The 121,564-nt window shown below is 40.1% G+C and overlaps 3 protein-coding genes and 3 pseudogenes across 12 annotated transcripts; 3 read left to right on the forward strand and 3 right to left on the reverse strand.

Moving 5' to 3' along the window:
* Nucleotides 1–11,197: 11,197 nt before the first annotated feature.
* Nucleotides 11,198–12,145, reverse strand: Or14p1 (olfactory receptor family 14 subfamily P member 1). Its single transcript, NM_001000104.1, has one exon. It carries the CDS (start codon nt 12,143–12,145, stop codon nt 11,198–11,200), a length of 948 nt encoding a protein of 315 aa, NP_001000104.1.
* Nucleotides 12,146–21,694: 9,549 nt separating this feature from the next.
* On the forward strand, nt 21,695–23,072 carry Eef1a1-ps6 (eukaryotic translation elongation factor 1 alpha 1, pseudogene 6; annotated as a pseudogene).
* On the reverse strand, nt 22,173–41,312 carry LOC134482651 (corepressor interacting with RBPJ 1-like; annotated as a pseudogene).
* A 42-nt stretch (nt 41,313–41,354) lies between these two features.
* Mfsd14b (major facilitator superfamily domain containing 14B) lies at nt 41,355–94,292 on the forward strand. The gene is made up of 12 exons (NM_001107334.2): nt 41,355–41,773; nt 53,348–53,443; nt 68,981–69,043; nt 73,294–73,421; nt 77,100–77,214; nt 80,058–80,276; nt 81,571–81,684; nt 83,145–83,216; nt 84,769–84,881; nt 89,616–89,713; nt 91,322–91,464; nt 92,474–94,292. The coding sequence occupies exons 1-12, from the start codon at nt 41,660–41,662 to the stop codon at nt 92,720–92,722; spliced, it is 1,524 nt and encodes a 507-aa protein (NP_001100804.1). The 5' UTR covers nt 41,355–41,659; the 3' UTR covers nt 92,723–94,292.
* Tuba4a-ps1 (tubulin, alpha 4A, pseudogene 1) lies at nt 61,205–62,510 on the reverse strand (annotated as a pseudogene).
* An 8,982-nt stretch (nt 94,293–103,274) lies between the features above and the next one.
* On the forward strand, nt 103,275–117,715 carry Prss47 (serine protease 47). Of its 10 annotated transcripts, none has more exons than XM_039096357.2 (5): nt 103,275–104,253; nt 105,006–105,168; nt 107,288–107,622; nt 115,966–116,129; nt 117,344–117,496. In XM_039096357.2, exons 1-5 carry the CDS (start codon nt 104,037–104,039, stop codon nt 117,359–117,361), a joined length of 897 nt encoding a protein of 298 aa, XP_038952285.1. In that variant the 5' UTR covers nt 103,275–104,036; the 3' UTR covers nt 117,362–117,496. The 10 variants fall into 10 exon arrangements, 9 of the variants coding, with proteins under 9 accessions (XP_038952285.1, XP_038952286.1, XP_038952282.1 ...); XR_005495637.2 differs by lacking the exon at nt 117,344–117,496 and adding an exon at nt 115,363–115,503 and having other exon boundaries at nt 103,288–104,253; nt 107,288–107,456; nt 115,966–116,102; XM_039096354.2 differs by having other exon boundaries at nt 103,296–104,253; nt 117,231–117,715.
* Nucleotides 117,716–121,564: the final 3,849 nt, after the last annotated feature.

Below are 121,564 nucleotides of genomic sequence, written 5' to 3' on the forward strand. Positions count from 1 at the left end.
AGGACTAGGCCCAGGTTAGCAGACCGAGGCAATAACCCTCCTAGACAATTACATCTGGAGAATACAAGTTATATTTACAACATCCCTTATGAAATATGAGGATTAAAACATTTTCTCAGGCTGTAGTTTGTCATTTCATTATTTTAAATGTTGGGATCCAAGAGTCACCCTACAAACCACATAAACACCAGTCTCAGTCAGGTAGGGATGGTTATGGAATGAACGCTCTAACACTGATCGATCAGGACCGTGTGCTCAGATACGGGGCTGGAACTACAACCCCAAACATTCCTCAGGGCCAACTCATAGACGAGAAAAGCAAAGAAGCTCATGTGCAGGTTCAGGAAGTGATGCCTGGTGGTCAGCTCAGACTCAAGCCATTTGGCCAGTTAGACAGAACAGTTCTAACTGACCTTTAATCTGATTGGTCCTAAGTGGGGCTTATGGTTGTCAAATTTCTACACAAACCTCAGAACATACAGAAAATAACAGGGGATGTAGTCAGCTTGACCCTGCTCTGAGTTGAGTTATTTTTCTGTGTCAATGACTGGCAGGCATTTTGTAGCAACATTAAGTAGCTGGCAGGCATGGAACAAAATAGCTATAGCTATTCTGGGGATGGAGGGCAGACCTCAGAATTACACCTGTATAAGAATAGAGCTCTAATTAAATGCAGTGCATTAGTTTTTCATGTATTGATTGCTGTTCCATTGTCTTATATAAAAGACTTTTGATGCTGACATGGTGGTGGTACATTCTTTTAATCTGAGCACACAGAAAGCTGAGGTAAGAGGGCTGTGAATCTGAGGAGAGGCCGGTTAACCTAAAGTCAGACACTTTCTCAAAAATGATATAACTTTTAAAAGACCTTTGCTCAATTCAAAATCGCAAAAACTTTCTGCTAATTCTTTTTACAGATTTATAGTTTCATGTTGATAACTGGTTCCAAGACTTTGTTTTAATTTTAAATTAAAATTTAATTTTATGAACCTAGCTCAAAATTTCATTTTTTGCATGACTTTAAATGTTTATGAATTATTTATGGATGTGAATTTTTTTCTACTGAAATATTTTTGGACTTTTTTATTGGATATTTTTTAATTTACATTTCAAATGTTATCCCCTTTCCCAGTTTCACCTCCATAAGCCCCCTCCCTCCCCCTTCTTCTATGAGTGCGTTACCCCACCCATCAACCCACCCCTTCCCGACTCCCCACCCTGACTTTCCCCTACACTGGGAGGTTGAGCCTTGGCAGGACGAAGGGCTTCTCCTCCATTAGTGTCCAACAAGGCCATCCTCTGCTACATATGCAGCTGGAGCCATGGGTCTGTCCATGTGTAGTCTTTGGATGGAGGTTTAGTCCCTGGGAGCTCTGGTTGGTTGGTATTGTTGTTCTTATGGGGTTGCAAATCCCTTCAGCTCCTTCAATCCTTTCTCTAACTCCTCCAATGGGGACCCCATTCTCAGTTCAATGGTTTGCTGCTAGCATCCACCTCTGTATTTGTCATGCTCTGGCAGAGTCTCTTAGGAGACAGCTTTAGCATCAGCAGTGTTGTCTGGGTCTGGTGGCTCTGTGTATATGGGCTGGATCCCCAGGTGGGGCAGTCTCTAGATGGCCATTCCTTCAGTCTCTGCTCCACACGTTGCCTCTGTTTTGCCTCCTATGAATATTTTTTTAGGTTTCTCAGAAAATTGGACATAGTACTATCTGAGGACCAAGCAATACTACTCCTGGGCATATACACAAAAGATGCCCCAACATATAACAAAGACAGGTGCTCCACTATGTTCATAGCAGCCTTATTTATAATAGCCAGAAGCTGGAAAGAACCCAGATGCCCTTCAACAGAGGAATGGATACAGAAAATGTGGTGCATCTTCACAATGGAGTACTACTCAGATATCAAAAACAATGACTTCATGAAATTCATAGGCAAATGGAATGAACTAGAAAATATCAACTGAGTGAGGTAACCCAATCACAAACAAACACACATGGTATGCACTCATTGATAAGCAGATATTAGCCCAAAAGCTAGGAATACCCAAGTGTGAGGAGCTGTCCGAGGAGCTGTCCTCACAGAGATGTGAGGAGCTGTCCGAGGAGCTGTCCTCACATATGTGAGGAGCTGTCCTCACAAACTCCATTACAAGATGGCACCGGCATCCGGCAGAACGCACCTAGTAAAAAGGGCAATACGCAGGCGCCTGGTAACATCCCTACTCAAAGGGACACGTACATTTTGGTACGTCATCTGGCATAATTGGCAGCGACCAGTCAGAGAGTGACACGTCCTAGGCGAGGATAGTTTCCTATATAAGGGACGGTTATTCCTCACTCTCCGTCTCCGCATTGTAAGCTTATGCTCTCCCTCTCAAGACGCATTAAAGCTTTTCTGTAGTAGGATCCTGTGTGTGCCGCGTCGTTCCTGCTGGCGAGACGAAGCGCGGGACATCTGGTGCCGAAAACCCGGGAAAGACCTCACCATCGTCAGCACCTTCGGAGATCCCTTGGCGACAAGGAGGATTCAGAACTGCAGGTAGATACGTTCGGAGAGGCAGCCCTCTCTTGGACTTTGGTTTGGGGTTGTCACCGCCTTGGGAAGGATTTGTTGAGGCTATAGTATTTGTCCTGGGAGCCACCCTACTCTTTATGTTCTGTTTTCACCGTTTTTGCTGTTAAAAGGACGATCACAGCAGCTGAAGGCGCGTCTCAGTCTCTCGTATATAAGTGAGCTTCGCGCAGCTCCCTTTTACCTTCGATTTTGACTGTTGAGGAACAAGGACGCGATAAGGCCGACGTAGATAAGCGGCACCGTCCGGGGAGGCGCGTGTAAGACTCCCGTACATAAGAGAGCAGCGTGTCCGTCTCTACCCTTTCACCTCACGCCTTGTCAGACGGACGTAGATAAGCCGCCGGCGTTCCTGGCCCATCATGGGATCCTCACAGTCTGTGGTCACGGCCTTGGAAACAGTGTTAAAGCAGAGGAACATCAAAATTGGAGGAGGAACACTTAAAAACTTTGTGAAGGAGGTGGAGAGGGTGGCGCCTTGGTTTGCCTGTTCAGGCTCGTTTACGATTGCCTCATGGAACAAACTTGGAAAAGACCTTGACAGAAAATTGGCGGAAGAGGATCTGCGCCTAGGGACCAAAGCTATATGGAAGCTGGTTAAGAATTGTTTAAAGGATGAAACGTGTAAGGCAGCAGTAGTAGAAGGACAGGCCATTCTCGAGGTAGTCCGGGAAAGTCTGTCAGAAACCGAACGTAGTGAGAGGTTGGGCGCGCACAAGAAAAAAGACGTCCTAAGAAAGAAAAAGTGCCCTCCCGGTAAGTCCACAGACAAGGGAGCGTTGAAATTTTCAGATTCCAGCACTTCCTCCTCGACACATAAACCAGGAGGGGGAGCCAGCCTATACCCTGTGAAAGAGCTAGAAGCGCTGAACCTCGACAGTTCTGAAAGCTCTGAAAATAAAACCTTAGACTCAGAGGAGGAGGCTGAGCTAGATGAGGAAGCAGCTAAATATGAGGAGGAAAGATATTACCCCGATGAATGTAGGGGAAGTAATAGAAGCCTTCTAGCGCGGCCGCCACCAACGGCGCCTCCTCCATATGAGACACGCTCACGCGCCTTCTCACTAGTCCCCGAGAGGGTGAGAAGAAAGCTGAGTATGACATTTCCTATCTTTGAGACTCCGGAGGGAGGACGGGTCCATGCCCCTGTTGAATATAATCAGATTAAGGAATTAGCGGAATCAGTTAGAAAGTATGGAGTCACGGCCAACTTTACTCTAACACAACTCGACAGGTTGGCCATGACAGCATTGACACCAGCTGATTGGCAGATGATTGCTAAGGCAGCCCTTGCCAGCATGGGCCAATACATGGAATGGAAAGCGCTCTGGTATGAGGCAGCCCAAACACAGGCCAGAGCAAATGCTACGGCCTTAATACCTGAGCAACAAGAATGGACTTTCGAACTCTTAACAGGACAGGGCCGCTTTGCAGCTGATCAGTCTGCTTACCACTGGGGCGCCTATGCTCAGGTCTCCAGCACAGCTATTAGAGCCTGGAAGGCACTGTCCAGGAGAGGAGGGATTGATAATCAACTTACAAAAATCGTTCAGGGACCCCAGGAAAATTTCTCAGATTTTGTAGCTAGAATGACAGAGGCTGCAGGACGAATCTTTGGCGATCCTGAACAAGCAGCACCACTAATAGAACAGCTCGTTTTCGAGCAAGCCACCCAGAAGTGCCGAACAGCCATAGCCCCCCGAAGAAATAAAGGGCTACAGGATTGGCTTAGAGTTTGCAGGGAACTTGGAGGGCCCCTTACTAACTCAGGCCTGGCGGCTGCCATTCTCCAGTTCCAGCGACGCCCCGTTAAAGGGACGGATAAAAGATCATGCTTTCAATGTGGGAAAACAGGCCATCTGAAAAGAGACTGCAGGATGACAAAAAGAGACAGGGGGTCTGCAACCCTCTGTGTCCGATGTGGCAAAGGCTACCATAGGGCTGACCAGTGCCGATCAGTGAGAGACATTAAAGGCAAACTATTCCCTCCTTTGGAGACTCGACCTAATGAGATGTCAAAAAACGGGCTGGTGGGCCCCCGGTCCCAGGGCCCTCAAAGATATGGGAACCGCTTTCACAGGGCCACGACCCCGGCAGAGGAGGTCCCCCAAGAGGCGACACAAAATTGGACCTGCGTGCCGCCTCAGACTTCTTTCTAATGCCCCAGATGGGCATTCAGCCAATTCCTGCTCAGACTGTGGGGCCTCTACCCCCGGGAACCATAGGCCTTGTCCTTGGGAGAGGATCTCTTGCCCTACAAGGACTGATAGTCCATCCAGGCCTTGTTGAAGCTCAGCGCTCTCTTGATATTCAGATTCTTTGTTCAAGTCCCGATGGGGTTTTTTCTATAAGTAAAGGAGATAGAATAGCACAGTTATTACTCCTTCCGTGCTTCCAGGCCACGATACAGGATACCAAGGGACCCATGGGGTCCACTGGTCATGATTTGGCATATTTGGTGGTTCACCTTAACAACCGCCCAAAATTGAGCTTAGAAATTAATGGAAAGAAATTCGAAGGCATACTGGATACTGGGGCTGATAAAAGTATAATTTCCTCAAAATGGTGGCCTCAATCATGGCCTACCACAAAATCTTCTCACTCACTACAAGGATTAGGCTACCAGTCATGCCCTATGATCAGCTCTGCCACTCTAACTTGGACAACTGCCGATGGCCGACAGGGACAATTTATTCCTTATGTACTTCCCCTGCCTGTTAATCTTTGGGGGAGGGATGTTATGCAGACCATGGGACTGACCTTATCTAATGAATACCCCCCACAAGTGGCCCACATGATGTCAAGGATGGGCTATAAGGAAGGGAAAGGCCTAGGGCGATTAGAACAGGGTTGTCTCACGCCCATTGAACCAATCGCCAACCCCCATAAACAAGGCCTGGGTTTTTCCTAGGCGCCATTGGGGCAGCACGACCCATACCATGGAGGACGGAGGACACAGTGTGGGTTCCCCAATGGCCATTAACCTCTGAGAAATTACAGGCAGCTACAGGACTGGTGGATGAACAATTAAGATTGGGACATTTGGAGCCCTCTACCTCTCCTTGGAACACCCCAATTTTTGTAATAAGGAAAAAATCAGGAAAATGGCGACTACTCCATGACTTGAGGGCCATTAACGATCAGATGGAATCCCTTGGACCCATTCAGCGGGGCCTTCCTATACTCTCGGCCCTACAAAAAGATTGGAATTTGGTAATAATAGATATCAAGGATTGTTTTTTCTCTATTCCTCTTTACCCCCCAGATAGGCCCAGGTTTGCTTTTACTGTCCCATCAATTAATCATATTGAACCTGATAAAAGATACCAGTGGAAGGTCCTACCTCAGGGCATGGCCAACAGCCCTACGATGTGTCAGTTATATGTTCAGGAAGCCCTCAAACCAGTCAGGGAGACCTATCCAAATTTACTGTTAATCCATTACATGGATGATATATTGATGTGTCATAAAGACTTAGAATTACTCAAACAAGCCTATTCCTTATTACAAAAAACCCTTAAACAATGGGACTTACATATTGCTACAGAAAAGGTCCAAATTGCTGACACAGGTCATTTTCTAGGATCCATTATTTTCCCTGATAAGATTATACCCCAGAAACTGGAAATCCGTAGAGACCACCTCCATACTCTTAATGACTTTCAGAAGCTCTTGGGAGATATCAACTGGTTGAGACCATTTTTGAAAATCCCTTCCGCGGAATTAAAACCTTTGTTCAAAATATTGGAAGGGGACGGCCACATCACCTCCCCTCGTGTGCTAACTCCCGCTGCAACCAAGGCCTTACTAAAAGTAGAAGATGCCATAAAACAGGCCCAATTGCAACGCATTGATTGGTCTCTACCTTTTTCACTCTGTGTACTAGATACCAAGGATTTACCCACTGCCGTTTTATGGCAACAAGGTCCACTGTTATGGATCCATCCACATGCTTCCCCTGTGAAGATTATTGATTGGTATCCAGCCGCAGTAGCACATCTGGCTATTAAGGGCCTAAAAGCTGCCATCTGTCATTTTGGGACTCCACCCCAATCCTTGATTATCCCATATACACCCTACCAGGTCCAAACTCTAGCCGCTACCTCTGATGATTGGGCAGTGCTGCTCACATCCTTTACAGGGAAGATAGATAATCATTATCCTAAACACCCCCTATTGTGTTTTGCAAGATCACAACCTATTGTTTTCCCTCGCATCACATCCCACAGACCATTAAAGGAGGGGATAACGGTGTATACGGATGGGTCAAAAACAGGGGTGGGAGCATATGTGGTAAACTCCCAAGTATTCTCACGACAATATTTTGAAACCTCACCCCAAGTGGTAGAATGCCTAGTGGTCATGGAGGTCATTGAAAAATTCCAGGTTCCTCTAAATATTGTTTCAGATTCCTCCTATGTGGTTAATGCTGTTAGTATTCTTGAAACCGCTGGTATAATTAAAACCACTAGTAAGGTGGCAGATATTTTCCGAAAAATCCAAATTATTCTATTAAATAGAAGATTCCCTGTATACATTACTCATATACGGGCCCATTCTGGACTCCCTGGCCCAACGAGTTCAGAGAATGATTTGGCTGACAAAGCCACAAAAATGATAGCTGTGGCCCTGGCCTCTCCTTTAGAGGCCGCTAAAGCCTTTCATGGCAATTTCCATGTCACCTCAGAAACTTTACGCCGCCTCTTCTCTATAACTAGAAAAGAGGCACGTGATATAGTCACCCAATGCCAACAGTGCTGCCAGTTCCTCCCAGTTCCTCACATCGGGGTCAACCCGAGAGGAATACAGCCATTGCAAATCTGGCAAATGGATGTTACTCATAATTCTACTTTTGGAAAATTACAGTATGTGCATGTATCTATAGACACATGTTCTGGCATTCTACATGCCACCCCACTTACAGGAGAAAAAACAACACATGTCATTCAGCACTGCCTTGAAGCATGGAGTGCTTGGGGAAAGCCAAAATGTGTAAAAACTGACAATGGCCCTGCCTACACATCTCAAAAATTCCGTCAGTTTTGTGCTCAGATGCAGGTTACCCACCTGACGGGCCTGCCCTACAACCCTCAAGGACAGGGAATCATAGAGCGTGCTCATCGGACGCTCAAATCATATTTAATAAAACAAAGAAGGGGAATTATGATAGAACTCCCCCCAACACCCCGAGTGGCCACTGCTTTGGCCCTTTTTACCTTAAATTTTTTAAATCTTGATGAAACTGGACAAACAGCGGCTGAGCGACATTGCTCAGAGCCCAAGAGGACAAAAGAATTAGTCAAATGGAAGGATGTATTAACAAATGAATGAAAAGGCCCGGATCCTGTTTTAATAAGATCCAGGGGAGCTGTCTGTGTTTTTCCACAGGACAATGAAAATCCCATATGGATCCCAGGACGACTTACTTGATCAAGAAGGGACTGGGACTCTTGGACCTCCTCACTCTTCTTCCATGGATGCCAGCAACGGTGCAGGGCGAGCTACGATGGGGAATAATGTCAACCTTTCCACTCCCGATGCCGGTGATGTACCACTAACAGGGATTTAGGGTTGGCCTATTTACCTAAGGATCCACAGGTTGAATGACTAAAAGAAAATAGGACTATTCCCCTTAAGGGCAGCCTTTGTTTTGGCATATTCAACAAAACATCTTTTGATCTCCCTTGCATTATGTTATATAATCAATCTTCTGCTTGGTTAAGGGAGGCCACATGGGGAACTGGTGAGGAGGACATTGTGGCTAACGCCACAGTTCTCTATGGTGGTGGCCTTACATTGGGTTAATGGTAGCTGCACTGATCTTACGCCCATGGCGATGCTACTTGGAGGAAAGGGCGAAAAGGGACGGTTGTCATTTTCCTGGACGGGGAACATCAAACCTGCTGCCTCTGTCTGGACAGCTACTCATATAAAATATCGCAGTAGTTACCCGCATGCCTCGCTTTATCCCGATCCCTGTTGATGCCCCGGGGACCATGACCTTATTTAGAGGAAAAAGAGATTTTGGTACTTCTGCAATTATTGCTGGCATTATTGCTACGACAGCAGTCGCTGCCTCGGTTACTGCCTCGGCATTGGCCTTGTTAAATTCAGTACAGAGAACCCAAACTATCAATGATTTATCGGCCACCATCTCTGTGGCTCGGGACAGACAGGCCTCGGCCAATACTCAGATATAGGGAGGCCTTATGCTTGTCAACCAACGTATAGATCTGGTCCGAGAGCAATTAGACATTCTATGGCAACTGGCCCAGCTTGGCTGTGAGCAAAAACACCCAGGCCTTTGTGTCACCTCCATATAATATGACAAATTTACCCGAGCTGCTAATCTGTCTAAGAGTCTTTCACAGCATCTGTTACAGAATTGGACCTCGGAGTTTGAACAGACACTTCAGGAGCTGAGAGCGACCATCATTCAAGTAAATTCTACCCGACTGGACCTGTCTTTGACGGAGGGATTGTCGTCCTGGATCACCTCAGCAGTCTCTTATTTCAAGGAATGGGTGGGAGTGGGACTTTTTGGAGTGATCCTCTGCTGTGGATTAGTGTTACTCCTCTGGTTGCTTTGCAAATTGAGATCTCAAACAAGAAATGACAAAGTAGTGATCGCCCAGGCGCTTGTAGCCCTTGAACAAGGAGCGTCAGCCGATATCTGGTTGACCATGCTCAAGCAACAGGTCGCCGGCTGGACAGCTCTTGCACTCCTAGAACCTCGGTTCATTGCACAGGATTAGAGTGTCCGGCTTGAGCAGCCCATGAGGGGTGACGAGCTTAGCATCGCACAGGGAAGTTCTACCAAATATGCTCCCTGGAAGGCATGTCATATTACATGAGGGTTTCTGCCTCAGTTTTCCCTCCCTCGAAAAATGGCAGTGCGACGGGTCTGGAGTGCCCTGGGTCCCAACAACAGCCTAAGGGTATCTCTCTTGTACAGGTTCGCCAACTTTGTACGAGGATATGACCTCTGTCTTCACCCTCCTATATCTGGGTGTCCTGTTTGCTTAAAAAAACAGAAAAGGGGGAGATGTGAGGAGCTGTCCGAGGAGCTGTCCTCACAGAGATGTGAGGAGCTGTCCGAGGAGCTGTCCTCACATATGTGAGGAGCTGTCCTCACAAACTCCATTACAAGATGGCACCGGCATCCGGCAGAACGCACCTAGTAAAAAGGGCAATACGCAGGCGCCTGGTAACGTCCCTACTCAAAGGAACACGTACGTTTTGGTACGTCATCTGGCATAATTGGCAGCGACCAGTCAGAGAGTGACACGTCCTAGGCGAGGATAGTTTCCTATATAAGGGACGGTTATTCCTCACTCTCCGTCTCCGCATTGTAAGCTTATGCTCTCCCTCTCAAGACGCATTAAAGCTTTTCTGTAGTAGGATCCTGTGTGTGCCGCGTCGTTCCTGCTGGCGAGACGAAGCGCGGGACACCCAAGATACAATTCACAAACCACATGAAGCTCAAGAAGAAGGAAGACCAAAGTATGGATGCTTCAGATCTTCTTAGAAGGGGGAAGAAAAATACTCACAGGAGGAAATATGGAGACAAAGTGTGGAGCAGAGACTAAAAGGCCATCCAGAGACTGCCCCACATGGGGATGCATCCCATATACAAACACCAAACCCAGACAATATTGTGGACATCAAGAAGTTCATGCTGACAGGAGCCTGATATCGCTGACTGCTGAGAGGCTCTGCCACAGCCTTACAATACAGAGGTGGATGCTTGCAGCCAACCACTGGACTGAGAACAGGATCCCCAATGGAGGAGTTAGGGAAAGGACTGAAGGAGCTGAAGGGGTTTGTAACCCCATAAGAAGAACACAGTATCAACCAACCAGACCCCCAGAGCTCCCAGTGACTAAACCACCATCCCAAGAGAACACAGGGATGGACCTATGGCTCCAGCCCCATATGTAGCAGAGGTTGGCCTTGTTGGGGATCAGTGGGAGGAGAGGCCCTTGTTTCTGTGAAGGTTTGATGCCCCAGTGTAGGGGAAAGTCAGGGTGGGGAGGTGGGAGGGAACGACTGGGAGGGTGAGGGAGCACCCTCATAGAAGCAGGGGGGAGGGTGGGATCACGGATTTCTGGAGGTGAAACCGGGAAATGGGATAACATTTGAAATGTAAATATAAAATGAAATTACAAAATAAAAAATTAAAAATTAAAAAAACAAATAAGAAAAATATTCTAGGACTTCTTCACTCTAGGAACTTTTAACTGTCACAATGATGAAATTAGGAAAATGGCTAAAGGAACCTATCATGAAATATTTATATTTGAGATACAGTGCCAAAAAAGAAATCCAAATGTAATGAGAGTAGTGTTGGTAAATATATGGCTATGAAATGAAAAATATTATTCTAATATTATTTTAATAATATTATGTCTAATATTGATATTAGACATAATATTTGGAAGATTTCCACTGAATTTATAATTTAAAATCCTCTAATATTCAGTCCCACATCACATTATAAAGTGAATCTGTTTTTTTTGTTAGAGCAAGATACTATAGCATATAGCAAATAATTTTATTAACAGGTTTGAATGAACAGATAGTTTTATATAGTTTGTTTAATAGTACATAATATTTTCAAGATTTAGAGGTATGTGATCATTTTTTCACCAAAAATGTTGTGTAGGGCTACTTTTACATCTGAATTTCTAAAGCTATAAATCACAGGATTCAGGCTGGGGGGTAACAGAGAGTAGAACACTGACATAAAGACGTTCAGTGATGATGGGGATTTTGCTGTTGAGCCTAAATATGCAACAAATCCAGAAGAGAGAAATAAGGTCACTACAGTAAGATGGGGTACACAGGTAGAGAAGGTTTTAAACCTTCCTTGTGTAGAAGGGATTCTTAGGATAATAGTGAAAATGTGAACATAGGAAATAACCATCAATATAAAACACACGAAGGCGAAACAACAGCTAGTAATAATAAACACATATTCTAGAATTTCGTCTCCAAAACAAGCAAGTCTAAGAAGTGATGGGATATCACAGAAGAATTGATACACTACATTTGGACCACAAAAACGGACAGAGAATGTTCCTGTGGCATGGACAGACCCATAGACACACCCGCTGAGCCATGCTGCTGCCACCATCTGAACACAGGCATCCTTACTCATTATGGCCTCATAGTGCAGAGGGAAGCAAATGGCAGCATAGCGGTCATAGGACATCACTAAGAGCAGGGCGAATTCACTGCCTGCCAAAAATATAACACAGAAAACTTGTAAAACACATCCCAGGAAGGTGATGGAATGGGTGTTAGTCGCAGAGTTCATGATGGATTTGGGAACAGTGACAGAAATATAACAGATGTCAATCAGGGACAAATTCTTCAGAAAGAAATACAGAGGGGACTGGAGATGCTTGTCTACAGTAGTAACAGTGATAATGAGGAGGTTCCCCACTAGTGCTGCCAGGTAGAGCAAGAAGAAAAGTGTGGCACACAATGTCTGCAGCACCTGTTCATCTGGGTATCCCATGAGCAAGAATTCCATGTATTCTGTTGTGTTGGCTACTGTGTCAGCCATTGTGGTTCTTGTCTGGGGAGATACAAGGGAAACTCTTACTGCTTCACTTACATACATCTCCCTCTTCTAATTTTGTGAGTTTCTCAAATTTTAAGTAATTATTGATTTGTTTTATTCAATTCACACTGATGTTTTTGCAATGTGATATCATAGGGTGAATGACATCTTGCAAACTGGAAAGTTATAATGTACAGTAAGTTTTATAAAAAGGTATTAAAAACAGTTACCAAATGTGTGATGATGTTATCAAATGATATCGTGAACTTTATATAGTAAATAGAAATAAATAACCCAATTAGGTTATAAAAAAGGAATTTATTGACTTTAATAAAATATTTAAAGTAATAGAATTTTTAGCAATAAAAAGTTTGATATCAATTATACTTACAAATCTGCTTTACTCCCCAGAAGAATGTTTTGTAAGATGAGAGGGCATGTGGAAAAATTCAGCTACTTCCTTCCTTATTTCTCTCTACTGTGTTATAGTACAGCTATGCAAGAAAACATACGTGAGCAGAGGAAAAGATAAATGTAAATGTGGGATAATAACAGGGAGAGGGTACCAGGGAAAACGTGACCAAACAAAAATGATACACATCTAGGGATGTATCATTAAGTCATTACTTTTCTAAAACAACAGAAGTGCATTTAATTGTTATCCCAGCATGTTAGGTATGCTAACACAGTTTTTCAACAAATAATGCTTATAAATTTTTAAATTTGGTAAAAGTAAAAAATTACATATCAAAAAATTAAAAAGATCCATAATTAAAAACAAGAAGGTAGATATACAAAGGCAATAATGACAAGATGGATTGTATAAATAAATAAATCAACCAGAAAAATTGAGTTCATTACTTGTAAGCACCCTGTTAATTATCATGGAAAATAATGACGAGAGTAGTGGGATAATGTATATATCATACATTATCCCAATAAATCAATAAAGAAAATTCCTCATCTAGAATCTATGTACATCAATTAGTTCCTTAAAGTTAAGGCTATCTTAACATTGCTTCAGATGAGTAAAAGTTGACGATATTTATGAGGAGCTATGATAGTCATTACTGATTGTCAGCAGGATCACCCATGCTCACTCAGTAGCATACCCGTGAGGCGTTTTCTACATTTGCTTAATTGAAATGTGAAGACCCACCCTAAGATGAGGAAAGGTTCCCGACTGTGTAAAAAGAAAGTTACCTGAATATCAACATTCATCACCTTATCCTTCCTGCCTGCAGATACAATGTAACTAATTCCTTCCTCAAGCTCCTGCTACCATCACTCCCTTGGGACAAAAACTTTGAATTAGGAATCAAAAATAAAGATTTTTTATCTTTTGCATTCCAAAAGATGAAAAATAAAAGTAAAGATTAATGATAAAAATATTTTTGGGAATTTAAAGATCAAGACAATTCTTTTCTAATTCTAGAGACATCACATTCTTCAAACATTGAAAGATTAAAAATGGAATATTAAAGGTTATACATAAAAATGAAGGCAACAGGCATGCTACATATTGGGGCAAATATAAAGACTCTTTGCTTTGCTATTTCATTTCCTTACAAACCTAATTTTGTTATAAAACTTATTGAAACTATTCTAGATTGATATATAAGAAAATCAAAATGTACAATTTAAAAAATATCAATGAATATTACTATAATGAAATATGTTTTTATATTATGTAAAATTACATGTCATTGAACATTGCCTGTGATATGTTAAAGTTATATTGCAAATCATGAAATCATCAGATCAAATTGAAGTTGGTAAGGAAAATGTGTGGATATAATGAAATATGAATACTTAAAAAAAAGAAAGATAGAATAGGGAATAGGGACTATTAAAGGACACGTTGTTCAAACAGAAAACAAATGAAGAATTTTAGATATGAGTTCAAACATGAATACTTACATCAAAATAAATGCACTGCATAACACTTATTGGTGCACAAACTGCATTTTAACATTTTAACCTTCTATTTATCCTTTGATGAACAATTGAGATATATATGCCTGTGTCATACTGATTTAAGATTTTATGGTGTTTGTGTAAAAATTCCATTACCATACACATGTATAAATTCATGCATCAAATTTAAAAATCTCTATACGTAAGGAAAAATACTGTATATCTTTAGAAATATGTAGACTGTAAGACAATTGGTAAAGTAGAGATAACAATACTCGAGATTCAAAGTTAGAAAGAATGGAAAGATTTGGTCTAAGTATACAAAGCTAGAGTTGAACAGGCAGAAGAAATATGTTCTGGCATTTCTGGATACGCTGATTAGCCTTATCCAATATTTCCATACTAAATACAAATATTACAAAAATACTATGTACTTTGATTACATATGACTATGGTAATATAAAACATTTAAATATAAAATGAATAAATAGACACAAATAATAATGTAATTATACACTTCAACAAAAAGATTAAAATCACTAAACTTTATAAAATACCTAATTAAGTGCTATCACAGATAGCACAAATGGATGTAAGCAGAAAACTGATATAACCATAATAATGTAACATAAATATCATAAAACATGGAAACAAAGAGAAAGAGAAAATAATTTATACCTAAATTCAAAAGCATCTGAAGTTTATAATAACGAATTCAATGTTGAAGCAAAATTTGAAACAAAACACCCAAACCTGGAGTCAGAAATATATCTACAAATACAATTAGAAAATGCATAGTTTTCTTTATCAGTGATTGATAGAAAAAATAAATAAATGTATTAGAAGGCTTAAAATATTATAAAACAAGTTTACAAGTTATGCATATAGACCAACACATTTATTTCTTTTGGTGTTTATATGGATCGCTAATGACTATGAATAAATTAACAAACCATAAAAAATTACTTTAAAAACCTCAAACCATACAATCAGATTTTAATTAAATTAAGAATCAGTATCACTACATGCAAATTCTGAGATAGTAAATTTAAGGATTTTTATCTAAGACAGTCATAGATAATTTGAACTAAATTATATGGAAATAAACAGAGGTGATTTTGTGTGATCTCTGTAAGCAAAACATTATTACATGTAGTTTTTTTCCATATTTTTATATTACATTAGTTTATATGTCAAAATTTAGTTACCTAGTCTTAATTCTAAATATGCATTAAAAAAGGCTACATTAACTCATAAAAGTCTATAAAAATTATAAAGAATTAATACTAGTTCTTAAAAATGAGAATAGCAACAGAAACGATGCATGTATACTACCTAGACTGTTGAACAAATTAGCAGTGAGAATGTTTTAAGTAGACTCATTTTTAAATAAATATTCACTCAAGTTAAAATAATGACAATAGTGCAAAATAATAATATAAGTGCAGTGAATTAGTTTCAATCAAACCACAATAATCAAAATAAAAAAGAAATAGGAATTATAACTGTTTATTAAATAGGAATTTTTAATGTTCATAAAAGAACAAGTAAATTCTACACTAGAAAATATTTATTTTTTTCTTTTATTGGATTTTTTTTATTTACATTTCAAATGTTATTCCCTTTCCTGGTTTCCTCTTCCTCCTCCCCCTCCCCTTCTTCTATAGGGTGTTCCCCTCCCCACCCACCCGCCCCTGAACATATTTATTTTTAACTCAGAAAATAAGTGATATCATCTCAAAAATTTATGATTATCAAATATTTGCATAAATGTTAGAACAAATAAAACCTACACATTAGTGAGAAGATTAGATAATCCTAGCAGTTTTCTAAACCACCTTGAGACTGATGTGCCATGAGAACATCTGGACTACGACGGTAGAGATTCAGAGAACGGGCAACGCCAGGGAATACCGGACTTTAGATTTGTAATAAACAAGACAGCTAACACGGAGCACTGTAGATGTGGCAGGGGACAAAGTTCCTCACAGTTGTGCTGTAAGGAAACAGAAACTCTGGGTTTCATTAGTGGGCAGGGACAGAAGGCCCCTCGGCAGTCAGCTGTCCTGAGGAGCTCTACTGCCTCAGGTCTTTGATGTTGGTGATCAGAAACCCCTGCATTTGAGATCTTCTGTTTCTCACGGTCCTTCCCTTACAACAGCTAAGAGTGCAGCCACCTTAGTACCCGAGACAGCCCTGAAAACAAACTGCAACTTGAATATATGCTTAAGATCACACGTCTGTCTGATTGAAAAAGTATTGCTGGGTGTCTGAGAGTTTAGTATATGAGGCAGATGTAGATGTAAGAAATATTTTATATACACAATGCGCGATCACTCTAATTAAAAACCATCATAATGACCATAGACTTCTTATTTAATAAAGAATATGATGTTGCTGACTATCTTGGATGAGCTTTGCCCCATTTCTCAAGCTTTCCCAGTTGCTTGGAAGAGATGAATTAACACCAGTTCCAGATGCTACAGCAGAACCTTCATGAATCCCAGATTTCAAGGATGGCACACGTGAAGGTTGGGAACTGGCTTTTGCAATTCGAAATGTAGTCCATCAAGGCAATTTTTATCTGATGTTTGTATCAAGTTGGCCTTTCTCAAAGATACTGCTTGAAGCAGAAAAAGTTAATGACATGGGAAGAAAACGTTTTGGCTCTTGGTGCTGAATGAGCAGCGTGATCAGAAGACGCAGGACTGTGAATGGACTTGGACGGAAAGGGGCATTAAACAAGAGTTATTAACAAACCTGTGCAGCCTGAAGAAGTTACAGTGCATCTTTATTGTCTTCTCATTTTTTTTTTGGAAAATATTGTTTGGGGAATTCAAAACTCGTGTTTGGTGTCTCAAATAATCCTCTTCTTAAAGGATCTGTTTTTCTACTGTTTCTTCCAGAGGCCTATATATATATTTTTTCAGAGCTGAGGACCGAACCCAGGCCTTGCGCTTGCTAGGCAAGCGCTCTACCACTGAGCTAAATCCTCAACCCCCAGAGGCCTATATTTTAAAGTTATTATACAGCATAAATACACATTAAAAACTCAAGGCATGAGATATAATTGTCTCTCATAGTAGAATACTTGATTAATAAGTTTATAAATCTGGGATCAATCCTCAGCACTGCCAAAACCAAATATTAATGAATGAATAAATAAATAACCAACATGGAGTAAAAATGTGTGAATGAAATGTTCTACTCCAGTTTTCTTTGTTAAGTGAAGAGTTTGGGCTTTATGGTTGCTAAGAAACTTGTTCTTTTAATAAAGACTTACTGTTCAATGATCATAATAATTGATCGGATTTCACGTTGATACAATAGACTGTACTGAGTGATTTAGATGATTTGCTCAGTCTTATTTAAACCCCAGATTACTTCAGATTAGTACCGCCATCACTGGCATAGCAGACTTTTAAGAATAGATTTAAAAACCTAAGATTATTCACCTTCACTCCACGAGCATTGGAAAAGATGCATCAGTTATCTGTATTGGTTCTCGGATATCTCTACTATTCTGTATGCAAGATAGGTAATGGTTTATCATTTTTAAAAAATTTTTGTAGGTAAGTGTATTTAATGACTCTTCATTTTAAATGTGATCAAACGTGGCTCTGTGATCATATTCAAGAGTGAAAATAACTGTGTTTTGAAACTTACCAACTGAACACTCATTCCTAGAGATAACTGGATTACACATCATGATGAGAAACAAAGGTTTTGAGCTCTGCCAATGTGGTTTCCACACATATCCTGGCAAAGTTTGGGAGGAAGGTAGGTGTCTTGAAGGATTCTAGCATAAGGAAATGATGTTTTTCCAGGTAAAATACTAATTACTCTTATTTGATCTAAGTTAATGCAAACACATCAAAGGAAACTTAGATTTTTGTGTAAATCTGCTCTCTGACAAATACGTGAAATCCCATAAATCAGACTCACCTGGTATAACTCAAAATGCAGGGTTTAATTTTTTTCCTTAGGCGCTCTTCTACCAGTCAATGTGTTGGGAAGGACTTAGGTGAATTTTGTCTTATCTAAAAGGCTTGCCTTTTTTAATGAGGTGGGAATGATATTCAACTGTTTATACTTCATCCCCTGGGGAAAATCATAGATTGAAGGAGAAACATAATTGTTGTAGGAGAGACACACTGTTGTGATTTTTGTGGAGCCTTATTCACCCAGGACATTATAATCTACTCATGCTCTGGCTTTTCCCATGGCGTGACACTGAAAGTTCTACTTGGCCTCCCAACACACCAGACAGTGCCCAGTACACCTGGCCTACTGTCCTACTGAAGGCAGACCCAACAGGATTATACTAGAATTCTCAACAGAGACTCTAAAAGCCACAAGATTCTGGACAGACGCCATTCAGACCCCCAAGAGAACACAAATGTCAGTCCAAGATACTATTCCCAGCAAAATTCTCAACCATCATAGACTGAGAAACCAAGATATTCCATGACAAAACCAAGTTTAAACAATTTCTTTCTACTAATACAGCCCTACAGAGGATCCCAGAAGGAAATCTCCAGAAAAAGGATGTTAACGGCACCCAAGAAAACACAATAAATTAAATATTTCACAACAAACCCAAAAGGAGAGAATCATACACACACAATACCACCTTCAGCAACAAAAATAACAGGAACTAACACTCATCTGTCTTTAATATCGCTTAGCATCAATGGACTTAATTCCCCAATTAAAAAACACAGACTGGATACTTAAACAGGACCCAGCATTTTGTTGTATACAGGAAACACACATCAGTGACAAAGACAGATACTATCTCAGACTAAAAGGCAGGAAAAAGTTTGCCATTCTATTATTCAATAAAATAGACATTCAACCAAAACTTATCAAACAAGATGAGGAAGGACATTTCATATTCATCAAAGGAAAAATCCACCAAGAAAAAGTCTCAGTTCTGAACATCTATGCCCTAAATACAAGGATACCTACATTCGTAAAAGAAACTTCACTAAAGCTTAGAACACACACTGAACCTCATACAATAATAGTGGGAGACTTCAACACCCCATTCTCACTAATGGACAGGTCATTGAAACAGAAACTAAACAGAGACAGTGAAACTAACAAACGTGGATTTAGCAGATAACTACAGAACGTTCCACCACAAAACAAGACAATATAACTTCTTTTCAGCATCTCTTGGTACTTTTTCCAAAATTGACCATATAATTGGACACAAAACAAGGCTCAGTACATACAAGAAGATAGAAGTAAATCCATGCATTCTGTCAAATCACCACAGACTAAGATTAGACTTCAATAACAACAAGAACAACAGAAAGCCCACACACTCATGGAACCTGAACAACTCCCTGCTCAATGACAACTTGATCAGGGAAGAAATAAAAAAGGAAATCAAAGACTTCATAGAGTTCAATGAAAATGAAGACACAGCATACCCAAATTTATAGGACACAATGAAAGTAATGTTAAGAGGAAAATTTATGAAGTGCCTTCATAAAGAGATTGGAGAGATACAATATCAATAACGTAACAGCACACCTGAAATCTCTAGAACCGAAAGAAGTGAATACACTCAAGAGGAGTAGATGACAGGAAACAGTAAAACTCGGGGCTGAAATCAAACAGTTAGAAACAAAGAAAACAATACAAAGAATCAACAAAACAACAAGATAGATAAACCCTTAGCCAAACTAACTGAAGAACACAGAAAATGTATCCTAATTTTTAAAATAAATGAGAAGTAAAAAGGAGACATAAAAACAGAGGCTGGGGAAATTTAAAAAAATCATCAGAACCTACTACAAAGCCTATACTCTACAAAACTGGAAGATCTGGGTGAAATCTAGACAGTTACCATGTACCAAAGTTAAATCAAGATCTGTTGAACTATTTAAAGAGTTCCTTAAACCATAAGAACATAGAAATAGTCATTGAAAACCTCCCAACAAATAAAAGCACAGGGCCAGGTGGTTTTAGTACACAGAAATCTATCAGATCTTCAAAGAAGACCTAATACCAATATTTCTCAATTTATTCCATAAAATAAAACAGGAGAAACACTACCTGATTCATTCTATGAAGCCAGTTATGCTGATACTTAAGCCACACAAAGACCCAACAAAGACAGAGAACTTCAGACCAATTTTGCTCATGAATATCAATGTAAAAATATACAATAAAATTCTTGCAAACCAAAATCAAGAACACAGCAAAGCTATCATTCACTACAATCGAGTAGGCTCATTCCAGAGATGCAGGGATGATACAATATATGAAAATCCAACAAGGTAATATCTTATAAAACCAAGCTCAAGGGAAAAAAACCACACGATCATCTCATTAGATGCTGAAAAAGCCACTGACAAAATACAACACCCCTTCATGTTAAAAATCTTAGAGAGATGAGGAATTTATGGGACAAAACTAAACACAAAGAAAACCAATATATAGCAAATGAACAGCCAACATCAAATTAAATGGAGACAAACTAGAGGCAATCCCACTAAAAGACACAAGGCTGCCCACTTTCTCCCTATTTAATCAACATAGTACTTGAATTTCTAGCTAGAGCAATTAGACAACAAAAGGATATCAAGGGGACACAAATTGGAAAGGAAAAAGTCAAACTATCACTATTTGCAGATGATATGATGATATACATAAGTGACCCCCGAAATTCCACCAGAGAACCCCAACAGCTGGTAGAGAACTTCAGCAATGTGGTGGGGTAAAAAATTAAGTCAAACAAGTAAGTAGTCATCCTTTATACAAATGATAAACAGGCTGAGAAAGAATTTAGGAAAAAACACCCTTCCCAATAGCCACAAATAGTATAAAATATCTTGGTGTAACTATTACCAAGTAAGTGAAAGATCTGTACAACAAAAACTTTAAATCACTGAAAAGAGAAATTGAAGAAGATATCAGAAGATGGAAAGCTCTCCCATGCCCAATGGATTGGTAGGATAAACATGGTGAAAATAGCCATCTTACCAAAAGCAATATACATATTCAATGTAATCCTCAAAATCCCAACACAACTCTTCACAGACAAGGAGAGAGAAAATTTCAACTTCAAATGGAAAAACAAAAAACCCAGGATAGGCAATACAATTGTCAACAATTAATAGATCTGGGGGAATTACAATCCCTGACCTTAAACTGTACTACAAAGCAATAGTGATAAAACAAAACAAAACAAAACAAAACAAAACAAAACACCCACATGGTATCAGTGCAGAGACGCACAGGTTGATGAATGGAATGGAGTCGAAGACCCAGAGGTAAACCCACACGCCTATGGACACTTGATCTTTGATAAAGAAACCAAAAACACATTGGAAAAAAGAAAGCATCTTTCATAAATGGTGCTGGTCTAACTTGTGGTCTGTATGTAGAAGAATGAAAAGGGGTCCGTATTTATCACCTTACACAAAGCTCAAGTCCAAGTGGATCAAGAACCTCAACATAAAATCAGATACACTGAATTTCACAAAAGTCAAAGTGGGAAAGAGCATCGAACTCATTGGCACAGGGGGAAATTTCCTGAACAGAACTCCAGTGGCTCAGGCTCTAAGATCAAGAATTGAGAAATGGGCCACCAGAACGCAGGTGTTGTGAAAGCCACCGCTAATTCAAAGCAAAATGGGAAAGGAAAAGACTCACATCAACATCGTTGTAATTGGACACATGGATTCCGGCAAGTCCACCACAACCGCCCACCTGATCTTCAAAAGTGGTGGAATCGACAAAAGAACCATGGAAAAGTTTGAAAAGGAGGCTGCCGCGATGGGAAAAGGTTCTTTCAAGTATGCCTGGATCTTGGACAAACTGCAAGCTGAGTGCGTGCGTGGTTCGCTATTGACATCTCCCTGTGGAAATTTGAGACCGGCAAATACTATGTGACTATCATTGATGCCCCAGGTCACAGAGACTTCAACAAAAACACGATTACAGGCACATCTCAGGCTGACTGTGCCGTCCTGATTGTTGCTGCTGGTGGTGGTGAATTTGAAGCTGGTATCTCGAAGAAGGGCAGACCCCTGGGCATGCTCTTCTAGCTTACACCCTGGGTCTGAAACAGCTAATTGTTGGTGTCAACAAAATGGATTCCACCGAGCCTCCGTACAGTCAGAAGAGATACGAGGAAATCGTTAAGGAAGTCAGCACCTACATTAAGAAAATTGGCTACAACCCTGACACAGTAGCATTTGTGCCAATTTCTGGTTGGAATGGTGACAACATGCTGGAGCCAAAGGCTAATGTGCCTTGGTTCAAGGAAGGGAAAGTCACCCGCGAAGATGGCAGTGCCAGTGGCACCACACTGCTGGAAGCTTTGGACTGCATCCTGCCACCAACTCATCCAACTGACAAGCCTCTGCGACTGCCCCTCCAGGATGTTTATAAAATTGGGGGCATTGGCACTGTCCCTGTGGGCGGAGTGGAAACTGGTGTCCTCAAACCTGGCATGGTGGTTACCTTTGCTCCAGTCAGTGTAACAACTGAAGTCAAGTCTGTGGAAATGCACCATGAAGCTCTGAGTGAAGCTCTGCCTGGGGACAATGTGGGCTTCAACGTAAAGAACGAGTCTGTCAAAGATGTTATACGTGGCAATGTTGCTGGTGACAGCAAAAATGACCCACCAATGGAAGCAGCTGGCTTCATGCTCAGGTGATTATCCTGAACCATCCAGGCCAAATTATGCTGGCTACGCTCCATGCTCCTGTTCTGGCTTGTCACACGGCCCACATAGCATGCAAGTTTGCCGAGCTTAAAGAAAAGGTCGATCGTCCTTCTGGTAAGAAGCTGGAGGATGGCCCCAAATTTTTGAAGTCTGGCGATGCTGTCATTGTTGATGTGGTCCCTGGCAAGCTTCTCTGACCATCCTCCACATGGTCATTCTGCTGTTTGTGACATGAGGCAGACAGTTGCTGTGGGTGTCATCAAAGCTGTGGACAAGAAGGCTGCAGAAGCTGGCAAAGTCACCAAGTCTGCCCAGAAAGCTTAGAAGGCTAAATGAATATTATCCCTAACACCTGCCATCCCAGTCTTACTCGGTGGTGGAAGAACGGTCTCAGAACTGTTTGTCTTGGTTGGCCATTTAAATTTAATATTAAGAGACTGGTTAATGACAACAATGCATCGTAAAACCTTCAGAAAGAAAGAATGTTTTGTGGACCTTTGTGTGTGTGTGTGTGTGTGTGTGTGTGTGTGTGTGTGTGTGTGTGTGTGTGTGTGTGAGTTTTAAGTTATTAGTTTTCAAAATCAGTACTTTTTAATGGAAACAACTTGACTAAAAATCTGCAACAGAATTTTGAGACCCATTAAAACAAGTTTAATGAGAAAAAATTGATAAATGGGACCTCATGAAACTGAAAAGCTGAAAGCAAAAGACACCATCAATGGGATAAATCAGCACCCTACAGGTTGGGAAAAATATTCAGTCACCCTACACCCAACAGAGGGCTAATATCCAAAAGATATAAAGAACTCAAGAAGTTAACCCCCCCCAAAACCAAATAACCCAATTTAAAATGGGGTACATAGCTAAAGAGAGAATTAACAACAGAAGACTCTTGAATGGCTGAGAAGCAATTAAAGAAATGTTACAAGTCCCTAGTCTTCAGAAATGCAAATCAAAACAACCCTGAGATTCTACTTCACACTATCAGAATGGCTAAGATCAAAAACTCAAGTGGCAGCACACTTCTCTATTGCTGGTGGGATTGTCAACTGGTACAAGCAATCTGGAAATCAATCTGGTGGTTCCTTAGAAAGCCGGAAATTGTTCTATCTGAAGACCCAGCTATACCACTCTTGGGCACACACCCAAAAGATGCCCCATGTACCACAAGGATACATGCTCCACCATGTTCATAGCAGCCTTATTTGTAATAGTCAGAAGCTGGAAAAAACCCAGATGTTCCTCAACTGAAGAATGGATAGAGAAAATGTGGTTCATTTAAACAATGGAGTACTATTCAGCTATTAAAAACAAGGACATCATGAAATTTGAAGGCAAATGGATGGAACTAGAAAACATTCTGAGTGAGGTAACCCAGACTCAAAAGGACATGCATGTTGTGAATGCACAGATAAGTGAATATTAGCCAAAAAGTACAGAATACCTAGGATACAACCCATAGACCGTAAGAAGTTTAACAAGAAGGAAGGCCCAAGTGAGGATGCTTAAGAGGGGAACAAAATAATCATAGGAGGCAGAGGGAGGGAAGGACCTGGGTGGAAGTGGGGAGAGGAGGGGAAAAGGGGAACAGGATCAGGTATGGGGGAGAATGAATGGAAATTGCATTCTCAGGTAATGGGAGGTGAGGGGACCCTCTATGTAGCAGGAATGGAGGGCTTCCCTCTGTGTCAATGCTGAGGGCTGTGCAGTTGCAAAAGCATCTCCTGCAGAAGGACCTAATTGAGATCTGCCTGAGAGACCAAGGATTGCTAGTGCAAACAATGCCAGCCAAGCAGGAACTGCTGCTTAGAAGAGATTCTTTCTTAGGACCCATGGGGGTGTGGGTGGAGGGTATTAAAGGAGCTTACAGCAGTGCTCAGATGAGCTTGCTGCAGCATTTCTCACCTGCTCCCAGAGTCTGTGTGGTTGATCCTGCACCAACTCCCCCTGACCCTGCAAGGGCAGGTAGGGTTGGGTGGAGAGCTGTTCAGAGCACAAGCAACGCCTCTAGAAAGTACCAAGGACCTGGGAGGTGAGAGACTGTCAGGACTCTATGGGGGTGACCTTAGCCAAAATGCCCAACACTGAGAGGAGGGAACTCAAGAGCCTACCTTCAGCAGATAGACAGGGCATCAAGTAGAGGGAATTGGTTACTAATCCACAGTCAAAATTTCTGACCCAGAATAGTTCCAGTCTACAACAACTACAGAGGCAAAAATGGAGAAGAGACTGAAAGAAAGGCAGTCCAATGACCTGCCTAACTTGGGATCCATCTCATGAGTGAGCGCTCCAAAGCCTGACACTATTACTGATGCTATGCTGTGCTTACAGACAGGAGCATGGCATGGCTGTCCTCTGAGAGGCCCTACCAGCAGCTGACTGAGACAAATGCAGATACTTACACTCAACCACTGGACTGATGTTGGACCCCAAATGGTTGAATTAGGGGAAGAATTGAAGAAGCTGAAGGGGAGAGTGACCCTATATGAAGCCCAGCAGTCTCAAGGAGCTTCCAGAGACTGAGCCACCAACCAGGAGTATAAACTAGCTGGTCTGAGGTCCCTGGCACATACAAGCAGGGGACTGCCTGATCTGGCCTCAGTGGAAGAAGATGTGCTTAATTCTAGAGAGACTTGAGGCCCGGGAGAAGGGGGAGGTCTGGTGGGGAGGGCACCCTTTCAGAGGAAATGGGGAGGAGAAATAGAATGAAGAATTGTGGAAAAAGAGATGGGGATGGGGGGGGAACAACTGGAATGTAAACAAATAAAATAATTATAATTAAAAAATTTCCACAACCATAAGCTCCATTAGAACCAATCAGAACAAAATATCAGCCAGAACTGTTCTGTCTAGGCAGCGAGGAGTTGGAGAACAGAAAGCTGGTGATAATGTAAGAGAACAAAGGGACCATGCTCTACCTCCAGCAAGCAGCAGAACTTGCAAGCTTTGGCCATGTGACTCTGGCTTTTTAAAGTCCAGAATAGAAGGGACTACTTGAAAAAATTGATTCTATTCAGATGGAGCTAAGAGATTAGCAGTAATTATTTGTAAATTCATTTGGAATAACAAAAAAAAAAACAACAACAACAAAAAACAAAAACCCCAGGATAGTGAAAACTATCCCCAACAATAAAAGAACTTCTGGGAGACCAAGAACTTCCGTTCTGACCTCAAGCAGTATTACAGAGCAATAGTGATAAAAACTGTATGGTATTGGTACAGAGACAGGCAGATAGATCAGCGGAATAGAACTGAAGACCCAGAAATGAACCCACACACCTATGGTCACTTGATCTTTGGCAAAGGAGCTAAAATCATCCAGTAGACAAAAGACAGCATCTTCAACAAATAGTGCTGATTCAACTGGAGGTCAACATGTAGAAGAATGCAGATCGATCCATTCTTATCACCTTGTACAAGGCTCAAGTCCAAGTGGATCATGGATCTCCACATAAAACCAGACACACTCAAACTAATAGAAGAAAAGTGGGGAAGAGTCTCGAACACATGGGCACTGGGGAAAATTTCCTGAACAAAACACCAATGGCTTATGCTCTAAGATCAAGAATCGACAAATGGGATCTCATAAAACTGCAAAGCTAGGGGTTGGGGATTTGGCTCAGTGGTAGAGCGCTTGCCTAGCAACCGCAAGGCCCTGGGTTTGGTCCCCAGCTCCGAAAAAAAGAAAAAAAAACTGCAAAGCTTCTGTAAGGCAAAGGACACTGTTGTTAGGACAAAACGACAACCAACAGATTGGGAAAAGATCTTTACCAATCTTACATCTGATAGAGGGTTAATATCCAAAATATATAAAGAACTCAAGAAGTTAGACACCAGACAGCCAAATAACCCTATTAAAAATGGGGTACAGGCCACAAACACCCACCATATCAAAAACTAATCCATATGAAATAAGCATGGGCATGGTTGATTGGATAACACAGGTCATATGGTAAGGTGGAAAGAGAAAAGAAGATAAGTCTTGTATGCTTCTGATCAAGGTAGCCTTGACTACTCAGTGGTAGTAGCAATAGAGCCTGCCCAGGCAAGGTAAGTGGTGAGAACCTACACATGATCTTTTCCTCTGACTTTCACATGTGTTTCCACACAAAAGTAAATATATACACATCACACACATGACACACACACACACACACACACACACACACACACACCACATACATTAATAAAGACAGATGTGCAAAATAGACACCTAACCCATGGGTATATAACAGCCACACTTGTATATGTGTATATATGTAGGCATGTGTGTACATATGTCTACTTGAATATTGTAAAATGTTTTTGAGTAATTTAGTAAATATGTAATTTATTTACATGTGTATATAGATGTCTGTCTGACACATAGTTAGATACACATAATAAATGCATAGGTTCTTTGTAAAAAAAATGGGGTACAGATTTAAACAAAGACAAACAAAACAAAGTGCAAGGGCTCCTGCTTAGGCTTCGCCTGCTGCTCTCAGCCCGGCTACGGCTTCGGATTCCCGCGTTTCTGTCAGACCCTTTGTCCTCTGGACTGTGCTGGTGGCTTCTGGACTTCCGGTCAGAACCAGAATGGACCCGTGTGCTATTCTCTCCAGAACGCTCTTGTTTTAGAAGCCTTGATTTTTCCTGGGCTTCTTCCCTGTCAGTATGGCTGCTAGAAAGTTCTTCATAAAGCACGTTCTTAGACTTGTACTCTTTACAGTCACCGGATTTATTTCCGGAACATTTGGTTTTCTTCCCTTTTCTTCCTCTTCTCTTTCTCTTTCTTTTCTTTGTTATCACTCTCACTGCTGCCATCTGTCTCCGAGGAGGAAGAAGAAGAGGGAGAGGAGGATTTTTTTTCCCGTTTTTTTTTTTTTTTTTTTGTATTTATTTTCGCTCTTCCGTAACTTCTTTTTCTTATCATTTTTCTTTTTCTTTTTTGTCTTTTCAAGTCTATCCAATTTCCCGAGAAGCTTCTGCTTTTGTTAGGTGGTGAGCGACTTTAAGAACTCAACCTCGGGGTCTTCTTCACCGTCCCTTGCGATGGATCATTTGCGTCAAGTTTCTCCCCAGTACATTTTGCTTCAGCGCAAACCCAGTTTCTCCGCTATTAGCTCCGAGGGGTGCATCGAGGGCCCTGAGCCATCAGCAGGAACTGAACTTGCATTGATCCCAGAAAGACCAAACAAGGGGCACTCTCGATCTGTATTCACATGGCCCCACCTGTGACATTTAATACACTTTACATTTCGAACCTGAATACCAAAGGGCCGATCTCTGATGTTCATGTCATCTTTGGCATATTTTTTCCCTCGGAGCACCTGCCATTCAAATTTGTATTCTGTCTCTCCTTCCGTTTCTTCTTCCTCTTTGTTTTCTTTTTTAACTCCTGGCGGGGCCTCATACATGAAATTCAGGCCGTTCTTTACACGCTCATCTCTCATAAGCAATCTGTTATCATACGACTCTTGTTCTTTAAGGTACTGTTGCTTTAATCCTTCTTGTATCTTTTTAACATATGATATTTTCTGTTCTGCCATCCATACCTTCTTGATGTTGGATTTCGACGCAGGATGAAAGTCCTTTTTACACATGAAATTGGTGAATGACTTCCCCATCTTGGAGTCGGAGCCAGAAAAGTCAACTTAATTGCTTCATTTATTTTGCACATTGTACATTGCATTTATTTCATACAACCCTGAAAACAACAGAGGCAGGTATGAACTTTATATACAAAAGATGTCCACATTTTTGAAACTTGTTTTCCTAGGATCTTGAGCCATGAATACTGGTTTCTCCCTCTAAGGCATATGTGATTTTTCACTTTATTGTCAGTTAATGCTTTCACTATTTTATATTTGGTTAGCTTTTTGTCTTGAAAATATTTTACAATTATTGAGTAAGTCAAATATCTGTGGTAAATCTGTGCTATGAGATAGTATATTGGTAAGGGCACAACAACCTGCTAAGTCCAGCTTCAGGGAATGACACACCCTATTCAGGCCTTTAAGAGCACCTGCACACACACATAGTATATACATCCACACTATATACATACATAATAAAAAGATAAAAGCAAATCTTTGAAAAACCCAAACTTTGTTTCTATAAATAACAGCTTCCTGTTTTTCCTCCTCTGCCATCTGGCCTCAGGTGTTCTGCCTTTCTAGGAGTTTCATATAGAAGAATTGTATAGCATTTGAGACTTTGAAACTGGTTTATTTTGTGTATTTTAGTACTTTGAAAGACTATCAAAGTTGAAGCAGGTGTCAGAATTTTCTTTGTAAAGCAACATAATAGTCTATAAAATGTACAAAATAAAATATGTATCATATTTTATCTATTTTTTCATTTGTAGACACTAGGTTTGCTCCCCTTTTGGCTACTGTGAATAGTCCCGCTATGAAGATAAGTTTACACACTTATCTTCTGTTGTCTGCCTTTGATTACTTTAGGTATATATCAGAAGTATAACTGGTAGGTCTCAGGATTATTCAATTTTCAGTTTTTAAAGGAATCTGAATTTTTAGTATTTACATAATTTCAAATTCCTGACCATAATGCAAAAATGATACTAGTTTTACCACATTGTTACCAAAATTATTTAAAATGTTCATAACAGTAATAGTTGATGGTAATTAATGATGACGGATGAGTTTGTTTTTCTAAGATATGATATCCTTTTATAGCCCAGGCTAACCTCACACTCGTGATCCTATTGTCTCTACTTCCTAGGTACCGAAATTATGGTTGTATATGTTAAGACCAACTGCCAATTGATAAAGGTATAAAAATAATTCACAGGAAAAGACACAATTTTGCCAAATATACTGTTGGAAGAATTAGAGATCCTACAGCAACATCAACAAATGAACGTCTATGTCTGGCCCTGTGGCTGCAGACTGGGCAGTCTGTCCTGATCCCTGGCTTTTGGAGCTGTCTTTGCTGTAGGGAAGGTATGCCTTGTCCCACCACCACAGTGGTTCCAGTTCACAGTTGTTTTGACGTCTAGGACTACAGATCTGCACCACAACATCCAGCCATCCAGATTTGATATTTTTTATGCCATGTATCACCTGCTGTATACATACTGGTCTACAAAATAAGTCCCAGGCCAACCAGAGATACATGGTGAGACTCTATCTCAAAAATCTTTTAATATTTCCACCCCATTTTTCAACTACTCAAAATTCATTTTAAGGGATGGCTCACTTTGTTAGGAAAGATGCTTCTACATCCATTTCAGGTCTTAGTGAAATGTTATATGAACAGCAATGTTCTTAGAAGCTGCTTAAAATCTCATTCATAAAACATTTTTATTCTTCAGAATTTACTGAAATTGGCAAGCAGCTTGAGAATGCCTTTTGTAATCTATACATGACTGCAAAAGTCAGAAATTGTGACCACAAGTGATTGCAGACTCAAAAAGCAAGCATTTCCTGTTCAGTTGGGAAATTCAGAAGGTGGGGCAGATGGCAACACCCTGGCCCCAGCTCTATTATGTTAGCTGGTATGTCAGATAATAAAGGCTGTTACACAGGACAGTTTGATCTGGGACAAATTGTATTTTGAATTTACTCTTTTCCAGTTGAGTGAACAGTAAACTACACAAGTCGGAAACACCTACCTAATATAGGCGAGTGGCTAAACTGCTTTCTTAGCTAGTCTCTTACAGTCAGAGAAGGCAATCAGGCTTTGGATGTTAAAAATAAAAAGCAAAACACAACACAACAAAAACCCACCTTTCTTTTATTCTTGGTTCCCTAAAACAGAACATTTCCTTGGTCTTTAGTCTTTTTAAAATTTTTTTTATTTATTACATTCCAAACGTTGCCCCTCTTCCTTGTCCCCCCTCCAAGGGTTCTTCACCCTGTCCTCCCTCCCCTTTGCATCTGACATGCTTATTTATTTTTGTAAGACATTTTAAAGACCTTTGGAAGATCACATGCTACAGGATATCATTATAAAGGAGATCCTGGGACAGCTGTCTGAAATATATAAAGAATTCTTACAATTCAGTGTTGAAAACAGACTACCCTAATAAAATATCTGCACTAATAGAGGCTGAAGGTTCTCATATCTGCTGCATTCAATCCATTTTGGTTTTTTTTTATTGCTTGTTGAGATTCTATTTTCATAATATTCTTTTTAAATCGTTTTTCTGTTTTATTAAGCATATATATATATACATTTATAAACTTGCATAAACATATTCTTTTGCTTTATAACAGGAAAAACAATGTCGGTATCATGTTTCATGGACTTTTTTATTGGAATTTTTAATTTATATTTCAAATGTTATTCCCTTTCCTGGTTTCCTGTCCTTAAGCCCCCTATCCCATCTCCTCCTTCTTCTATAAGAGTGTTTCCCTCCCCATCTACCCTCTTCCTGCCCCCCAACATTCCTTTGCACTGGGGGTCCAACCTTGGCAGGACCAAGGGCTTCTCCTTCCATTGGTGCCCTTACTAGGCCATTCATTGCTACCTATGCAGATGGAGCCCTGGGTCAGCCCATGTATAGTCTTTGGGTAGTGGTTTAGTCCCTGGAAGCTCTGGTTGGTTGGCATTGTTGTTATTATGGGGTCTCAAGCCCCTTCAGCTCTTTTGGTTCTTTCTCTGATTCCTCCAACGGGGGTCCCGTTCTCAGTTCAGTGGTTTAATGATGGCATTCGCCTATGTATTTGACATGCTCTAGTTGTGTCCCTCAGGAGACATCTATATCCAGTTCTTGTCAGCATGTACTTCTGAGCTTCATTAATCTTATCTAGTTTTGGTGGCTGTATATATATGGGGTACATGTGGGCCAGGCTCTGAATGGCTGTTCCTTCAGTCTCTGCTCCAAACTTTGTCTCCATATCCCCCCTACAGATATTTTTGTTCCCCATTTTAAGAAGGAGTGAAGCATCCGCACTTTGGTCATCCTTCTTGAGCTTCATGTGGTCTGTGGATTGTATCTTGGGTAATTTGAACTTTATGGTTAATATACATTTATCAGTGAGTGTATATCAAGTGTGTTTTTCTGTGATTGGGTTGTCTCACTTGGGATGATATTTTCCAGTAAATTCCATTTACCTATGAATTTAATGAAGTTATTTTTTTGATAGCTGAGTAGTACTCCATTGTGTAGATGTACCACATTTTCTGTATCCATTCCTCTGTCGAAGGGCATCTGGGTTCTTCCCAGCTTCTGGCTATTATAAAGAAGGCTGCTATGAACATAGTGGAGCATGTGTCTTTGTCATGCCTTGGAGCATCCTTTGGGTATATGCCCAAGAGAGGTATAGTTACGTCCTCAGGTAGTGCAATGTCCAGTTTCTGAGGAACCTCCAGAATGGCTTGTACCAGTTTGCAATCCCACCAACAATGGAAGACTATTCCTATTTCTCCACATCCTTGCCAGCATCTGTTGTTACCTGAACTTTTGATCTTAGTTATTCTGACTGGTATAAGGTGGAATCTCAGGGTTGTTTTGATTTGCATTTCCTTGATGACTAAGGATGTTGAACATTTCTTTAGGTGCTTCTCAGCCATTCGACATTCCTCAGCTGAGAATTCTTTGTTTAGCTCTGTACCCCATTTTTAATAGGGTTATTTGGCTCTCTGGAGTCTCTTTTTTTGAGTGTTACAAGTTACTGTAATATACCTTATAAATAAGACCTGTTTGTGAAAAAATGGAGTAACTATTATACAAGTTTCACATTCAAATATAGTCGACACAGTCAAGATATACATATTTATAAAACTATTTTAAAATACATTTTATGGGGCTGGAGATTTAGCTCAATGGTAGAGCGCTTACCTAGGAAGCGCAAGGCCCTGGGTTCGGTCCCCAGCTCCGAAAAAAAAGAACCAAAAAAAAATACATTTTATAACCTACAACAATATCACATTTTTGGTCAAATCTTGCCAAAAACTTGCTTTTTAAAATTTATTTCTTTTTATTCTTTAATTCTTTTTTTACAGTCCAGGCTTCATCTTCCTCCCGCTGTGTACCCTGACTGCTTTCCACCCATACCTCCTCTCCCCCCTCTGAGAGTCTTCAAGAAGATGTCTCCACCCCTCCTCTCCCCACCAGGCCTCTCCACTCCCTGGGGCCTCAAGTTTCTCAAGGGTTGAATGCATCTTCTCTCAATGAGGCCAGACCATACAGTCCTCTGCTGTATATTTGTCAAGGGCTTCATATTTGCTGGCCTATGCTGCCTGGTTGGTAGCTCAGAGTCTGAGAGCTCTTGGGGGTCCAGGACAGTTGAGACTGCTGGTCTTCCCATGGGGATGCCCTCCTCCTCAGCTTCTTTCAGCTTTCTCCCAATTTAACCACAGGAGTCCCTGGCTTCTATCCATTGGTTGGGTGCTAGTATCTGCATCTGACTCTTTCAACTGCTTGTTGGGCCCTCGGAGGGCAGCCATGCTAGGGTCCTGTCTGCAAGCACAGCATCAGTAACAGTGTCAGGCCTTGGGGCCTCCCCTTGAGATGAATCACTAGACCTCCTTTCTTTCATTCTGTCCCTGCAGTTCCTTCAGACAGGAACAATTCTGGGTCAGAGTTTTTGACTGTGGGATGGCAGCCCCATCCCTCCACTTGATGCCCTGTCTCTCCACTGGAGGTGGGCTCTACAAGTTCCCCCTCCCCACTGTAGAGCACTTCATCCTAGATTCCTCCCTTTCAGTCCTGAGAGTCTCTCACCTCCCAGATCTCTGGTTCATTCTAGAAGGTCTCCCCACCTCCTCATGATGTTCTCATTCTTAATAACTGAGTAGTATTCCATTGTGTAAATGGACTGCATTTGCTATATCCATTCTTCCATTGTTGGACATCTGGGTTGTTTCCTGCCTCTGGCCATCACAAATAAGGCCTCTATGAACACAGTGGAATGTGTGCCCCTGTGGCATGGTGCGGCATCTTTTGAGTATACGCCCAAGAGTGGTATTGCTGAGTCTTCAGGTAGATCTATTTCCAATTTTCTGAGGAATCACCAGACTGATTTCCAGAGTGGTTGTAGCAGTTTTCAATCCCACCAGCAATGGAGGACTGTTCCTCTTTCTCCACATCCTCGCCAACATGTACTGTCACCTGAGGTTTTGATCTTAGCCATTCTGATTGGTATGAGGTGGGATCTCAGTGTCATTTTAATTTGCATTTCCCTGATTTCTAAGGACTTTGAAAATTTCTGTAAGTGCTTCTCAGCCATTCGAGATTCCTCTGTTGTGAATTCTCTGTTTAGTTCTATACCCCATTTTTGATTGGCTTGTTTGTTCTTTTGGTGGTTAGCTTACAGGATTTAGGCTGACCTTGAAATCAGCAATCCTCCTGCCTCAGATTTGGGACTTGAATAGACATTTTTCCAGAAAAGATATACAAATAGGCAACAAATAAACCAAAAATGTGCTATAACATTAGGGTACTACAATTAAAAACCAAAACATTTGGAACCTTTAATGCCACATCCATATCACCTCTTCCTTGGCTCAGAGAAGATCAGAAGAATCTTCTGGAAAGAATACAGAAACCTGGCAATAGAAAGGGGCCCTGAAACACTGTCTTACGAATTTACAACAGCTGTGGTTGCCTACGTAGGAGCTAAACAAGGCCAAGCCTTTAGCCATTCAATCATAGATGGGCAGGAGTTTTGGGGGCTCAGGGAAGGCAATGATAATCAAAGGCTATGGAGAGTAAGTCATTGCCTTCACTGATAGAGCCACTGTTGAGTTACCCATGCTTCAGTGGATCCTTCGCACTCACGCCTACGTCATGCCCTGGTTAAACCCAGTAGATCACAAAACAAAACCAAAAAGACATGAAAGTGGAAGGAGAACTTGGTATGGAAAGGGATCAGGTGGTGGGGGAAGGTTAAGTAAACTTGGAGAGAATAAGTATGCCCAGAATGCATCTTATACACCTATGGAATTGTCATAGAATACTACTAATAAAACCCACAATGAGGTACCATTTAATGTCCACACAGATAATAGTTAAACTATAACTATAATTTTTGAAAATTAAAAACTTTTAAAATTGTCTTGTTTAACTTTTTGTTTTGTTTTGCCTGCACGTACATCTGTGTATCATTTGTATGCCAGGTGCCTGCAAATTTCCTGAAGTTTGAGTTACAGACCATTGTGAGCTGTAGTGTGGGTGCTGGGAATTGAACCTTGGTCCTCTTGAAGACCATCTAGTACTCTTAAGTGATGAGCCATCTCTCCAGACACTACACTACTTTTATAGCTTTATTTCTCTGACACTGAAGAGTGAATCCAGGTCCCTGTGAATCTGGGTAAGTCCTCTACACAGATATATATGTCCACCTGAAAATAATAGTGTTGTTTTGAATCTGAAGAGTGAACTCCCTCCTCCACACCGATGGCAAAATGTAAACTAGGACAGCTACAGGTGAAAAGTTTGGTGGCTCCTTAAAAAGTTAAGAAGTAAGTAGCCAATAATTCTACTCTGTAACCCAAACATTGAAAACTATATCCAAACAAAAACTTGCATATTAATTAATGTTCACATAAGCACTATACATAATAGGCAAAGTTAGAAATAAGCCCATTGAAAATGCATAATTAAAAGCAGCATATGCATTTAATTTGAATGGCTTTAAAAGAAGGACAAAGAATGAACCTTAATGACACACAAGCATAAATACCTAAAATAATCAAAATTGAAGAATCAGAAGAATGTCATTTTTTAAGGTCAGAGGGAATAGGAAGTAGAAAGTCAGTCTTTTGTAGACTCTGAGTTCAAGTGTAGAAGCTTAAGAATTTATGGAAATGGATGATAGTGATCAATGTACAGCAGTGCAGTATGAGCTTAGTAAGATGAAACTTTTCACTTGAAAACCATGATCCCTGTTACGACTATCTTACCACAAGTTGTGTGTGTATGTGTGGTGTGTGTGTGTGTGTGTGTGTGTGTGTGTGTGTGTGTGTGTGTCTGTGTCAGGGTCAGTTCCACACAGCGCAAATTGGTCTTTAACTCCTGATCCTCCTGTCTATACTTCCTAAATGTGATATATAAACAGATTTTTATCACCATATTCTGTAAATTTTCTTATTTTATATGTAATTAAAATAAATGTGGTATTCAGAGTTTCCAATGGCGATTTGACAAGGGTCAGTTTCATGTGAGATAAAAGGATGCTCTTGGGGCAATGCTTTCTCTTTGGTGGTGTTCTTCAGTGTTGTTCTTGCCTGGCACTTGAGATAGTGAGATCCAGTGTGTACTCGACGATTACAATAAGAAATGGTAGGAGGCATTGTGGAGAGGTCAGAAGAGTCACTGAAAGGTGGAGAAAAAGAACTTTTAGAACAAGGACACCTTTCAGGGGCCAGGTTGACTATAGGAAAGAGTTCATTCTAGGGCAGCATTCTTTGGGGGGCATATATTAGATATCCTTCATATCAGATATTTACATTACAAGTCATAACAGTAGTAAAATTACAGTTATGAAGTAGTAACAAAATAATTTTAAGGTTGGAGTCACTACAACATGAGAAACTGTATTAAAGGTTTGCAGCATTAGAAAGGTTGAGAACCTCTACTCTAGGACAAAGGCTTAGTAATTGACCATTTGCAAGCTATTTGGGGACATGTGAGCTCTGGGAAACTACATATCACCAGGAAAATATATACTCTAAATTGAACACCAAAGCTGTAGGTTTCTAAAGTTCACGGCGTGTGCCAGGACTGAGTGGGTTAAAAAGAAAGTACGGCTGGCTGTTGTGACACATATTTGTAAACCCAACACTTGGGAGGATGAAGCAATAGTGTTGTCGTGAGTTCCAGGTCAGTCTGTGTTACACTGTGAAGTCTATTTAAAGAGAGAGAGAGAGAGAGAGAGAGAGAGAGAGAGAGAGAGAGAGAGAGAAGACAGTGCTGAGATAAATTGTAAATTTAGATATAAAAGATAGATGTTGTTGTGATAGAATCGTGGCTCATGTCTGAACAGACCACACCAGGCCACATGGAAGATGATTATTGAAGATGATGGAGACAAGATGGGGGAAAGGAGAGAGAAGAGAGAAAAAAGAGAAAAGGGACGGAAAGGGTCTGCCTTTTATTTAAACTGTGATGTAACTGTTCCCAGGTGAAGGTGGGAGCTGAACCAAATGTATGCTGGTAATGTATGGTCATTGGCGTGGCAATGGATGCGCAGGTCCCTGTAGCCTGTTGGAGGCGAAAGCAGTTCCTGATAGCAGCAGATTTCAACCAGTGTCACAGCAGAAGATAATTTTCCAACGACTTATCTAAATACCTTTAGAAAGTTGCTATGACTATTTCTCTTTGGCATTATATTATTTATTAGTCCTGGGTATTTAACATTTATAAAAAGTTTGAAATTAGGCAAAACTGCTGAGTTTATTGTCTTTTCTGGGATAAAATTCTACAGTTTAACTACTGCATCTAATACAGCAGCCATTTCTTAGAATTCTTGGGCTGGAGGTGCTGCTAAATGATAGAGCACACACTTAAAATACAAGTACTTGTGTGTTCAACCCACAGCACCACAGATTAGATTCAATTCAGGTATGCAATATGCTATTCTATCTTGTTTGCACTAACTCTGAAATCTTAGATTTTCAAAATTTTCTCTTTAAGTTATTTTTATGAGTTCCTTTGTTTTTTTGTTTTGTTTATTTTTTGCTTTGTTGAGACTGGATCACACTATATAGCTCCGAGTGTCCTGGAACTCACTGTGTAGACCTGATGGGCTTTGAATTCACAGAGACCTGTCTGCCTCTTGAGTGCTAGGATTAAAGGCATGAGCAGACACCTGGCCTGGGCTCTTTTGTTAATGAGATAAATTTAGTGTAGGCACATGCTCACGCTTTTTGCATACATTTTTTTCTACCAAAACGCAATTCTGTAAATGTTAAAGAAAAGGCTTACACAAAGTGCCCAGAAAGTACAAACAAAGAGAAAGTGATACTAAGAGCCACCATGGCCACCATATGGTGAGAAGACACCTGAGCCAAGTGTTCATGTAACAGGAGCTGCTGCCATGCTGGAGAGGAAAGAGAAAAGCAAGATTTGAAGTGAAGAAGCATCGCAAGGCAAGGGAACAATGTGACATAGGCATAGATGGTTTCAAATGAGATTGCAACACAGGAAGAAGTCAGAGCCTAGGCTGCACAGCTCATAATAATGAACAGTCTAATCCTGTATGAAAGCACAGATGTGATATAATAAGATACCTTTTTTGTTTTAGGAAAACTTACTTTGTCTTCAGAATGGATGGTTATTTGAAAATAGATCGAAAAAATAAAGGTATTGTACAGGTAAGTAGTAAGAAGGCCATGGATTAAGGCAATGCTGTGGTGAAGAGCAGGCACAGAACAATTTGTAATAAATAGGGCGCAGCGGTTGCCTAGATGTAAGTAGGAGTGGGAAAAGAAGGGTAGGAGGTGAGTGAGATAGACGGAACATTTGATGAATGATCATGCGGGGGTGGTTGGGATAAGAAGGCACTGACCTACATTCATACTAATTTCTTCTTTGGGTGTAGAGATAGTATTGCTTAGATTGTAAATGAGGCAGGAACAGCAATTAACAGCTGCATATATTTTGTAGATGAGAAACTGGGATAATAGCAAGGTGTTCCTAACTTTTTGCACAGTTTACACATACTAGAGAATCAACACTTTGTCTACCTGGGCAACCTGAGTGTCTATCTTTCCTTTCTTTTTTTAAAGACAGGGTCTCACTATGTAGCCCTGGTGGTCTTAGAACTTTCTGAGTGGACCAGGATGGCCTTTACTTGCCTCTGCCTATAGAGTACTAGAAAGTAAAGCCATGTACCATCATACTCAACCTATCTTTTCTAATAAAATGCTATATTGCTCACTCTGGGAGTCTCCCCAAAGTTTTTATGCTGTAATTTTAAATGAGTATCTTTCTAAGGCTTAATACTTATCTTTCAAAAATAAGAAATGCAAGCATTACTTTCCATACCATGTTTTACACACTCTGTAAGATATTAATCCACGTTCTGTGAGTAAGAGTAGTGTATACAAGTAAATTTTGGATATATATATATGTATATATATAATTTTGAGACTCATATAAGACTGCGGAAATCTAATAAAAAGAAATAATTTTCATTTTGTGTTTTAACCCAAAGTTATTTTCCACCCGAAGACAGATGTTTCCTCTGTGTATCTTTTTACTAATATGAATTTAAGCCACGAGTCAATACAAACCACTCCTGGATCAAGCATAGCAATATTGGTTAGTGAGAATCATTATTTTTCTAAGTCTATAAGATGCCAAATTATGTGGAATACATGGTATCCACCTGAATTATAACATAATCAATCAATTCCCATGGTTTAAATGTCATACAATAAACAGTCTCTAAAAAAATTACTTCATAAAGGGCTAGCAAGATGGCTTAGAGAAAAGGGGAATTTATTCCAAGCCTGTATGCCTGAGTTCAATACTAGGCACTCATGTGGTGAAAGAACTTAAGAAACCCCTACAAATTCTTCACTTCACACATGTGCTGTGGCACTATGTGTACTCACATATACGTAAGACAACATACCCAACAATGAATGTAATTTAATCTATTATTATTTATTTATTATTCTTAAAAAAATAAGAAGAGGTGAGGCCTGGTAATGTAGACCTTTTTAATCACCCCATTCAGGAGGAAATGGTAGGTAGACTTCTGTGAATTCAAGGCCAGCCTGATCTACACAGGCATTTCCAGGATAGCTAGGGCTCCTTAGTAAACTCCATTTCCAAAAATAAACAAACAAAAACAAACAAATCTGTACAGACTGCTCAATGATTATGAGCCCACGCTGCTCTTGCATAAGTCTTGAGTTTAGTTCCCAAGATGGGAGTTTGGTTCTTAGCATCTATGCAGGGTGGATCACAACTTCCTGTAGCCCTACCTCCAGGGAATCTGCAGTTTTTTAATGGCATCCATGATCATCCATGTGATTCATAAAACACTCAGACTTATGTACATAAATACAAATTAAATAAAATGAACATAAATAAAATTAAAAATGGCTTAAAGGCGGTGTGCTTGATGAGTTTTATGCCCCAATTCTACACATCAAGGCACCAGACATGGTTATATATACTTGTATGTGTATGTATTTTCCATGCATGTGTGTTTATGTATGTATCATATATATGCTAAGCCCAGAGAGTGTGTCAGATCCCCAAAACTGGAGTTACAGTTGTGTGTTGTCACACTGGTGCTGAAGACAAAACTTCTGTCCTCTGCAAGAACAGCAAGTGCTTTTAGTTCTGAGTCATCCCTCCAGTGCTCAAGGTTACGTTTTAAATCATTGCATCTTTATTTGGGTTTTCACAAACTGAGAATTTAATCAAAGAATATCTGAAAGACCAGAGGTCCAGGTTGGCATTTTAACCAAACTGTATTAGATGTATTTGGGTAGGTATAGAGGGCAGACTCAGAATCAACAAAACATGGTTGGATCAGAAGGAAAACTTTGGCTCATTAAAAAGATATTGAAAAGCCATCCCATCTCAATTTGAGTCTATAGCCAAGTTAAATTTCTGTTTACTATAAAACTTGAGGTTTATATATTTCTCAATGCTGAGTTGCACCGTACCCCGCCCCCCCCCCCCGTTCTTGAGAATGTCCTATACCCATTGCTCCATGACCCACTTTATCCTTAACCACCTGCTCTCACTTCTGTAATGCAAAATCCCCCACCCTACGATTTTTGCCCTGTATAAAGGGCTAGAGAAGTTGGCTTTGGGCTGGTATTATGTACCCTATTTTAGGGGGAGACAGCTGCTGACTTGGCTCTGGTTTGTACACAGTAAATCTTGCTTTAATTTGGCCATAATTTGGTCTTTCTCCTCACGTCTGTCACAGTATAATTTATAAAAACGACAGAAATCTGTAAATGGGCTTGACTTAACATACCATCTCTAGTTATATTTAACAGTTGAGAACAATGTCCAGTGTGGTGGTTTAAACCTACACCCAGCACATGGAAAGACTGAGGCAGGATCATGTATTTAAGGCCAGTCTGGGTAATATAAGGAGAAGGGCTCCTGAGGACAATCTGCCTGAGATTGTAGAGGAGAAACTTCTAGGTTTGTAAGTGCACGCTTACCTCTGGGGACTGAGCATAGCCAGAGCCTAGCGAATACCAGGCACTATCATTGCTCTACCACTGAGCAGTATACTCTGTGGAATTTTCTGTTAACCAGTGCATGGTTGCAGGCTTCTGAAACCTTCTCTATTGTAGACCACTTCCCCATTGCAGGATTCCAGATCCCGGGGCTGTGTGTCAGTTTGTTCATTTATAACTATCATCATTAATCATAAACATGAGCTGGAAAGAGCTCAGTTCCTATAGTGCCTAAGGACTTAAGTCAGATCCCTAAAACCCACATAAAAAGGAAGGTGTGGTGACGTGCAGTTGGAATCCTATCCCGGGGCGGTAGGAGGAAACAAGAGGACTCACTGGCCAGTGTAGCCCAATCGGGAAAGCTTTGGGTCCTTCCGGTCTCGGTAAAAAGCCACAGGCCTGGAGTCACTCGAAGATGACGCATTTTTGCTGCGCCACGCAGACGGGGCGGAGCTTGCTGGAGCTACTTGAGACCGGTGGGCGTTCTCGGCGGGAGCTCCCTTTGCTTAGTTCTCTGGGCGGGACGCAGTCTCCCGACTGTTCCGGCGCCACCGGTAACTACTCACTGCCGGTGTCGGGGTCCTGCGTTCACGACAACCATCGTATAGTTGAGGGCCCTGTTCACTTCCTGCACGGATTCAGCCTCGGCGTCCTCTCGGCAGCCGGTGTCGCCACTGGCGCCGCCGCCGGAGCGGCGGGCCGCTGCGGACCGCGGAGCCCATGAAGGCTCGGGCCCCGCCGCCGCAATTGCGGCGTCGCCGGTGTCTTGGAGCGATCCGAATCTGCCCTGGCGGGACGGCATGAGCACGGACGGGGAGTCGCCGGAGGAGCCGGGGTGGAAGGCGGTGGCCTCACCCAAGGCGTCAGCCATGCCTGAGAAGCGCGGGAGCGCTCAGGCCGCGAGCAGCAGCTGGGTAAGTTTTGACTGGGTTCGGACAGGGACTCTGGAATTTGGCTTTTCTAGGAGAGCCAGGTTCATTGAGAAGCTAGCATTCCTAGCAACTCCTCCCTAGACAAACCTCTGGGAGCTTCTTATTGACTCAAAAGCCAACGGACACGGGCCGGTAAATATAATTTGGATAGCGCAAGAGTTCTCCATTCTGTGTCAATTGACAAAATCTTCTGGACACCGAGTTTGTCCAAAGCAATTTAGACAGTGGATTGGGGGGCAGTGGGCAAGGTGTCTTAAAACAATTGTTTTGCCTTGAATAGCCTACAGGGATGCTGGAGGTCAAAGTGGGAGACGCCTTTCTGATACTTCCTCCTCCTCTGGGTTTCCAGAAGAGACTGGTGTACTAAGAGGAAGCTGAAGATCTCTGTAACCGGAGGTGAAAGTTCAGCCTGATCTCCTCTAGTGACACATAAAGTTGAGATGACTTTGACAGCTAAGGAAAGCTTATTTTCCTTGACCTGGATTCACACTACAGGCCTTATCACTGCCACTTTTTCTTTTTCTTTTTTTAATGGTGGGAAACTAAGCACAGGGAATGTCATTTCTTTAGTCATAAGTATAAAAAGGATTTTTGGGGGAAGGATCTACTTAGGACCTAAAACTTAAGAAAGTTTTGCAGTGAGTTGAGTACAAACTCATAACTATGGGAAAGTTTGTCCAATGAGAACTAGGAATTTAAATAAAGATATGTGTAGTCAGGTGTTTTTCCAGTTTTTAAGCTTGCATATTTAATTTCTGTTAAAGAATACTAAGTGGTTACAAGTGCATATTTGACTGTGAATTCACCTTTGGAACAAATGAGAGGGTAGAGAATAAGTAGTAGTATGCAGAATGGAATCTTAAGTCAAAATTCAAACATGCAAAAATATTGAGGTAAAACAGAACCACATAGTATTTTAGGAAGCACTTACTAGCTACAAAATTGCTGCCACCCTTAAAAGTCTGCAAAGTACAGACCTTAAGGTTTTGTTCTGTCTGTATCCCTGTGGTTCATCTCCTTGGTGTTTTAGACCTAGACTAGAGCTAGCTTCTAGTCCTGATTCCACCAGAGTTTTCTCTCTGGAATTCCACTCGGTGTCTGATCTGAAAAAATGGTCTCATATTGAAGCATGGGGGATAATTTTTCTTTCCAAAGGTAAAAAGGTTTTTCTAATGTAGAAAGTGTACCTTGCGGTATAGGTTCTGTAAAACTGGTTTTTCTCATTAAATAGGTTGCACTTCTTCCTACTCTTTAAATGAAACTAAATCACCAGTTCTCCCTCTTGGCTTCCACTAGTGGATGGACAGTACTAATTAGTGAACAGGCCAGTAGCCTAAGGAGTGTCTTCCTTTATCTCTTCCCATCCTTACAACATTGCATCTGTGTGGACAGATTTTAGCTTCTTGTTCTCTCTTTTGTATCCCTAGGGTACAGGTCCTCAGCTTTTTTGCCCCTGTCTTCTTGAGATCCTGTTACCACCAGTCTGCCCCCCTCCACATTGTTGGTTAGTGAGAATGAACATGTTAATATTATTGGTAGTACCATTTCCCCAGACTTTCCCCCAGCTGACTCCCTTTGGCATACATAATAAGTAAACTGTCAAGACTTAACATCTTAGCATTGTAATTAGGTAACTATACTTGGAATTCCAGTTTCGATTTTTATTACTATGTTACTTTAGAGGAGTTATATAACTTCTCCAAATAGTAGTATGTACCTCATAAGTAGTGAGGGTTGCTGTAATCTGAACCTGCTAAATCCTAAATAAATATTTGGGGATATGCTTTGTGTTTTTTGCATGTTAAGATTATAGTATATTTGTATATATATGTTCATACACTTCTTCCTACCCTTTAAATGAAACTAAATCACCACTTCCCCTTCTTGGCTTCCACTAGTGGATGGACAGTACTAATTAGTGGACAAGCCAATAGCCTAAGGAGTGTGCAAGCCAATGTATGTATGTGGGTTCAGGAGCACATATGTTTTGAAACCTTATGTTTTTAAAACAAAAGCTCTCTCAACTTGGAGCTCACAGCTTTTCTAGGCTGGCTGGTTAGTGAGTCTCAAGGATCCTCCTATCTCTACTTTGTGGCCTCATCCCATCCCTTCCTCCTCTTCCTGGTACTCCGGTTACCAGCACATCCACCTTGCCCAGGTTTATATATATGTTAGATATGAACTCAGATCCTGTTACTTGTATGTCAGGTATTTACAGAATGATCTATTTCCTCAGCTCATGTATGAATTCTGAATGGTCATATTATACATGTGAACCTTTACTGTGATAAAAATATTCAGTTCTCTCCCGTTTTCTAATTTAGAAAGGAGCCAGACCCCAGTCTAGAAACAATGTGCTTAAAGCAGAAACTTTTGTGGGTGTATTTATTCAAAGAAACCCAGACTTGTTTATTCCCTTACTTTTCTTTGGATCCTGACGCTTATCTAATTTTGGGCAAAGGTAAATTTCTCACATTCTTTTCTCAACTTTAGGAATAGTTGGTACAGTAGTAAAATTTGATTGTGAGAATACTGTTTTTTTTTTTTTTCTTTTTTCCGTATAGTTAATGGGATGACTAGCATGTGCAGGCCTAATAGAGGGTGTTTATGGCATATGCCAATACTTCTAAATTATAAATTTTTTATTTCATAGTTTTTTCCAGAATTATTTTCAAATACTGTAACATCCATGGTTTGATTTTATTCTAATGAGTTATTTTCTTTTTTCTTTGTTCCTGGTAATACTTTTATACTTTTAGATTCTATTACTACTAGTCACTGCCTAGACACAGGACTCTTATTCAACCAACAATTTTTTTCTACCCCATTAGTAAAAAGATATATGAAGTTGAAAAACATTGTCAAAAAGATATCATCTGAAAAATAGAAGGGACCTAAGCCTTCAAGGAATCAGGCATTTCTTCCGTGAGATCCTTTGTCTATGAGAGGGGAGTCTGTCAATTAAGCTCACATTTTATTCTTTCTGTTCTTCCTTGCTATGAATTAATATACAATTTCAGGTGTTTTATCCAAACTTTTAATTATTGAATATATGCTGTTATATATATTTTTTATACCCAAGTAAAGTAAGTTGGTTTACAGTGATAATTTTTTGATTATTTTATTTTATACATAAGTGTTTTGCTTGCATATATGTATGTAGGCTTCATATGTGCTTGGTGTCTGCAGAGGTAGAGGAAAGCATTGGGTACCCCGGAACTAGAGGGATGAATGGTTGTGCACCATCATGTGGGTACTGGAACCAGATCAGGATCTTCTGAAAGAGTAGTAAGTGCTCTTAACAGCTTGAACCATCTCTCCAGTCCTGTTTTGTAGCCATTTATACCTGGGCGTCTGGTTAATGATTTATTGCAAAGAAAATAGACTGTTCAGTGTAATATTCCAAGGTTTGTTCATGGAATAGACTCCAAGAAGCCAATATTTGGATTTCAGTAAAGAGCACTGATGAAAAGATTCATAAATCAGTACTATTCTAGTGACATTTGATGTCTCTTGAGATGACTCAGTAGGAAAAAGTTCTTGTAGCCCTATCATGCAGACCTGAGTTCATGTTCTTAGCACTCAGGTAAAGAGTTTATCAGTCTCAGCTTTGAGAATTATAAAGTCTAAATATAAACCAACTCTGCATGATGGAGTATCAGATATTTAGACAATATTTAATTCTTTAAGTAAATATAAAGCATATTCATGTTTTAGTATTCTTTCATCTTTAATAGTGATATATGTCAAAGAATTATTTTGAAATAAATTTATTTACGACATATTGTCAATAATTGTTTGATTTTACACCTCCCTTTTGGTGGTACAATTGTTTAACAATTGATTGAGCCAAGAAATGTCTATACACCATCTCTGAATAACTTATAATACGCAATACAATATAAAGGCTATATAAATCATTGCTGTTACTTTATTACTTAGGGGATAATGATGAGAAAAATTTCTGAATTTCTAGTTATCTTTGAATATTTTCAATGTATGGTGAGTTGAGTCTGTTGAATGGATGTGGAAGTTACAAATTATGGAAGATTGGCTATATAATGTGATATTAGCTATAGGCAACTGGCTTACAACAGATTTATAGAACTTTATTTTCCATAGCTAACTTTTTATTTTACATTATAAAACTGGCAGTCAAATTAAATTTAGAGTTCTGAGGATAGTCTTTTCTTCTTTTTTCTTTTCATAAATAATTAATATGTCTTCCTTCAAGGGTCTGAAACATTATATCTGGTACAAGTAACACATTTGTACCCTCTCTACCCCCTTAAAAAGTAATAACCTTTTATCTTATAAAATGCATTTATTAAAGTGGCCATGCCATCTGTTCTTTAGTGCTGACCATCCTGTAAAGAAAGAAAGTGGGCTGAGACATGGAGGACAAATAGCTAGTGACTGCATGTTAGATCAAGATCAAGACAAGATGACAGCATCTCTAGTGACTTCCATGCTGGTAGGAATTGGTATTTACTGTGTACTTTGATCAGGGGATCACGTTTGGAACAACAGTCTTTTTCTGACAGACAGATCAGATTGAGAAAAGTCAATGCCCTAGTTCATCTGAACTTTTCAGGTTATGTAGACTAAATGATTTATTAAAATTTTGTATATATTAAATAATGCTGGAAATTAATATGGCAGCAATTATTTCTTAATCAGTATTTTCCCAAATCACTTCACAGAGACCTTTTAATATTTCAAAGTCTTGGGCCTTAGCTAGGCAGATTCTCAGCCAGCTCATCTAAGTTAACCTGACCACCTGGCCCGCCAGCCTCATGGCTTGTTGTCCCTTCCAGCCTGGTGAAAGGCTTTCCTTCTCTTCTCAGAGCTCCTTTCTCCCTCCTAGAAAATCCCACCTTCCACTTCCTGCCCAGCTAATTGGCCGTCAGACATTTCTTAAAGCCAACCAGAGAATGCCTTAGGTAGGTGAGGAGGGACAGAGACACAGCATACCCCAAAGGGTAAAAGCACCGTTGGGAACTACACAGTAGCCAAGCCAAACTTTTTAGTGTAGGAAACAAGGGTGGATGCTAAGTGAAGATCTGAATTTTGCTTTACTTGAGAAGCTGGCTAATGTTGATTCCTGTTAGTCCTTAGATTTCTGGGGTGCAGGCTGCCTGCCACTTGTATATGTTGATTCTCTTTGTATAACGATACCAGCATATTATAACTGATAGGAATACACACTGGAGATGTGTGACCTTTTTGATTGAATGCCAGCTCATTTATTGTTTATATCTGAGTTTTCTCATCTGTAAAATGTAGATAATTGCTTCTAATCCTGAGTACTATTTTTTTGTTAGAATTTAATGTTGGAAGCACAGTATCAGTACTCTACTTCAGTTCTGGAATTTTTCTGACCTCCAAAATGTTGTTTCTTTTTAATTGGAAACCTGAAGTTCAATATTTTGATGACTTTGCCAACATAATGTTACAATTTGGGACAAAGCCAAGGAATGTCAGCAGTCTTCCAAAACTAATCCTCTGTATATGGTATTGCAGAGACCATATACATTAGTTGAATTGTTAAACATAAAATAAATAAATAGGTCCTTAGGAGCCCAATTAAAGATAGGAGTATTAATGCAGAACAGAGAAAGGAGATTCACTGTGGCTGGGTTGGTGTGCTGTGGATGTTACTCCATTTATAGAGTGCTAGCCTAGTATACCAGAGGATCTAGGCTCAGTCCTAAAATAGGATGACAGAAACACTCGGGTCCAGAGGAACAGGATTTTAAATTCATATTTGGCCAGCTTGAGACCTACCAGTACTCATGTGAAGCCTTGTTTCAGAACAACAAAAGAAAACTTAGCACATTGTGGCTACATTGGGAAGATAAGCCAGTAAAGAGGTGACATGACATTTAACAAAATTCACTAAATTTTCTTTGAAGTTGTTTGCACTACAACTTGCCTGTGCTTCCCAGTTCTGCTGAGAACTCTTACACACTCAGTAACATTCCTCTTTGTTCTACATTTTTTATGTATATAGAATAGTTATATTTGGAGAACCCTGAACTGGCTAATTCTCTCACACATTAATAGTGTTTGGCGAATATTTCCCTAAAAATGGGATGACCCTACCACCCAAGGAAATCCCTGTCCTATATCACCAGAATCAGGAGGGAATACCAGTACCACTTAATTTATAAAGGGAAGACTATGGATACCCAAAGCCCCCAGTTTTCTCACTCTCCCCCCTTTCTTTTTTCTTGGAAATGTAGCAGTGGATTTCTTGCAAAGGAAATGAAATACCTCTAGGATTTTAGAATTCCCATTTGCCAACAGTAACAACCCACGAGCTTGCCTCTGTCATCATCTACATTATGTAGATTCCCTCTGCCAGAAATCTGCTTTTCTTCTCTGAAGTCCATAGGCCAGAGACTTTTTAATTTCCCCAACTGAATTAACTGGTAATCTTACATTTTGCAGATGAGGAGTTCAAAAACTTAGTTTTTTCCCAGATTGCTGTTTAGTTTTACTTCTTATCAGAACTCAAATCTATATTAACTGACATGCCACAGGCTGATGCGTGAACCTGTGGAGCTCTTTCCAGTAAAGCTCAGTGTCCTGCAGTAGGTACTCCTCCATAGTGGGCCCAGTGACATAGGGTTCATACTCACTGTACTGGTCATGGAAGCACTCATTTTTACTATCCATTGTGACCTCATCCAAGCTGCACGTGTTCCTCTAACTCCCTCCCGCCCCCACCTCTTAACCTTTATACCCACTACAGCTCTCATACCTGAGAATAAGGCAGTTAGGAGCCACTGAGACTTGCATTTTAAATAAAATGAGTTCCAAAGTTCTGTTGGTTTGAAAAAAATGATTTGCTGCCTAAAAACAAACAAGCAAAAGCCCTTATGGTTCACCCATCCCACTGATGTTCTCGGTTCTTTTTATGGGTGGTTATGTTCTGAAGCAATGGGATCAAACAAACGCTTTGTTATATTTTTTAAATCATAGAGACTTCCTTTCCTTTAACCTCAATTGCTTTTGAAGATGAGTAGCTTTAGCAATCTCTCTCTCTCTCTCTCTCTCTCTCTCTCTCTCTCTCTCTCTCTCTCTGTGTGTGTGTGTGAGTGTGTGTGCTTGTGGTAAAATATATATAACAAGATTTACTTTTATACCTTTTAAAATAGCATTGCATATTTTCATATTGTGCAATGAATCTCAAGAACTTTTTACATCTGAAAAAAACAGAAACTCTGTCCTTTAAACAACTCTTTATTTCTTAGCATATGGCAGCAAACTTTTCTTCCTTTGAGAATGAAGTGTTCTTCCCCATCTCTTTTGATAAGTTTTGGCTGAAAGTCTATTTTATTGGATATTAGAATGGCTATTCCAGCTTGTTTCTTGGGCCCATTGGCTTGGAAAATTTTTTTCCAGGCTTTTAGTCTGAGGTAGTGTCTGTCTTTGTCACTGATGTATATTTTCTGTATTCAACAAAATGCTGGGCCCTGTTTAAGTATCCAGTCTGTTAGCCTATTTTTTTTTTTTTTTTGTGGGGGGTGGGGGATTGAGTACTTGTGTTTCTACATTTTCTGGAAGTTGAATAAGAGTAAGCCATCTCAGATCATCATTTCTAAAGTGTGGCGGCTTTATGGTTGCTAATGTAAGCTCTAATGGAAAAAATCTTCTGTGTACTCACTTTCCTGTGGATACAAGACATTTTTCCACATGGGGACTCAAAATGTTTAAGTTCACAAGTGTGTGTTATTTCCTTTGGCTGTGTTGGTCAGAACAGGTTGCTGAGCAACAGAAAGCACAGGAAGTAGAGGTAACAAACTTCCACAATTTATTTTTCTGTTTTAAGTTGTGCTGGAGATTCAAGTAAAGGTCTCACTCCAGGCTAAACATTGGCTCTGCCACTGAGCCACATACATTTTCAGCCTTAGAATTCAGCCACAGTGTCATATTGTGAAAAGGTCCAAGGATGTCAGTAATTTATGTTTTTAAGCTCTTCAGTAGAGTATAGGGTAAGTGTAGAAAGATCAGTGAGTGGAAGGTTAAAAAAGATTTGAAGGCACAAGGAAAAGTAGTAAGAGAAGACAATTAAACCAGAGATATTGCCCCAGTTCGGGTTAATTGGTTTCAGGGGAAATGGAGAATCTATTTTCTTTTGAGTATGACATCTAGTAGGTTGACCACACTCCAGTGGTTGGCTCCATGCTTGCAATCATGTTTGCAGCACATTTTTTAAAAAAAGACTTACAAAAAAGAGAATATTGTTTCTGCACAGGGCCAGGCGAGGACCAGGGTCTGGCCCACATCATGAGCTGCTGTTGCTGCTGCAGTTCACTGCTCGCCCTGCGTGGGAGAGCACAGCTCCAGGTCCTAGTTCTGCCTGTTGCTTGCAAGCACAGAGTTGTGCCAAATGATTTGGGAACTCTGTGGGATCTTGCCCCAAGTTGCCCTGCCCAGCCACAAGGTAACCCTGACTCTGGGCAGCGTCAGAATATCCAAGAGGAGTGCTTCAGAAACCAGAAACTTTAAACGAGACCACTGACTCGTTGTAATAAGTATTTGCATGTAAAACTGTTTGGGCAAAAAACATATACTGTGTGACACAGCAGTTTGCAGTGCCACGTTGATAAAGTGCAGTGGAGAGGTGGGTAAGGTGGGATAGAGCAGTGGAAAGAGGTGGAGCAAGATATATGGCTAGGAGGCAACCGGTGTGTGGCCACACGTTGTTGCTGGGGAGTGTTCAGCAGTTTGGAGCTAGTGCAGGTTCTGTCCCTAACACACTGCCCAGTGTACAGTCGCCCTGGCTCTGAGCAACAGTAGGATATCTAAGATAGAGAATGGTTCACTTTTAGGGTTGGGGCTTCTTGGTGTTTATGGTCATTCTGGTGTCAGTGGTCTGGTAGTCCATGTTGCTGCTGGGGTTCATGTTGGTGTTTGTGATTCCTGTTGCTGAAGGAGGCATGTTGAAGTCTGTGGTTCATGATTCCGCACTGCTCTGTGTTGGTGTCTATGGTCCACTTCAGCCATGAGCTGTGTTGTTGTTTGTGGTCCATGCTGCTGCAGAAGGTCATGTTGAGGTCCAGGTCTGTGCTGCCTCCACAAACCATGTGGTATTTCATGATCTATGCTGCCATTGGCTGTTATGGCCAGGAAATCTTTTGCAGTAGTACGAATGACTGCAAACTCATAATTGAGAATAAGAAACAATGAAGGCTTCAATGACAAACTCACCCCTCCAGAACTCCCCCCACCAAACAGTCTAGACAGGAAGCCATTGAAGTGAGCCCTTAATAGTTGTGATAAAAATGATGAAATGTAGCTCTTCACAATCAGTGGCTTGTGGTGGTGGTGGTCTGTGTGGGATTCAGTTATCTTTTAAGTGGCAGGCCGCTAGGAGTTTGATCATGCTCCTGTGAGTATATAGGCAACGCAAATTGACTTGGTATTTTGTTTTTCTTTATCTTGGCCAAGGGCATAAGGGAGGAATGGGAAGCAAATGTGATCAGGGTATGTTCTATAAAATAGCCAAATAATCAATAAAAATATTGTTGGAAAAAAAGAGAGTAGCAGCTGGACTGTGGTGATATATGGTTGTAATTCCAGCACTCTAGAGGGAGAAGTAGGTGAATCCCTGTGAGTTTGAGGCCAGCCTGGTAAGGAAGAGGAGAAGGGAGAAGAGTGTTATTGATGTGAAATCTTCTGGGAAGTGTTTCCTGAGAATCACCACATAGACCTTTGCTCCAGATATTATAGAGCTTGTACCTTGTGCTGGTATGAAGTTGTCATGAAGAGCAGCTAAGTGTTGTCACTGTGCGGCAGGGCTGGAGTCCTTGAAGATAGCCTAGAAGAGACTGCTACTGAAGTGCAGTCCAGTTGCAGCAAGGGGCCCTTGCCTTACAGTTTTGGAGATGCCAGTACAGTGGGATGACCATTGAGAACAGCATCAGTAGTGGAGTGGAACCAGCCAGGGCCTAAAGGACAAACTGTGCTGCAGAGGGTACAGCTGGTGAAATGACACAAACCCCTTAGAGAAGCCCAGTGGATTGTGAGTGAATCCCAGATAATTGGACACATCAGATTTACATTGTTGGTTTTGCTTAATTCAGATTGTGACTGTGTCCTGATTCTTCTCTCTTTAAGAAAGTATTGTTTTTAATTTTTAAGTAATAATTACATCTCTGTTTCATAGAAGTGTAGGTTATTTACTTTTTTAAAAAAATTATTTAATCTGTTTTTACAATCCAGATTTTATCTCCCTCCTGGTCTGCTCTCTGACTGTTCCATATCTCATATCTCCTCTTCCTTCCAACCCCTATCTCTATGAGGATGCGCCCTCTATACCCCTCCCCCCAAGCCCCCCACTGTGACCCTCATCCCTGTGACTTCACAAGACCTACCCACTCCCTGGGGCCTCCAGTCTCTCTCTTTTCCCCCCATTGGATATTTTTTATTTACATTTCAAATGTTATTCCCTTTCCTGGTTTCCCATCCATAAGCCCCCCATCCCATTCCCCTCTCCTACTTCTATAAGGGTTTTCCCCCTCCCCAACCAACCCCCCACTACCCCTGACTTTCCCCTGCACTGGGCGGTCCAGCCTTAGCAGGACCTAGGGCTTCTCCTCCCATTGGTGCCCAACAAGGCCATTCTCTGCTACATATGCAGCTGGAGCCATGGATCTGTCCATGTGTAGTCTTTAGTTTGTCCATGGGTAGTGGCTTAGTCCCTGGGAACTCTGGTTGGTTGGTATTGTTGTTCTTATGGGGGTTGCAAATCCCAGTGCCCATGTGTTCTAGACTCTTCCCCACTTTTTCTTCAGTTAGTTTGAATGTATTTAGTTTTCTGTGGAGGTCCTTGATCCACTTGGACTTAAGCTTTGTACAAGGAAATAAGAATGATTCAATTTGCATTCTTCTACATGCTGACCTTCAGTTGAACCAGCACCATTTGTTGAAAATGCTATCTTTTTTCAACTGGATGGTTTTAACTCCTTTGTCAAAGATCAAGTGACCATAGGTGTGTGGGTTCATTTCTGGGTCTTCAGTTCTATTCCACTGATCTACCTGCTTGTCCCTGTACCAATATCATACAGTTTTTATCACTATTGCTCTGTAATACTGCTTGAGGTCAGGGATGGTGATTTCCCCAGAAGTTCTTTTATTGGGTCAGTTGTATTTGCTAGTTTATGTCAGCTTGACACAAACTAGAGTCATTAGAGAGGAGAGAACCTCAAATGAAAATACCTCCGTACGATCTATCTGTAGGAGAGCCTGTAGAGCATTCCTAGTTAGTGACTGATTGGTAGGGTTCAGTGCACTGTGGGTGAAGCCATCCCTGGGCATTATAGACTCTCTGCAACTATAAGCTAAAATAAACTTCTATAAATTCCTTTATGGTCATGGCTTTTACCACAGTGATGAAAAAATAACCAATACATAGCTGTATCCTAGTCCCCAGTGTGGTTTTATTTTAAGTGATAGAGGTGGTCCAAAGTTTATATATTTCTTCATACCATTGAAGATAATATATTATGCTTATTATTGTTTTTAACAGCGTTCTTTTCTTTTCAGCTACAAGGTTTTGGCCAGCCAAGTGTTTACCATGCCGCTTTTGTAATCTTCTTTGAATTCTTTGCGTGGGGCTTGTTAACAACTCCAATGTTGACTGTAAGTACTACTGAACCTTTAAACATGGTGTATATGAAATACAAGGCATTGTTGAAGTTGGTTTTTTTTTTAATTTGGATGTTATTGGTTTTTTATTTAAGCACCTAATGATGAATGTAAAATTAAACATATGCTTGGTTTTAATAACTTCTCTACACAGCCGTTTCTTTAAATCAAATATTGAATTTCTTTTTAAAAATTGTCTTTTAAAACATTATGTATATGACTCTTGTTTATATGTATATTTATGTACCTCTTGCCATGCCTACTTCTGGAGACATGCCTAGTGCGAGGCACACATCATCATATCCCCTGAAACTGGTATTACAGGTGGTTGTGAGTTACTACCATGTAGGTACTCAGAATTGAACCTGGGTTCTCTGGAAGTGCAGCAGTGCTCTTAACTGCTGAGCCATCTCTCTAGCAGCATATATATTTGCCAAGAAATAAGGTGTTTGATGTATGCATATGTCATCAAACAAGTACCAGAGAAGATGTGGGGATCAGGGGTGGAGTGTGGGGTGGTACAGATTTTAAGAATTACTTAACACTTATGGTAAGTTTTAAATGTCTTTGAAATTAAGTTTCAGTTGTCTTTAGTTAGTTTTAAAAATAACGAATAGGCCAGGTGTAGTGGTATATGCCACTGGGGAGGCAGAGACAGGTAGACTCCGTTTAAGGCTAGCCTGATCTACAGGAGTTCCAGGGCTGTACAAAAAATCTTATCTCTCAAAAAATAAAACAAACAACAAACAAAAGCACTAATAGTTCTCTCTTCTTAGTCGTTATTTTGCCATAGCAGAAAGGTCCTTTCATACATTCAATTTTTGTCTCATAGTTAATTCTTGAAAAATATAGAAGTTTAAAAGGTAGACATTAGCCAGTTAGCCTTATAGAAGATTTTGGCATGAATTTTTAGAGAATATTTCATTATTACTAATTTTTGTGTGTGTGCCTACATGTATATGTTTTTGTAGGCCAGAGAACAGTGGGAGAATGAAAACTGAAAAAGAATACCAAAATTCCAAATTTATAAATTCCAAAATCCTCCCAAGTAGTTAATATCTTTGGGACACTCTTAACCTTTTATCAGGGGCCCTATTTTTATTTTGTTGTTAATTTTTTCACTCATTGGTTTGAAATTAGCATACATAGTGCTGGCTTGCACCTCATAGCTTGCTCAGCCTGCTTTCTTATAGAATCCAGGACAACCAGCCCAGGGGTAGCATCACCCACAATGTGCCGGGCCCTCCCCAATAAATCACTAAGAAAATGCCCTACAGATCTACCTATGTCTTGATCTTAATGGAGGCATCTTCTCAGTTAAGGCTTCCTCCTCTCTGATGATTCTAGCTTGTGTTAAATTGAAATGAAACTAGCCAGTGCAAAAACAATGTTTTCCACATATATCTCCTTGCTATTAATCCTTTTCTCTCAGTACCTTATGTTAATCTTTCTTCCTTCACTAACCCTTTGGTCTTTGATCTCCTTTAAGACCTCCTTTCCCCCTCATGGTCCACTTTTGTTTTCATGGCCTATATCTCTCCATACACATGATTTAATTTTGAGAGATTACATCTTTTTAGGAATTTATCCACATTTTTTTCTAGATCTGTTTTTGCTAATTGAAAAGTGACTTTTTAAAAGTCCTGACAATCCCATTTATAGTTCATTATAGTCTATTACAACATGCCTTTTCATCTTAATTGTTAGTAATTTTGTCTATTCTTTCTTTTCATTCATTTCACTAGAATTTGTCAGTATTAGATGTCTTTTCAAAGAACTACTCTTTTTAATACACACCACACACACACACACACACACACACACACACACACACACACACACAGAGTCTTTATTAGTTCCTACTCTAATTTGTTGTTTCTTGCTGTCTACTGCATTTTAGTTTGCCTTATTATTTTTCTTTTAAATTAAATTTTTTTTATTTACTTTACATCCTGCTCCCCCGCCACACACACACACACACACACACACACACACACACACACACACACACACAATTTCAGCCCCTCCTACAATTCTTCCCTTCTCCTCTGAGCAGGTTTGGGGGTGGGGGCTCCCTGGGTCTCTGCTAGGTGCTTCCTCTCCCACTGAAGCCAAACAAAGCATCCCAGTTAGGAGAACATATCCTATAAGCAACCGCTTTTGGGATAGCCCCGTTCCAGTTCAGGATCCACACGAAGGTTAAGATGTACAACTGCTGCATATGTTTAGGGAGACCTAGATCCAGCCCATGTATGTTCTTTGGTTGTTGGTTCAGACTCTTGAGAGCCCCAAGGGTCCAGGTTAGTTGGCTCTGTTGGTCTTCCTGAGGTATATGTCATTAGGTTGTGATCTAAATTTTTTTTAATTACTCACTTTATATCCTGATCATTACCCGCCTCTGAGTCAACCCCTTCTATTCTCCTTGCATTGGGTGGGGGACCCCCTGAGTATACCCGCCCCAGGGAATGGCTACTCCAGCTTGCTTCTTGGGTCCATTTGCTTGGAAAACTTTTTTCTAGCCCTTTACTCTGAGGTAATGTCTATCTTTATTGCTGAGGTGTGTTGCTTGTATGCAGCAGAACCATAGATCCTGTTTTGGCACACATTCTGTTAGCCTGTGTCTTTTTATTGGGGAATTGAGTCCATTGATGTTGAAAGATATTAATGACCAGTGATTGTAACTTCTTGTTATTTAGATGTCAGTAGTGTTAGTAGTCAGTCATCTTCCTCTCTTTTCTCTGTGTGTATTTGTTTATTCGTGTGTGTGTGTGTGTGTGTGTGTGTGTGTGTGTGTGTGTGTGTGTGTGTGTCCCTTGTTTCTTCTGGTGTGGAATTATTATTTCTGGTATTTTCTTGGATGTAGTTATCCTCACTGGGTTTGACTTTCCTTCTAGTTTTCTGTAGTGTTGGATTTGTAGATATTGTTTCACTTTGGATTTGGCTTGAATATCTCTTTTCTTCCATCTATGGTGATTAGGTTTAGGTTGGCATCTGGTTTTTTTTTTTTTTTTCCCCAAGAGATTGAAGATATCTTTCCAGGCCCTTCTAGCTTTTATAGTTTCTGTTGAGAAGTCTGGTGTAATAGGTGTAATAGATCTGACTTCATATGTTATCTAACCTTTACCCTTACCACTATTAATATTCTTTCTTTGTTCTGTAGATTTTTGTGTTTTGATTATATCTGGCAGGAGGATTTTCTTTTCTGGTCTAATTAGTGTTCTCTAAGCTTCTGGTATGTTTATAGACATCTCTTTAGATTGGGAAAGTTTTCTTCTATGATTTTGTTGAGAATATCTTCTGGGCCTTAGAGCTGGGACTCTTCACCTTCTTCTATTCCTATTATTAGGTTAGGTCTTTTCCTGGTATGCCAGATTTCCTGGATGTTTTGTGTCAGGAATATTTTAGAGTTAACATTTTCTTTAACTGATGTAACAATTTCTTCTATTGTATCTCTTAACACCTGAGTTTCTCTCTTCCATCTCCTGTATTCTGTTGGTGATGTTTACATCCCGAGGTTTTCCATCTCTTAGGATTCCTTCAGTTTATGTTTTCTTTATTGCTTCTATTTCCATTTTCAGGTTTTGAACAGTTTTATTTATTTCCTTTACCTGTTTGATTGTATTTTCCTGTATGTCTTTAAGTGATCCATTTGTTTCCTCTTTAAAGGTCTCTATCATCTTTTCAAGATTGGATTTAAGGTCATTTTCTTGTGCTTAGGTTGTGTTAGAATATCCAGGCCTTACAGTAGTAGGGTAGCTGTGTTCTGAAGGTGTCATATTGTCTTGGCTTTTGTTGATTGTGTTCTTTTGAGAGCCTTTAGCCATCTTGATAGCTGTGGTCCCTGAATTTTCCTGTTGTAGTAGGTATTGGGCGAGTGGAGGTTAACCTTGATAGTCTTGTTTTAGCAGGCCTGTGATGGGTATCCTTTGTCTGTATGGCTCTGGATCTGCACATCTTATGGTTCAGGATCCATAGGACTGTATAGTTCAGGAGGTGCAGGTCTAATGCAAGTGGGCAGAGAGGTGCAGGAGAATGGATGTTCACCTTGGCTAGCAGACTGCTCAGGGCACCTTGGCAGGCCCAGAGAACTTACCAAGCAGGGAAAAATGAGTGGGAGAAGGGAAGCTTACCTTTATGGTTCAGAATTCACAGGTTTGATGAAGGTGGGGAGAGGTGTGGGGAGAATAAAGGGTCCCCCTGGATAGCAGGCTGCTCAGGGAGGGCAGGCGTCTTGGCTTCCTCCAGAGGACTCTGTGATTTAAAGTTTCAATGTTTGCTTTTACAATGAATCATTTCTCTCAGAGCCCTCTTTTAGGTATATCCCAGAAAAGTTATCATTTTCATTTGTGTCTAACAAGCCTTTTCTTCTTTGTTTTTGTTTTGTTTTGTTTTGTTTTCAATGATCTTTGTTTAGTTTCCAAGTATTTGTATAGTTTCTGTGGTTTCTCACACTGTTTTATTGTACTGTGGTCTGGGCCAGATTAGAGGAAATTATTTCTTTTTTTTTGCAAATGGTCTTAGGAAAATTCTAAGAATATTTATTTTCCATCCATTATGTGGAATATTCTGTGTAGACATACATACAGTTTTCCATAGATATGTTAAATCCAAGTCATTGGTGCTATGATTTAACTTAAATCTTCCAAATTAAAACTCAGAAGAGAATATAACATGTAAAAATGAGAATGATGTTTAGAAGACCACTCCAAAAATGATAGTGGGATGTGAACCTCCTATTTTTAGTTCTGTCTTAGCTTAGTGTGTCTTAGTGTTTACTTTATGGCATTGGTAGTTCCATCATTAGGTGCATAAATATCTATAGTTTTTATATCTTCTTTTTTTTAAATTTTATAATTATATTTATGTACAGAAAACTTAAGTGTACATTTAGCCGAGTTTAGTGGCGAGTTCTTTAGCCTTTGCCTTTTCCAGCTTGGCAATGCAAGCCACAGACTTAGGACCCAGGATGTTGCCTCCCCAGTGGCGGCGGATCTTGTCGTATCTGTCATTATAATTGGTCCTAACAGCTTCCACCAGCTTAGCCAGAGCACCCTTGTCTTCCGAGTTAACCTGTGTGAAGGCAATAGTGGTGCACGTCTTCCTGTGGACCAGGCACCCCAGCCTGGCCTTTCCCTTGATGATGCAGTAGGGCACCCCATCTTTCGACAAAGGGCAGGCAGGAAAACCACCAGCTCAATGGGGTCTACATCATGGGCAATCACCACCAGCTAAGCCTTCTTGTTCTCCACCAAAGTGGTGACTGTATTGACCCCTGCTTGGAGGACAGGTGGTCTCTTAGTTGGAGCAAGTTTCTTCTCAGCTCAGGCCAGCAGCCTTTGCTTCTTCTCCTGCTCTGTCTCTGGCCTGTACTTGTGGGCGAGCTTAAGCAGCTGAGTCGCTGTTTGCCTGTCCAGGGCCTGGGTGAACTGGTTGATGGCAGGAGGTACTTTGAGCCGCTTATAGAGGATGGCTCTTTGCTGCTGTAGCCTGATGTAGCGGGGCCATTTGACGAAGCGCGTGAGATCTCTTTTGGGCTGGATGTCCTGCCCAGTGTCGAAGTTCTTAGGCCTTTTCTCAAACAAAGGATTGACCACCTTTTTGGCCTCTTGTTTCTTGACCACGGCGGGGGCCGGGACCACCTTCTTCCCCTTGGCCTTCTTTCCTTTGGGCATCTTGCTCGGCTGGATAATTTATTTCTTCTATTGATGTAATATTCTCTATCTTTGAACTAGTTTTGGTTTGACATCTACTTTTTCATATCTGGGAATAACTATGCCTTCTTGTTTTAAGCTTCCATTTGCTAGATTATATTAACATTTAACCATTAGCTCTTAGTTTATAGCTATCTTTGCTAGTGAGACATGTTTCTTGGAATCAACAGATATACTTGTATATTGTTTTTCAATCTAGTTAGTCATACTGCCTCTTTACTTGCTCAGTTGATATTTGCATTTAAAGCATGTCTTAGTTACTTTTCTATTACCTTGAAAAGACACGATGATCAAGACAACTTAAAGAGTTTATAGGCATTTACTTCCAGAGGGTTAGAGTCCCTGCCCATTACAGCATGCAGTAGGGAGCATGGCTGCAGGAAGGTAGGCATAGCACTGGAGCAGGAGGTAAGAACTTACCTCCTGATCCACAAACAGGTGGGAGGAGGGAGGGAGGGAATGAGGGAGGGAGGGAGGGAGGGAGGGAGGGAGAGAGAGAGAGAGAGAGAGAGAGAGAGAGAGAGAGAGAATATGAATGAGAATGAATATGTACAAACAGGAATGGCTTTTAAAACCTTAAAACATACCTCTAGTGATAACCTTCTCCAACAAGATCATTACCTTCAGTCCTTCTCAAACAGTTCCATCAATAGGTTCAATGGTTAGCTGTTTCCTTTTTTTTTTCCTTTTGGAGCTGGGGACCAAACTCAGGGCCTTGTTCTTGGTAGGCAAGCACTCTACCACTGAGCTAAATCCCCAACCCGGTTAGCTGTTTTCTATCTTTTGGTAGGTTGTATTCCAGCTGGCTAGGTTATTGATAACTGTTTTTTTTTTTTGTTTTTGTTTTTGTTTTTTAAGTTATGGGTTTTTTGGTTGTTGTTGTTTTCTTTCTTTTTTTTTTTTTTTTCTTCCTCCTAATTTGTATTATAACTTTCTGGTTTACTGTGCTGGACAGGATGGATTCCTTCCCTGCTTTCTGTTTTTATCTGTTTCTTAGATATCCTTTTGGTGTGCTTTTGTGGATGGGACTATCTTCTTCCTCTCCGTATAATATTCCTTTAAATATTTTTGCAGTGTTTTCTTGGTTGTCCTGAAATACCTTATTGTTGTGCCTATCTTGAAAGTTCTTATTACTTCATCAATTTTAAGAAATAACCTTACTGCATATAAAATCTTGGCTTATAGTTACTTTGAAAGTTTCAAATAGTCTATACTTAGGTACCTAAGTTTGTAAGGAAAAAAAAAAACCCTAAATCTTTTATCAACAGTCCTTAATTTTTTAATGTTATTTCTTTTGTACTTTGAATATCTTGACTATGATATATCCTATCAATTTAGGCTTCCATTTCTTTCTCTAGGTTTGGGAAATGTTTTGAAATGTTTTCTTCTTTTTCGGAGACCTGACTTTTAATAGCATAGCTCCAGCCCCAGAAAACAAGATAGACAGCAAGCTATGCAAAGCTGCCAGAGGCGCAAAGCGCAAACAACTAGGAGGTTGCTCTTGTTCCTGCCCATCCCCCGATATTGTGAGGTGGCTGCATGCCCAGGAACTTTGGGGCTGCCCAGTCCCCATTCCCAAGTCCTCAGTGGTCAATGAAGCCTGGGCCAAGTCTTGCTTCTAGAGCTGTTGAGTGAAGTAGCAGCAAGAAGAATAAAGTAGTCCAACCACCCAACACAGAAGCTATCAGTTCCTACTTCAAAGTGAAGACTTGTATCTTGCAATAACTTGAAGCTAAACAGATAGGTCCAGGATTTGGTCCCTGTTTCTTTCCTATCCTGGGCATCCTTAGGACCTTACATCAAAGTCCTTAGGTTTATACCTTCTGGGGTTCAATGTGGGCCCCCTTGGCAAGTCTCATTCAGCCATGTAAAGATAAAATAAAAGGTCATGAGTGGCAAATAGCAGGAGGTAGCAGCCAAAACTGAAAGGGAAGACAAGCAGAAGCTCAAGCAGTGACAAAGGGAGCAAGAAATCATGCAAGGAGACTGTTTATTTTGAGAGGATTTTTGCAATAAACACAGTGAACAGGCTCCAAGTAGCTGTCTATTCTTCTCCCTCATCCTCGTCCTCATAGGAGTTGATGTGTACTTCCGCACAATCTTTTTCCAGGGCAGCTGTATCCTCTCGAGCTTCAGAGAACTCCCCCTCCTCCATTCCCTCACCCACATATCAGTGTACAAAAGCCCTCTTGTCATACATCAAGTCAAACTTGTTGTTCAGGCAGGCCCAGGCTTCAGCATGGCAGTTGTGTTGCTCAGCATGCACACTGCATGCTGCACCTTGGCCAGGTCACCCCAAGGCACCATAGTGGGTAGCCAGTAGTTAATACCAACCTGGAAACCTGTGGGGCACCAGTCCACAAAGTGGATGCTGCGCTTCATCTTGATGGCAGTGATGGCAGCATTCACATTCTTGGGCACCACATCTCCATGGTATATCAGGCAGCAGGCCATGTACTTGCCTTGCCGAGGGTCACATTTCATCATCTGGTTGTCAGGCTCAAAACAGGCATTGGTGATCTCTGCCACTGACAGCTACTGGTGGTAGGTCTTCTTCACAGAAATGACTGGTACATAGGTAGCCAAGGGGAAGTGGATGAGAGATTGGTCTGGAACTTCCACATTGAGGGCCCCATCAAAGCGCAAGGAAGCTGTGATGGAGGAGACAATTTGACTGATGTGGTGATTGAGGTTGGTATAGGTTGGATACACAATATTTAGGGTACGGCAGTAGACGTCATAAATGGCCTTGTCCACCATGAAGGCACAGTTTGAGTGTTCCAGGGTGGTATGGTTGGTTAGGATGGAGGTGTAGGGTTCCACTACAGCTATAGACACTTGTAGGGCTGGGTAGATAGATGGAGAACTCCAGCTTGGACTTCTTGCCATAGTCAACAGAAAGCCGCTCCTCTAGCAGGGAAGTGAAGCTGGAGCCATTGTCCCCTGCAAAGCTGTGCAATACTAGGAAGCCCTGAAGTCCTGTACACTGATCAGACAGCTGGCGGATCTGGTCCAGCATCTCCTCGCCAATGGTGTAGTGATCACAGTCATAATTGTTGGCTGCATCTTCTTTCCCAGTGTTAAGCTGCTCTATGTAGAAGAGCTGGCATTATGGGCCATTTTGATCTCATCAATTACAGTAGGCTCCAGATCCATAAAGACTGCTTGAGCCACAAGTTTTCCAGCTCTAGTTTCACAGAAGTCAGTGAAGGAGTCGTCCCCTCCTTATCACTGGTCTTATCACTGGGCATCTGCCCATCAGGCTGAATCCCATGTTTCAGACAGTAGAGCTCCCAGCAGGCATTGCCCATCTGGACACCTGCCTGCACCACATGGACTGAAATGCACTCACGTATGCTGAGTTTGGGTTGTAGGTCTCATGTAGAGTTGGGGTCCCAGCTCTCAGTGAGATCTCCAAATGTTTTCATGATATAAATTGTCGTCACCTAATGCTTAGTCCTCAATCGCCCTTTCTTCTGCTTTTTCTAATTTCTTAACTTTGGTCTCTTGACTATGTCATAGACTTGTAAGTTTTGATCATCTTTGTTATTTTTTTTTTGGTTGTTGTTGTTTTTGTATTTAATATGTACTTATGTCTGAATATACTACTGTCTTACCCATCCTTGTAATTTTCTTTTCTTTTTGGTTTCATTGCTTATGATGCTTTCTACTCTCTTTTATTTTATTTTTATTTATTTTGTCTTAAGAAGTTGATTTTTTTTCATATCTAGAATTTGAATTTGGTTCCCTTTCAGAGGCTGAACTTCTTGTTCAATTTCTTCTGATAGCAATTTTGTCTACATTGATAGAATTCTTAAGTAGGTCGTCTTGAGTTGATTCCTTTACTTTCATTCTCTGCTTATTTGAGTCATTTTTAAAGTAGGAATGTGAAGTGTATTTCTGGCATTTTAGCCATCTTCCTATCTTTTGTTTACAATATTTAGGTGACTGGTTTTCGTAATTTGCATGTCTGCTGGGATGAAGGTGTCCTTCAGTTTTATCTCTTCCAACTTGGCTCCACTCTTTGTTGTTGCCTTGATTTCTTTGTTTTGTTTACATGAATCCTTCTGCTGACTATCTTCATTTGGATATTTGTTTTCGACTGCTATTTCAGGGGAAGCTAACTGCAATAATTTACACAACAATTAGACAACAGCCTTTATAGCAGGCAGCATCTGTACATTTCATTTGTGTCCCTTTCAAGGTGGAGAGGCAGCTATACTTGGTTACTGGTTAATGAAACTATTATTTATAGGTTTGTTTCTTTCTTTCTTTCTTTCTTCTTATATTGGTACTTTTTTTTATAGCTACTGAGAAAGAATGAAGTAAGATCAAGTTAAAAAAAATTTGTAGAACTAGGGTATGTGAAATAGTATACAGCGTTGTAGAGGAAGAACAGATAAAAGTTTTTCCTAGCAAGATAAAAGTTAAAACCACGAAGAATAAAGTATAAACAAATGTGGGGGTGGGAATTAATCAAATAAAAATGAGCAATAAAATAGTAATGTGACTTCTGTTTCTTCCTATTTGGGGAGATACTGTCTGTATGTGGGGATAAAACTGTTGGTCTCTATAATTCAAACAAGTTAAGTCAGCAGTGTTTCTGTTAGAAGTTCACTTTCTGATAGAATTTGTATGTGCTCACCTTTCACACCCCCTGCAAATTCACTCCAGTGTTTTGGGAATTAGTCTTGCTCCTATTTTTGTTTGTTTGTTTGTTTGTTTGTTTGTTCGTTTTGTTTTATTTATTTGTTTTATGTATGAGGGCTCTGCTGCATGTACACTTGTATGCCAGAAGAGCATGAGATCCTTTTATAAATGTTCAGGATTAGGGTGGTTGCTGGAAATTGAGCCCAGGACCTCTAGAAGAGCAGCCAGTGGGCTTAGCCGCTGATGTTTTAGGATGTTTGTCTAGGTACATCCTTACTGTGACTGAGGTTCTGGGGATGGGTCTAAGGCCTTTTCCCCAGCTGCCTGTGTTTTTCTTATTCCTTATTCCACACTGACACAGGACACTTTCATAATCCTATGTAGCTTCTCCTCGAAAATGTGTTTGGGGAGAGGTAGACATAGACTATCTCTTAACTGCAGATACCACAGTTGTACTATTTTCTCCAGTCAACTGTATTCCACTGCCTCATATCTTATCTAGCTTTTCTATTATAATTTCTAGTGAATCTTCCTTTAATGTCCAAAGAAGATAATTTTGGGGTGGTAGAATGTTCTGGCAAACTCTGAAATGGCCAGCTGAAAAGCTGCTCTGTGGCTTCTTGCATTTCTGAACAGTTAAACTGCTTGTATAAATTTGCTTAAAATGTGAATGTTTAAGTGTGAGGCATAAGTACCCAGTTGCTAGTATAATTTAATTGTTATTTAAGAAATATAGCTAAGTGAGTAGTGATGAGTTATCCTCTTCATCAGTGAGATGAGCCAATTCAAGACAGATTAGAGTCAGGTTTATTGGGAAACTGAGTTCATTGGTCCCAAAGAATGAGGCCAGAGAAGTTGCCACGGGGAAGGAGACAGGAGAGGTGAACTGAAAGAGAAAGCACTCTTGTCCAGTGAGGGAGAGAAGGGAGAAGGGGAGAGAGAGTAAAATGTCTGGAATACATATGAAAAAACCTCTGGGGGAGGGGAAGCCAGCTCTTGGGCTGGAAAGTTCAGGATAGAGGGCAGGGCATGCCAAGTAGGGAGAATCTGGAAGCCAGGTCTGCTTTAGTATTTGTAAAATAATGCACCTCAGCTGTTTGTCCTATGTCTCAATCCCAACAAATAGGTAGCTGCATTAATTTTCCTTCTGTAGGTTCTTCACCCTTTATATGTTGTGTCATGAGATATCTCCACTGCTGTTCAGGCCACAGTGCATTATCCCTGTTCTGTTTTTTGACTCAGGAGATGATCAACTCCTCTTTAAGAAAAAACTTACTTCTTTTGTTTGTTTGTGTATGTTATCATTCTATTTTTTGGCATCTTGAACCCATTACCCATAGTGGTATAACTATTAAGATGATAGCATATATATGTTTTTTGTTTTTTACTTTAATGTAGCAAGCAGACAGCATTCCCTTATTTTTAATAAGGCAAAACCAGAAGAACCTTTAAAAAAAAAATGGGATCATGATATGGAAACCTAGAAATATATTTTTTTGGACCAGTTTTGACTAGTTCTTCATCTGAGAATTATTAGAATTATCTTGGAGCAATAAAAAGCAGTTTACTTCTTGGTCCATAATCTTTGAGATATGTTACTTATCTTAGGTTGCCATACCTTAGCTTTTAGTGCCAGTTCATTAATTTGATAATATAAGTAAAGTTTACATCACTTAATGTGTCATAGCACTTTTAAAAAATTGCCTTCATATAGTATGGGCTTACCTCCTAGAAATAGTAGTAGTATTAGTACATTAAAATGACCTTTCCCTTATCTACATGCTCTTTGAGGGCCTAATCTTAATTAGTTATGATTAATCTGGTTAAACCAGTACCCTAGGTATGTTTAAATCAACTGCTTAACTTAATAAATTATATTTAATAATCTGAGAAACAAGAATTTCGTTTTCTTTAATTTATAGAATTTATGTTTCATGTAACTTTGAAATCTTGGTAGTCATTTAAGAATTGATCGTTCCATACTCATTTATCTATTTCATGTGATGGTCTGAAAAACCCACACTATTCTTTGAATACTTTCTTGTGACATTTTGTTCTCTTATCTTTTATTGTTAACTGACTCTCAAGATAATGTGCTCGTTCATTTCTTCATTTGACTAACATTTATTTTCTTTTGTTTGCTGCTTGTTCTTTTGACTGGTGGTCTTGTCTCTTTAATAAGTGTGCTTTCCAGGAATTACGGTGGGGGGGATGAGGTTCAACTGTCTACTAGACTATGGTAGATCTTTCCATCTTCTGAGGTCTTCCATTTCTTTTTTCAGAGAATTGAAGTTCTTCTCATACAGATCACACCTAGGAATTTTATCTTATTTGTGACTATTGTGAAGGGTGTCATTTCCATAATTTCTTTCTCATCCTGTTTAGCCTTTGTGCAAGAAGTGCTGTTGATTTGTTAGAGTTAAATTTAAATCCAGCCACTTTGCTGAAGTTGTTTACCAGGTTTAGGAGTTCCTTGGTAGAATATTTGGAGTAGCTCATGTATACAATCATATCATCTGCAAATATTGATGTCTTCCTTTCTAATCTGTATCCCTTTGGCCTCCTTTTGTTGTCTGATTGCTCTAGCTAGAAGTTCAAGTACTATATTGAATAAATAGGGAGAAAGTGGGCAGCCTTGTCTAGTCCTTGATTTTAGTGGGATTACTTCAAGTTTATCCATTTAATTTGATGTTGGCTGTTGGTTTGCTATATATTGCTTTTATTATGTTTAGGTATGGACCTTGAATTCCTGATTTTTCCAGGACTTTTATCATGAAGGCGTGTTGTATTTTGTTGAAGGCTTTATCAGAATCTAATGAGATGATCATGTGATTTCTTTTTTTCCTTTGAGTTTGTTTATATAATGGAGTACATTGGTGGATTTCAGTATGTTGAAGCATCCCTGGGATGAAGTCTATTTGATTGAGGCGAATGATCATTTTGATGTGTTCTTAGATTCGGTTTGCGAGAATTTTATTGAGTATTTTTGTATCAATATTCATAAGCAAAATTGATCTGAAGTTCTCTTTTTTTTGTTGGGTCTTTGTGTAGTTTAGGTATCAGCAGAAATGGCTTCATGGAAGGAATTGGGTAGTTCTGTTGCATCTGTTCTTGAGCTTGCCTCTTGCCATCTGGTTATCTCTGGTATTAACTGGCCTTGCTGTCTCTGACTGGAGTCTTTCCTTCCTGTGAGGCTGTCTCTGGGTATGGGAGGTGGTCTGGAGTGCCTGATCTGTGAACCTGGCTATGGCAGACCTCCTGTGAGCCTGAACTCCTGGGAGTCAAGCTATCTCTGTGTGTGGGTGTGGCAGGGCTGGTCTGCTCCCAGGGGCATTTGTGGAATAGATGAAGATGTGTCTCTGGCAGAGTGGGAGGTCCTGCCTTTTCTGGGCCCTGGGAGTGGGGCAGGGGACTGTCCCTGTTAAGTCAAGTATTGGGGTTGGGAGTTCTCCCCTGTGATCCTGGTGGTATCAGAACTCGTGGTGGATCAAGCTGTTTCTGGGTATGGGCAGGTTGACCCCCTGTTTTGTTTTGTTTTGTTTTTTTTAAAGAGTTATACATCCTTCTAAATGATGAAATTTGCTATTGAAAGAATTTTCTAATAACTTTGTTCACCATCATTTTCAATAGAAAAAAGTAGAGCTTAAATGCCAATATTGGAAATAACAGTGTGATATATTTCAATTTCATTATTAAAAGTTTTAATTTCATAAAAAAATTGAGAGGAAAGTAGATTTTCTGTATTCCACAGCCACGACATATTTAAGCCTCTTTCTTTATCAAAATCTGCTACTATAGTGGCAGTCCACATGACAATGACAAACTAATCTTTTTACTATTCTCTGTGGTGTTCTTTTAGAATGTTGTATTACAGAATACAGCTTTTTCAGATTGGTCTCTCTTATTTGGGAGTATGAATTTATGAATTTGTAGGGTCTTTTTTGCCTTTTAACAATAACTCATTGTCTTTTCAGACATCTGTAGAAAGTTTTGTGTAGCTACACTTTCAAGTCCTTTGTACAAATGCCAAGGAACATCATGATAGATGGATCATATGCTAAATGGATGTTTAGCTTTATAAGAAACTACAAAGTAACTGCATTATTTTGTATTTCCACTCGTATTGCATGAGAGTTTCTGTTGCCCCATCCTTGTTTGTGTTTAATGTCATCAATGTTTTTTTTTTTTTAATCTTGGCTAATACATACAGTAGATTGTCTTACAGATGTTTTGTAGGTGTCTTGATTAGCTATACAGTTTTAAATGGCACATTTTACTTTTTCATACGTTTACTAACTGTCAACTTTGATGAGGGAGTATATACCTTTGATATTTGGGTCACATTTTAAGAGGATTTAAAAAGAAAAGATTTGTTGAGTATGTGTCAGTGTAGCATGTGCATGAGAGTGCAGCTGCCCACAGAGGCTTTAAAGGGTGTTGTATTCCCTGAAGTCAGTTATAAATTATCCCTTGTGGCTACTGGGAACTAGCCTGAATCTTCTGAAAGAGCATCAGGTATTCTTAACTGCTGGGCCATCTCTCAAGTCACCGGAATTTTTTCCCTTAAATTGGATTTTTGGTGTTTATTACTCACAGTATCTCACCCACCAAATATATATACCATACATACATATATATTTGATTAGATCATTGTATTTGGGCAAAAATGTTTCCTTCAAAGCTGTTTTTGAGGTTTTATAAGCTAGATTAGGAACACTATATAATACACATTTAAGGCTTGATATTTTTCTGGACTACCCTCAAGTGATGAACATGAGTCTGTCTTTGAGTTTTATACCATTTTTTGGGAATAAACACTTATGTTGCAGCAAAAAAAAATATTCTTTATTGGCTACTCCTTTAGCTGTAGTTTATGACAAAAGTACCTATGAGTGCTGGGGCTTACGATGTCTGGTTCTTGCATAGTGTTTTATTAGGTCACTGCCTTTTTATGTCTTCAAGGTGTTTATTTTATTTTGGAGACGAGGTTTCACTCTGTAGCCCTGGCTGAAGCAGTTTGTTCATTTTTTTATTTTTTTTAAGATTTCATTTACATTTAATATTTGTCTTTATAGTTGATCTTACTTGTTTAGCCTTCCAATAATAAAGTGTAAAACCTTCACCTTTAATTTGTATTTAAATAGATCTTGATGTTTGTTTACTTTTATAGGTTTTACACGAAACATTTCCTCAACACACATTCCTCATGAATGGTCTCATTCAAGGTGTAAAGGTAAGAACAATTGTGTGAATTTATAATGAACTCAACCCAGGAATTCCTAGAAAGATCAAATGCAGCACAAATACTTATAAGGCATAACTAATTTAATATTAAAAAGCCCAGTGAATTCTTTACATGCTATAGCATGATATATTTTGTGTGCTTGGCCCAGTAAAAGACCCTATGTTTTTCAGTGTTAGTTGCCTCTTGGAATTCTGGGAACAGGAGAGACTATAAAAAGCCAGCAGAGGCTGAGAGATGGGGAGGGGAGTAGGATTCAGGAGTCAGGATTCAGGAGGAGACAGAAAGGCGTGAGAGAAAATAGTTGGTAACAGTTCAGACAGGAGAAAGCTGAGCTGAGCCAGAAAAGATATTGTTAGGAGACAATGGATACAAATGGAATAGCTGAAAGAAAAAGTTAAACCTACAAAAGGCCTTAGGATATATATATATATATCCTATATATATATGGTTTACTTTTAATTATTATATAAACTTCTAATTGCTCTGACAGGCAACAAAATAAAATAAATTAGCTCTACTGTCTTCTTGGACATTGAGACTGAGGAAGAAAAAAACAATCCAGTTGGAGATTTTAGTCTTTTAGCCAGGTCAGTGCTTAGTCCAGAACTTTCCCAGCTCTCCTTGACTTGACATAATTAACCTTTCATTATTTCAGTGTTAATAAAATATATATCAGAAATTTATGAATAAGATTAAAGTATTATGTATTATAACTTTACCTTAAAATTTATGGCAGTTCTGTTTAGCCTTTCCAGCTTATATAATACTTGTCTGTACGTTATACTATATGTTAACATAATTTAAAATAAAATCATTCTTTAGTAACTTGAGTAGCATTAATTAAAAATAATATTAGTCTTTGGGGTTTTTTTTGAGATTTAAGAATTCTGACTGTAATGATAACGAAGTAATGTTATTCTAGAAGACAGAATTTTGTCTTATTAAAGAGCATGGATTTCAATCATAGGTAATAGGATAACTGTGGCCTCATAGAATGAATTAGGTAGCATTCCTTCTGTTTCCTCTTTTGTGGAATAGTCTGAGGAGTATTGATATTAGCTCCTTTTGGAAAGTCTGGTAGAATTCTACACTAAAACCATATCTGGCCCTGGGCTTTTTTGTTTGGGAGACTTTTAATGACTGCTTCTATTTCCTGAGGGATTATAGGACTGTTTAGTTTAGCTTATCTTTATTTAACTTTGGTATGTGTTATCTGTCTGGAAAACCATCCATTTCATTAAGATTTTCCATTTATGCAGAATGCAGGCTTTTGTAGTAGGATCTGATGATATTTTTTTAATTTCCTCTGTCATATGTCCCTTTTCATTTCTGATTTTATGTGGATACTTTCTCTCTGTCTTTTGATTAGTGTGGGTAAGGGTTTGTCTAGTTGATTTTCTCAAAGAACTAGCTCTTGGTTTTATTGATTCTTTGTACTGTTCGTTTTAAATCAGTGCAATCACCAGTCCCTTAGACAAGGCTGTGTATAACATTCTTTGCTTCAGAAAGACTTTAGTTGCGATTTTGATTATTTCCTGCCTTGTACTCTTTGATATGTTTGCTTCTTTCTTTTTTCTTTTTCTTTTTTTCTTCTCCCCCCCCCCCCTTTCTTAAAGAGCTTTCAGGTATACTTTTAAATTGCTGGGAGAAGAAGTTTCTACTTTTTTTATGGAGTCACTTAGTCCTGTGAATGTTCCTCTTAGCATTGCTTTCATTGTTGCCATAACTTTGGATATGGAGTGCCTTTATTTTCATTGAATTCTAGAAAGTCTTTAAGTTTTCTTTTCTATTTCTTCTTTATTTCTCAGTGTGCGGAGAACATCGAGTAGATAGTTGTTGAGTTTCCAGAGTGCATAGGCTTTCTGGTGTTTCTGTTGTTGTTGAAGACCAGCTTTAATCCATGGTATTCTGATAAGATACGAGGAGTTATTTCAATGTTCTCATAACTCTTGCGGGTTGTTTTATCTGGCTATATGGTCGGTTTTGGGGAAGGATCTATGGGGTGCTGAGAAGGTATATTCTTTTGTGTTTGGGTGGAGTAGTCTGTAGATGTCTGTTAGGCCCATTTGATTCATAATGTGTGTTAGTTTCATTATTTCTTGGTTTAGTTTTTGTCTGGATGACCTGTCCATTGGTGAGAGTTGGGTGTTGAAGTCTCTCACTATTAAGATGTGGGGTTTGAGGTGTGATTTAAGTTTTAGCAGTGTTTCTTTTATAAATGTAGATGCTTTGTGTTTGGGGCATATATGTTCAGAATTGAGATATCATCTTGGTAGATTTTTCCTTTGAGTATGGAGTATCCTTCCTTGAATCTTTTGATTAACTTTGGTTGAAAGTATTTTATTAGGCATTAGAATGGCTACTCGATCTTGCTGCTTATATCCATTTGCTTGGAAACCTTTTTTCCAGCACTTTACTCTGAGGTAATGTCTATCTTTATTGCTGAGGTGTGTTTCATGTATGCAGCTGAACAATAGATCCTGTTTTTACATCCATTCTGTTAGCCTGTTTTTTATTGGAGAATTGAGTCCATTGATGTTGAGAGATACTAATGATCAGTGATTGTAACTTCTTGTTATTTTAATGTTGTTCACGCGCGCGCACGCGCGCGTGTGTGTGTTTATTTGTTTATGTGTGTGTATGTGTGTGCGTGCACGTGCATGCACGCATGCATGCTTCCCTTGTTTTTGCTGGTATGGAATTACTTGTTTTCTATGTTTTCTTAGATGTAGTTATCCTCCTTGAGTTAGAGTTTTCCTTCTAGTATTTTCTATAGGACTTGATTTGTGGGTAAATATTGTTTAAATTTGATTTGTTTTGAAATATCCTTTTTTTCTCCATTTATGGTGATTGAGTTTAGGTTAATATCAGTGCTTTTTTTAGAGGTTGCAAGATATCTGTCCAGGCCCTTCTAGCTTCTAGAGTTTCTGTTGAAAAGTCATGTGCAGTTCCAATAGCTCTGCTTCTGTATGTTCCTAACCTTTTTCCCTTGCCACTATTAATATTCTTCCTTTTGTGTTTTGATTATTATGTGGTAGGAGGATTTTCTTTTCTGGTCTAGTATAATTCATGTTCTCTAACCTTCTGGTATGTTTATAGGCATCTCTTTCTTTAGATTGGGAAAATTTTCTTCTATGATTTTGTTGAGAATATTTTCTGGGCCTTGGAGCTGGGACTCTTCACCTTCTTCTATTCCTATTATTAGGTTAGGTCTTTTCATGGTATGCCAGATTTCCTGGATGTTCTGTGTCAGGAATATTTTAGTTTTAACATTTTCTTAGACTGATGTATCAATTTCTTCTGTTGTATCTTGTATGCCTGAGAGTCTCTCTTCCATTTCCTGTATTTTGTTGGTGATGCTTGCTTCTGTTGTTCCTGTTCCCTTCCCTAAGTTTTCCATCTCCAGGATTCCCTCACTTCTATTTCCATTTTCAGGTTTTAAACAGTTTTATTTATTTCCTTTACCCATTTAATTATATTTTCTTATATTTCTTTAAGGGATTTATTAATTTTATTTTATTTTATTTTTTTGTGGTTCTTTTTTTTTTCGGAGCTGGGGACCGAACCCAGGGCCTTGCGCTTCCTAGGTAAGCGCTCTACCACTGAGCTAAATCCCCAGCCCCTATTAATTTTATTTTTAAAGGCCTCTATCATCTTTACAAGATTGGATTTAAGGTCATTTTCTTGGGCTGTGGTTGTGTTAGGATGTAGTAGGGTAGCTGTGTTCTGAAGGTGTCATATTGTCCTGGCTTTTGTTGATTGTGTTCTTTTGAGGGCTCCTAGCCATCTTGATGGCTTTAGTCCCTACCTGTTGTAGTAGGTATTGGGAGGCAACCTAACCATCATGATTCTGGTGTGGCAAACCTCTGATGAGTATCCTTGGGCTGTGTGGTTCCAGATCAGCAGGTCAGATCAGAGGTAGTGGGAGAATGGGAGTTCATCGAGGATAGCACATGGCTCTGGACAGCTGGAGATGCCTCAGAAGATTCTGGAGGCAAGAAAGATGGGCGCATGAAGGGAATCTATCCTGTATGCTTCTGGATCAGCAGGTCTGATAAAGGTGGCAGGACAGGTGGGATTATTTAAGTTGGATTCTTTTCCTTCTTCTTCATTCAGTAGCACATGTTACTTTTTTGAGAAATAAGAGGAATTGAAGCCAATAGATCTAGAAAGGAAGAATTATAAGTAATAGAGGGGTCACATTTTAAATCTAACCTTTCCTTCTGTTTATTCTCTAGGGCCTGCTCTCTTTCCTGAGTGCACCACTTATAGGCGCTCTCTCTGATGTTTGGGGCAGGAAGCCTTTTCTCCTTGGCACGGTCTTCTTTACCTGCTTTCCTATTCCACTAATGAGGATTAGCCCATGGTGAGTTGCTGAACTCTTCATTAGCATACTGGTGTGTTTTGAGTCCTCTGTAAATAAAATTATGTTGGCTACTGCTCCTAATCCAAATATTCAAAAATGTGAAATGATTCCAATGTTTTTGAGCACTGATATAACACAGTTATGATTGGGTCAAATATATAGAGACTTTACCTCATAATGAACAAGTATTTTAAAAAATGAAAAACATTTCAAATATTGTATAAAGTGACTTTAGAGTATGTGTATAAGGAATATATAGAATATGAATAATTTCTATTTTATATTTGGGCCCTATGCTTAGGAGAGCTCATCATATACATTCAGAATTCTGAAAGGAAAAAAAAAATCCAACGTATTTGAATCCCAATCATTTATGAGCTCAACCTTCACTTTGATCTATAGAATATTCTTTAACCATTTCAAAATAAACTATGTCACTTGAAGAAATTTGTGGTGTCTTTAAGAGCAGCTGGTATGCCAAAACATCAGTTGTAGGGGTCAGTGCTGAAAGCCTGCGAACGGTTTCTGCCCTCACCTCTGTGGCTTGGTTGACTTTGTGAATTTTCTGTTTTTGTCATCTCATTGCATTGTGGCACTGAGTGAGCATTTTTTCACTTGTACACTTCATTAAGACCATTAGCTTATTCTAAAGCATGATATGAATTTAATCAATTCTTCTCCTTCAGTATAATGAATCCAGGTAATTTAATTATCTTAGAGGAGTTAGGATTTTCTCAAGCTATTTTTTTTTCCTTGTTAGACCGTGGGATAATATCTTAGCCAGTATTTGATAGAAGCCATCCAGGAAAGGCTATGGCAAGCAAGTAGTTTCCTTGAGATGGCCCACCGTTTTGCATGGCTGCAATGGAGAGGCGTAGCCCAGAGACTTCATCCTAGGATTGCTTCTCACTGTTGATACGCCTTTCCTGCCATTATCGGATAGCCTAGTGATTCCTGGCCATTAGCCTACCCTATTGGGCAAATCTCCTGCATATCAACATAAAGATGAACTTGGATGAATTGATGCTGTTTAGATGAATTAATGACTATCAAATTCGTGATTTGATTCAAATAATTTTAAGAAGAAAGTTTAAGGAGATGGTTTTAGTTGTTTTGCCTGAGAGAGATAATATAGTTAGAATCAAGAATAGAATATGCCCCCTCCTCCTAGAATAGTAAGGAAAGCCTGCATAATAAGGAATACAATAAGCTTTCATAAATTGCATGAAGGAGAAAAATAGTCTTGGCACAGATTTGTGATCAAGGAAAAACATTTATTCTACATCAGATCCAAGGATGAAACCACAGATGTACACTCTGATAAAGCAAGGCCATGTGAAACTGCTGCTTTGACCTTATAATGAGCTTATAGAATAAAGTACTACTTTGAACTTACTATCAACATCCTTCTGTAATTACCCTTTTCTGTAACATTTTATCCATGAGTAATTTCATAAAGAACTTTTGTCTAAGAGGGTATAAGAAGGCCAGAGAGAAATAAAGTGTGGCTACTGGGACTCTGTTCCACTCAACAAATATATATACATACATGTGGCATTTGGGACTCTGCTCCATTCACCAAATGCATATGTCTGTCTGTTTCTATGTGTCTGTCTATATGCATGTGCATACATACATATGTAGGTATATGTGTATGTATATAAGTATGCATGTACACTTGTGAAATTGATGAAACAGGTGGTTAGGCTCAGCCAGAGCATGCGTGTGTGTGTGTGTGTGTGTGTGTGTGTGTGTGTGTGTGTGTGTGTGTGCATGTGCACATGTGTGCATACCTGACTTTTGTGCTTTATTTTTCTTTCTCTCTGAAAATGCCAAAAGTCATTTTTGGCCCCAGAACAGTAAAAGTTAAATTGTCAGAAACTGTCAGCTTTTGACCACCAGAGCAGTAAGAGAGTTAACTACCTCAGTACATGAATGCTGGGGCTGCAAGTATTCCTGATACTGAAATGCTTTACCTATGAGAAAATATATTCATATTATTATCGGGAATTCCTGTTAATATTTGTAAATTTGTTGGCACCATAATGATTTTATCTTCTACCACATAATTAATTTTTGTAGAATATTAATGTGTTATACCTTTCTAGTGAGATTTTCTTAAAAAAAAAAAACCTCTTTGCTAGCTTTTCTATTAATGTTGCTAGTCTTTTGTCTAGATGTATTAATGTCATCTGAAAATAATTTTATCTCATTCTTTCTAGTTTTATATATTCACTGCTTTTTAAATTTTTATTAGCTAATAAATGTTTAATTAAAGTAATAATTGTGGGTTTTTCTATTTTGTAAAGAGTTATAATTTTTCTTTATTAAGCCTCAAGCTAGCATTTTCTTTTCTTCTTCTTTCCGTTTGACTGTTTTGCCTTTATGCATGTCTATATGCATCATGTGCCTGCAGAGGTCAGAAGAAGATGTTAGATCCCCAGAGATTGGAGTCACAGACAGTCGTGAGCTGCCATATGGGTGCTGGGAATTAAGCCCAGGTCCTGGAAAAGCAGCCAGTGCTCTTAACCACTGAACCATCTCTTCAGCCCTTTATTTCTATCTAATTCAAGGGTTTTCTCCTTTAAAATAAAGATTCATTGAATAGATAACAGATTTTACTTATACCAAGATTACATATCAGATTTTATTAGCTACATTTTAAAAAATATTTATTTATTTATTCATTTATTCATATATTTGTTCATTCAATTAAGTGAGTATTCTGTTTTCACACATGCCAGAAGAGGGCATCAGATCCCATTACAGGGATTGTGAGCCACCGCGTGTTTGCTAGGAATTGAATTTGGGAACTCTAGAAGAGCAGTCTTTGCTCTTAACTGCTGATTCGTCTCTCCAGCCCCAGATAAATGTTCTTTTGTTTTTGTTTTTGTTGGGGGGGGCTTTTCGTTGTTGTTTTGATCCTTAAGAATTGTTATGATGTCCATGAGATGGCTCAGGGAGTAAAAACACTTAATGTGTAAGCATGAGAACCTCAGTTCAATACCTAGAACACACAGTGGAAGAAGAAAATCAATTTCTGTCTGACCTGGACAAGACATGATATCTCATGCATGTCTCTACTTTCCCACACATTGTACATATATAGAGATGCAATAACAGTAATAACAAAATTTGAAAAATTTAAAGAACTATTAATATGATTAGTTATATTAATATCAAAGTAATTATTTTTAAAGTATCTATGGTGTAGAATAAACTCTACACTGTTATGTAAGATTTTAAGTGGATTCTTAAAATGTATTTATGCATATTATAGAAATTTTTGGTTTGAATAATATTAACATTTTTGTTATACTCTGTGTCTGTATTGATTTTTAAAAGGAAATTGGAAACATTATTGTATTGACTAAACCTACACACCTAAAACCTTAATTTTTATATAGTACTTTTATTCTTCCTTCATTCCTTTTTCTTTTTTTTTTTTTTTTTTTTTTGCCAACATGTACTTCTTTGGATATTGTCAAAATTCCAGTTGATTTTATATTTGCCTTCAAGTATATATACAGATACTTGAGTTTACTTTCATTAGTGTATAATATTCACTTGGTTTTCTCTGACTTTGATTACAAAATTCTCTTGGGTAATTCAAATAGTCTTTCAGTTGGTAAAAGATGATATACTAATCATATTCTTTTTAAAACAATCTTTTTATAGGTGGTATTTTGGCATGATTTCTGTATCTGGAGTCTTCTCAGTCACTTTCTCTGTAATTTTTGCCTATGTAGCTGACTTCACTCAAGAGCACGAAAGAAGTACTGCTTATGGATGGGTAAGACAGTAAACTTTTTGTTTGTTTGTTTGTTTTGAAACAAAAACTAATGTAGGTCAAGTTGATTTCAAACTTGGAATCTTCTTTGTATAGTCTCTTGAGGGCTGGTGTTATGGGTGTTAAGTAATTTACCTGTCTTAGAAGGTTTTGTTATTTTGAGAACAGGCCTGTCTCAAATTCAGTAAGTATCTTGAACTTCGGATCCTCCTTTCTCTACTTTCAGAGTGCTAGGATTGCAGGCATCCACCTTTATACCCAGCTTGTAGACTTTCCAAAAACTAGAATAATAATTATTATTTTATTTATTTATTTATTTAGCTAGTTAGTTATTTTTACACTCCAGATTTTATTCCTCTTCCAGTCCACCTCCAACTGTTCCACATCCCATACCTCCCCCCGCAACCCCCCATTCCCCCAGTCTCCACAAGGATGCTCCCACCCCACCCACCCCATCAGACTTCTAAACTTACTGGAGCCTCCAGTCTCTTGAGGGTTAGGTGCATCTTCTCTGACTGAACCCAGACCTGGGAGTTCCCTGCTGTATGTGTTGGGGGCCTCATCTCAGCTGGTGTATGCTGCCTGGTGATCCGGTGTCTGAGAGACCTCAGGGGTCCGGGTTAATTGAGACTGCTGGTCCTCCTACAGGGGGTGCCCTCCTCCTCAGCTCCCTCCAGCTTTTCCCTAATTCAACCACAGGGGTCAGCAGCTTCTGTTCACTGGTTGGGTGCACATATTTGCATCTGACTCTTTCAGCGACCTGTTGGGCCTTTTGTAGGGCAGTCATGGTAGGTCCCTTTTTGTGAATGCCCCATAGCCTCAGTAATGGTGTCAGGTCTTCAGGCCTCCCCTTGAGTTGGATCCCACTTTGGACCTGTTACTGGACTTTGTTTTCCTCAGGCTCTTCTCCATTTCTATCCCTGCATTTCTTTCAGATAGGAAGAATTATGGGTTAGACTTTGACCGTGAGATAGCAGTCCCATCCCTCACTTGATACCCTGTCTTTCTGCTGGAGATAGATTCAATAAGCTCCCTCTTCCCACTGTAGGGCCTTTCATCTAGCCCCCCTCCCTACCTTGCTTTGAGTCCTGAGGCGCTCTTACTTCCCAGGTCTCTGGTACATTCTAGAGCGTCCTCCCAACCTCCTTCCTTCCGAGGTCACCTGTTTTCTATTCTTTCTGCTGGCCCTCAGGGCTTAGGTCCTTTTTCCCCACCCCCATCCCCTTCTCCTCCCCCCTCCCCCTCCCCCGTGTGGGACTGAGGCATCCTCATTTGGGCCCTTCAGCTGTTGACCTTTTTGAGTTCTGTAGACTGTATCTTGGGTATTCTGTACTTTTTTTCTTTTTTTCTTTTTTTTTTTTTGGCTAATATCTGCTCATTAGTGAGAACATATCATGCAGGTTGTTTTGGGTCTGAGTTACCTCACTCAGGATGATATTTTCTAGTTCCATTCATTTGCCTGCAAAACTCAGCATGTCTTCATTCTTAATAGCTGAGTAGTATTTAATTGTGTAAATGAACCACATTTTCTGTATCCATTCTTCTGTCATGGGACATCTGGGTTGTTGTCAGCTTCTGGCTATCACAAATAAGGCCACTGTAAACATAGTGGAACGCATGCCCCTGTGGCTTGGTGGGGCATCTGTTGGGTATATTCTCAAGAGTGGTATTGCTGGGTCTTTAGTTAGGTCTGTTTCCAATTTTCTGAGGAACCTATGAATTGATTTCCAGAATGGTTGTACCAGTTTGCAATCCCAATAGCAATAGAGGACTATTATTCTTTCTCCACATCCTTAACAACATGTGTTGTCACCTGAGGTTTTGATCTGAGCCATTCTGACTGGTATAAGGTAGAATCTCAGGGTCGTTTTGATTTGCATTTCTCTGATCACTAAGGACCTTGAACATTTCTTTAGGTGTTTTTCAACCTTTCGAAATTCCATTGTCGTGAATTCTCGGTTTAGTTCTATACTCCATTTTTTGATTGGGTTTTTTTTTTTTTTTTTTGGTGGTTAGCTTCTAGAGTTTGTTATATATTTTGGATATTAGCCCTCTATCAGATGTGGGGTTAGTGAAGTTTTTTTCCTAATTTGTAGGATGCTCATTTGTCTTATTGACTATGTCCTTTGCCATACAGAAGCTTACCAGTTTCATGATTTTGTTTTTTGAGACAGTCTTACTCTCTAGCTTAGAACTAGCCTTGAACTCAGCATTCCTATGCCAGCCTCCTAAGTGGTGGCTGTGATTACAGGCATAAACTACGATCACATGCCAGGTAATTGCTGCTGAGCTATAGTCCTAGCCCTGCAGGAATTGTCTTCATATTTTTTTGTGCACATGTCTGTTTTCCAATTAAATGAACAAAATGGTGAAGTGAATGTTTTATGAGGAGAGTTTCTACAGTGCTAATTTCTATCATATTTTGATCCTTGCTCACCAGTGTGAATATATTTTTAAGCAAAAATGCTTTTCTAGTTTTTATTCTTAAAATTTTTATGGAGCACATTTTTCTTGCTGAAACCAAGAGAGGGGACTGGAGAGGTGGCTTAGCAGTTAAGAGCAGTTGTTCTTATAGAGGACTCAGGTTTGATTTCTAGCACCCACATGGCCGCTTATAACCAACCATAATTTCAGTTCTTCTTCTGACCTCTGTGGGTGACAGGCATGTACATGGTGCATGGATACTCACAAAATAAATCTTAAAAAAAATAAAAGACAAACAAACAATGAGAGGCTAGCTGCAGCTATGCAACTGTGTTTCCGCAGTGTGTGGGACTCTGGGAAAGAGCATGCTCTCTCCACTGCTGCTTCTGTTAGGATCCTAAATGACTGTACTTTTCCCATAGGTCTCAGCCACCTTTGCAGCCAGTCTGGTTAGCAGCCCGGCCATTGGAACATACCTCTCTTCAAATTATGGAGACAGTCTTGTTGTGCTGGTAGCCACAGTGGTGGCTCTCCTGGACATCTGCTTCATTTTGGTGGCAGTTCCAGAATCTCTGCCAGAGAAAATTAGACCTGCTTCCTGGGGAGCTCAGATTTCTTGGAAACAAGCGGACCCTTTTGCGGTAAATTAAGACCTGAAAATATTTACTTCCTATATATCTCTTTTCTCTAAGAAAGACTTTATATACAGCTGCAAGGATTCACAATAGTTGTCGATTTATTTTTTTACAGTAAAAACAGAAAAATGTCTTCTAAGTAAGGGGTTGAGAGACTGAGAAATATATAGACTTAGCAGTTACGCCATGTAAATCATGAGACAAAATAAATATTCAGGTTACCCTCAAGGACATGGTTGTTTTTATCATTTAATAAGATGAATGAATGAAGATGGTCAAAGAGGGAGATATTAGGAAGTATATCATACGAACAAGAAATAATACTGGAATAAATATCTCTACCCCCGTGTCTGCCACACCTACTTCTATAGAGCAATTGTAAACCAGAATATGTGAGCTTCTGTAGGCCACAGGCTCCAGGATCTTCCTGTCTCTGCCTTCCTAGTACTAGGGCTATAGGCAAGCACCCTAATTCCTAGCTTTTTATGCGAGTGCTGAAAATCGAACTTGACTTCTTTTGCTTACCATAGCAGGCACTTACCAACTGAATCATCTTCCCAAATCCCTTGAAATTATTTTCTAAAATGATTGCTCAGATTACTTCCTGGAAATCTTGCCTGTTCCTCTTGTGTATTATATTGTAAAATGGTAGGAGGGGAGTTGGGGAAAGGAAGCAGGAATAGGTAGAAAACTTGCAAGTAAAATTTTTTTCTTTGTAGTGATCAAGTCACACGTAGAAATTTCTCTGTAAATTTTTTTTCAGAGCAACTATAAGGACTCTAGTCAACATGTGTAAGTTAACTGGTCTAACATCTTATGTAGCAAGGTTTTAGTAGATGTTAGTTGTTTTGGGTATTATGGTGTCCTAAAAGCTCTGTGATACTTGTCATTCAGTAATAAAAGTTTTAGAACATGCTAATTGTCTTCCTGGTTCCAGGCAACTTGAATATCAACAGTTTATAAAGACTAGAGTGAATTTATGTATAATGAAAACTATGGAAGAGGCAGAAAGGAAGATCAGAATGTCTTAAGTCATTCTTGGCTGCATATCGAATTTGAAACCAGCCTTGGCTACATGAGTAGCCCCTGTCTCAGAAAAAGAAAGAAAATCCTGCAGTTAAAATTACTTAAGTTACTTTAAAAATCCAGAGATAATCAATTTTTCTTATAGGGTTGTGTAGAAATTTTTTTTCATGGTCTGTTTGTAGGGTGGTTAGGATCTCTTACAGAAGATGCATGAAAATAGTGGTCAGTATCGAAAGAACATTGACGTGTGTTTTTGCTTTCTGCTTATTCACAGTCATTAAAGAAAGTCGGGAAAGACTCTACTGTCTTACTCATCTGCATCACAGTGTTTCTCTCATACCTTCCTGAAGCTGGGCAGTACTCAAGCTTTTTTCTCTATCTCCGACAGGTGAGTAGTAGGTCTCTAGAAGTCTTCCAACATGTAGAATATCAAAGATTGGGATTTTTCTAAGATAATTTGAGGAAACCATTGTTTCTAGAGACTTTATAAAGCAGGGACCTTGTGATCCAGTGATTTCAGTGATGGCCTCATAAGTAACTGGAACTATAGGTGTGTATGGCCATGCCCAGGTTCTTGCTTATATCAGGGTTTAAGAACAGTGTGGGCAACATAGTAAGACGTCTACTGTGCAAAAGTTCCTTTAACAGAGATAGTTATCGGAAACAACATTCTGAGACTTTTGAGTCTGTATACTTAGTTGACATAGAATTCACTGTGCAGACTAGACCAAGCTCAAACTCAGAGTAATCTAACTATCTTGGCCTCCCAAGTGCTGGAATTAAAGTCATCCACCGTCAAGTCTGACTCTGAGACCCTTTTCTAAAATAGGGTTGAGATTGAACCAAATTAAGAGAAGATACAGAACTGTCATATCTGTTCCCCACAGGTACACAGTTGGTGCCAAAGTGGTTCATTTGGTACATTTTAAGAGCCTATATATATTAACACTGCTCAGTCTATAGTTGTGATAAGGTTACTGTTGCTTCCATGTTTTTGTGAATAAAGCTGATGACAATAGGCTGCCTCAACCTCCCTAAGCACTGAAATCATAGACATGAACTACCCCACCAGTTCCAGATTTTGTATTAAATATGATTAAGTAGTAATAGAAAAGCCAAAGTTTCAAGCCTTAGAATTTTTATTGTCTAATTGTGATTGGAAGAAAGATACTTGTTATAAGGTTATTTTAATGTATCTTCCTATATTTTATAGAATTTCAGTAGAAGATAAAGTAATATATCCTTTTAAAAAGTGTTAGTTATTTCATAGTTACTGGTATAGTTGGAAGTTTAGAGCTCAATTGCAAAGTCAGACTCAGCTGCTTACTTAGTAGAAGTGTGTGGGAACCTTTTAGAGCACACCCATCTTAGGCCCATACCTCAAATCTGATGTAATTGGTCTTCAGTGAATTCTGGCTTCCTGTTGTGCTTCTCCCTTTCCTCCCCTTCTGTCCTTTTCTCTGTTGCCCATATAATTTTAAAATACAGCCAGACTCACGAGCCATTGACTTCATTGACAGTCCAGTTCTGCCTTGTATGCTTTCATTATCTCCAAACTGAGACAGACTAATTAAGAGGAAATACTAAGCATCAGGTATAATAACATTAAAAACAATCACAAATTCATGCCTACTAATTCCACCTTTTTTTGTCATATTTAAATATAAATTGTAGGTTTTTTTTTTCAGTTTCTGTCTCTGCCCTAATTTCTACTGTTTTTTGTGAACTTTTCCTCAATTACTTTTCATATCAGTATTAATAGGAAAAACAATAATTTCTTATTAATTATATCTCTAATACCTATATTACACAAGTGTTTTTTGTTTTATTTCGCTTTTATTTTTACAGGTTATAGGTTTTGGATCTGTGAAAATTGTAGCATTCATAGCCATGGTAGGAATTCTGTCCATTTTGGCTCAGGTGAGTATTTTTTTACATGTGGGTTAAAATGACAAAGCTTTTTATTTTTCAATTCTGATAACCTCAGATCTACAATAAAGCAAGGATATGAGTTTCTAAGAGTTTCTCCACACTGTGACCTCAACTGCTTAGCTCTTGCTGCTGCTGCTGCATCTTGCTCATGTAGAGAACTTCACCTAATTCAGGTAGCTAACAGGGACCCAGCTCACAAAACTGGTCATTCACAGGATATTCAGGTGCTCAGGATTCAGTAGAACTTCATACAAATTTCATTAGAATGTTGTTTGTGATTTGCTCTGGATCGATTCGTCGTCCTACTTTCAAAACAACTAGAATAAGAGGGTGGTAAAATGATTCAGCAAAAGGTGCTTGTCACAAGCAGTGACCTGAGTTTAGTCTCTGGAATCTACACAGTAGAAGGAAAAAACTGATTCTTGAAGATTGTCCTCTGACCTTCATGAACTTGCTTCGACATTTATATACATGGAACAAATAGGTTTAGAAACTATTTAAAGGAAAAATAACCAGATATTGTCAAATTAACCAGAGGAATGTGTTTTAGTGTTTACTTACTAACAAAAATTAGGTAGAAATAAATGTTTTCCAGATCCTGCTGTCTCCAGGACTAAAGAAATAAAAATCAGTATATTACAATATATGCATTGAGTGAATAGCAGTAAACACTTTCCAAGCTTATTACAGTTGTCAATCCAGAAAGGCAAGGTGTATGCCCCATTTCTTTCAGAAGCATTCACTGCAGCTTTTTTGGTTTTCCTAGAGCCTCTTTCCCTTGAAATGGCATCTAGGCTAAGTTTCATATTCTTCTGTGATTAACTCTCTGCAGAGGAAATGAGAAGGCTGGGAAACTAACTTATCCTGCCCAATGAGAGAATGACAAGGCTCTTGGGGATGCATGCTAGCAAAGGTGTTCCTTGCTGTTTTTGTTTTGCCTGTATCAGCAAATTCTAATTATGCTAAACGTCCAAGTTTATTGTGATTTTTGTTTTTTACATTAACCTTAGCTGTTTGTCCTTAGGTATCTTTATCTTTCTTTTCATACTGTCCCTACAGGCTGTATTTAACAGAATATATATTTATTAAAGCTCACATCATTCTTAATTTTGGGAAATTGCTAACTGTGAGTTAACAGTATAAATCCTGAACATTTACAGGTGTGGGATTTTGCTGAACATTAAGTGCTTGTTGACATTCTTCAAGGAAGACTAAGGTGTAGTTCTATCAGCCATGATAACTGGAGTGCAGCTGTCTTAACCTTTTGAGAGGTACTAGCAGAGAGCCAGCTAGATAGCTTCTCTGGAAGGAGGTCCAAAGCGTCAAACCTGGTCAGCATTGGAGCTCTTGAAACTCTTATTTCCAAAGAGTTATCACTACTGCCTGGCCTTAGGGATCTTAGACAGTCAGTGTTCCCTTAAAGGCCCTTGGTGATCAATGAGTGGACTTCACTAAAAGAGCTTTTGCTCTGAATTTGAGTTTGTGATCAAATTCTCGTGTGCTCATATGGCTTCTCAGAGTTGTCTTCTTTCCTTTGCAGACAGTCTTCCTTAGCAAATTGATGAGATCTCTAGGGAACAAGAATACTGTCCTCCTTGGCTTGGGTTTCCAGATACTCCAGCTTGCCTGGTATGGTTTTGGAGCTCAGGCCTGGTAAGCCTCCCCTAATTTACATATTATTAAAACAAACAAAAAGACCGAATTAAAAGATATTATGAGCCTTAAAGGAGCATGTTGAAAGAAGGGTTATTTCATTAGTTTGATTCATTCAGCGTTCCACCCATGTATGGGCAAGAGTGGAAGTAGATGATTTGATATAACTTATAAAGATTTTTACTAAATCTGAAGTCATTGCTTATTAAGTGTGTTGTCATCTACCACTCCTCTAATAAAGTTCTCATGAGCTCATGATATCTTTCTCTCTTCTGTTTTCCTTCTGTCCCTCTTTTGCTCTCCCCTTTTCTCTCTTTTTGGGGGTGAGTGGTTTGTTCAGTCATGCATTGTAGCCCAGGCTGTTCTCAAACTTGTAGCAATGCTGCCTAGGCCTCCTGAATGCTGGTATTATAGGTAAGAGCCACCATATCTGGCTTTGTGTCCACTTTCTCTTTTAACTCTTTGAGAATATCTTATATGTATATATGTTTTGATTAGATATATTTCTAATTTTTCCTCTATGCCCATTACCACTTTCCCCTTACTTTATGTGATCTTTTGTTTTTAAACACACTATGTCCACTTGGTACTATTTCTATGCGTAGAGTATTAGGACCTTTACTAGAACACGATTAGCTTCTCGGGGGCTGCATCTTTAAAGAAAGTTGACATTCCTAATCCCCTTTCCCCAGAAGCTATCAGTTGTCAGTTAGCTCTTCTGATTGGGTGAGACTTCATAAGCTCCTCCTCCATCCATGCTGGTATTTTGGCTGGCCCAGTCTTGTGCAGGTCTTGCTGTGAGTTCATGTGTGCAATAGTGCTGTCATGTCTGGCAAATACTGTTTTACTGCACTACCTCTCACCCTTAAAATGTTTCCCCTCCCCTCTTTTTAGATGATCCCTAAGCCTTGTGGGAAGGAGGTGTGATAGAAATGTCAGATAAAACTGAGCACTGAAGTCTTATCCTCTGTACTTCTACTTCTTAAACATATTGATACAGTTTCAGGATATGATATTTAATCAAAGCAAAAAGACACTGAATAACAACTGATTACAGCATGCTTTGCTGGTATACTTACCTGAGTAATATAACTATCATAAAATAAATCAGTGATCAACTCTTCTCCAAAGTCACCTGAGTATCCTGTTAGTTTTTTTTATTTTTATTTTTTTTACTTTTTTTCGGAGCTGGGGACCGAACTCAGGGCCTTGCGCTTGCTAGGCAAGCTCTCTACCACTGAGCTAAATCTCCAACCCCATTAGCTTTAAGTATTCATATTTTAGCTTCCTGTAAATGGGAAGAATGATCAAATTAAGGCCTATTAATAAAAAGGAACAGAAAGACTCCCGAGTTCCATCTTTTTGTATGGCAAGTGTCCTTACGTACCTGATTGTCAGAAACTACAGAATCTCAGTCTCCATTTTAGACATGAATTGATTCTTACTTTGCATTCATAAGTAGAACTATTAGAAATGTTTTATTGATTAGAGATTAGTTGGGAAGAAGATATATGAAATGCTGAATTTCATTTGAACCACTTGTTCTGTATTACATTTGCCTAAGATTAACTTGGCTACTCTTCTTCTTCCTCCTCTTCCTCCTCCTCCTCCTCCTCCTTCTTTTCTTTTCTTTTTTTTTTTTTTTTTTCTGGTAGGGGGTGGGGGGTCCTGTGAACTCTGGTTCATTATCTAGCTAGTCAAAACTCTTTAAGTGTTAAAAAGACTTTATGATAATGAGATATTTTTCATTTTCAATAAAGACTATCCCCAAGGAACTCAGTGGAACTCACTATCCTCAAACAGCTCAGTGGAACATAAGAGCCTTAGGCCTTAATTGTCATACATGGTTATGACTCACCCATAAACATTTTTCCCCCAACTGAAGAAAGGACTAAGATCTGAAGCAAACAGTCTTTGTCTGTTCATATAGGAGCAGACATTGGTATTGAGGCTGACAAACCACATAGCCCAAGAGTAGTTGTGAAAGACAGGAAGTCGGGGGGAGTATATGTGAGATGGGTGGATAGAGATGTGGTGCTTATTTAAAACAAATAAATAAAAAAAGCAAACCCAGACATGCTTTTAAAAACTTTATTGAGCCGACACTTGAAAGTGTCAGTGGGGTAATCTGTGATCAGTTTTAAAAGTATAGATTCTTGTTTTAACTTGGGTATTTCTTATTTACATTTCGATTGTTATTCCCTTTCCCAGTTTCCAGGCCAACATCCCCCTAACCCCTCTCCCTCCCCATCCTCCCCCATTACCACCCTCCCCCCAACAATCACGTTCACTGGGGGTTCACTCTTGGCAGGACCAAGGGCTTCCCCTTCCACTGGTGCTCTTACTAGGCTATTCATTGCTACCTATGAGGTCAGAGTCCATGGTCAGTCCATGTATAGTCTTTGGGTAGTGGCTTAGTCCCTGGAAGCTCTGGTTGCTTGGCATTGTTGTTCATATGGGGTCTCGAGCCGCTTCAAGCTCTTTCAGTCCTTTCTCTGAATCCTTCAACGGGGGTCCCGTTCTCAGTTCAGTGGTTTGCTGCTGGCATTCGCCTATGTATTTGCTGTATTCTGGCTGTGTCTCTCAGGAGAGACCTACATCCGGCTCCTGTCAGCCTGCACTTCTTTGCTTCGTCCATCTTCTCTAGTTTGGTGGCTGTATATGTATGGGCCACATGTGGGGCAGGCTCTAAATGGCCGTCCCTTCAGTCTCTGTTCAAAACTTTGCCTCCCTATTCCCTGCCAAGGGTTTTCTTGTTCCCCTTTTAAAGAAGGAGTGAAGCGTTTGCATTTTGGTCATCCTTCTTGAGTTTCATGTGTTCTGTGCATCTAGGGTAATTCAAACATTTGGGCTAATAGCCACTTATCAATGAGTGCATACCATGTATGTTTTTCTGTGATTGGGTTACCTCACTCAGGATGATATTTTCCAGTTCCATCCATTTGCCTGTGAATTTCATGAAGTCATTGTTTTTGATAGCTGAGTAATATTCCATTGTGTAGATGTACCACATTTTCTGTATCCATTCCTCTGTTGAAGGGCATCTGGGTTCTTTCCAGCTTCTGGCTATTATAAATAAGGCTGCGATGAACATAGTGGAGCACGTGTCTTTTTTATATGTTGGGGCATCTTTTGGGTATATGCCCAAGAGAGGTATAGCTGGGTCCTCACGTAGTTCAATGTCCAATTTTCTGAGGAACCTCCAGACTGATTTCCAGAATGGTTGTACTAGTCTGCAATCCCACCAACAATGGAGGAGTGTTCCTCTTTCTCCACATCCTCGCCAGCATCTGCTGACACCGGAGTTTTTGATCTTAGCCATTCTCACTGGTGTGAGGTGGAATCTCAGGGTTGTTTTGATTTGCATTTCCCTTATGACTAAAGATGTTGAACATTTCTTTAGGTGTTTCTCAGCCATTCGGCATTCCTCAGCTGTGAATTCTTTGTTTAGCTCTGTACCCCATTTTTTAAATAGAGTTATTTGTCTCCCTGCGGTCTAACATCTTGAGTTCTTTGTATATTTTGGATATAAGGCCTCTATCTATTGTAGGATTGGTAAAGATCTTCCCCAATCTGTTGGTTGCCGTTTTGTCCTAACAACAGTGTCCTTTGCCTTACAGAAGCTTTGCAGCTTCATGAGATCCCATTTGTCGATTCTTGATCTTAGAGCATAAGTCATTGGTGTTCTGTTCAGGAAATTTTCTCCAGTGCCCATGTGTTCAAGATTCTTCCCCACTTTTTCTTCTATTAGTTTTAGTGTATCTGGTTTGATGTGGAGGCCCTTGATCTACTTGAACTTAAGCTTTGTACAAAATGATAAGAATGAGTCCATCTGCATTCTTCTACATGCTGACCTCCAGTTGAACCAGCACCATTTGTTGAAAAGGCTGTCTTTTTTCCATTTGATGGTTTTGACTCCTTTGTCAAAAATCAAGTGACCACAGGTGTGTGGGTTCATTTCTGGGTCTTCAATTCTATTCCATTGGTCTATCTGTCTGTCTCTGTACCAATACCATACAGTTTTTATCACTATTGCTCTGTAATACTGCTTGAGTTCAGGGATAGTGATTCCCCCTGAAGTCCTTTTATTGTTGAGGATAGTTTTAGCTATCCTGGGTTTTTTGTTTTTCCAGATGAATTTGCAAATTGTTCTGTCTAACTCTATGAAGAATTGCTTGGAATTTTGATGGGGATTGCCTTGAATCTGTAGATCGCTTTTGGTAAAAATGGCCATTTTTACTATATTAATCCTGCCAATCTGTGAGCATGGGAGATCTTTCCATCTTCTGAGATCTTCTTCAATTTCTTTCTTCAGAGGCTTGAAGTTCTTATCATACAGATCTTTCACTTGCTTGGTTAAAGTCACACTGAAGTATTTTATATTATTTGGGACTATTATGAAGGGTGTCGTTTCCCTAATTTCTTTCTCAGCTTGTTTCTCTTTTGTGTAGAGGAAGGCTACTGATTTATTTGAGTTAATTTTATACCCAGCCACTTTGCTGACTTTGTAGCCTAGACTGGCCTTGAACTTAGTCTACTTCTGCCTGAACCTTTTGGATGCTAGATTACTAGGATTACTGAGAAAGCCATGCCTTGCCCAGGAAATCCATTTTTAAAGAAGGAAAAATAAATAAAATGGAAATGAAGAAACTACAAGGCATTTGTACTCTTACCACTGACCATATTGACTAAAAGCATCTTAAAGCCTGATGAAGCTTCCCCTAATCTTTTCAGGATGATGTGGGCAGCAGGAACTGTGGCTGCCATGTCCAGCATTACATTCCCAGCAGTCAGTGCCCTCATCTCTCGGAATGCAGAGTCAGACCAGCAAGGTGAGATTTGTACTCCTTGAATTTCGTGCCTTCTGGAACCTCTCTGCCCTGAAGTATGGAATCCTGCATTCTCCAGAACAATAGCAATTGACAGTAGTGGCTCCTGTCACCAGAGTATGCCTGCTTATTTTGTCAGTATAGAAGTTCTGTTTTCCTCCTTGCTCACACTCACATTTTAGCAATCCAGATTCAGCCAGTCAGGCTATTATATTAGTAGGAGTTAGAAACGGCAAAGATCAATTTCCAGTCTCCGTTCTGATTCTAGATTGCCATCAGGATTAACCATTTTATAGTCTTATTTCAGCAGATTTCTATTAATAGCAAAATGGTAATGGAATATTCACTTAGTCACTAAAGTTAAGTTGAAATATTCAGAGTCTTAAAAGCTTAAATTAAGAAATGGATCATTGAAAGGACGAAGAAAAATCTGTTGTTAGTAGTTGGATATAAGGAGAGATGAAATATGTTAGAACTGTTGTGTAGAAAATAGACTTTACTTCTTCTTCCTTTGCCTGATTCCTTTTTTAGCAAATTCTGATGCTAAAATAACCCTTTTTCTCCATCTTCTAATGCCCACCTTACTATGGTCAGGAAGTAGGAGATTTTATTTCATTTATTATGTCATTGTAAATATTCATTGTAATATTCATTTGTGTTACAGGAGAATGGAGAATTTTAGAGGATTTATAAAATGTTGTGCGTGTATAGGTATAAAATAACACATATGTACACAGTGGCTTGATTTTGTTTCATGCCAGTATCAAACTCAGTGCCTAGAATATACTAAGTTACACCTCTGTCCCTAAAAGGAAAAATTTTAAACTCTTGGAGGACTTTTAAATTTTTCAACCAAAATTAAAATTTAAGAGTTTATTCAATATCATTACACCTATTTTCCTTATAATGAGTTTGCTGATATCCATTCTTACACTTATGGACTTTAAGTGACAGCCTTTGCGTGTCACCATTAACTGTAGTAACTCAGCTGAGAGTGAATACTATTAAGCCTGACTGGTTTTGACTTACAGAAATATCCACTTCATATTCATCCATATTCATATTAATGTTTTGCTTACCATACTAGGAAGTAGAGATATCTAGAAATTGCTTCTAGAATTTTTGAGTGGAGGTCTCCATGAGATGGAAGATTGCAGATGACAATCTGGGGGCAGGAGGAGCCTGTTTGTATTCACTTGTAGCCAAAATTGTCTGAGGAGAGGACATATTTTTTATTGTACATGAACAATTAAATGAGACAAGGAAGTCTTAATCCATAGAAAAAAATGAAATTACCTCATAAAAGAAATGATAATTTTATCTTTTATTATTTTCCATTAAATGGTAGATCCTACTCCAAAAGGATTTAGAAACTGAGTTCATTTTTTTCTCCTTGTAAGCCTATTCAATAGATATTGTATATCCAAGAAAACATTTGTATAATGAATGACAATATCATGATGAACGCTAATGACTGTAATAGATGCGATAAGATAATTAGCCTAAGCTATGATAACTTGGTCCAGTCAGGTATGTGTGTCATAATATGGTGGAGCTATGGTGAAGCACTTTTCTAAGAAGACTGACTTCCTTCTCATTGCTGTGGTTTAGGGGTTGCTCAGGGGATTATAACTGGAATACGAGGACTGTGCAATGGCCTAGGGCCAGCCCTGTATGGCTTCATATTCTACCTGTTCCATGTTGAACTGAATGAGTTGGGCCCAAAGTTGGATTCTGATAATGATCCCCTACAGGTAATTTGGTGATCTGTATTCTGGTTGTGTTTGACTATAGCATAATCTCTTAACTTTAAATTTCTATTTGTTTATTATCATTGAATTTGACATTAGTAAAGTCTATGTTTATTACTTGGAATCATAAAGTGTTCATAACAGGGATTTATTGTCATTTATGGAAAGTATATATCTGTACTTTATATTCTCTTTTCACCTGCATAGCCACTGTGAATAATAAACTATCATCTGGCTAAATTCAATCTAAAATGAAGTGACCTAAAACTCTTAACTTATGGGATTTGGAATGTAGCTCAGTTGGTAGCCTAAAATGTACAAAACTCAAAAGTGTGATGGTGCATGCTTGTAATTCTAGCGCTCAGAAGGTAAAGGCCAGGGATTTTAAGTTCAGGGTGGGTCATTTCTTGTATTCTTGGTTACATAAGTATGACGCCTGCCTGGGATACAGGAAACACTGTCTTTAAAAATAAATAAACAAATACAAACAAACAAACAATAAAATAAAATAAAAAACTTGATCAAAATTGAACTAATGTGCTTTCATTTTTAAAAAGAGAAACAGTTAACATAGAGTTCTGTACAAGTCTGAAATTATTATGTTCATATGTGGAAATGCATGATCTGAGGTCATAAGATGAGATTATAGAAAGAAAACTATTGCTTTTGAACATTTATTGCTTAGGTTCTATTAATTAGAAATGGAATTAAAATAAGGATTAGTTACTTTGTATTATTTGTATTATTATTAGAATTTGCCTTGGTTAATGAAATATACAGGCTTAGGAGAAAACCATTAACATATAGTGGCTTTTTAAAAAATCATTCAAAACTAGTTTAGAGTTTAAGAAAAGAGCCAAACAAGCTGGGTATGGGAACGCATGCCTCTAATCCTAGCATTTGGGAGACACTGGCAGAAGGGTTGTGATGTTAAGGCCACTCTATATAGAACAAGTCTGTCTTAAAACAAAACAAAAAACCTTACTCTCTTCATTTGTTTTTTATCCACCAGGGAGCTTTCATCCCCGGCCCGCCATTTTTATTTGGAGCATGTATAGTTCTCATGTCGTTTTTGGTTGCCTTATTCATCCCTGAATACCGCAAAACCGGTGGAGTTCAGAAACATAACAACAGCATCAGTGGCAGCCTAAGCACGCCCCCTGAACGGGGCAGTGATGAGGACATTGAGCCATTATTGCAAGATAGCAACATCTGGGAGCTTTCCTCTGAAGAACCTGGAAATCAGTGCACTGAGCTATAACCCAGTAGTGATGATGATTCCACAGATGCCGTCTATGAGAGCCGTAGAGGAAGCTGCACCACATGGAGACTTCATGGTGCTGGAGGGGCGATGCTAGTAGCATCCTTTGGGCCAAATTTAATAAGTTACTCTTCTCATGCCTCTGCCCTTCACTCTGTCTCTCTCTGTTCTTTTACTCTCATTCTTTTTTTCTTTTTATATATTCTAGGAAAGATTGAAAATTCTTCAAGGTTATCTAGAATCTAGACTTTAAAATTTTAATAGAAAAATCATGTCTGTGGTAGGAAAGGTGGTCTTTCCCTTCAGTAACTAGAATAAGAGTGACAGCAATTTTTCTATGTCCTTTTTGGTAGAAGATTTGGACAATGATGTAAACTGCTCCCGTTCATTGTCTTTCTGTACTCATTCCCTCTTAGTCTGGAGATGTTGATGAGGTGATAAGAATCACTTGGTATCAGGGATCTTCTGACTTTGTCCAGAGGTCAGATGAAAACCTAGTTTTGCTTTCCTTTTGTTTTCTCTACTTCTTAAGCTTCTCGAAAATGAACATTATTAATATTGATCAATGATCACCTTTATCAGATAAAGAAAATTTTTCTTAGAAAATTCAAATTACATAGAACAAGCGGCTCAGATTCTGGACTTTGTGTCCTGATTGAGGTTGGCCTTGGCAGCATACTAAGATCCCATCTCAAGGCAAACCAACCAACCAGGAAGCTTTCCAGTGGCAACAAAGAAATCAGAGTAGACTTCAAGAAAAGTTTTTTATTACTTTGTTTTAAAAATTTAAATATTTCTAAAAGAGGAGAGGGTGAGAGATAGCAATGGAGTTTATTTCTAAGTTCATACTCATGTACTGTATGCTCTTCCCCATGTCTCCTTGTCCTACTTCTGTTTCCTTCACCATACTCCTGCCTTAACTGTTAATGTAGAGCGTTGTGTAGGATGTGTTTGTTGTTGACTAATCTGTATCTTGGTATGTCTTTCTGAATCCCATAGGAATGCACACGTCAGATTCCTTTCTAAAATATGAGGATTAATGAAGCTCAGATTCATGATAAGTGTCTTGCTAATTTTTGAGATGTTTTATGGACAAAGAAAACTACAGATTTTATATTTTGCTGCACAGTAAATGGACCATTAACTTGGGTCTATCTTCAACAAAGTACTCCTTTGAAAGTTTTATAGGTATGAAAACATGTAGATATTTGTAAGGATTTTAATTTTTTTTGATGGGGGTGCTGTGTAAATCTTGTATTTATAAATAATGAAGGTATTGACAGAAAAAATATATACAACTTTTATAAGGGATCATGTACTGACTGAATACATTTAAAGGAAAATATATTTTGAAGCCTGTTCTGCCGTGAACAGATATAACATATCTTTTTACTATGCTGTTGGTTTTTAGGTTAAGCTTCCTAATGCTTAATAAATTTTCAGTGGATACTTGTATGGCTTAAAAACAATTTCTGTCATTGCTCTTTTGGGCTCTTTGTGGGGGGATTGCTATCAACATAACTGAGTTAGTAATCAATCCTTCAGCTAATTAAAAAATGGTTTTAAAAAATAGTTCTAAGTTTTTTGAAAATCGCTCATCAAATATAAGTCATATTTATAGAAACTTGAACAATGCTGCTATGGGTGTAGAAATATCTCTTTATTTCTTGTTCCTAGTATCTAAGAACAAAACAAAGGTAGCTGGTACAAAAGCAAAACAAAAACAAAAACCAGAATTTTGAGAAAACAATTGCTGCTCTTGATGACGAGAGTTCGATTGCCAGCATCCAGCATTCACATTGGGAGGATCACAGCCACTGCAACTCCAGCTTCAAGAAATGTGACACCTTCTGGCTGTACTCATTTGCACGAATCTACACTCACACACCCCTACTGTTTGCACTGTATCCATTTTTTTTATGGCCTGCTAGACACTCTCCAACCCATATATAAACTTCTATATGTTAAGGCCTTCTGAAGACCTCTATCCAAGGCCATTATAACAGATACACTGCTACATGCCAGGCCCTGCTGGATGCTGGATACTTAGTCAGAATTTCTATTGGTACAATGAAACACCATGACCACAAAGCAAGTTATGGAGGAAAGAATTTATTTGGCTTACAGTTCTACATCACTTTTTTAATTTTTTTTTTTTTAATTTTTATTGAAGGAAGTCAGGACAGCAATTCAAACTAGGCAGGAACCTAGAGGTAGGATTTGATGCTGAAGCCATGGAGGGTGCTCCTCACTGACTCCTCATGGCTTGCTCAGCCGGCTTTCTTGCAGAACCCATGCACCAGCCCAGGGATGGCACCAACTACAGTGGGTTTGGCCCTTCCCCATCAATCACTAATTCAGAGAAAGCACACTACAGGCTTGCCTACAGTTCCATCTAATGGAGGCATTTTCTCATTTGAGGCTCCCGTCTCTCAGATGACTTTAGCCTGCGTCAAGTTGACACAAAACCACCTAGTACAGTTGGCCTCTTGTCAAACTGACATAAAAATACATTACTATTATCATTAAACCCCTTTTCCTTTCTCATTTATCCCCAAGATATCACATTAAAAATATAAATAACTTTAAAACCTTACAAATTTAAGCACTAAAAGTTCAGTCTCTAAAACACCCAACTTCTTAAAATCCAAAGTCTTTTAAAACTCAAAAGCTCTCAACTGCAGGCTTCTGTAAAATCAAAAATAAATTATTTTTTTACTTCAGGAAGGAAGAGCACAGTCAAATCAAAGCAAAACAAAACTCCAAATACATAACACAATGTCCAAATGTCTGGGATTCACTTATGGTCTTCTGGGCTCCTCCAAGGGGCTTGGGTCACTTCACCTCCACCCTCTGCAGCACACAGCTTGTCTTCTAAGCTCTAGGTAGCTCCACTTCTCTGCTGCTGCTGTTGTTGGTTGTCATCTCATAGCCATTATCTAGTATCTCCAGGATGATGGGATTTTCTGCGGTACTGGACAGCAGGAGTCCATCAGGGCCTGTTAGCTAACATGTATGGGTTGTGCACTAGCAGGCAACTGAGCCTGATACCTAGAAACTTCTGTCTCCAAAAGATGGTGTCCAGCAGAGATTGATATCTCAAGTATATGTGGAGTGGGAGGTGTCCTACAAGGGCTGATACCTAAAAGGGGAACAAGAATACCCTTGGGAGGGAATAGGGAGGCAAAGTTTGGAACAGAGGCTGAAGAAACACCCATTCAGAGCCTGCCCCACATGTGGCCCATACATATACAGCCACCAAACTAGATAAGATGGATGAAGCAAAGAAGTGCAGGCAGACAGGAACCAGATGTAGATCTCTTCTGAGAGACACAGCCAGAATATGGCAAATACATAGGTGAATGCCACCAGCAAACCACTGAACTGAGAATAGGACCCCCGTTGAAGGATTCAGAGAAAGGACTGAAAGCTTGAAGCAGCTCGAGACCCCATATGAACAACAATGCCAACCAACCAGAGCTTCCAGGGACTAAGCCACTACCCAAAGACTGTACATGGACTGACCCTGGACTCCAACCTCATAGGTAGCAATGAATAGCCTAGTAAGAGCACCAGTGGAAGGGGAAGCCCTTGGTCCTGCCAAGAGTGAACCCCCAGTGAATGGGATTCTTGGGGGGAGGGCAGTAATGGGGGAAGGATGGGGAGGGGAAGCCCATTGGAAGGGGAGGGGGAGGGGTTAGGGGGATGTTGGCCTGGAAACCGGGAAAGGGAATAACATTTGAAATGTAAATAAGAAATACTCAAGTTAATAAAGATGGAGGAAAAAAAAGCATTAAAAAATAAAGTAAAAAAAAGTTGTATGTTCTGGACACACTTTCCATTATCACTGGCACACATACACTGCTGATTTTCATTCTATGTGGATACTCCTCCTTTGGCATCCCATAGAAATATATAAGTATTAAGCCTTAACTGGGCAGCTCACCACTGTAGCTGACCACATACATTTGGGATATCAGACCCAAAGCCACATACACTAGGTTCAGAAGTGTCTGAACCTATCGGCCACATCATCACATACACTGTAATGTCCTCTTGGCCACCACTACCATTACAACTCAAATATACTGCTAGGAATAGGGCTCTGCTGGTTACCCAGAAACCCTCTGAAGCTCCATGTACAAGTACTGTTTCAAGTCCAAAAGGACCCCCTCCCAATACTGTCCCACATAAAGTGCTAAGTGTCAGGCCTTACTAGACAACCTCACCCCCATTGCTGCGAAGTGTACTCTGCTATTCATCAGAATTTGTGGAACATTCTCCACAGCTCACCACCTGCACTGCTAGATGCTACTCCCCTGCACCAAAATCCCACAAAGAATGCTTTCTATCAGGTCCTGCTGGGTACCCCCAACCCTACCATCACTTCACATATTCCTGGGTGTCAGCTGGATATAGTCCGTCTGTCCACATAGTGTTAAGTATCAGGTCATAGTAGTCATACCTGTTGCTGACCAACATACACTGACAGTTTAAAGTCCATGCCAAATACCTTCCTGTCACCATCTCATAAATGTTTGGGTATCAGGCCCAACTAGATAATACCTACATTGTATATAGTAACTCACATACAATACTACATAACATACTCTACAGTATATCCCACTACTGTTTCTGACAACCATCATACATTGCTAAGTATCAGGCCCTGCTAGGGTCAGAGTATGCAGGGTTTCCACGGCAGAAGGATAGAGTGGTGTTCAAGCAAGTCCCAATAGATACAGTGTGAGATGGCAAGAGTTGGGGTGTCCATCAGGGCCTAATAATGTAGAAGCTTATATGTGGAAGTGGCAAGTAGGTTACCTTGGTGTCAGGAGGAAGTGTATCACTTGGCTTAATACCTAACACCTTATGTGGCTGGATTACCACCACCCAACTCACACTCCTAGGGATTAGGCCATGTAACTCCCTACCACACAGCAGACTCTCTATACTCTTAGGTATCAAGCCTTGTTAGACTTCCAGTTAGGCCCTGATTGTATCTGACCACCCATCATATATACACTTCTAGAAACCCAGCCTTGCTGGACCTTCAACCAGCATCTTCCAGCCATACACTCTTTCAGGGTTTCAGACCACAACCACCCGACTTGCATTCTTAGAGAAACTACATTAAAGGGTCTCATCAGGAAGGTTGAGAATGATTGTGCTAAACCCCTCCCCCTTCTCCACATAAAGTACTAAGAATCTGGCTCTGTTGGACACAAGTTCCCTTCTTCCCTGCTATACCATTCCACACATACTTATAGTTGTAGGGACATGCTGGGCATGCTCCTGCCACTCCTTTGCTTCTAAAGTACCTGGCCTTCTATCCAGCCTCCTAGGCTGTTGTCCCACACACAGTAGCTCTCAGAACCTACTGGACATTACCTCTACAACCAACCCTTATACAATTAATAATTCGCAAGTCCTGCTGGAGACTCCATCCTCTTTTGGATATGTACACACTAGTACATATCAGTCCAATCTTGATACCTCCATTTCGTCCCACATTTTATGTGCAGTGAGAGCTTGACATCCAAGATACCCTGTAATTTATCAAGCTCCACTAAACATCCCCCCATTGCTGCCACATATAAGAGTATAAATATCAGATGGTACATGCACTGCCAAGTGTTAGGCTCCTTTGAATTTTCATTCCAAATAAAATTCTAGATATCAGATTATGCCAGACAGCACCTTGCTACGACTTGCTGTACTGATAAGAATCATGCGCTTCTGGACACCTTCCCTGTTGCTTCCCCCAAACACTATTAGGTCCTACTATCCCTCAACCCCACATGAACTACTAGATTTCAGGCCTTGCTAGACACCCCCGCCCCCACTGATGTAGCAGTGCTAGTTATCAGGCCCTACTTAACACCCCCTGCCCTAACCCATATATTGCTAAAACTTTCCCTATCTCCAAATAAAGTGCTAATATCAGGCTGCTTTGGTTATGCAGTCCCACCCCTATCACAGCCTGACATAAACTGCTAGATTTCAGGCCATGCTGCACACCACCCCTAATTGTCTCAATACATCCTAGATATCAGGACTAACTGGATCATGGCCTCGGGTCAGTCTAGTATATACATAGCTAAATATCAGGTTTTGGTAACCTTGATGCCAAAGCCTCACATGCATGGTTAGGTATCAGGCTAAACACTACACACCCCCACCCACTAATGCCCTCAAATATATTGCAAGGTAACTGGTCTTGCTGCATTCCCTTACTGGCAGGCCTGGATGGCAGCACAACTGTTACCCAACCCCACATTTTAATGTATCGGATCTTGCTGGATATACCAAGTCCCCAGCTTTATGACTCCACATAAACTTCTGGGCATATGTACTTGTTAGACATCATCCCCAACACCCCCAACCAACATATAATGTTACATACCAGATCCTGCTGGACAGTCCCGTTTGCAGCCTCTCACATATACTATATTTATCAAGTTCTACTAAATAACACAGATGCCAACACATATTAACTTCTAGGTATATTCTGCTGGACATGATCACTCCTAGCTACAGAAACACATAAAGCACCATGTATCAGGACCAAATGGAGACCCTGCTCCCATCCCGTATAAAGTTCTAAACAGGATATGCTAACCACAACTCTTGCTGCTGCCCAATATTATCAGTCCCTGCTGAATACCTTCATACCCATTCATACCCATATATGATGGAAGGTACAAGGTCCTGCACTATCATATCCCACCTTGACCCCCCAAAAGTGTAGGAATCCATATCTTATTGGACACTGCCCTTTAGCCCTAATTACATTTAAATATCAACTGGATCTTTCTCCATCCCGCAGTAACAGGGTTTACTAGAACACACACACACACACACACACACACACACACACACACACACACACACACACACCATCACCATTGTCCTTCAGGATTTCAAACCATGCTGGATGCCCTCACATCTGGGGCAGATTTGCCTAGACTGTCTCCTTTACACTAGCTCCCAACAGGTATACACTTCAAGGTAACACTGCCATCTTGTGGCTGTCTCAAACACTGGGGTCCCTGGCACCACCCAAGACAGTCCTGCTGAATTTGCACACTCTACCCAACGCTAACTCAAATGTATCAGGACCTGCTGGTCAACACTTCCTCTTGCTCCACATATACAGGTAGGTATCAGACCTCACTGAACAATTGACGAGCAGCCCCCATACACTGCTAGAAATTAGATTGGACTGGGTTCCTCCCCTTTTCCTTAATGATATCAATTATGAAACCTGGATAGACATGTTCTCTGTGGCTACCCAGTGTATACTGCTATTTTTCAGTCCATGCTGGGTACCTTTATAATGCTACATCACATATAGCACACACACACACACACACACACACACACACACACACACACACACACCATCACTATCACCACTGTTCTTCAGGGTTTCAAACTGTTAGATATCAGATCCTGCTGGATACCACACAATCACTGCTAGAAATCAGTGTATGTGGAGTTTCAGTACTGTAGATGAGTATCTAAGATATCCTAACATCTAGCAGTATGGGTGTTGTCCTGAGTGTAGGGTGCCTAGCAGGACTTACTACTTAGAAGTTTATATACAGTAGTAACAGAAGGGTGCCCAGCAATGCCTCATAATATAGCAATATATTTAGTTGCCCTGGAATGGTGAGTCTATTATCTAGCAGGCCCTGTATCTTAGGGTTACTATTGCTGGGATAAAACACCATGAACTAAATCTAGTTGGGAAGGAAAGGTGCTGAGATCCACCTTGGGATTCAGCTATCTGAGGAAGGCAGTGAGTGTGACATCAGCAGGGGCCAAAAACTGATGACTTTTTGGCAATTTAACCCTTTCTACTCTGGGGCCAAAAGCTGTTGGTTTCTGGCAATTAACTCCTGCAAATAGCAGCAGGAGGTAAGAAAAGAAATTTATTTACTTGGGCTCTTTTCTCTTTGACTAAGGTTTCTCACTGGCCAGGCCAGAGGCTTAGAGTTCCTTAACTCTTCATGAGACAGAGAAAAAAGAAAAAAGAAAAGTCAGGTATACACACAGACACATGTACACTGGATGAAGCAGAAAAGGGCTACACTGCTGGGAGTCCGCTCAACTTGGAATGGGCTGAAGCAAGACACATAGTTGGATGTAAGGGTAGCTTTAAAGACCGATGGTCTATGGCCTTTAAAATCTCTACATTGCATCCTGAATGCTACTGGTGTCTACAAAATCCCAATAACTTTCTTGCTTATTCAGAGGTTAAAAACCTGCTGACTTGGGCAATTAACACCTGTAGCCTAACAGCAGGGGAATTAAGTAAAGGACTACGACTTTTTTTTCTCTTGCCCAGAAGCCATGTGGGCAAAAGGTTTGGAGCAATAAACTTTTATCGAACCAGGAGAAGAGAGTCACACTCCTTTGCAGAAGGGAAAACTTTTACACAAGCAAATATGCATAAACTCACATACATTCATATACAAATTTATGCATGCATAATCATACGATAATACAAATACAGCTAAGCCATTTGGGCTCAGCTACATACTTACCTCATAATTACATACTTACACACACACACATACTTACATATGCATATGAAGCAAAAGCCCAAGCACCAATGCAGAAAGAATTCATTAATTCTGGTTGAAAAATGAGCTCCAATCTTTATTATATAAAGAAAAAGTTTTTACCCTTTTATTGCTAAATGAATTAAACCCAAGTTTGTAAGAAAGAAAACTTTGTCCTCTTTAGTAAGACTAATCCTGCCTTGCTGACCTGTTTCATCCCAGGGCTAGGAAAAGCCTGCCTGCTCTTTCTGCTCTCTGTAACTTCTTTGTCCATTTTTCCCTCTGCATTCTGTGTATTTTCCCCTTTTAATTTTTTATTTACACTACGCAGCTGTCCCTTTTCCTCCTAATCTTGTTCTCTCCTGCTCTTATGTAATATGCCCTGCAAATTGTTCCTAGTCTTTGGTACCTTTCTTAGGGTAATAGATCTCATGTTTTTTTCCAAGTATTCCCCCCACTTTGTTTTACAAAAGTTCTCTAAAAAGTTCAAACATAAATTCAAATCATAAATTGAATACGAAGTTTACAACAGAGCTGTTTACATGTATTTTCATTAAGAATAATTGTCTGGCTAAACATTAATTGTTACTGGCTCCACATGTTCATGGAGAGTTAAAAATTATAATTTTTGTATCTAAGTTGACACTGAAGTTTTGTATAGACACACCCAGTCAATATTTTATTATGACCTTTAGTTAATTGTTTTATAACTTCTTGGAATGTGTTCTAAGTTGTAAATGCCTGCTTTCTTTTTCAGAATTAACTCGTGACAGTACTCATTGCAGTTTTCATATCAGAACTTTAATAGCAGTCTTATTATAAAGGGATTAATAATTACTAGTATAATATTAGGATTCTTATAGGATCTGCATGGTATTTTCTCAGTAATAAGTGGATATTAGCAAAAAAAAATAGTACAGAATACCAAAAATACAGTCCACAGAACTCAAAAAGGTCAACAAGCTGAAGGGGCCAAGTGAGGGTACCTAAGTCCCACTTGGGAGGGAGAAGAAAGCAACCACAAGGGGGGAGGGAGGGAGGGACAAAGGAAAGGGGATGGGAGTGGGGGAGAGGGGAACATGATGTGGAATTGGGTTGGGGGAAGCCCTGAGGGCCAGCAGAAAGAAAGGAAACAGGTGACCTCGGGAGGAAGGAGGTTGGGAGGACCCTCTAGAATGTACCAGAGACCTGAGAAGTGAGAGACCCTTAGGACTCAAAGGTAGGGAGGGGAGCTAGATGAAAGGCCCTACAGTGGGGAGAGGGAACTTACTGAATTCACCTCCAGCAGAAAGACAGGGCATCAAGTGAGAGATGGGGTTGCTATCTCACAGTCAAAGCTCTGACCCATAATTCTTCCTGTCTGAAAGAAATCCAGGGATAGAAATGGAGAAGAGCCTGAGAAAAACAAAGTCCAGTAACAGGTCCAAAGTGGGATCCAACTCAAGGGGAGGCCCGAAGACCTGACACCATTACTGAAGCTATGGGGCATTCACAAAATGGGACCTACCATGACTGCCCTAAAAAAGACCCAACAAGCAGCTGAAAGAGTCAGATGTAGATATGTGCACCCAACCAATGAACAGAAGCTGCTGACCCCTGTGGTTGAATTAGGGAAAAGCTGGAGGGAGCTGAGGAGGAGGGCACCCCCTGTAGGAGGACTAGCAGTCTCAATTAACCCGGACCCCTGAGGTCTCTCAGACACCGGATCACCAGGCAGCATACACCAGCTGAGATGAGGCCCCCAACACATACAGCAGGGAACTCCCAGGTCTGGGTTCAGTCAGAGAAGATGCACCTAACCCTCAAGAGACTGGAGGCTCCAGTAAGTTTAGAGGTCTGGTGGGGTGGGTGGGGTGAGGACATCCTTGTGGAGACTGGGGTGGGGGGCGTGGAGGTGGTATGGGATGTGGAACAGTCGTGGGTGGAGCAGGAGGGGAATAAAATTTGGAGTGTAAAAATAAATATATAAATAAATAGAATTAAGAAACCGTCTGTATGTAGCATCACTACAAGACAGCACATCTTCGTTGATCTGCAGAAATCTGCTTAAAAGGGTGGATTAATACCTACTGATTGTTTCATAATATTTAATAATAACAGGAAAAGCATCTTAATGGCAAGAATCTTTCCTAAAATGTACTGGTAATGGCTATTCCTGGTTGTCAACTTCATTCAGATGCTTGCCACCACTGTGAAGAAAAATTAATGCATGGCTAGGAAACCCTAAGTCCCATTCCATTAGCCATTTGATTGCTAGAAATGATACTTTTCGTATTTTGTTTACCTAACAGTTAGTTACATTTTCCCTATGTGAGGATCTTTTTATTCTCCCTTCTTCCATGAATTAACCTTCTCTATATGTACGGGTGCAGGGGGAAGTCCTTGTGTAAATGACTTCGGGCTACTACTTCTGAGCTACTGCCCCGGCTGAATTACCTTTTCATATCGTCTCCTATTTTCTGTGATTAGACTCGCTGCCTTTTTTCTTCAGTGTGTTGGAACCTTCCACTGCGTTATTGCTGGCTACACTAAACATGTTTTAGCGGCTGAGAATGGCAGAAATTAGAACCAAGGTCATTATGGTCTTGGGAGAGTCCTAACAGGATAAGAGCAGGTAGGAAGGCTGAATCCAAATCGGGCTTGGAGACCTGTCTCCAGAATTGTCCCAGCAGAGGTCAGGCCCAGGTCAGGGCGGGGTCAGGCCTAGGTCACAACCAACTTCCCCGCAGGCCCTAGCATCTGGGATGGGCACTAGGGCAGCGAGGATCCCCTGTGGGCATGGCGGTGCCCTACTCTGGCCCCTGCTATTACTGCTGTCCCTGAGCCCTAAGGCTGGTCCTGTCCTAAAGTCTAGCATCCCCAGTCCCTCAAAGGTTCCTGAGATAGCACCAGGAAGACCGCAGCCACAGCAAGGATGGGAACCGTCGGCCAGCCGGAACCAAGATCCTGTGACCAGACCAGGTCTGTGTGAAAGGCAGTGGGCGGGCGATGAATGGGTGGAGGCCATAAGGGCCAAGTAAGGCACCGGAAGTGGTTCGCCTTTTGCCTTCCCCTCAGAACCAGGTAGTCCCAAAGAAAATCAAAGGAGTTTAGGTTCCCACTCAGGGCCTGACTCTGCACCTTAGAGCCTTATGTGGTGCCATGGGACCAAAGAGGTGTCCAGGGCTGTCCCAGTGGTGATGGTAGAGAACATGGGATTCCTAAGAGTAGGGACAAAGAGAACCAAGCTCCCTGAAACATAAAGTGCCCATTCCTGGGAGAAAGTAAATATAACCTGCCAAGATCCGGGGCCATGACACTGAGCAACTAACATCGGCAACCCATGAGACTTCTAGTTCTTTGATCTGAAAAGTAAGTACGGAGCTCGGTTGTTGAGGGAATGAAGTCCTATGGCCTCCTTCTGTCCATCTACCCTCGCCAGGACCACTTAAAGATGGGCTGTTGTGACCACTCTTTCATTTACTCCATCCCATCTTCCCAGACTCCTGGTCTCTTGTTTCCACAGAACCATTAGCTGAACTTTTTATGTCCAAGGTGGCAGCCAGTGAAAGCAGAGACCAGAGTCGCCCGAAGTCACTTACACAAGTCACTTGTCTTTTGCCATGGTCTCCCAACTTGTGAAGTGGAGGAGGAGCCTCCTCGTGGTATTTATTCTGCCCCTCAGGGACTGTGTCTCTAATAGATTGCATTGGGGGGGGGGGGTGTCTCCACAGTGTGTGGGAAGCCGAAGATGGTTGGGAAAGTGTTCGGCGGCCAGGACACGTTGGCGGGCCAGTGGCCATGGCAGGCCAGCCTGCTGTACCGGGGCTTGCACCTCTGTGGAGCTGTCCTCATCGACTCCCACTGGCTGGTTTCCACAGCCCACTGTTTTCGAAAGTGAGTTTGCTTTATCGGGAGCCCCCAGAGAGGGAATGGGTGGTAAGAAAGATGCAGGATGAGAGGAGGAAAGGTTCGAGATAATATGCTATTCTCTGGGGCAGTTTGCTTCTACTAAAGACGCATTGGTCCTTCTTTGACCCACAATCCACTCTATCTGTATTATCCCCATATGCCCTAAGAATTTCCTTCATCTGCTCAGGTTTTCATTATCTTTCATATCAATTCCTACAGAGATCTTCATACTCCCCTTCTGTGTCTGCTATCACAGATGTTTTCCAAGAGAATTGGCCATGCTTTGACCTCTACTGGTAGACCTCAGCTTATTTCACTGTCCCTTACTCTCCTGTGAGCCAGGTTCTAAGCAAAGACCACATATGACTATCAGCCAGGTGATTCCTTACCAATTTCATAAAACTGAGTCCTGAGAAAAATGTGGTTTTGCTTATGCCATTATCAGACTGTATGGATGGAAAATGTAGGCCCTTAGGCCTTGAACAAATGATATGACCAGTCAAGAGTCTACTTCCTTTGGCTCTCTGGAACCTGACTGAGGGTCCAACTTCTGATAAGATATGGAGGGAACCAGAGGGACCTGTGTTCCAGGCCAGGGAACTGAAACTTTGCTTATTGATTTTTGAGATTCTAGCTTAATTCTGTCGACACCTATTCTATTCTGTGTTGAATTCACCTGAAACACTTTAGGGAAGAGAATACAGTAGATCCCAGGTCAACATTTCTTTTTCTTTAGAAGGAACAAGCTTCAATTGGTATGATGCAAGTGAGGCATGCCAAAGTGTGTGAGGAAGGCAACAGCTAAAAGATGTTGTAGTCTGGGAGGAGGGAAGGGAATTGTAGAGGCTACCGAAAGGAGGGGCTGGGTATGTGGAGTGGGTGAAGAGTTTCCTGCTGTGGGAGCTGTGGGACTGTGGGAGCTGTGGGAACAAAGCAGCAAACATAGGCTGTTTATACAGTGCTATCCACAAATAAGGGACGCTTCTTTTTCGTGCTGTCATGTGCATTTACCAAGTCCTATATGAATGCTTATTGCCAAATTGAGAAGTAATCCATGGCAGAGGGTCAGGAAAAGATGCTAGATTTCCATCTCTGTGACCAAATAACTTAGAAAATGAACAAGAGGAAGAAGGATTCTTTTGGCTTATGGTTTCAGTCCAAAGTTAGCCTGGTTTTTTTTTGAATCTATGATAACACAGTGCATCATAGCAAGAACATATGGTGGATAGGGCCTGCTGACCTTATGGTAGCCAGGAAATAAAGATAATGAAAAGAAGGAGGCCTTCAAGACATTCTAATGACATAGCTTCTTTTCATTAGGTCTCACTTCCTAAATGTTCCACCCTTTCTGGGTAGTACCACAGGCTGATGAGTATGCCTGTAGTTATTGACCTAGAAGACATTTAAAATTAAAATTATAAAACTAGGATTACACCACAGTTTTTCCTAAGTTAAATAAAAGGTTTAATTTGATGTCACTATCAAGGATCCTTCTAGTGCTGGAATTCTTTGTTCCTCCAATTCTAAGATGTAGTGGGGAATACTCTGTCATGAGGTTTGAGCAGAATATTCATCAGCCTGCAGGAAGAAGGCTCCTATCATAGTTACTTTTCTATTGTCATAATGAAACACTATGACCAAAGAAACTTATAAAATAAAATGTTTATTGGGGCTCACAGTTTCAGAGGGATAGAGTCCATTACCATTTCAACAGGGAGCATGGCAGCTGAAGCAGTAGCTGACAGCTTACATCCTTATCCACAGACACAAAGGAGAGAGGTGGCAGGGGACAGGCAACTGGGAATGGCTTAGGCTTTTGAAACCCCAAAGCTTACCACCACCTCTGAGACACACTTCCTCCATCAAGACCACATCTCCTAATCCTCCCCGAACAGTTCCACCAAATAGGAACAAACATTCAAATATATGAACCTACGGGGGTCCATTCTTATTTAAACTACCATCTTACTTGACTGTCAGAAGTGGGGGAGACCAAGCCGATTGGAATCAGGGCACAGTGACAAGTGATACATGAGGGTTCAGTAAGACAGGGTTATCCTTCCACTCAAAGATAATGGTGATTATGGAATTCTTTATCTTTCAGCAAATCCCAGGCCCCAGAGGACTATGAGGTACTGTTGGGTAATAATCAATTGTACCAGAAAACAAAGCACACTCAGAAGATCCCTGTGAACCATATCATCAATCATCCAGACTTTGAGAAGTTTCATTCTTTTGGGAGTGACATTGCAATGCTGCAGCTGCGTTTGCCCGTAAACTTCACATCCTATGTTGTACCTGCCTGTCTCCCATCCAAAGACACACAGCTCTCCAATCACACATCCTGTTGGATAACTGGTTGGGGAATGCTTTCTGAAGACAGTAAGGGAAAGAGAAGTTGGAGAGGGAGTAAGGGTAGGGAGAAGAGGAAGATAAGAGGTGAATGAGGGGGAAGGAAAGAGTGACTCAGCTGGCAAGAGACCCAGGCTGGTTTCTGAAGTCACTGGATATTGCCCTCTGTACCTCACCTCTATGGCTTATGACATTCAAAGGCAATCCCAGGCTCCTTCTAGCTCTGCAAGTGTGGGAGTCCACAGCCACAAACTCCCCTGAAACTCAGGTTCTGAAGGTGGGGAAGCTGTTGACATTTGCCATCAAGAATCTGGGCTCTTTGAATATTAATGATCTTTTTATTCCAAGATTTTAATCAGTCATGGATCTGAGGAGACTTGATTAAACTCAAAGGTCATGTGTGGCAGCCAACCCATTCCATGTTAGTCAGGTTTCCCCGCACTAACAAAATACCAGAGGTAATCAGTTTAAAAAAAAAGGTTTATTTTAGCTCATAGTTTCACAGATCACATGATCATTTGGCCCTGTTGGTTTATACCAGCTGTGGACAGCACATGGTGGTGAGGAAATGTGTGTTAGAACAATGATGCATACCATATGGTGGTCAGGAAGCAAAAAGAGGAAGAGGAGAGGCCAATGTAATCAGACCATCTTAACAGATACACATGCACAATGACCTAACTTGCTTCCACTATGAACTACCTCTTTTTAAATTTTTTTTACTAAATATTTCTTTACTTTCATTTCAAAGGTTATTTCCCTTCCAGGTTTCCTGTCCATAAGCTCCCATTCCCTAAACTTTGCTTCCATATCCCCTCCTATGAATATTTTCCCCTTTTAAAAAGGAGTGGGACCATCTGCATTTTGGTCATCCTTCTTCTTGAGCTTCCTGTGGTCTGTAGATTGCATCTTGGGTAATTTGAGCTTTTGGCTAATATCCACTTATCAATGAGTACATACCAAGTATGTTTTTCTGTGATTGAGTAACCTCACTCAGGATGATATTTTCTAGTTCATTCCATTTGCCTATGAATTTCATGAAGTCATTGTTTTTGATTGGCTGTGTAGTACTCCATTGTGTAGATGTACCTCATTTTCTGTATCCATTCCTCTGTTGAAGGGCATCTGGGTTCTTTCCAGCTTCTGGCTATTATAAATAAGGCTGCGATGAACATAGTGGAGCACGTGTCTCTTTTATATGTTGGGGCATCTTTTGTGTATATGCCCAAGAGAGGTATAGCTGGGTCCTCACGTAGTTCAATGTCCAATTTTCTGAGGAACCTCCAGACTGATTTCCAGAGTGGTTGTACCAGTCTGCAATCCCACCAACAATTCCTCTTTCTCCACATCCTCGCCAGCATCTGCTGACACCGGAGTTTTTGATCTTAGCCATTCTGACTGGTGTGAGGTGGAATCTCAGGGTTGTTTTGATTTGCATTTCCCTGATGACTAAGGATTCGAACATTTCTTTAGGTGCTTTTTGGCCATTCAATAATCCTCAGCTGAGAATGCTTTGTTTAGCTCGGGACCCCATTTTTTAATAGGGTGATTTGGCTCTCTGGGGTCTAACTTCTTGAGTTCTTTGTATATTTTGGATATTAGCCCTCTATCAGATGTAGGATTGGTAAAGATCTTTTCCCAATCTGTTGATTGTCATTTTGTCCTAATGACGGTGTCTTTTGCTTTACAAAAGTTTTGCAGTTTCATGAGGTCCCATTTGTAGATTCTTGATCTTAGAGCAGAAGCCATTGGTGTTTTGTTCAGGAAATTTTCCCAAGTGCCCAAGTGTTCAAGACTCTTCTCGACTTTTTCTTCTATTAGTTTGAGTGTATCTGGCTTGATGTGGAGGTCCTTGATCCACTTGGACTTATGCTTTGTACATGGTGATAAAAATGGATCAATTTGCATTCTTCTACATGCTGACCTCCAGTTGAACCAGCACCATTTGTTGAAAATGCTATCTTTCTTCCATTGGATGGTTTTAGCTCCTTTGTCAAAGATCAAGTGACCATTGGTGTGTGGGTTCATTTCTGGGTCTTCAATTCTATTCCACTGATCTACCTGCCTGTCTCTGTACCAATACCATACAGTTTTTATGACTATTGCTCTGTAATACTGCTTGAAGTAAGGGATGGTGGTCCCCCCAGAAGTCCTTTTATTGTTGAGTATAGTTTTCACTATCTTGGTTTTTTTGTTATTCTAAATGAATTTCCAAATTGCTCTTTCTATCTCTATAAAGAATTGAGTTGGAATTTTGATGAGGATTTCATTGAATCTGTAGATTGCTTTTGGCAAAATGACCATCTTTACTATATTAATCCTGCCAATCCATGAGCATGGAAGATCTTACCATCTTCTGAGATCTTCCTCAATTTCTTTCTTCAGAGATTTGAAGTTCTTGTCATACAGATCTTTCACTTGCTTGGTTAAAGTCAGACCAAGATAATTTTATATTATTTGGGACTATTGTGAAGGGTGTCATTTCCTTACTTTCTTTCCCAGCCTGTTTATCTTTTGAGTAGAGGAAGGCTACTGATTTGTTTGCCTTGATTCTATACCCAGCCACTTTGCTGAAGTTGTTTATCAGATTAAATAGTTCTCTGGTGGAACTTTTGGGGTTGTTTAAGTACACTATCATATCATCTGCAAATAGTGATATTTTAACTTCTTCCCTTCCAATTTGTATCCCATTGATCTCCTTTTGTTGTCTAATTGCTCTGGCTAGGATTTTGAGTACTATATTGAATAAGTAGGGAGAGAGTTGGCAGCCTTGTCTAGTCCCTCATTTTAGTGGGATTGCTTCAAGTTTCTCTCCATTTAGTTTAATGTTAGCAACTGGTTTGCTGTTTATTGCTTTTACTATGTTTAGATATGGGCCTTGAATTCCTGATCTTTCCAGGACTTTTATCATGAAGGGGTGTTGAATTTTGTCAAATGCTTTCTCAGCATCTAATGAAATGACCATGTGGTTCTTTTTTTTTCTTTTTTTTTAATTTTTATATTTTTATTTATATGAGTACACTGTAGCTTCAGGCACACCAGAAGAGGACATGAGATCCTATTACATACAGATGGTTGTGAGCCACCATGTGGTTGCTGGGAATTGAACTCTGGACCTCTGGAAGAGCAGTCAGTGCTCTTAACTGCTGAGGCATCTCTCTAGCCCGACCATGTGGTTCTTATCTTTGAGTTTGTTTATGTAGTGGATTACATTGATGGATTTTCATATATTAAACCATTCCTGCATCTCTGGGATGAAGCCTACTTGATCATGGTGGATGATTGTTTTGATGTGTTCTTGGATTTGGTTTGCAAGAATTTTGTTGAGTATTTTTGCATCAATATTCATAAGGGAAATTGGTCTGAAGTTTTCTTTCTTTGTTGGGTCTTTGTGTAATTTTGGTATAAGTGTAATTGTGGGTTCATAGAAGGTATTCGGTAGTGCTCCATCTGTTTCAACTTTGTGGAACAGTTTGGACAGTATTGGTATGAGGTTTTCTATGAAGGTCTGATAGAATTCTGCACTGAACCCATCTGGACCTGGGCTCTTTTTGGTTGGAGACTTTTAAATAACTGCTTCTATTTCTTTAGGAGTTATGGAGTTGTTTAGATGATTTATTTGTTCCTGATTTAACTTTGGTACCTGGTATCTGTCTAGAAAATTTTCCATTTCCTCCAGATTTTCCAGTTTTGTTGAATATAGGCTTTTGTAGTAGGATCTGATGATTTTTTAAAATTTCTTCAGATTCTGTTATGTCTCCCTTTTCATTTCTGATTTTCTTAATTTGGATACACTCTCTGTGACCTCTGGTTAGTCTGGCTAAGGGTTTATATATCTTGTTGATTTTCTCAAAGAACCAGATCCTGCTTTTGTTTGGTCCTTTTTGTTTCTACTTGGTTAATTTCATCTCTGAAGTTTGATTATTTCCTGCCTTCTACTACTCCTGGGTGTATTTATTTCTTTTTGTTCTAGGCTTTTAAGGTGTGCTGTCAAACTGCTGACATATGCTCTCTCCTGTTTCTTTTTGCAGGCACTCAGAGCTATGAGTTTTCCTCTTACTACCACCTTCATTGTGTCCCATAAGTTTGGGAATGTTGTATCTTCATTTACATTAAATTCTAAGAAATTTCTAATTTCTTTCTTTATTTCTTCCTTGAACAAGTTGTCATTGAGTAGATCATTGTTCAACTTCCATGTATATGTGGGCTTTCTGTCATTATTGTTGTTATTGAAGACCAGTCTTAGTACGTGGTGATCTGATAGGATGCATGGGATTATTTCTATCTTCCTGTATTTGTTGAGGCCTGTTTTGTGACTGATTATATGGTCAATTTTGGAGAAGGTTCCATGAGGTGCTGAGAAGAAGGTATATCCTTTTGTTTTAGGATGGAATGTTCTATAAATATCTGTTAAATTCAATTGGTTCATAACTTCTGTTAGTTTCTCTACATCTCTGTTTAATTTTTGTTTTCATGATCTGTCCAGTGATGAGAATAAGGTATTGAAATCTCCTACTATTATTGTGTGAGGTGCAATGTATGCTTTGAGCTTTAGTAAGGTTTCTTTTATGAATGTAGGTGCCCTTGCATTTGGATCATAGACATTTATGATTGAGAGCTCATCTTTGTGGATGTTTCCTTTGATGAATATGAAGTGTCCTTCCTTATCTGTTTTAATGACTCTTGGTTGAAAGTCAATTTTATTTGATATTAGAATGGCAACTCCAGCTTGTTTCTTCAGGACATTTGCTTGGAAAATTATTTTCCAGCCATTTACTCTGAGATAGTGTCTGTCTTTGTTTCTGAGGAGTGTTTCCTGCATGCAGCAAAATGCTGGGTCCTCTTTATGTATCCAGTCTGTTAGTCTACCTCTTTTTATTGGGAAATTGAGTCCGTTGATGTTGAGAGATATTAAGGAATAGTGATTGTCACTTCCTGTTATTTTCATTGTTAGAGGTGGAATTATGTTTGTTTGTCTCTCTTTTGGTTTCATTGCAAGGAAATTATATTCTTGCTTTCTATACGGTGTAGTTTCTCTCCTTGTGTTGGAGTTTTCCATCTATTATCCTTTGTAGGGCTGGTTTTGTAGGAAGATATTGTGTAAGTTTTGTTTTGTCATGGAATATCTTGGTTTCTCCATCTACGTTAATTGCAAGTTTTGCTAGATACAGTAACTTGGGCTGGCATTTGTGTTCTCTTAGGGTCTGTATGACATCTGTCCAGGATCTTCTGGCTTTCATAGTCTCTGGTGAGAAGTCTTGTGTAATTCTGATAGGTCTGCCTTTATATGTCACTTGACCTTTTCCCCTTACTGCTTTTAATATTCTTTCTTTGTTTTATGCATTTGGTGTTTTAACTATTATGTGACGGGAGGAATTTCTCTTCTGGTCCAATCTATTTGGAGTTCTGTAGGCTTCTTGTATGTTTATGGGCATCTCTTTCTTTAGGTTAGGAAAGTTTTCTTCTATAATTTTGTTGAATATATTTACTGGCCCCTTAATTTGGGAGTCTTCACTTTCTTCTATACCTATTATCCTTAGATTTGATCTTCTCATTGTGTCCTGGATTTCCTGTATGTTTTGGGCTAGAAGCTTTTTGCGTTTTTCATTATCTTTGACAGTTGTGTAAATTTTTTCTATGGTATCTTCTGCCCCTGATATTCTCTCTTCTATCTCTTGTATTCTGTTGGTCATGCTTGTGTCTATGGCTCTTTGTCTCTTCCTTTGGTTTTCTATATCCAGGGTTGTCTTCCTTTGTGCTTTCTTTATTGTTTCTATTTCCATTTTCAATTCCTTCACCTGTTTGGTTGCGTTTTCCTGTAATTCCTTCAGTGATTTTTGTGTTTCCTCTCTAAGGGCTTCTACTTGCTTACTTGTGCTTTCCTGTATTAGAACTGTTTTCCTGTTTTCTTTCAGCCTTTCCTGAGAACAGATGCTCTGCTCTCAGCTGTGGCAGTGATCCTGGAGACTATCTTCCAGCTCCTGGCGCAGGCAGGAATCAAAGGGTCCTGCCCCTAATTGCTCATGTAGGTCCTTGCACCCAGTGGGCACAGTTGGCACTATGCGATTCCCTCTTGGGGAATCCCTTGTGGGCAGAGGGTATTCTCCTCTGACTTGTCAGGAGTATCCACACTTCTGAGTTTCCAGATCTCTCCCCATGGGATTTGGGTGTATGGAGCTGTTTGGCTGGCTCAGTTCGGTCCTGGGTGCAGACCAGAAGCGCGGGTACTGGCAGCTGTCTGATCCTATACCCCTCTGTCCAGAGGCACTGTGCAATTTCCCCATGGGCCAGGAATGTGGGCTGAGCTGTGCAGAGGTGGCAGTCTGTCCTGTGGGCTCAGAATGTCTGCACTCCTGGGTCTATGATTTACCTCTTAACAATAGGATATTCTATGACCAATAGTGCCACAGAGTGAGGGCAAAGCCTCAATACTTTATCCAAAGTATAATGCATGACATTACTGAATATCTTGGCAAGTATTTGGGTAAAGTGAAAAGTGACATGTAGTGTGTGACCATGAGAATGCATGATTGAGAACTATTGTGGGTCCAGAGTATTTAATCCCATTTAATCTCAGCTGGTTCTCATTCTGTTTCACAGTCTTTTTGGGTGAATTGCATAATGGTGAAATTTTTTTGGTTTTATTTGCTTGTTTGTTTCTGGTATTGAGGATTGGTCCCAGTATTTCATACATACTTTAAAAAAGGCTCTACCAGTGAGACACTAAAAACACTTGTTTTTATTATTTTATATTGAAAGTGGAGACTATGCAAAGTCATACCCAGAAGTATTTAATAAAGGATTTTGACTTGGGAAATATACTTATGGAGTAATGTAAATGAAAAAATATATGGATTTTTCACTGTTTACAGAATCATAATTTGGCCTATTTCTTCTCAAAAGACATACTTTGGGTCTTCAGGGAAGAACACAGCTTTCTAAGGAGCTTTGCTTAGCATCCGTGTCCTTTTCCAGTAAATCTATCTATCTATCTATCTATCTATCTATCTATCTATCTATCTATCCATCTATCTATCTATCAATCTCTATCTCTCTTTCTCTCTCCACTTTCTCATACACATGTACATCCTTGAAGGCAGAGCCCACATTTTGTTTTACAATACCAGTCTAGTACCTAATGAGTACTCCACTACTCTGCTGCTGTTCACCCTGGCATACTTAATTCTCTCTCTCTCTCTCTCTCTCTCTCTCTCTCTCTCTCTCTCTCTCTCTCTCTCAACTGTAGTCTCCAAAATAGTCCCCTACTTCTATTTTTGTGTGCTCCTATATGAGTCTCCTTGTGGTTATCAACATCATGTTAAAACATAATCATGGGGTTGGGGATTTAGCTCAGTGGTAGAGCGCTTGCCTAGCAAGCACAAGGCCCTGGGTTCGGTCCCCAGCTCCGAAAAAAAAATAATCATGCCATGTCTCTTTTCAGGACCCTCACCTACCTTCTCACTTGTACTCATAATCAAAAGTAAAAATCTCTGTTATGGTATAAGGCTTTATGTGATGAGAGCACCCAGGTCCATCTCTGCTTCCTCCATTACTTCCCTCATATACCCAAACCCAGCTTCCTTACTAATCCTTGAATATGTTGAAGTCATTTACATCCAGGGCACTTGCTTTACTTTTTTCTATGTAATTTTCTCTCCCCCCTAGTCTTGTCACAATATATAATTTTTTTCACAGTCTTCTATCTGAATTTTGTGAGATAAAGTAACCAGTTCAATTACCTTTCCCTGTATTATTTCTTTAACACCAATGGGCAAATTTATTTTCTTTGATTTTCCATTCTTAAAATGTTCCTTTGTATCATTTTAGCTATCATAAATATGAATGATGAATAGACTGGTGACATAATCAGTGGATGGATGAGTGAGATGGAGTCGAGTGATTGGGGGAGAGGAAGGAGGAAAGGAAGGAAGATGGGTACCTGGATGTTGTGGATAGAAATGTTAATAGGTAAGATAAAGGATGGATGGAGATACTAATGAAAGAATGGGTGGGTGGAAGGATACATTTGGTAAATGGATAGACTGATGAAGGGAATGAAAAATGAGTGGGTCTGTGGGTTAATGGGTGGATGAAGACATAGAATAAAGGTTAGAGATGGATCATAGAAAATGGATAGTACTATTCATAAAAGTGAAACTACTAGTGAAAGGTTGATGAACACCATTGGGCACATTGTGTGTTAGTGGGTTTTGCCTTTTTATATACTAGTTATGTGATCTGTTACTGTGAGAGAGGTGAAGGTGGTAAGTGAGAGTTTCTGAGAAAAAGGAGAGGAGTTCATGAGGACTAGATAGAAGATGGAAACAATCTGATGCTCAGCTGTTCTATAGTGAGCATCAGTCAGAGTAGCCTGGACTTTCCCAAATAAGCCACAGTATCCATCACTGACCTCCTCCTTTTTTTTCACAGCAAAACTGTTACCACCATTCTCACTCCAGGAGGGCGAGGTGGGCATCATTGAGAATGAGTTCTGTAATGCCTTATATGGGCAAAGACTAGGCCAAAGCAGGAACTATGTGCATGAGGAAATGCTGTGTGCAGGGGGGCTCTCCACAGGAAAGTCCATCTGCCGGGTGAGTAAGGCAGTAGTGTGTTCTCCCCATGTCTGTTTTATCTCAGTTCCTCCAAGGGTGGCTGTATTGACCTCTAGTCTCTGTGGAGACCCTTTCTGCTTCATTATCTCTATTTGTTTTTCTTGAATTCATGCATCAATAGTCTCCTTGAGGGTAATTGTTCCTTTAGAAAATCCTACCATCAATTTTTGTTACATACTTTATACCTTTTATTGAGGCATAACATATATAGAAATATGTAATTTGTAAGTAAATGGTTTGGTAAAGTTTCTAGTACTGACTCAGCATGTTCCTGGTACCCATCTCCCTTTTTTGCTACTAAGTTTATTTTGTCTGTACATTGTCACATGTTTTCCACTATGAAATCTTAAGTTTCTCATTTTGTTGTTGGGTTGTCAGTTTCTCAGCTCTTTATATGGTATAGATGAAAGTTCACTATTGGACATGAAGGATTGTCCTGGGAAACTGTCCGAGAGAGGGAAAATGGCTAGTCTGAAGTAAAGTAGCACTACCAGGGCCCATATGTTTGGACTTCAATTCCATCCCCATCTCTGCAGGCTTCAGCCTCCTGAGATGACACAGTCTTCATTACAGACTGATATAGGGATATGGGGTTTTCCTAAAGGCATTTCATAACTCCTGGCAGTGTTCTGAACTCCTGTCTATTGCTTGGTGATATGAACTGCCTTCGCCCAGCTAGGAGATAGACATTTTTTTCAGGACTCCCAGTACATAGGTTGAGAAAATATTTCAGGCCAAGGTGACCAAAAGCAGAGGAGTTAACTGGATATGTTGTCACAGCTTGAGGTTTACAGAGCTAGAATCTATACATAGGTGTTTGCAGAACCAGCTTGCTTTCAAGTCCCTAAATTTTACTTTCTATAGTCAGGATGGCAGGCGAAGGGAGTATGGGAGGTTTCCATACGTTTATATCTTGATATATGTCCTCATCTACCTAGTAAACTGACTTAGAAGCTTCTTTCTGTTCAACCCTAATGTCCCTCACCTAGATTTTGCCTACTGGGCTCGTGTAGTGTCCTGACATGCAATTGGTATTTCTGGCCCAAAGTATATCCCATACTAACTACTCTCTCTCCTCAGGGTGATTCTGGGGGCCCCCTCGTCTGCTACCACATCAGTGCTTGGGTCCTGGTAGGACTGGCCAGCTGGGGCCTGGACTGCCGGCCTTCTATTTACCCCAGCGTCTTCACCAGGGTCACCTACTTCACTGACTGGATCAGCCAAGTTGAGAGACTCACTCCACTTCCAGTACCTGAATCTGTGTCTCTTCACACAGAACTTCTACCCAGACCTCTGAAGGCTGCTGGCTCCCCACAACCCTGCAGCATCCTTGTGGCTGCACAAATCTGGTTCCTGCTGTTATTTATCCCCGAAGCTCCACAGTGGGCCCCAGGGTGAGCAACCAGGCCTTTAGGCGTTTTTCACTCAGGGTTTACTTTCTAGATACAGCCCCCACTCCTTAGTTTACCATCTGCATCTTTTCCTCAGCATATCTGGCCATTCATTGTTACTATCCCAAACAGCCTAGAAAAAAAAAACTACCAATAAAGCTTCATCTTTCTTCAGCTCTGATTGTACTGCACTTGCAGGGTTCCTATATCCCTCGATGACCACACTTACCATGGAATTAGCCATTACACCTCAAAAGGAAAAAGAGAGCAACTCAAGAAAACTCTCCTTGAGGAAAAGGCAGAAAAATGGGGAGGCGCACAACAGGGATACTGGGGAGTAAGGGTGTATCCTGGGAAGAGAGTAAAGTTTAACTGGCCTTATAGATGGTCCCTGCCTTGTTTTAGAGTCAGGGATAGACATGACCTGTGATGATATGGGGAAATAGATCATTGGTCAAAACCAGACAGAAGTGGCTCTAGTGACTGGATGAAGACTAAGCATACTGTGCTCAAATCTCTACTTCTGGGTAAATATTCAGCATCACCCTCACCTACTCTTAGGGCCCAATTCTCCCCATGAGCCTGGCCTCTGATGTCTGAAGCACAGGTAACACCTGTCTCTATCCACACTTCAGTGGCTAGAACTTAATGTAATCTCTGTTTAGTTGACCATGACTACATAATCTAGGAAGATTTAAAACAACAACAACAACAAAATGGTGTTCTGAGCCCATAATTTCTGCAAGTGTACCGAGTAGAGTATGTGGCCAGCAGGAGTTAAGAAGCCTCCTAAATGCTTCCCACCCCAGCCTTTAGAAGCCTCTTTATTGAGGACAACTCCCATTTACCCCAGGTCCACAGGAACCAGACAGCACTCACGAGGTTCAGTACAAATCCTTGCTAGTCCTGGTGTTGTCTAAATTCCTGGATTCTCATTGCTAGTACAGGTGAACTTGTGTTCACTATCAGCAATCTTTTGATGTTTGTACAACAGGATTTCATCACAGAAGGATCTTGTGGACACTCAAGAAAGTATATTCCCCAAGAGATGGTCTATAAAGTGCATGTCTAGCATGAAAAAGCCCAAGTTTAATCCCCAGCACTGCATAAACAAGGCATGATGATGAACATCTGTAATTCCTGTACTTTGGAGGTAGCATTAGAAGAATCAGAAGTTCAAGACCATTTTTAGCTACTTAGTAAGTTCCAAGTGAGACTGAGTTGCATAAAAGCAAGTTTCCCAGGCCCCTACCCCCTACACACACACACACACACACACACACACACACACACACACACACACACACACACATACACACACACATGTTGTCTAGTCCATTCTTGCTAGAGGTTTATTGGCAGATCCTGCATTTGGACTCAACTCTGCATCTACAGCAGCTTGTACATCTGTATTAGTATTAGACCTTGCTGCTCTAAGATCTATGGAATTAAGAACTCAAACAATTCACCTTGAGACAAATCTGGTTATTGGGTCTTCGAGCAAAATCAATTATGACTTGCAATGCCAGTTACTAGTTTTTACTCCTTTTTTAGGGCTCTAAAGTCTGGGGAGGACTTAGTCTGACAGTGATATGCTCCATACATATTCTTCAGTCAAGGACGCTCAGGTGGCTCAATGTGATTTATGAGTTCCTTCACTGACCCTACAGTTACCATCACAGTCCCTCAGACTATTCACAATCTAGAAACCTGGGTGTCATTGGGCCTGGCATGGGTTTTTCAAATCTTAAAGCCAAACCCCAGTAATATACTTCATCCAACAAGACCACACCTCATAATCCTCCCAATCCTTTCAAAGAGTTCTGTTCCCAGGTGACTAAGCATTCTAATATATGAGTCTATGAGGGCCATTTTTTTTACTAGCCCAAATGCTACCCTTCACTGGATCCTCCCTTCACAGAGACCCTCCCCCATCCTCCTTTCCCTTCTCTTCTGAAAGGGTGCTTCCCACCCCGTATATCCCCCAACCCTAGAATGTCAAGTCTGAGCTTCATGTCTGCTACATATGTACAAGGGGTCTCATTTCAGTCCATGGATCTTCTTTGGTTGGTGGCTCAGTATCTGAGAACTCCGGCCCAGGTTAGTTTACTCTGTTGATCTTCCCGTGGGGTTCAGATTCCTGTCGTGGCCTTTAATCCTTCTCCAAACTTCCATAAAAGTCTCCGACCTCTATGTTTGGTTGTGGGTAACTGTGTCTGTTTCATCCAGTTTCTGAATAAAGTCAGAGGGCAGCTGTGCTAGGTTCCTGTCTGAAAGCATAACAGTGTTGTTAATAATGTCAAAGATTTGTCCTTGTCCCTAGGATGGGTTTCAAGTTGGGCCAGTTATTGGTTGGCCATTTCTTCAGTCTTTGCTCCATAGATTCACTGAAAAGTGGGTATTAGTCATAAAGTGTGGAATAGCCATGGTACACCCTACAGACCCAAAGAAGTTAAACAAGAAGGAAGGCCCAAGCAAGGATGCTTGAATTATACTTAGAAGGGGGAACAAAATAATCTTAGGAGGCAGAGGGAGGGAGGGAAGTGGTTGGGAGAGGGAAGGGGGAGGGAAATTAGGGACAGGTGTGGGGAGAGACAGAAGAGACACCCAGAGGGCCAGGAGAATGAATATAAATCTGCAGTTGCTAGGGTTGGGGGAAATCTTTAGGATTTCGTAGAGACTTGATATCAGGGAGGCTCCTAGGAGTCATTGGGGTGACTTTAGCCGAGATGCCTAACAGTGGGGACATGGAACCTAAAGAGGCTACCTCCTGTACTCAGGCAGGACCCCCAGTGGAGGGATAAGGACACTAGCTCACCCACAAAACTTTTGTCTCTAAACTTGCCCTGTCTAAAATAAATACAGACCCATTCTTATTCAAACTACCACAATGTTTCTACAGTTTAAACTGTGGATGTCAACCTATAAGTAGTCCAATAAAGAACATAACAAAACCCAGTTCTAGCTTAGCCTGATTTATCTATTAGTTTATACCATCTGAAGTACTCACTATTCATATTCTTGTGAAGGTAAGTTGAGATCTATTAGTACCAAATAACTACCTAGAGAGAGTATCAGTAGTAAGTATTAGAACAAGAATCAACCTCAGAGATCTCTTAAGAAGGCTTGAACATCTTCTCTTGTCACAGGATGTGCCTATAGGCCTGCTGCCCGAGCCTCATATTTCTGGTAAAGGCTTGATCTGATGTACCCTGGGAATGAGCGTTAGATATCAACTCTGGGAGATATTATAGTGCCAGCGAACCTGGGGTTAGGCTTGCTAGATACTGGGGGTATCACCAGAGAGGAAGACTAGAATGATCTACAATTAGCCCTGCCCTTCATGATAATGCAACAATTAATATTGTCAAAGTAAAGCTTGGTCATACTTTGGAGTGAAAAGAAATGAGCTGATTTCAGTGAGAGATGGTGCTGGGAATGTAACCAAATGCAGTTGAGTTGATAAATTCAAAACTTGGGTGAATACAAAGCTAAAATAGGCACAGCCATGATTTCAAAAAGTAGAGCAGAATTGTCTGCAGCAAGTGAGGTGAGTAGAGAACAGGAATGATTTCCAAACAATGTTTTACTCCTAAACAGAGGAAGCATAGGGCTTTTACTATGGGAGGCTATTTGTACTCAAATGTGGATAGGCCAACTCTTAAGCATGCTCATATTAAGCTATTGTAGACTCATTGGGGGGGGGCAGATTTAGTTCAAAGTCTCAGAAAACATAAATGATTAAAGTGGTAAACAGAAATACTTCTGAATATGTTCAGTTTGCACCATAAATTTTAGCTGAAAAGAAAAGATTATGAAGCAACATTCATATAAGCCTACTCTCAAGAATGTCTACTTGGTTTAGTCACTTATACGACATTTGTGGGATCAGGGATTGTCTTAGTCTGAGTTTTATTGCTATGAACAGAAACCATGACCAAGGCAACTCTTATAAGGATGCAATTTAATTGGGACTGGCTTACAGGTTCAGAGGTTCAGTCTATTACCATCAGGGCAGGAGCA

The sequence above is a fragment of the Rattus norvegicus genome, chromosome 17, assembly GCF_036323735.1.
Source record: "Rattus norvegicus strain BN/NHsdMcwi chromosome 17, GRCr8, whole genome shotgun sequence".
In the NCBI taxonomy this organism is placed as follows: Eukaryota; Metazoa; Chordata; class Mammalia; order Rodentia; family Muridae; genus Rattus; species Rattus norvegicus.

Excerpts from the sequence above, each read along its gene's own strand:
- Prss47 (XM_039096354.2), top strand. The coding sequence starts at position 104,037 with ATGGGCACTAGGGCAGCGAGGATCCCCTGTGGGCATGGCGGTGCCCTA. Across the intron at positions 105,169-107,287 it reads ACAGCCCACTGTTTTCGAAA|CAAATCCCAGGCCCCAGAGG; the intron begins GTGAGTTTGCTT and ends TTTATCTTTCAG. Across the intron at positions 107,623-115,965 it reads GGAGAAGAGGAAGATAAGAG|CAAAACTGTTACCACCATTC; the intron begins GTGAATGAGGGG and ends TTTTTTTCACAG.
- Mfsd14b (NM_001107334.2), top strand. The coding sequence starts at position 41,660 with ATGAGCACGGACGGGGAGTCGCCGGAGGAGCCGGGGTGGAAGGCGGTG. Across the intron at positions 53,444-68,980 it reads TAACAACTCCAATGTTGACT|GTTTTACACGAAACATTTCC; the intron begins GTAAGTACTACT and ends TTACTTTTATAG. Across the intron at positions 89,714-91,321 it reads TGCAGAGTCAGACCAGCAAG|GGGTTGCTCAGGGGATTATA; the intron begins GTGAGATTTGTA and ends GCTGTGGTTTAG.
- Or14p1 (NM_001000104.1), bottom strand. The coding sequence starts at position 12,145 with ATGGCTGACACAGTAGCCAACACAACAGAATACATGGAATTCTTGCTC.